We start from the raw sequence: 140,701 nt of genomic DNA on the forward strand, positions 1-140,701 counted from the left end.
ACAGAACGACTATTTTATCAGCCCTTTGGGTGACTGACTCAACACCACGTTTCATTCTGATGGTTCGAGTGTTTCCGTGCTTAGGTGCCAGCAGGGTGACGGGAGTTACTGAACCGTGCAGACTTTTGGGTTCCTTTCTGTGAGCTGTTTCCCCGCTGCCCACGCACCAGCTGGTGCACGGGGAAGTCAGGCGGGAGCTTTGTGGTGTGTGTTCCTGCAGGAAACCGGTGCCTTCGCCACAGCCACCACATTACTGAGGGTACGGGGGGGGAAGCGAGGCTGGTGAACAGGCTCCGCACAGGTTTTGCTTCTTTAATGTCTGTTTAGCTCCATGGAGTCACGCACACACAGGAGGGGCTCAGCTTTCACTTTATTTTGAAAGTTTCCCAGATGCCAAAATAAAAATACTAGTACCAAAGGCAAAAATAACTCAAAAGGCAATGAAAAACAGCTCAGCCTTTATCTTCAGGAAAGCCTTGGGGTTTTGCAGGCAGTGTGAGGGGGGTGGTGCGTCCGACTGTTTTACCCCAGTCAAGGCAGACAGGGAAAGATCCAGTAATACTACCAATTTCCTGGTTAAAACAACAGCAATATTAACAACTCATCCTTTCAACATATTTTGCTTCATCTACAGTTCAAGCACTGTGCAAAGGGATTCGCAGTCTGCTGTGGACACTGTGCCGCAACGCCACGCTTGCTCCTTCCCTGCAGAAAGTCCTTTCAGCTGTGGGGAGCTGTGGGCAGCAGGGACAGCTACACCTCCAAAGCCCGACTTCTGGGGGTGAGCTGCCACTGAGGGTGAGAGTCACCTTCTTCTCTTGGTGGCTTCTGTGGCACGGGTGTCATTTTAGATTCAGAAGCAGAAAAGAAAGGGCAGTGAGCGTGGTTGTCCAGAGCTGCCTTAAGGACACCACTGTAAAGCACAAAGCTGTGTTCAACCATCAGAACAAGTGATCTGCATCTCAGGCCACCAGAGCAAGTGAGGATGTCTTTGCTGATGCCTTGCATCAACAAAAATCACTCCCTGTTTAAAGCAGTGAGGTGGAGTTTTCTGCTCCAAGAGACCAGACTGCTCTGAGATAGCTTGTCCTGGCCTCAAGGACAGTTCATGGCCATGGCTGGCAGTGGCAGCATGACCTGACATTTGCCCAAAGGATCTGACAAGCTCATCCCACACCTTGACACATCACCAGGGACAAAATGCTTCCAAGTACTCACCCAGAACCTCCAGCTCTGTTGGTGGTCACTGCTTGCATCTTGGGCAAACTATTTGCTCTCCTGTTGTGTTGCTCCTTGTTCCAGCCCTCACCCGCTCTCCCAGCCTGGGGCCTGCTCTGGGCACTGGGACTTACCTGTTTGACCTTCAGCCTCATCACCTCTGAGCAGCCTTCTTCCAAGCTGCAGCCTTGCTCCCAAGCACACATTTCTCTCTTGTCTGGCTCTGGTATAACTTTGTCTTCTTGGTCCTCTACTCTTCCTTGATAGGGGTCCTCTACTCGTCCTGATAGGGGTGGATGGTTCCCCTCGTCACGTCGAGGATGCCCATCATTCCCTGGCCTGGCAGCTCACACCTCAAATTTCTCAGTAACCAAAGTGTTTGGCGTCTTTAAACAGTTTGGTTTATCTGGGACTGCCCTGTCTTCTAGCCAGCTCAAGGGAGAAGAGCAAACAGGCCCAGCACAGGCTCTGGCTACGTGGCAACGCAATGCCCAAGGCTGAACTAGCTCTTCTACGTGACAGCACACAGGAAACAACCCCTGTGAGGAGGGAGTGATGGCAAAGAAGATGAGCCGAGGCACATCGATCCAGACAAAGAGACAGAACTGAAAGGTCGGACTCGGTGTGGCTGGGGGAGGTCAGTGTGCTACCTCAGAGCTTGCTTGCTGCCGAGAGAAGGGCTGCCAGGGCTCAAAGAGATTTAACTAACTAGCACGAGCTGGAGGCAGAGGGCTAACCCAGCCCTGGAAACCACAAGGGTGTGAAATATTGTGACCAGCAGGAGCAGGGAGGTGACAGTCCCCCTGTGCTCTGCACTGGTGAGGCCACACCTGGAGCGTTGTGTCCAGGTTTGGGCACCTCAATCCGAGAGAGATCTCGAGGGGCTGGAGCAAGGGCAGAGGAGGGCAACGAGGCTGGGGAAGGGCTGGAGAATCAATCCTGTGAGGAGCCAGGGAAGGAGCTGGGAGTGTTCAGTGTGAGGAGGAGGAGGCTGAGGGGAGCCCTCATCCCTCTCTGCAGCTCCTGACAGGACATTGCAGAGAGGCTGGGGCTGGGCTCTGCTCCCAGGGGATCAGGGACAGGACAAGAGGGAACGGCTGGAAACTGCCACAGGGGAGGGTCAGGCTGGGCAGGAGGAGAAAATATTTCCCAGCAAGAGTGGTCTGAGAGTGGAACAGGCTGCCCAGGGAGGGGGGAGTCCCCATCCCTGGGGGGGTTTAAGGGCCGTTGGGATGAGCTGTGGGGGGATGTGGGGTAGGGGAGAACTTTGTAGAGTCGGGCTGAGGGTTGGACTCGATGATCCCGAGGGGCTTTTCCAACCTGAATGATTCTGGGATTCTGTGAACTACTGCAAGAGCCCCTGCTCAGTTAATTTGGACCAATTTTCCCGCTTGGCCCTACGTGGACAAGCCCCGAGCTGGAGCAGTGCAGCAGAAACCCAGGCAGCAAACCCGGTATCAGAGGGCTGCTTTCAGGCAGCGTCTCCTCTTTGGAACGGGGGTCATGGAGAGGGTCAGCAAGGGCTCAGTGCTCCTGGATGCAGCTGCCACAACTCTGTTTCCCCCAAAAGGTAGTCGCTATTGTGCTGCACGAGTTGGTGGCAGAGGGCTGACCCAGCCCCGGAAACCACAAGGGTTGAAGCTGTGACGATTTGGGGAAATACCTGCTGATCAGAACAACAAACATGCTGGGGACCTGCCCGGTGACGCCGGGAGGAGTTGGGCAGGGAGAGCCCGGCTGGGCAGCGCAGCGGAGGGTTTGAAGATGCCGGGGCCGGGGCTGGGCCCCTGGCAGAGGGTGATGGGGACAGATGCCACCACTGAGCCTGGCCAGGGCACAGCCTCACCCCACGGCCGAGCCTGGGGGGGCGACAACCTATGGGGCTGGGCTGTCTCCGGTACTGGATCCAGCCCATTCTTGCAGGGTTTAAGCCCCCTTGAACGCTCTGCCATGTTGTCCCCCCCGTTCCCAGTCTATGCTGGGCTCCTGCTATGGGCTGGGTGCGTTTGACCCGATTTCTAACTTGCACCCTGCCGGTACCGCCCTCGCTGGGTGCTCTCCAGGGCAGGGCAGAGGCAAGAAAACACCCGCTGTGCTGCGACACCCCCTCCTTCCAGCCAGGCCGGGGCTGCATTCCCAACACGAATCTTGCCAGCACTAAAACCGAAGACGAGATCCCCACCACACATAACCCTAAAATGCAGAGTGCCTGACGGGCCCAGTGCCCGGAGAGGTGGCAGGGACCCCCCCCGACCACGGCAGAGCCCCGGGAGCAGCTGTGCTGCAGCGGGGAGAGCCCAGCACCCCCCTGTCTGCCCAGGCGCTTCCCACGGCCGCTGGGGAAGGTGCCCAGATCCTACGGCTGGAAACCTTCACCACGGCCACGTGCAGGGGGGTCCGGAGCACCCCAGGCTGCACCACAGCGTGATTCGGGTGGGTGGGACCCGTGCCCAGAGCACAGGAACAGAGAGTGAGGGGACAGTGTCTGAAAACCTGTCTTGTCTTGTCTTGTCTTTTTTTAGTACAAGGTAAAACCTTTATTACAACTTTTCATTCATAGGTATACAACATCTGAAAGACAGATATGGGGAAAAAAAGTAATATTGTTATAAAATGTCACATTTATTGCTACATTACTGTTATATACAGGACAGTTCTCAAAATCTACTTTAAAAAAGTTAGGATTATTTAAAAATTCCAAATAATCCAGCCAGCTGTTTTGACACTTGTATAAAATTATTTAAAAAAATGAAAACAATTCATATCTTGAGGCACTCAGAAACACAATTTTATCCCCCAATTGTGATTCCTTTCAAAGAACAACGCATTTTCCCACCCCCAAATACTTTATTTTTTTTTTTTTTTGCTGGGTTAGGCATATATATATATATATTTACTATATATATAGTTCAAAACTATAATGTGTATCTGATTTAAGAACAAGGATTTCAGCCACTTAAGTACATCTGGATTTACAGGTAGGCAGCATAAACATCAAAAGCAAGGACCATTTTTTAAAGGCCAAAAAACCAAATCCAAAAACAACCCAAAAATTTCTACGGGGTTAAAAATAAACAACTTCTGCAGGCATCTCCCATCTGCTTTCCCACCCCTCCCCGTCCTACAAAAATATATAGAAAGAGCAACCCAGTAATGGTTCGTTTCCCCAACGAGCTGGAACCCTCCATAGAAAACGGGTCATTTCCTGCAGACCGTGAGGTCCAAGCGTGTGGTTGGGGTCACACCTGCTCCGCTTCACCAGGTGCCTCTTTCTCCTCTCCCCTCTCCTGGCAAATGAACCACTGCTGGCAGGGGGGTGCCCGGCTCCCTGCAGCTCCTTCCCTCCCCGAGAGGTCCCACGTTCCAAGGTTTGCTCCAAAGCTGGTGGGTTTCAAGTGATTTGGGAAGACATAGCACCAGGAAAGGGGGAACCGCCGTGTCCCCAGCTCGCTGCTGCGGGGAGCCCCACGGGCCCCCTGGGCACAGCCCAGGGACGCAGGGCACAGGGACGCTCTTCGGCAAAAGGCCTCGGTACCCGGGACACCCCTTTTTGAAGCACAAACCCCTTTGCTCTCCCGCACTGACACCCATATGCGCCGTGCCCAGATGTAACAGGGTGCGAGTTTTATTCCCTCTCCTTCTGCCGCGGTGGGTGCTCAGAATTGCAAGACCTGAGGAGGCAGAGGCGTACACAAGCAGAGGAACAGAAATACCAGCATGGAGACATGGCAGGGCTGCCTCTCGCCCCCGAGGGTGGGGTACAAGGTGGACACAGAAGGTTTGGCAGAAAGGACACGCAGCCTGCAGCACCCTCCGGAGCGGAGCCCACCTCCACACCCAGCTCCTGTGGGAGCCCCGTGGCAAAGGCACCGCAGCTGCCGGCTCTGCAGAATGGGGGAATTGCCCTGAAGATCAAACCTCTGCACACAGCAACTGAGCCCCTCCATGCCTGCCCCAGGGGCAGCGAGGGGCGGCCGTGCCACGGGACCTCCCGTCCTCCAACCTCCGCCCCAGCAGCTGGGCAGCCAGCGGCACGGTTCTGCCCCACTGCAAAGAAACCCACAGCGGCTGCGTGTGAGGGGAAACAGCTCAGAGGTGCTGGCTGGAGAGACTGGGGAGCGCAGGAGGAGGAAAACACACCTTCAGGCTTGCAGTGGTTGAAGGAAGAGCAGCCAAGCCAGGCCTGAGGCTTGGGCACTAAGAGCTGCCCTTGGAGCCGGGCAGCAGCGAGGTGGGACACAGCATCTCCGTTCAGGGGCGCTGGGGGAGGCGGCGCGAGATGAAGGATGCTCGCAGGGAGCTGCCAAGTATCGAGCAGAAGGCACAGGAGGGTGAAGGGTGCGTGGAAGAGCCCTAGGACCAGGCCTTGCCCCCTCCGATTCAGTGCTTGGCTCCTGCAGCATGAGTTGGAAGGGGTGTTCCTGTGGTCCCACCCCTCATCTACCCCCCAGCTCCAGGGCACAGGTCCTGCAATGCTGTTAGAGCTGCTAGAAATGAAGCTGGACCCTGAGAGCAGCAGGGAGCGGGAGCTCAGCAGTCATGGACAAGAGCAGGGAGAAGGGCTGGGCTGGGATCTGGAGAGCCCTGGGTGAGGGGAGAGGGGGTTGCATAGGATTTAACAGGGCAAAGACCTTGTGCAAGCTTGTGGTACAGAAAGCAGGTCTTGCTATTGCTGGTGTCGAGCAGGAACGGGGGAATCCAGTGGCCACAGCTTGCTCCAGGTTAGCCAGCACTGCACCTCGGGGGCTGGTGGCTTGTCCTGGCCCAACTCCAGTACTAGCTTTGCTTCACCTCCCCATCCTCTGCTCCTGTCTAAAACCCCAGGCCAGGGGCTTGCTGAAACTGGAGCTGGTCCAGAGTCACCAGCATGGCTCACGGCAGGGCCTGCGAGAGGACCAGGGGCTCCACTGGCACTGAAGCTGGCAGCCTCCCCCTGGGAGCAAAGCTCAGGGCTGCAGGAGGGGAGGGGGGGTTTCAAAAGCCTCCTTCAAGGCTCCGCTGCTGGCCCAGGGGGAGGAGGCGCTGACTTGCCCAGGGCCTGAAGGCTCTGCTGGCTTCAGCAGGTACACGCGTGAGACACAAAGGACCTTTGAGAGCGGCTTCTGCACTGAACCTGAAATTGCAGACTCCTGGGGAAATCCCAGCCTGATTCTGTCCTTCCCCTTCTCAATCGCTGCTGGACAGCGAGTGCAAAACCTCTAGGAAACCAGCTCGTCACCGAGACACGGGCAAGGGGCAAAAGCCGTGCACTGAAGTCACAGCTGGGGAGGTTTCACATCACACTTCTGCATTTCTCTGCTGGAGAGGGCACAAACCCCAACGGCAAAGCATCCAGAGCCCCGGCCCTGGCACAATGATGCACAGTGGGCAGCAAACTGACCCCCGCGCGCGGGGGCTGGCGTGGACCTGCCCCCGACAGCCAGACGTGGCATCTTGGGGTGCCCAGCTAACTCGACTGCCCCGACTCCTGCAAACCATCAGCCCCGGCCGTGCTGCGCCCCTGCCTGCGGGCTGGAGCTCAGGGCAGACAGGAGGGGCACACGCTGGGATCCAGATGTCCCAGGTCCCGTCCCTCCTGCCAACGCACCTCTGCAGGATACCAGCGCAAGCTGTAAAAGCAGGGGAGCAGAGAGCCCGAGGAGATGTTGGCAAAGAGCTGGAGCTGAACTCAAGCCAGGCAGTTGCTTGGCTGTGAGTGGGTCTGACTGGCGGGTCACAGGCAGGGGAGCGACTGCCAAACCAGGGGTTAGCTGGAATTTTGCTCCCCGGGGCGCGCTGGCTGCGGGGCTGTGAGCTGGAGCAGGCAGACTGCCACCACCTCCCGTCGATGCCGAGCGCCGTCCGTACGAGCCTATAAAGGTGCAGTCTCTGGGAGGCTGCAGCTGTTTTGCTCTGGGGCAAAAGCAGGTGAAGAGGGAGAAACAACAAAAAATCTGCAATTTTTACTGTTAATAAACTGGATTCCAGACACTCCCCAGCACCTGGCGGCATGCGCAGCTCTCAGGCAGGATGTGCAGGGAGGCAGGGGGCTGCCTGGGCGGGGGGAAAGAGGGGGTCCCTCGGGCCAGGGACCCCAGGACTGCAGCCCCACGGCTGGCCCTGCCACACAAGAGCTGTCCCACGGCAGCTGTGTGCCAGGGACCCCAGTTCTGCTGTTCGACCGTGACGCAGCTCAGCTGCTGCTGCCTGGGAAAAGAGAAACTAGAAAATGCACCCAGGGGAAAGCAGCCTCTCCCCTGATTCCCTGTGTGACTGAAGGAAGCTTTGTGGGGGCCCCGTGGCCCCCAGTGAGGGGCACGCAGCCCAGGAGAACACATGCATGCAAGGCTGAGAGAGGAAGCAGAAAACTGAAAGCCACCCTGCAGCATGTCACCCACCCGTGACACCTCTCTCTGCAGGACCACCGGCGCGAGGGACACGCAGACAGGCAGAGAAGCAAGTCTGGGGGAGAGAAGCGATCTGTGAGATCGCACAGTTGGATGCCAGCAGAGCGTGGGCTGGGGAGGGCGCTGACGCTGGCATTCTCTTACCGTGACACCTAAAGACCAGAGTTTCATTGCAAGAGGCTGGTATTTCAGGGCTGGCCTGGTGGTATTTTGGGGACAGCACCTGACAGTGCTCATTTTTAGAAAAGCCACTTTCCCTGGCAGGTTACAGGGACCATGTTCACACCAAGCCAAACACACTGGCAAGCCAAAGTAATTCTTCCCTGCTCCACTCCACAACTGCTCCCTGTGCAGCTGGAAAGCAGAGATGCCACCGAGGCCGCGCTGGGCTGGCACACACAGAGCACCCCACACCACGGGGGCAGCCCCCAGGCACTGCCAGCCCCCAACACTGCGCCTTCCTGCTGGAGGAACCAAGATCTCCAAAGCCCGGCACCGAGGCTTTACACTCATCCAAGCCTTGCCAAGGATGTTCAGCTGGTTTTGCTGTCAGGAAAACAGCATCTAAACCACCTCAACGCAGATGTGAAGCCCCATCTCTGTTGCAGTGCCTGGTGGCTTGGGGATGATGGGAAAGGCTCTGTCTCCTCAGGAGTCCCCCCTGGCCTGCAGAGTGTCAGCCAGGACTCAGAGGGGATGAATGAGTTCAGCAAAATTTTGAACAAATCATAAATCTCAAATTTCTAATTTTGATTTTTCTTGACTACAATCTCTTTTCTTTAAATCCAATTGTATGTGACTGCCACTGCAAATTCTTGTTGCAAAATCCAAGTGTTGGGGAAGCACTTTTTAGGTTTTTTTGTATGGTTCCAAGCTTGCCATTGCTGGGACATTGCTCCATCCCTCCTTGGTCCTGGGGCAGTGACACTGAGCCAGCTGAAAACCCTGAGCAGCAAGTGCCCTGCCAGCCCCAGCACAGTAGTGCCGGCGGGGCAGACACGCTCCTGGGATGAAGCAGCCTCTTACACGCTGCAGAAAGCAGCTGCCGAGTCCCCAGATTTCTACCCCAGAGCATGAGTCGGGGTTGTCTGAGCATCCTGACCCTGCTGACAGGCTATGGAGGGGCACTGCCCCCTCCCTGCGTGTTTTACCATCCCCAAACTGAACTCGCTCCAGCGTCTGAAGCACAACCCAGCCCAGCAGGAGGCTTTAGGAAGACGCGGCTTTTGCTGCGAGGGAGCTGCTCCGTGGGGGCACGGCTGTCACACACGGACGAAAACCTCATCTGTCTCCCTCTGCCCAGAGCTTAAACAGGCAGAAGAACCCAAGGGAGGGAAGAGTGTCATAACCTGACAAGCTAATTAGGCTGAAACATGTCTGTTGACAGAGGCGAGGAGAACGCGTGTTCCCGGGCTGCAGCGACCGCAGGCACTGACCTCTCCTGGCTTCCTGGGGACAGAGCTGGAGGCTGCTCGGGTCTCGCCACACAGAAGCGATAGCAGGAGCGCTGCGCTGTGGGCAGGAAAAACCAGCAGCACACAAAAGCCTCAGAGCTGTGGCTGGACCTTGCAGAGTGCCAGGTCAGTGCCGGCGCCAGGGGCAGCAGGGAGAGACGTCCCGTGCGGCTCCAGCACTTGTAAGCGGCTCCTCTCTGAGATGCTGCAGGGGCTGAGCCCACGGTGCCCGGGTGCAGGTGGCAGATGAGCAACATCCCGAGGATTTCCAGCAGGCTTTGGCGGAGCACAAAGCACAGCTACGAGCACAGAGGAGCACCACAAGGTGTGCCAAAGCCTGCGGCTGCTAGTTAGGCCACAGGACCTAATCCTGTTCGCCGGTCCTCCCCTTCCCCTGTGCCACAGCTTCCCCAGGAGCACAGGCCGGAGAAGCAGAGGGGAGAGACGGACCCTGATACTGGGGGTCCTACTGTACTCACTGTCCCCACGTGCCCCCCAGGCCAGCTCCCATTTATCTGACCTGACTGGGCTCTGCCAGGCAGATCTGGGCCGCAGCCGGCCCCAGACCGAGTGTTACAGGTGCTGCCGAGATGGGATTTAACATACTCCTGGGGGGCTGAACATATCTGCCTGCAGAGCTCGGAAGAATCAGGCACAAAACATTTCAGAAGGGGAAGGAGAGGGAAGAAACAAGAATAAATTCCCAGTGGATGCTTTTCCATTGCCAACTCCAGAACAGCCGCCGCAGCTCAGCACCACTGGGCACCTCTTTGTTTGCTCCTGCACCTCCAGGGCACCCCGGCACGTGGTGGGGCTTGGGGGGGTCTTCCTCCTGCTGAGCACACCAGAGCGCTCTGGAGTGACACTGGGAAGCCATTGGAGCGCCAGGGTCGCTGGCCCAGCTTGGCTGCTGGAGCACCTCACGCAGGATGGGTGCTCGCTGCCGCTGTCCTTCCCAGCATGGAGAGGAGCCCACACGCAGGGGACAGTGGCCACTCTGCACCCCCGTGGCGAGCCGGGCAGCGTGCCACGCCATGTGGAGTTGGCCCCTGAGGATGCTTCGGAGAGACGACAACGGGGGAAGGCGAGTGCGAAATCACGCCTCTCCCCAAACCTGCGGCGGTTTGCACCTGCAGCGGCGGTGGCTCCAGCGTGGGGAGACGCTGCGCAGAGACGGGGATCCTGCTGCCAGTCGTGGCTTCTGAGAGCTGGAGCGAGCGCGTGTGCCAGTAGCTGCTCCCCTTCCTGCCGCCTCGGGCTCCGCTGCCCACTGCCAGCGTCCGCGGGTCCATCTGCTGTAAGGTCGCCGGGCGCGTGTCCTGCTGCTGCCTCTGCTCCGTCTGCCTCCGCCTCCTCCCAGTCCTCCAGCTTTGCTCAGTTCACCTTTGTCCAGCGCCGCCCCTGGAAGTGCCTCTGACGGCGGGTCCTTGCTCAGACGCGTGGGCAAGAGGCGCTTTCCTCCACCCTGGGCTTTCCTCTTGCATCCGTGTTGCTTCTTTGCTTACCTTGAAAGCGCCCTAGTCCCTCGGTTCTCTTCCACCCCCCAAGGCCTGCTCTCTCCCGGCAGCTCATCCTCCCCATCACGACGCTCCGGGCCAGCCGTGGGGCACCGCGGCCTCTGGGATTCTCCAGGAGTAAAGCAAATCTTGCAGAGACCCTTGATGGACCTCGGACACCTCCCGGGAGCAGCGGGAGCACCGCTGAGGGACACTGCTGCAACTCGCTTTGCTGTTTAACTTCCTTTTCCCAAATCAGAAGTGGCCAAAGCAAAGAGATGGTGAATTCAGCACATGAGTTTGTTTGTTTTTTTATAATGGAAGGTACAAGCCAGGCAAGGAAGAACATCCCCTCGCTGTGGCTACATTCGCTTTTAGTGGCTTTCAGAGCCGAATCTGAGAATTCCTCTCTTTATATCCAGTCTCTCTTAATACAATTTTAATATTCTGGTTGATCCTAAAGATGCAACGTTAACTATAGAAACAGCAGCAGAAAAGCGTGGGGTACAAGACATTTTTTTTATACAAAAAAAAATTCTTTTCGTTGCTTACAAAACATATGCAAAAGAAGCTAAAAAAACCAAAAGGCATTGCTATTTGTTCTACATAAAAAATCTCATAACTAATGTTCTTTTTTTTTAAAAAAGAAATATCAAGCTTAGGCACAATTTTGCTGCTGGCTGCTTGTGAACAAGCCAAGAGAACACGCCACCCCCTCCTAACTGAGTGATATGTATTGACTGTTCTGCACTTTATACTTAAGGCAATTTTTTGTTTTCATTTTGCTTTTGACAAAGTGTTTTTTCCACCCCTTACGTCATGCCAGGATCCGTCCACGTGTGTCAGTATTAGCAGTACTAAAGTTTATGGTTCGAGAAGGTTGCAGGTCACACCGAGGGTTTTCTTCCTACAGATCTCTGTATCCAGAGGAACAAAAAGATCTACAAACAAAAAAAACCCAAAAGCCTGAAGTGAGAGAAACCCAAATGAGAATTAAACTCTGCTCCTCACATGGTGGGGGCCGCAAGGTCCCCCTACCACAGCCTCATCTCTGCAGGAGCAGTCTGCAGTGGAGCAGAGACGAGAGCTCACTATTCTGCCCAGACACTGCCTTTGCCTTTTTTTCTTTTTTTCCCCTCAGGGCAGCCCCAGGCACCCACCAGCCCAGTGGGGGATGTTGGGGGACCGCAGCCCCCCCACACCCTGGGGCATGTGGGTGCTGTGGGCTGAGGCACCGCAGCCCCACGCAGGGGGGAGCCTCTGGGCCACCACTCCCGGATCTGCTGGGTCCCCCAGCGACACCCCTGCCCCGCTCAGGCCAAACGGGCTCAGCCGCTCCTGGCCGAGCACGGGGTTCCCTTAAAAACGGGGACAGCCCAGCAGAGTCTGCGTCTGCCACGGTCTCGCTGGGGGAATTTCACCTTTCGTGTCTTCCTGGGCACTTCTGGGATCTGCCCATTCCCTCCTCCAGAGCCACCTGGCAAAGGAGTTGCTGGTTTCCAGTAGCTAACTGGGGCAGGGCTGGGAGGGGCAGAGCAGAGCAGAGCTGAGCTGGCTCAGACTGGTGAGAGCACCAAAACCCTCCGACCCGGCTACGGGGCTGCACCCCTGCTGTGGGCAGAGGCGCTGGGTGCCCACGGGCAAGCCAACACGCATGGGCAAGTCATTTACTGCAGGTTAATTAAGAAGGACGTCGGCTGGCGCCGAACGAGCGGGGCTGAGCAGCCAAAGCAGAGCAGTGAGCGTCGGCAACGGGTCGGACCCGCAGCGGGGTGCTGGGATCACGGGGCAGGGGGACGATACCTTTACATGTGTCCAACAGGGTTGTGACCATCTCCTAGACCAGGATGTGAAGCTGAAAGTGTCATCTGGGGATCTCCTACTACTCCGGACACTTTCTCCTCTTCCCGACGCTTCAAGCAGGCTGCTTTAGGGTTCAGATTGCGCTCTATGCCAAAAACAGCAAGGGAGGGAGGGAAGCAACCTCAGTTTGGGCAACAGCATCGTGCACAGCAGCAGCATCCAAAACAGAGAGCGAGGACAGAGTCCCAGGACAGACACACGGGACCATGCAAGGAAACAACCTCAATGCAAGCTGCTCCTTGCAGTGGCTGCAGTAACTTGGCGGAACCCCTGCGAGAGCAAAACCCCATGCCCGGCTGAAACACCACGCCAATTTAAACATGTGCTTGCTTTCAGAAAACCCCAAGTGCCTCAGCCAGCTCCGGGAGTTGAGGACTGAGTTTTCCAAAGCTGCTTAATGGGATCCAGGTGCCAAATTCCCATTAAGCATAAAGAGAGACGGACAGAGCGGCCTCGAATCCACCCCGGGCCAGGGCTTTGGAAAGCTCAGCCTGGCGAGAGGGTGCAGATGATGCAAACACACCACCTCGCCCCGAAAGCAGGAGTCACAACAGAGATGCACGCGCACGCAGAGATGTGGGGGGAGAGAAAGGCCCCGAAATGCACCTGCCAGCTGGTACCATACCTCGTACTTGCTGCTCCAGGCCCAGAATGACCTGCACCGCTTGCTGTAGGATGATCAGTTTGGTCTGTGCTTTGTCCGTTTTTAAGTGCATCTGACACATGCGTCCCAGTTCTTTAAAGGCCTCGTTAATGTCCCGCACACGCACCCTTTCCCTGGCGTTATTGGCCATTCTCCTCTCCCGGTCCCTCAGATCTTTGTCTTCCAGTGACAAGGCCTCGTCTGTACTGCTGGGTTCATAGCACCACAGGGATTAGTCAGGGGGGTGGTACCAAGGGTGGGGGGCTATACGTTGCCGTGCTGGTAGTGCTTCTGGTGTCCACTGGAAACGGCTCAAACAGCCTCACTTTGCAAAGCCAATTCGTCTCGGGCGCTCCCTGGTGCGACCCGGGCTACTGGGGCTGCGCCTCTGCGAGCCACGTGAAGGTGCTGCCAGCACGGGGCCGGGCTCCCGCGGGGCTGGAAAGTGCTGCTGGGGGTGAGGGTGGGCAGTGGATGCAGTATCGACACCGACACCTTCTCCCCTCTGCAAAATGTCGCCTTTCTGTTCATTTCTGGCTGAAAACTAAAAGGCTGGGGGTGGGGTGGGTGGTGTCTCAGTCAAAAACCACTGGGTTCATCCCCCAAGGAAAGACTTTCTGGCAGAAAGCAAATCCCTCTTTGTAAGGTTTCCTTCAACAACCCCATCTGCAGCAAAATCCTCCCAGTGAAGGCGTTTCAGGCAGCCTGGCCTGGCACCCTCTTAGGGGTGGGGGGCAGCAACGAGAGCAGGAGCCAAGTGCCCGCCTGCTGCTGAGGGTCAGCCTTGGATGCAGCCACTGAATCCAGGTCTTTCAACACAGCCAAAATCACTCCGGAAAAGGGTGATTTTTCTTTTCCAGGCACAGTCAGGAGCTTTGGGAGAGCATCCACCACTGGCAGCACCCCAGGCGTGCCCAAAACAGGCAGGGACCATGGGGGAAGGCAGAGTCGTGCTGGCAGCATCTTAAACCATGGCCTCGCCCGCAGCCCGTCCCCTCCAAACCCCCAATTTTCTGTACAGACGACCTTCTCCCCCAGAGCAAAAATTCTTGCAGGAAAGACACCTACGTGAGGAGGGTCCTCGGGTGAGACCTGGCACTGGGACAGACTGTGGCCTTCAGCTCCAGGGGAGCCATGTGGGGATAAGCCTTCACCGAAGAGGGGCCGCAGAGTCAGAGCCTTCCTGGGTGTGCCAGGGGGTCTGGAGAGCCTCCAGACACCGCCCAACCGTGGCGGGAGGAGCAAGGGCTCCCCCAGGCAAGTGCTTGCCCGTGTGGGACAGAGGGTTGCCCACTGTCCCTGCCTGCATCCTCTCCTCACTGCCTTGTCCCTGCCTGTGTCCCCTCCTCGCTGCCCCGTGCCCCAGCCGGCACTGCCCCCTTCTCTCCAGCACGCCCAGGGTGGTTGGGGGGCACCCGAGCCCACCCGTGGCAGGAACCCAGCTCGCTCCTCCGAACACACGCTGGCAGCCGCGGCTCCTGGCTGGCGCCTGCCCCAGCAGGGACTCAGCTCCAGCAGCACCTCGCAGACAGCAGCCGGGCAGGACGGAGCCATTTCCCTGCCACCGGTGAGCGCTGCTGGTGGGCTGCACACCCCGGGGGGGCCCTCCGGGTTACAGGGACATGCGGTGCCTTGGCTGCCTTGTGCCCTGCTCGGAGGGGCACTGACCTGCCTGCTCGGCCCCCCGCAAATCTTATCCTTTCCCTTCCTGCCCTGTCAGCTGCCGACAGCAGCGGGAGGGTCCTGGCAGCCCTGGCCAGGCAGGCAGGGACCCCACGGCCCCACTCCCACCACGAGGGGATGGGGGGGGTCAGCTTCTCTCCTGCAAAGCAGCCCGAAGGCCAGAGAAGGGACACCCTGACTGCCTGCGCTAACGCCTGCAGACAGCAGCACGCAGGGCTCGGCTTGCTTCCCTGGCTGCGTCCAAGAAGGTTTTAAAAAGGGACAAGCGTGGGAGACCAAAGTGAACACGGTGCCAACTCTGTCTACCCCCTGCCCCCCCACCGCCCCTCGGCTCCTGCCTTGATCCGCAAGCAGCAAGTACAAGGTAGAGAGTGGGACCACCGAGAGGTCACGGCTGGGGACTGTCTGTAGGAGATCGGAAAGAACAGAACCAAAAAATAAAAACTCGAAATAAAAAATAAAAAGGAAGGGGAAATTAAAAAAGAGACAGGAAAAAATATACATGTTATGAAAGGCAAAAAATTACAAACTGAAGAGAGGCACAAAGGACTCCAACATCAATGCAACAGCAGAGGCCAGCAGAGAGGAGCACAGCCAGGCACAAACCACCGATGCGTGTTACAACAGCCTCTGCAGAGAGAAAGGGGGTTAACCTGCCCCGGCGCCCTGCGCAGCGGGGCCGGGGAGCGGGAGCATGCACTGCAGGATGCGGGGGCAAAGCAGCCAAGTCCTCCGGAGCGGGAAGCCAAGCCTCCCGCTTCCCCTCCCGCCGGGACGCGGCACCCGGCACCAGCACGGGCGGCCGAGACGGGCACAGACACTCGCGGGAAGGGAGCGAGCGTGTCCCGGCGGGGCAGGGCGGGCACCTCCCGGCTCTGCTCTAGGGACGCGCAGTGCTCCCATCGGAGACGTGTGTCCAGGCAGCGAGGGCAGCTCAAGCCCGGGCTCAGCGCCGCCGTCCTGCCACCCCTCGCACGGCTCCGGCGATCCCGGGGGGGCAGGGGTGGGGACGGGAGCGCAGAGCCCCGCGCCGGGCGGGCAGGGAGGACGGGGCATCGCTCGCTGCGGCCGCGGGCAGAGACGGGCTCTGTGCTTGGAGCAGCCCTCGGAGGGCCCCCTCTGAGAGATTTGCTGGGCTTTTTGTCTGTTTTGTTTCGTTTTTTTTTCATTTTGCTGGCCAAGCAGCTGAGCAAAACACCTGGCTGTGGGAAAGCAAGGACAGCGCAGGTGCCCCCTCGGGGACCGGCATGCAGCACACGCAGCGGCAGTGGAGAACAAAGGAGAGAACAGCAGGGATGCAAAAAAGGGGAAGAAAAAAAAAAAGAATACAAAAAAAAAAAAAGGACATCCACAGCCTTGGGAACCCAAGGCCACAGGGGAGAGAGACAGTGCGAGGCACCATAGCACGTCACAGGAGACAGACAGACAGACAGCCCCGTGCCGATCAGATACGTAAAATATCACCACTCCGGGACCCTCACTGACCTCTAACTTGTTGCTCCAGGTTCAGTATGACTGATACGGCCTGGTGTAGGATTAGCAGTTTGGTCTGCGGTTTTTCGCTGTTTAGGTGGAGTTGGCACATGCGTCCGAGCTCTTTAAAGGCCTCGTTGATGTCACGGACCCGCAGGCGCTCACGGGCATTATTGGCGACCCTCCTTTCTCTCTCTCTCTCGGCTTTTTGCTCTGGGGGAAGAAGATCGTCCTCCTCATCCTCATCTTGACTAATGGTTTAAAATAAGAACGAGACAGGGACATTCCTCGCGTGCACTCTCAGCACTGGTCAACTCACAGAAAAGAAACACACGTCGAGGCACCGAGACGCCGAACCCCGTGCGTGGCCCTGCGAGCCGGGGCGCTGCGCCCTGCGTGTCCCTGCCGGGACGTGCCAGCCCAGTGTCCCACGCTCAGGCACAGGGACACGCAGTGACTTTGGAGAGAAGCAATTAAGGCTCTTCTGCCTCTTTTTTTTTTTTTTTTTGCTTGTTTTGTTTTTAAACAACAAAGAAAGAAACCACAACAATGCGATTAAGGCCTGAGCATGTTGCTGGGAGGATGCAGGGTGGCCTGGAGAAGGTCTTGGGGCCAGCACTGGTGTCCCAAACTCGTGTTTTGAGAAAATGCAGCCCTCTGCCGGCAGGGCAGGAGGTGGCTGCAGTCTGGCCGGACCGGGACTGGCGCTGCCCTGCCAGGCAACATCACCCTGATGAGGTCTCTGAGCTGATGGCGAGGTTGCAGACAAGCCAGCACACTGGAAGGACACTACCTGATCTGCTGCCACATATCTGGCTGGATGGGACACAGGACACAGGAGTCCGAAGCAGACAGTGGAGAGGACCCGAAGCAGGGAGGAGGACAAAACCTTCCCCGCTCCTGGCCGAGGGGAGCTGAGCGCTCGGTCCTTTTTGCGCAGTGCCCTGAGCCACCACGCAGGCGGGCGCAGCTCGTGTGGGTCGGGCGCGAGCCCTCTGCTTTACGAGCATGAGGAAGCCCTGTGGCCACGGGGACGGGAGCCAGCAGCAGAGGGTGGCAGGGACCCTTCCCCGGCACAGCCCGAAGCGGCCGGGTGCGGGGTGGCAGCGGGAGCCTGGGCTGTGCCGCCTCTGGGCCAGGGAGGACACGGGGGGCTCCCGGCGGGCAGGGGCTGGCGGGGCTGCGCCGCAGGACGACCACCGGCCTCACCGGGCTGAGCCCAGCCCCTGGGGCACCGTGGCTGTACCCCAGCCTGAATGCCCCCAGCCTGGTAACAAAGTGAAGGGAGAGACCTGTTCAAAGAGCACCTTGTTCTGTTCCGGGAGGGTTTCAGCTCCTTCTTCTCCTCTTCCGAGTTATCTGCCACTGACGTGTTCTCCTCGTCCTCCTTTTCTTCCCTCTTTATTTCGCTGGTCCCCGAGGAGACGCTGCTTCGCCCCAGCCCCCCTGACAAGCCTGCTGAGGAAGCAGAGCCACACATGGAGGTTGGAGGGGTCGGATCCACATGGAGGGCAGGGGGGATCCCCAGGCCCTGCTCCCGCTGTGCTGCACCCTGGACTCATTCTGCACTGCTGGTCCGCAGCAAGAGGAGCTGGAGCGGGGCTGGCTCTGCCCTGCCACTGCTCCCTGTTACTTTCCCCCCCACACCCCCCGAATCAGAGCCCAACTTGCTGCTTGCGGATCAAGCAGAGCAGGGCCCAGGAGTTCTGAGCACCCACAGCTGGCAGGAGGGACAGGAAGATGTAGGTCAAACCTCTGGAAAAAGGCTCAAGGTAGAAACTGCCCTGTGGGTGCTGCAAGGAAGCACCAGCCTTGCGAGAGCATCCACCTGCCCCCAGGCTGCTGATGCAGAGGGTTGGGCCTAACGGGTGACCCTGGTCTCCCCCACAGCAGGCGAGCCTCAAGCGTGCACGCGTGCAGAGCTGCCTTACCGCTGTACGTGTCCTGCTGCCTGCTGAGGTCAGGGAGTGAGCTGGGCTGTGACGGAAGTGTGACATGGTTGTGGAGCATGCTGGGGTTGCTGGACAACCCGTCTTCGGGGTGACCTCCTCCCACCTACAGCAGAACAAGCAGAGCAAGCCTTGAGGGGGGGGAAGTGTCATGGTCAGTGGGGATGGGCACCATCACCCCGGGCAGGGCTCCGCAGACCAGGCTGAGGCACAGCCACGCGCCCTCCTCGCACGCTCCCACCGCCCGGAGCGCCAACATGCAGGAGGGAAGAGCCAACCTGCTCCAGCATCAGCTCTCCTCTGGGGATCGTGGCGGGGGCACTGCAGAAAGCAGCTCCGTGCCCTGCACATCAGCTGGACCAAGCAGAAAGCCCCTGTCAGTGCTGTCCCCTCCCCGCCGTGGAAAAGCCTCTCTCAGCCTGGATGCAAGGACACCCTGCCTGGGCTGCGCGGGTCCTGTCTCCATCAAGCACCAAGGTTTGTGCCACCTCCCCAGTGCCACCAGAGCAAGGGACATCCCATCAGTGCGAGCTTTGCTCCCAAGGGCCTGGATGCGAAGGGTGAGGGTCAGGCAGCCTTTCTGAGCCTGCAGCCCCCTGAGGAGGCACCACACCAGCCAGGGACCAGCAGGACAGAGCCAGCCCTGCTGCAAACACTCTTGTTTCTGCAACTGGCAGCATTTTGCAACAGAGGACACAAATGATTCGTTGCCCAGTAGCAGAGTCTGTGGAGCTCGGAAGGGAAGTACATCTGGTTCTCTAGAGACTGGAGACACGTTACCCTTCGCGGCAGCAGGCAGCCAGCTCTGCCAAAAACATGCCCCTGTGGTCACCAGCCTCTGGACAAGGCAGGACCTTGGTGACCCAGCACGGGACCCCAGCACCCACGTGCTCAGGGCACCCGGGACCCATCGTGCTCCCTGGAGCCTGAAGGAGCCGTCACACATCAGCACCCCCACGCACACAGAAGGACGCGGCGCCTGCCCGAAGGCCCGGAGCAGTTCTGGTGATACCCAGCTCTCTATACCCATGGTTCTACCCTGCACTGGATCCCTCTCCACCTTCCTGCATGCCCTGCGGACGGCTTGAAGCTCTTTTGAGGGATTTCAAGCCACGGTGCATGGAAAGAAGAGCTGTGACCACCTCTGCCTGCCCCAAGGGACATGTGGGGCTCATGTCTGAGAGCCAGCACTGTGCCGAGCACGGATTCACCCCCCCTGCACAAACACAGCAAGCCACAGTGCAGCACCTCGTGCACATCACCTGCTCAAAGCTCTCAACAGCTGACCCAAGCTGGACCACATGGAGCCAATTCCCACCCTAAAGTCAGCGTCCTTCTGGGGACCCCGCGATGTGGGTCCCCCCACAAGCCCCTACCAGCTGCCACGATGCTTCCACACTTACCAGACTCGGGTGCCTGTTCCCCAGTGACATGACTGAGGGGGGGAAGGCCTGGCCCAGGCTGCCCACGGTGGCACTGTGGGCCGGCGCTGAGCCCAGGAGCCCGTGCATGTCGCCGTGGTTGCTGGGCATGGCAGCTGTCTGGCCCACAGCGTGATTCCTCAGCACGTGGATGGCTTCGTCCAACCTGTCTTCCATTTTGTTTTGCTTGAAGGACAGGACAGAGAAATGGGTCTGTGTTAACGCCTGTAAAGCCAGCAGCCCGCTGCAGCTCTCTCCGCTAAGGAATGGCAGCAGTCACGCACTCAGCTGCCACAGAGCAAACATGAGGAGAAATAATCCCCGACCCTGTCCACGATGTCCCGCAAAGGCACAAGGGGTCACACAAGTGGAACTGCGCAGGAGAGGGAGGCAGAAACCAGCCAGAAACCTGTTTGGTTTGGGCCAGACCCACAGGGATGTGCGTGGGCCATAAACAGGGGGAGGGCGCAAGGCTGCGGCTTTGTCAGCAAGGCTGGGCTCAGGGCAGTCCCAGCCCTGTCAGCTGCTTCCAACCAAACGCCCCGTGACCGGGCAACCAGCTTCCCTCAGGCACCGGGCATTTACGGGAGAGGACTTTACCCAGAAAATCCTTTACTGCCAAGCACAAAGCAGGGGGAGAGGAAAGGAGACACTTACTAAAGTGTGGAGGCTCCCTTCGTAGCTGGGAGATAAGGCACCCTGTCCACTCGCTCGCGACCACTGGGATGTGCCTGCGAACAAACAGGGAGAGCTTGGGACCGGGCATGGCTGCCACTAGATGGGGCTGGAAGCTGGGCCACCACGCTGCGCGCGGGCCACCATGGCACGCACAGCACTGCAGGGGCCACCACAGCACCGCGTGGCACTGCATGGGCCACCACAGCACCGCATGGCACCACACAGGTCACCAAGGCACTGCACGAGCCACCGCAGCACAACGTGACACTGCACGGGCCACCACAGCACTGCATGGGCCACCACAGAACTGCACAGCACCACATGGGCCACCACAGCACCGCATGGCACCATATGGGCCACCACAGCACCGCATGGCACCACATGGGCCACCATGGCACTGCATGACATGGCCTGGGCCACCATGGCACCACATGGCACCGCATGGGCCACCACAGCACTGCATGGGCCACCATGGCTCTGCATGGGCCACCACAGCAGCACATGGCGCTATGGGCTCGCCTCTGCTCTGCCTCAGCAGGAAACTGGGCTCAGGCCTTCAGACCTGGAGAGGTTTTAGGTTTCTCTGACGGCAGCGAGCGGGCAGCAGCACGCGGCTGTGCTGGGCTCACCCGGCCCCGGGGCAGCGCCAGGCCGGGGGGGTCCATTGCTCCGCACCCCGGGCACCAAGGAGCCTCAGCACCAGCTCTGCCGGGCAGAAACAAGCCCTCTCCCACCGGCCGGGAGCACAGACAAGCTCTCACCAGCACCAAAAATGTTTTTAAATTACTTGGCTGCTTCCCAGTTCCCACTGCACTCCTCCCACGGCGGAAAACCCAGGAAAAACTCTCTCAGCCTCTCCCTGACTGGGCACCCAGGGCCAGGGTCTGTCTGGAGGCGGCAGCAGGTCCCAGGGGTGGCAGAGATGCTTCCGCTCATGGACGTGCTGGTGCTACCGTGTGGGCCAGGCTCCTGCCACCCGCTAAAGCTCACAGAATCCCAGAATCATCTCGGTTGGAAAAGCCCTTGGAAGCTCCTCCAGCCCAACCATGACCCTCCCCCTGACCGTTCCCAACTCCCCCAGATCCCTCAGCGCTGGCTCAGCCCGACTCTTCAACCCCCCCAGGGATCCCGGGGACTCCCCCCTGCCCTGGGCAGCCCATTCCAATGCCCAACAGCCCCTTCTGCACAGAAATCCTTCCTCAGAGCCAGCCTGACCCTGCCCTGGGCAGCTTGAGGCCATTCCCTCGGGGCCTGGCGCTGGGGCCTTGGCTCCAGAGACTCATCCCCCCTCTCTGCCCCCTCCTGGCAGGGAGTTGCAGAGGGCCAGGAGGTCTCCCCTCAGCCTCCTCTTCTCCAGACTGAACAACCCCATGCAGGTTGTTTAACTAAACTCCTACACAGGGGCAAAGCCGGGTGCAGGCAGAGGGGTCTGCACCCGGGCACTGCTCAGCTCCAAACAGGGGAAAAGCTACAACTGATTAAAGCAGACAGATGTGCAACTTCACAAGAGGCATTTAAAAAGCATCTTCAAGTTTGCTTGGCCTTTCTCATCACTCTCCTGCTTTTAAAAATATTTAAAATATTTTTAAAATTTGGATTTGGTGATTGCCGTAAGTGTCTTTAACAAGGATTTGGGGCTGATCTGGGAAGTACCCTGCCTTGGACCTCCTGAAAGCAAACCTGACACCCCTCCTTACACAAAGAGTAACGTTTTTCACCTACCTGCAAGCCCCTGAGGGGAGCCGACTGGTGTAGAGGGGTTTGACGAGAAGTTATTGCTAGAGTGATCGGGGGAATAAATCTGGAGCGAGAGAAGCAGCACACAGTCAGCAGCGCCCACCCCTGCGATGGCTCTCCCACCCCAGCAGTGCCACCAAGCCCAGGTGCAGTGAGGACCCCCCCGTGGGACCACTCAACAGTACCTCCCAGCCCACACCCTACCCGTCCCCCCACAGCTCCCCACTGACACCCGGGTCTCTCTCTGTCCCCACTGCTGCCACCTCTGCAGCTACAGCCCCACCTCGGAGGGAAGAAATTATTGCAGGGTGCAGTGCTGGCACCCCCCTGCTACCACCTAGCAGCAAAGGTACCTGCACTGAATGGGAAAGAGGCAACCCCAAGCCCTGATAGCCCAGTGCAACCAGTGCCCTCCAGTCTGAACCAGCAAACGCAGGCCCAGGACTACTGGGACCTGCAAGTCCTGCTGCGAGGGCTGCGTAGGGTCGTCTTGCCAGAGCAGGACCAGGTTGGGTGGCCACTGAGCTGGCTCATGGGCACAGGTCTGCAGGGCCACCGTAACGTCCAGTGCCTCAGTTTCCCCATCTGCCAAAAGGTGCTTCTGCACAGCACTGGGACTTAGGATGGCACAGAGAGGGGGGAAAACCCTCCCCTCAGAGGCTGCGGTGTTTTTTGGGTGCGTTCACCCAAACTCTTCTGCGTGTCCATCTTCCCTGCTGCCTAGGGGGTCCCTGTTATAGAGGGAAGGTCCAACACTGCCACAGGATGGGGACCAGGCCAAGGATCTGCAGAAACTCTTACTGAAGCTAGTGCCTTCCCGAGCGCGTCTCCCGAGCTCCCAGCTGTGGTTCCTCTGTTACCTGCCGAGAGAGGACACAGAGGTCACTGCCACGGTGCCAGAAACCCAGCAGGACAAGGCACCTTCTCTGGGATCATCTGCTCCGAGACTGAAATTTCTTGTTCTTACTGCTTTGCTTGAAAATTAAACAGATGCCCAGCTCAGAGCAGCCCAGACGAGGGCACAAACACCCCAGCAGCTTTCACCGGGCTGCAGGAACACCTTTCTCAGAGGTTGGGTCGCAGTTGTCATGTCATCAACAGCGATGAACTGTCTCTGCTGCAGCACAGCCCATTTTCACAGGGCATCTTAAGCCCCTACAATCCTGAACTTGCTTCCCCTCCTCTAAATAAGGGTTTTTCTACAAATCAAGGTCAGGATCCCCAGTTCCTGGGGAACACGAGTTCACTTCAGTAACAGGTTTTGTAACAGGTTCAGCAGGGTACGAGATTAAAGCACTTTGGGGTTTAACATGGTATCCAAATGCAGCACAAACTTTCCTATTCCAGATTTAGATGAACAGCTTCACACATACCCCCGCCTTCCCGCAATGCAGGTGCAAATCCTTCCTGCAACTCATTTAAGCCACGGCACCTCCAAGAGATAATGTCACAGACTCTGGTCACCTCCCAGATCCACCAAGAGAGGTTGTAAACCCCCAAGCCAGCTCCCTGTCCCCTTTCCCGGGTACCCAGCAGCAATAACCTCGCCACGCTTCTTCCTCACGCAGTAACTCCATGCACAGGTGACACACAAGGGATAAAAAGCATCTGGGTGCCTCGGACAGAGGTATTACAGCCTCGGGCATCAGAGGTTTGCACAAGACTGATTTTCCAGTTAAGCAGTGGAGCGAGGGGGTGATGCTGGGGACCACCATGCACCCCGGGGCCACACGTACCCATCATGCTGTCCGTCCCGCTGATCGGGGGCGTGTGACTGGAGACCCCGTACGGCGTGGAGGCAGAGGAAAAGCCAGACACGGAGGGGAGTCCGCCGTTAACCTCTCCTGAATGAAGCTGGTAGTTCTGGCAGAGAGGGGAAGAGGGGTGAGAGGTGCCCTCGAAAGGCTGCTGGGCTTCGGCGTCTGGGCCAGGACCCAGGTCCTCCCCGTTGGCAGCCGCCCCAAGCCCACAGCTACGGGACGAGGTGACGTGGCACCAGCCAAGCAGAGCCCCCCAGCCCGCCCGCGGGGCAGCGTGGGGACGCGTTACCATGCGTTCGTGCTGATGTAAACTGTTGAAGCCGCTGGACTGTGGGAGCGGGGAGGAGGAGCTGCCCAGCATGGCACCGTAACTCGACTGGCTCATGGCACCCGGTGAACTCCACAGGTCTGGCGAGTTATGGAGCCCGTCTGGAAGGAAAACCAGAGCTGAGCAGGGCAGAGACAGCGGCACGTGTCCCACGGCCCACACAGGGGCAAGTCAGCCCAGGCTGGAGGCTGCATCTGTCCCCACTGTGTCCTGCCTATGCTGAACATCAACCACTGAGCAAATCAGAGCCACTTTGGGGCTGTTTTATGTCTCACATGCTCCTGCCCCGAGCTCCCTCCATCTCATGTGCTGTGCAATTCCTCCTGTCATCCACAAAGGGCCAGGCAGCCCCTGCTCTGGCTGGCCTGCAGGACGCTGGGGATGTTAATAACTCACCTGCCATATAAAAGGCTCCGGGATACACAGTGCTGGGAGGTTTTGAGGGAGTATATCCAGCTGGATCCCTGCTGTAGTCATCACCTGAGTTGGATGGATACACCTGTAGGGTAGGAAAGGGGTTGATGAGAAGTGCTCGGCCACTCTACGGCCCCAGATCCTCCCTATGGGTCACCCCACCCCAAGCAGCTTCGCTTTTATTCATTGCTGCAGATGACAGAGTCAGTCCCACGGTGAAACCGGGGAGGGAACCAAAGCAGCTCGGCAGAACTCGTGGCGGCGGTACCGAATGGTGTGGCCGTGCCCCGGAGCAGCACGGGGACCGTCGCCCAGACGTGTCCCCTCTGCCTTCCCGTAACCCGGCTCCCTGCAGCCCCCTCCTGCAGAAGACGCCGGCACTAGCAGAAGTTTCAACTCTCTGCTCTAGTTCCTTTTTCTGCGGTTATAACTTTTTATGGGTAACCACAAAAGCCATCATTTCTGAGTGTTAACCCCGCACCCAAGGGCGCGGGCTGGGCGGTGGCAACGGGGACCCGTGAGGCTTCGGGACCTGCTTGTCCCTGCGCTGGCCCTGCTGCTCCTGAGCGTGGCCTCGGCTCAAACCCTTCACGGGGATCAGCCCATCCCACTCAAGGGGAAACTGAGGCACGGGGGAAGCTGAGGGCTGAGCAGTGCCTCAAAAGGGATGTCACACGGGAGGGCACGGCTCTCGGACAGCTTTTGGCCAGATTTCTGCAGCACCATTTAGCTACGTTATTTAACAGCACGTTAAGCAAAAGAAAAAGCACTTTTTTTTGTTCCCTGCTAAAATTAACCAAACCCATCTTGGAAAGCCCTTACCGAAAATCATCTTGTGCCAGTGCACAAAGATTACTTTTAGAGTAGAAAAGTAACACGCAAAGAAACCGAAATGCCACTCAAAATTACGTGAGAACTTTTGTAACAGCTTATTTTCATCCCCATTGATTCATTCTGAAACTGCTAATAATTTCTTTTTTTTAAATACACACGAAAGCAGAGGCGGGGGCAGGGGCTGGCTGGGCATGCTCAGCCAGCTCTGTCTGGAAGACCCAGCTCTCTTTGGAAAGGAAACCTGCCCTGAGTTTCTCTTTCCCCACACCCAGCCAGCTCCCTCCGACCCCTTGTTCTCACCCAGCAAGAAGGGGAGAAATTGTTCTCTATTTCTGTAACTGCCCAGAACGCCAATAATTTATTCTTTTATTGTGGATTTTTTATTATAGATAAAAGGGGTCTTTTTGTTTAAAAAAAAAAAAAGTTTGAAAATCACCAGCGATTGCACTTACATATATTGCTTCATTTTCCCCTGGCAGCCCCAGTTCCTGCTTCTTGGAGCAGCATCCCTCAAAGCTTGGGGGGTTCAGAGTCCCGGGGGCAGCCCTGGCCCCCCACTGCAGATCAGCTCTTGGGCAGTGGGTGGCCAGACCCTGCGGGGCAACGGGGAGCTGAAAGCAACTTGTGGGCATCAGTGCTACAGACTGAGACTGGGGAACTTGTAAAACAAAATAAAAAAAGAAAAAAAATAAAATAGAGAGGGGGAAGGGAAAAACCTGACAGACGCTGGCAGCTGCCCTTCGTCCCTCGCTCAAAAAAGAAAATTCACGGCACTTCGGCTTTGTGCGGCGTCGCAGGGCAGCGCCGGGGTGAAGCGGGTGCCCGGAGCCGCGCGTGGGCAGCGCGTGCGGCCGGGGAGAGCGGGGGAATGGAGGAGGCTGCAAAGAACAAGAATCCAGTAAATTGACTTTTCCTATAATTTGATTAAATAGCGGGAGCTGGGACAGGGAATCGAATGAAGCACGTCTAATAGCCCCGCGCCATCTGCCAGGGGCTGGCACCTGGCCAGCACGCGAGGCAGCTGTGCGGCAGCGGAGCGGGCGCGGGGGGGCCGCGGCGAGCTGCAACAGCCATTTAATAAATCCAGAGTGAAAATAAGAAGAATAAAATAGCAGGGATGAACAGTTCAGGGTTGCAAAGCAGTGTGTGTGTGTGTGTGGGGGGGGGGGAGTGTTTCACCTTGCCGCGTATCCACACTGCTCTGCCTTCCCTAACCCCACCGTCTCCTGTTGGATCCTCGGGGGACCAGGTTTCACCGCTGGACTGGTCCTGGCCCCTCCAAATTTTTCCTTTCCATGCTCAGCACAGGGGAGGCTGTGAAAAGCCAACACCCCTCCTTCCCCACACGGGCCAAGCGAGGAGCATCGCAGCCCCACCGCGCACGGGGGAGCCGGCCGAGCTGCCGGCCGCCGGCCAAGCACCGCAGGAAACGGTAAATCAGCGCCAGGTCCCCGCTCCCCACCCCACGGCCCCAGCCCTCGCGCCGGCGGCGGCCTCGGGGACCTCCAGGTGAGGTCATTTCCTCCGGTTAAAATTGCCAGCGCGGCGAGAGAGCCGCTTGAAAAGCCCCAGCGCTGGGATTCGCAGGGCTTTGTGGTGTTGGGTTGGGGTTTTTTTCTTCCCCCCCCCCCCCCCTTCCCTGTTTTTCTTGCTTAAATGCTTGAACTGGGGTGGGACTTCAGGCAGACTAAAGCTAAACAGAGCGGTGACCAGACTGCGAATTCGCAGGCTGAAACAGCTCCCAGCCGCCACACTCGCTGCGGCAACAAAATCCTGCAGGAACCAACTTGCACAAAATCCTTCGCTGGCTTCCTCCGGCAAAGCCAGTCGACGTGCAGCAGGGGCTCGGGGGTCTCACCCAGCCCCGGGTCCCGTGCCCAGACAGGCCAGCCCAGGGGGGAGCACAGCCCCGAGCACTCACCCCGCTTCACACTCATGGCACAGGAGGCTCCAAGGGGCTCGTGCTCCACAGGCAGCCCCAGCCATGTGCCACTGCCCCAGCCCAGCACCTATTTCACAAGAACTAACCCCAACGGGCGGCGGGTCCCAAGCAAAGGCAACTCTGCACCCCCGAGCCGCTCAGTCCCTGCCCGGCAGCGCCCTTCCCATCCCTCCTTAACCACCTCGCACCGCTAGTGCCTCTTGGTGCCTCTGGCAGAACCACTTCCTTTTCAACCACCCTCAACTATTCCAGCCACTGACCTCTCCAGTTTTCAAAGCAGCTAGGGAATTACAGATTAAAGCACTTTATTTTAACACGATGCTGATTAACCTATTTATTTTGCACAGGGTCCAGCAACAACATAGGGTGGGCACAGGCAAGTCAGACAAGAAAGAGCCTTTGATCCGCTGCCTTTGGGGCCGGCGACTCCTTTTGCTCCACACTCCTCTCGCCGCCTCGGCGCAGATTTTTCTCCCCAGGTGTGGAAGTTCAAAAACAAACCAAGAAGCCAGAGGTCACAGCAAAGAGAGGACAGCGGAGAGAGGCAGCACTGGCCCGTGCACCAAAAACTGGAGCTTTGTGGTCAAGGGGCAGCCGAGGCGACAGCTGGTGTGTTCTGGGCTGGAAAAGCCGCTGTGCAGGTGTCGGCTCAGACACGGGGAAGGGGCCGAGTTCTGGCAAACGCCGAGCGGCTCTTCCTGTGGGAATCAGGGTCCTTTAGGGCACTGCCAGCAAGACGGGCAGCGAGCTCCATCACCTTTGAAATCTGAGGCCAATAAAGGGCCATTTGTCGGGAGAAATGTTTTCCCCACATGTTGGCTGGGGTTTAAAAGCTCCGAATTTCACACAGAAACTCGACGCAGTGATACAGATTCTGCTTCGAGCAGGTTTTTCCCCTGTTAAAACTGGAGCTGGTTTCTGCAAGATGTGGGTTCGCATGGACCCTCCAACACCCCCCGGGACCCTCTAACAGCCTCGGGTCTGTGAGCACAGTCCAGCAAGCCCTGGGTGTCTTCCTCCCCCTCCATCCTCCCCACATCAGCATCTGAGGGCCCATTTCCAGAGGCAGAGCTCACGGTGGAGGTTACAGCTCCAGCTCTGCGCTAGCGGCGAGGCGACGCCACAGCACGAGCTCTCCCCCACGAGTGGGACACACACGGGTGTTCCCTGGGAACGGGCGCTCGCTTCACATCACATCAGCATCAGCTCTGGCAGCGAGCGGCACGACACGCTCGGGCAAGGGCACGTCTCCAGCACAGCCCCAGCTCCAGCTCGCCAGCGCGGGGCCAGAGCCCGCCCGTCCCCCCGCAAGCACGCAAACGCTCCAGCGAGGAATGCAGCCTCGGCCACCGCGCAGCCAGACAGCTCCCCTGTTCCTGCAGGAACCCTCCAGCCCGCTCCAATTAGTTTTCTGGAGATCCCATTACTTCAAGCCACAAAGACATTGTTCAGTTTATTCCCCCGTAACAGCCGCAGGAGCATGGCTAACATATTCCTACAGGCTGCTTGGTTTTCTTATAAAACAGCCCAGGCAGCGCACACACCTGGAGCAGCCCCAGCTGCCTGCCCGCATTACAACTGGTTTGGTTTCCCTTCTGGAGTGAAATCCGATCACACCAAATATTACATTTCATTCGGGCACTCGCGACATAACGTCAAACAGACGAGAGCCAGCGAGGGCAGGAGGCGGTGGGTCCAGGCTCCGGCCAGGGAGGTGCTGCCGCCGGCTGCAACGCACAGGGAGCACTGCAGCTCCTCTCTCATTAGGTTCCACAGGCTCACAGTGCTTCCTCATTTCTCCTCCATCAGGAGATGGAGCTGGGAAGACCCTTCCCTGTCCTGCTAAAACCCAGCTCCCTCTGTATTTGGGGCGGCTGGACCCGTAGGGCTGGCAGGTCTCGCAGCAAAGGGAGCAGGGATGCCCAGGGGATGGAGGAACGGGGATGGGATACCTGCGGGGAAGGAGTGTTCTCCTGCCACTTACCGAGGAGGGGAGTCCAGGAGGCACCTTCCGAACCTTTTTGGGCTGTCCGTCTGGTTTAAAGAGAAGAGGAGAGGATCTAATTTTTGAAGGGGGTCAGTGGGAGAGAAAACAACAAGCTACAGCTAAAAGTCTCCAAGGATGGAAGACGAAGGTACAAACAAGGCTCAGATCCCAAACACCCCGTAGCCAAGGAAGCATCCACAGTGGAAGTGTCTGAGGATGAACCTCTCCTCCTTGTCTTGTCTGCACCCTCTGAGGGCGGGTTTCACCCATGAGCTGAGTGCACAGAGCAGTTGCCCAAAACACGATGATGGGTGCAGTTGCCCAAAACACTTGCTCTTTGGAAGAGACTGACCCCATAAATAAGCCCTCATTGGGGTTTTTTTGGAAACAATTTAACTCAAAGTGGGTTTGCAGAGAGAGGATGCAGAAAGAGAACAAACGTAGGGATGGGGTTGTATTTTCATTTGCTCCTTATACAGTAAAGCACTTGGGAAAGCTTCGCTGCTGCAGGGACGGTGCTTGCCCCAGGCTGGTCCCTCCCCAGCCCAACTCTCCAAGTCCAGCTCTGAGGGGGGAAGACAGTGTCCTGGGGGAAGGGAGACAATTCAGGGAGACACTGGGGGAAACATCCAGAGAAGTGGCTCAAGGGGAAGCACTGGTTAAAAATTTGAGGGTTTTTTTTTTTAGTTTCCTTTAATTAAGGAAAGCCCCAGCTGGGGGGGTGCAGGATGTTAAGACAGCAAGTCTGCCAAGCCAGGGACTCTGCCGGGTTGTAGCTCAGGAGGAGAAATTCATCACACAGAATGACCTGATGCAAAAGAATCATTTTCCAGGCTGACAACGTAAACCAGCACCATTCTAAAGTGGCAATATGAAAGTAGATGCCTTTTTCTGAAAAGCACTGGAAAAAAGCACATGTAACACTGGGTCGCTTCTGGTTTCGTTTGTTGGGGAAAGCCCAAAATAGCAGCAAGAAAGCAACTTTGGAGGGTGCAGGGGAACTATGACAAGAAACACAAGTTCTGGAGAACTGGGGCTTGTCTTCACTCGAAAGTTAAATTCAGACCCAAATTTAGCCTTTGTTAAAAGCCAAATGGCTTATTCCCAGGTAGATCCAGGCGTGGGCAACTCCTGCTCTGGAACATGGAAGCAGGCAGGTGGGCAGGGAGAGGTCCTGGAGCAAACAGTGCCTGTGTCCCAGGGCACAGCTCCCACGCCCCGGCAGGGCGCCCGAACCTCACGCTGCTTCTTAACACCTTGCTCCTGGCAGTCCCGTTTACTTGCAGCAGGACAGAGGCTCCAAGCAGGACCATCGGCCATAAAATCAGCCTCGAAGGTGGCCCAAGATTTTCCAGGAATGACTACTGATGTCTAGTGTGGCTGGAGGGATTTTTAGAAGAACCTCAAGCCATCTGGCTGCTTTCATCTAATCTGACATTTTCCAGAAAGAAGGAAATTCTACATGTCTCTGAGTCCAAATCCCCCTTTTTAAAAATTATGTGTGTATATATATATATTTATTTCCACCCTCCCGCTAAAAAAAGCAAATGCCCAATTCACACCTACGTGCACACACGGCAACACCAGCGCTCTCATTCCCGTCGGCAGATCCCAGCCCAGCCAACGGCCCCCGCGCTCGCCCGCCCGAGCTGCAGCACAAACCGGAGCAGCAGCACCCGAGGGTGACACGAAGCCACTTACCTATGTTGCTCTCAGCACCTCTCCTGCGAGGATTGCTGGGGTAAGAAAAATACTGAGACCCCCCTTTCACCCCGGTGGGGGAAAGCGTGCTTGGACTTGCGATTCCCATTTCACTGGGCAGGAAACCAGTCTGCAAACAAGGAGACAGAAAAGCCGTTCCATGTAATTACGGTGGAAAACCACTGCGCTCGCTGGGAGAGAACAGAGCTGCCTTGAGCCACCTTCACACAAATTCAGCCGAGGGGAAAAAAAAATAAAAAAATAGACAAGCCAAAGGGACAGAAGGAAAAACAAATATGTAAATACAGCAGCGGGGGAATACATGTGCAGTAAGAATAGGGTCTTTTGAGGTGTGTTTTCTCACTGGACACCAGCATGGAACCTCTCTACAAACCAAAGAAGCAAACTAGCAGGTGCCATTGCAGGGAACCTCACAGTCCCACATGGGCAGGATGAGACCCTGCCAACCATTTTATCGTCCCAACCTGCTGAAGGCAAAGGGGAGGCTACAGTCAGGCTGAGGGGCTTGTTGTGCAGCACTCCCCCCGCCCGCCTCACACTCGGGACAAAACTCTTCCCTCACCGCCTCTGAGGTTTTATAGCGAGGGATGACAGTTTGTGATGTGACTGGTGCTTCGGTGCCCGCGGGGACACCCCTGATGGGCACAACGTGGCCACCCAACCTCAGGGGGCAGATCTGACAGAACGGCCCCGCAGCGCTGTCGGGGAACCCGGCCAGGGCAGAGGCTCAGCGCTCGCCCCGCGGCAAACCCAGGACCTCGACCGTGCCTAAACCAACTGCAAGAGACAGGAGAGGTCAGACTGTGCCTCTCCCAGCACCTCTGGCCAAAAAAAACGAGCCCAGGGTTCTGGCACTGATGGTTTCTCTCCCACCCCCAGTGCCAAGCCGCTGGACCCATCGCGGACGATACAACAGAGCTGCAATGCCTCTGCGGGGGGTGGTTTTCTCTTGCGTTTTATCAGGGAAAAGTCAAATCTCTCTTTCTAAAAAGAGGAAACTCCTCCCTCTTGTTTATCCCGGCTGACCTTGGGCACTCTGGGAAGCAGCGCGGAGCCGGCGGGAGCTGGAGCCCAGGGTGCTCGCTGGCTCCCTGGATGGAGCAAGAGTGCCTTTGCTCCAGGAGCACTGCCCCTTTCACCTCAGGAGAAAGTGAAATGTATTTAAGTGGAATTTAAGAGGGCTGGCAAAGGGCCTTTAAGTAACAAAAGCTTAGCTTTGACCCATCTTCCGAGGGCAACACGTTGAAATAAAGGAGGATTTCAGGCTTTTGAGAAATTGGAAAGAAAAACCCACTGCTTTAAAACTCCGTCTCCTCCAGAAAGGGGTCGGGGAGGGAAAGAGGAGCTCGTGTATTCACAGCTGGTGAAATTCCTGCAATCTGTTCCACCGGTCATATTACCTTTGCATTGAAACTGCTACGCACCACGGAGCAGCACAGCCAAGAAAAGCAAGCAGCACAGCACCCTGGAGGAGGTCCTGGAGGGCTGGGTCGCTGCTGCCCAGCTCCTCCAGCAGGTACCTTGAGAGGCTCTGAGATTTTAAGGCAGTTTCCCAGAGAAAAGATTTTCTTCCCTATCCCTCTCCCTGGAGATGCTCCAGAGGTGGTTAAGGGTTAAAGGATGGGGGAGCCACAGCTCTGCCCCGGAGGAGGGTGCTCCCCATCCAGGGCATCTGCCACTGGACAGTTTTCCAGTGCTTTTCAAAAAGAAAAAAAAAATCCCCAACAGGTCAAACCCCCTCTGCCCCCCCCCCCAAACTGGAGCCAGAAGCAACAACTGTTCTGGGGGCCACAGCCAGCGTGCAGACAGCCCTGCTCCCTCCCGCCGCCCCGCACAAGAGGGGTTTTGTCTCCCCTCCACATCAAACGGGCTCCGTCTCCTGCTCTGCTACCCGATCCGGACCCGCGCGCCCGCGCCAGGGCCTCTCCCGGCCCACGGCACCATTTGCCCATCCCATTTCTGTTACCTTATATCTCCCCCTCCTCCACGAAACCCCAGCAAAACCATAACATTAAAAAAGCAAGGCTTGGCATCTGTCCCATTTTTATTTTAGCAGCTTCAGTGGTAAATTAAATCCACTCTGGCACAGACAGCCAGCACAGCTGTTTCAGCAAAGGAAACATCCTCAGTTCAGAGAAGAGGAAATTATGACAAATTTGTGTAAAATTAAAACATGTAATATGTGTGTGTGTACATGTATAAAATAAAAAGCTGTCCGGCCAAAAGCTGCTCCCTTGAATAAAATGGTGGGACTGTTTCCCTGAGGCCACGCTCAGGCACTGACGGGGCAGTTGCAGCAACACATCAAAGCAGAGGTGCTCGCTCCTTCCCGAAAAACTGCTTCTGGATGCTGGTGGCAGCAGGCTAGATTATCTCAGGGCTGGTCGACTGCGTTCCCGGGTGCTGATTTACGCCTGTGGTATTCCCCACGGGAAGCGAGTTTTTCCCCACGGCCCCTCCCGCTGGGGTTCACACGGGGTGACCCAACAGGGCAGGGTCGCTGCTGCACGAGGCGCCTCTCCCATGTCCTGTCCCTCCCTGACTGTGGCAACCAGCATCTGCTGCAGGTCCTGCATCCACAGAACCACCGTAAAACCAAACCACCACCTGATATCCACCGAAATGAATCACAGAATGATCTGGGTTGGAAAAGCCCTTGAAGCTCCTCCAGCCTAACCATGACCCTCCCCCTGACCGTTCCCAACTCCCCCAGATCCCTCAGCGCTGGCTCAGCCCGACTCTTCAACCCCCCCAGGGATCCCTGGGACTCCCCCCCTGCCCTGGGCAGCCCATTCCAACGCCCAACAGCCCCTTCTGCACAGAAATCCTTCCTCAGAGCCAGCCTGACCCTGCCCTGGGCAGCTTGAGGCCATTCCCTCGGGGCCTGGCGCTGGGGCCTTGGCTCAAGGGACTCATTTTCCCCTCTGAACGTCCTTTCAGGGAGTTGTAGAGGGTGATGCCGCTAGAACAGCACAGAAAGCATCTCATGGACTCTGCCTCCCCTTAACTGGCGAGTGGGGGACACGGGGATGCTGGCTGGGGTGCAGGCAGCACATGCAGCACCAAGGCCCGAGACAGGCAGAGGGAGGGAGAAGGTGCCTCCCGGAGCGCTCCTCTGCCCACAGCCACCCTGTCACAAGGAAAGGTGTTGCTTGGATCCAACTCACTGAAACTCCCTGCAAGGGCAGTGTGGCTAGGTCATATCTGATTAAATACAAATCAGCTAGAAACACAATTAACAATAACAAAATAAGTGAGCCTGACGAAGTTTTGAAAAGAACTGAGAAGCTGCTACAACCCCATTTTCTAAACTCTGATGACTCTTCTGAGTCAGCAACACATGCCCGTATAAACCACTGACACTCAACAGACATTTCTGAGCACAGCAGAGGCTTTCCAGGACCTCATGCAGAGAGGCGAGATGCAAACCACCAGGTTGCTTTTCATTCCCAGGCTCTCACTTCTAGCAACTTAACCAGTAAGTGAAGCAAAAAATCTCAATGCATTTTATCATTACCTGGTTTAGTCCTGGCATCCCTGTGTCTCTTCCGAATGTGGAGTACGAGGCTCTTTCACTGCTCTTCCCTACAGCAGAGAAAAGAAAAGGCAGGGTTTTGTGTAAGAGGAAAGAGGAGGTTTTGTGTGCACTCCCATGCCCCCACCCTCCCGGAGCGTCCTGCTGAGGTGCGAAGCTCACTCTCCCAAGGCAGCTTCCTCCACCCGTCTGCAGAGGAGACTGCCTCCCGTAATAGCTTGTTGCTAAAACAGGAGCTCTTTTAAGTTCATGGACAGCAGGGCTTGGCTGGTCCATAAACAGCAAAACCCCAAAACTGCAGCCGTGCAGGGAAGTGCTTGTGGCCATGGAAACTGGCAGTGTCAAACCAGGAGCAAAAAAAAAAAAAAAAAATATCTCTCCAGACATATTAAAAAAAGCCAGCTGAATTTGGCAGAGGCAGTGACAGAGCAAACCGAAAGCCAGGCATGAGTGACCAGACTCTGCGGGCACTTTCCATACAGCAGGAAATAGAATTTCAGCGCACGCTGAGCAGCGGCGCGTGGAACTGAGCTCCTGCTCCTTACGGCGCAGAGATCGCCTTCTTCCCCTTTCCTGGTGGAGATTCAACTTTCCAAAAAACCCATCCAGATCTAAAGAGCAGGCATTCAACTGCAGAGCGTTTCCTTCCTCTCCAAGCCCCCTCCGTTAGGTCCTCCCGGGCCACGGGGCTCCTCGCAGCCGGAGCCCCGCGCGAGCCGAGCCCACGTGCCCAGCGCTGCCGAGTGAACTCGAGCACCCAGCGACGGCTTTTATCAAACATGTTCAACCTCATCCTGCCCACACGCTGCTGAAAATAGTGTTTTCAAGGGGGGGGGGAAAAAAAAGAACCCAACACACATGGTGAAATGTTTCCATTCTGAAATGTCCCGGCAGTTTTTTCCCTCACGGTCACTGTCCCAGAACACACCACAGCCCCTAGTAAGCAGCACCCATGGGTGCCAGGGCAGCATCGCAGCGCTGGGAAAGGACCCCAGGCCAGGGAGAAAGGGTTCTACACTGTGCCCAGGGCAGGCAGAAGCACAAAGCTCTGCTTTGGGGCTTCCCCCCTACCCAAAGTGAAATTAGACACTTTTCTAGTGGGAAACAGGCGCTTTTTCATAACAAAAATAAAAAATAAAAATAAAGGACTGAAAATATATTAGGGATTTTTCCGTTCTGTTAATTACAACCTATTAACAGTGCCACCAGGGAAAAGGGGGAGGGAAGAGGGAAACAGGAGATGATGATCGAAAAGGCTTTCAACGCAGGGCAGGACGGCCCCGCTCCAGCAGCTGCCCCGCGCCGGTGCAGCCGGGGGCGTCGGGCTCTGCCAGCCCCCTCCGTCCCCGTCCCCATCCAGCCCTGCCACAGCAAAACCCCAAGAAGAGGTGATCACATCCTGCCTCCAGTCTGGCTTAGTAAGCAAAATTGGGAGGGGGAGGAATTTGCCAATCTGCTTAACCTAAAGCCATCACCGAAGCCGCTAAGATGCAGGTTAATGCACTGGGGAGACGTTTGGGCTGGCAGACAGCTCCGCACACGGTTAAGAGGTTTTGGGGAGCAGATGGGGGGGGGGGGGGGGGGGAACAAGTTTCCCCAAACCAGCTCCCCTGAAGCACAGGGTAGAAAGATAGGAGGAACGAGGAGGTTGCTTGGTTTTGCAACCTTAGCATGGGGGTCTTGAACTCAACCCAAAATTTCAGAGTGGGTTCCCCCACTACAACCCCCAAATCTGAGACACGTCCCCCCCCACTTCCTGATGGTGTTGGGGCCAGCAGCTTGCCAGCATCCTACTGCCCCTCGCCTCCAGCGACAGCTGGATGCATCGGCCATCACTGCCGTTTCGTTTCAGAGGCTTAAACGTTAAGTAAACAAAGGTCAAAATGTCAGAGGACGGATCTCCTAAATGACCTAATTTTTAAAAGAGCTTAGCAGCTCGGTTTGCACGGCACTGGCAACGGTACACAAATAACTCAACAGGTTGCGGCATCGGGTGGATCACGATTACTCCTGAACCAGAGGAAAACCAGGGTAATGCCACACTAGTTTACTCGGTCAGAAACAACCAGGGCTCTGTCTGGTAACACGCTGCTGCTTCCAGGCACGGCTGGAGGGGGAAAGGCTGGAGGGCAGATGCCTCTGCCCTCACCAGATAACCTCGGGGGCTGAACCACGGGGCTCCCGGCACGCGTGCAGGGAGATGGAGGACTGCAACGCAGTGCCAGCTCTGCGCCGTGTCGCTCCGAAACCCGCTGCCTTCCCCGGATGGTCCTTCACACCCCGCTCAGGTCACACGGGCCCGCCAGTGTGCCTGGTACCAGCAACGTGCTGCGGGATGGGGGAAACTGGGGGAGGGCAGCCCCCCAGCCAGCCCCAGCCCCAGCGCCCTCCTTCATCATAAAACGGTGACAAAGCAGCAAAAACCTCAGCAGTAGAGATTTTACATTTAATTGTCTAGGAAAAACAGCAAAAGTTTCTGGATAGGAATGTGTCTAGCCTATTGAAATAAAAAAAATCCACAAGTTGGGCAAGAAAAAGCTGAACTTGCCAGCAGAAGGTGCTGTTTCTGTTGCCAAGGAGGTGCCAGCCGGCACAGGCGGCAAACCCAGCTGCGCCAGGACTTGCCCCAGTTGCCCCTTTGCAGCCACAACCCAAGGGCACTGACCAGAAAAGGGGGCAGAACCCCAGCACCACAGCAAGGACCAGGATAGAGGCAGCTCTCGGCAGAAAACACCAAACATGTCCCCAAACACCGTCTCACTCCCAAATTACTGAAATCCTGCAGATGGGTGTTAAGGGATCTTGGGGGGGAGGAAATAACCTTAAAAAAGCCAGAGGACACTGAGGATAAATCCCTTGAATGGGAAAGGGGTTTCCCTTGGAAATCCTGTCGGATTTATCTCTGCAATTTTTAGCATGCAAAGGTGAAGCCTAGTGGAGGGCACCTTGAGGAAGGTGCATTCAGAAACTGGCTGGGAACATTTAGTATTTCCAGCTCCTTATGGTATTGCTTTGCTGCGAGTCCTGGCACCCCCCTCCTGCCTCTTCCACCCCCGCCAGCTCCTTTCCTTGCCCCTCACCTGCTCGCACTCCCTTCAACCCTGCCTAATAAGCGATTTCCCAATCTCTCTCCTCTCCCCAGCATGTTCTCTCTTGCAGGATCCGGCTGTGCCGGGCTCAGCCGAAGCCTCCCCCAGGCCTGCCTTCACCCAGGGCTTTTGCAGAGAAACCCCCGCGCAGTGTTTGTGCTCTCTCCTCCCAAAGGCAGATTTGCTGCCGGGCTTGCAGACGAAGCGGCAGAATAAAAACTCCTCTTTCCCGAGGTTGCCACCAGCTCCGGCTGCGGCAGGGTTTGGCCTCGGCACCCGAGACCACGGCACCATCTCACCCCCACCAGAGCAAACCACGCTTTTAAGTAAACTTGCGGTTTTGCCTTTTCTCTCCCCAAGACAAGCCCCACTCACAGATGTGTACAAATAAGCCAAGAAAAGGCGATTCAACGCTGCCCCCGGGTCTTGCCAGCGCCTGCCGGGAGGAAGGCAGGTGCTTTGCCCAGGCGCAGCGCCCCACACTCCTGCCAGCCCGCGGGGAGTTCACAGCAAGTGCCCCCGCATCACCCCGTCCCCACGCCCCGAAATGGAGCCCCGGTGCAGCCCCTGGCACCCACTGCCCCGGCAGCCACCCACCGTGCACCTCCCCCCAGCCCCACACTGGTAATTCCATTAGAGTTACGGCCTGGGGAAAAGGGGAGGAAAAACACGACTGGGGATTAGAAGGGGGGAGGAAAAAAAAAAAAAGTTAAAAAACCAGGAGCAGTGACAAACCCTGTCTGTGGGCAGATTAAAACCATTGTCCAGGAAGAACCAAATCCACAACAGCTCACAATACACACAAGATTAGAAACACTCCTCTGAAAAGAAGCTAATTACTAGAAATAATTACTAGAAAGAAATCTGTTATGGCTTATCAGTTTCCCCGCTGTTTAAGCAATCCCCCCCCGCCTGCCCCCGCTGAAGATGAATGGTAAAAGAGTGGCAGATTTGGAAGATTGGTGATTTAAAACAAACAGAAAAGCCCTCCTCACCCTCTGAGACGAGGCGGTTCGTCACTGCGCTGTGTCCTGGCACCACCCCGGGGAGCCAGGGATGGTCCCCGTCACCTCTCCCCACCGAGGCTGGGATGCTCAGACCTTGCCAGGACGTCACCCGCCCTCCGGGGAGCGGCACCAAGGGCTCAAAGGTTGAAAACTCGGAGGAGGGAGTGATGGAGCTCGCAGGCATTGCTACTGCACCCTGCTCGTCGGGTTCAGTGACCCCTGGCTGTCAGCCTGGGGTGATTTTTATTCAGAGCACCGACAGTATTTCCATACAGGTACTTACTTTCTGTTTTTTTAAATTTAGTTTATCCTGTCCGGTGCTACACAGGCCAGAGCTCCCTGCCCAGTTAGTCTTGCGGACAGCTCTGGTTTGCCCCCCCCATCATCTTGTGGAGCTGAAGCTGTGGCACAGAGGGAACCTGCACTTTGGAAAGTGTCCAACCGAAGACTGCCCTCGCAATGTTCCCTTCAAAAAGTGCAGGAGCAGCTCCCAGGGAGCCCTGAGGGCAGGGGAAGGCCAGTTCTGGGAGCAGCACCCGCAGGTCCTGCTGACAGTGCAGCCCCTCTCGCGCTCTGCGCTCAAGCTGCCTCCCAAAGCCAAGCTCCCATCTTGCCGGGTGCTGTACATTCATCTAAAGAACACCCATCAACCCCGGATACTGTATCTGTGTGTCCCACCTGAATAGAAATCAGTACTATCTGTTCCAAAGCCTGCTATGTGAATTCAAACCCAGTTTGGACGAGGTGTGCACCCCGCGAGATCATCATCCCCAGAGTGGGCTGGACTGGGGCTACCCGTGGGTGAGCAGACAGGCAACCACCCTTCCAGCTGCCTCCCGCTGCCAGGACTGCTGCCTGCTTGCAGGAAACGATAGGCACCGTGTCCTTCTGGGATGAAATCTGTCCAGCACTTTGCCCCAGAGCTTTGTGCTGCCCCAGCTCCTGCCACGGCGCTCGGGAAGGGACCCTGGGCTGGGGACAAGGGCACGGGCTGGGGTGGTGGCACACGGGACCTGCCTGGACCCGCAGGCAGGAACGAGAGGCAGGGACGCAGCCTCGTGGGGGTTTCGGGGCTGTGCTGGCAGCACCCTGCTTCCCCTGAACTCAGAGCCGCTTTCCTTCTCTCCTGGGCAAATCCCTCCCTTCCCGTGGAGTTTGCCACCCTGGCACTGCTCTTGATTTTCCACCCTCCCTAGCAAATACACCTGAAAGCAACACTCTGCTCCGATCACCGCTGCTCGAAAGCCAGACCCACCTGCAGCCTGAGCTCCCCTGGCCAGCCCTGCAAAGCCCAGCCCAGGGACACGGCGGGAAGAAATTTGGATGAACAACCTTGCACGTTCCACTGCTCCTTTATCCAAACGGCCACCACACCCCACAGTTCTCAGATCTCTCTCCTCACACCCCTGCTCATGTCAGATCAGTCTGTGAGTGGCGAAACGTCTCAGGCGGAAGGGGAGCACCCAGCTGCACCCCCACTCCTCCTCCTGCATGCCCCAGCCCCAAAACGCCCTCAGCCTTCAGGGGCTGGTGAAGTCTCCACCCTCAAAAGGATTCGACCATTGCTTCAAAGCTCAGGCTGGCAGGAGCTCCCCAGCCCCTCAAGGCTGGTGAGAATGGAGCTTCCCTTCCACTTGCTGGATGCATGTGGAAAACAGAGTCAAAAAAAGAAAAAAAAATCACAGTTTGGCTCCATTTCTCCAACAAGTGCTGCCCGGCCAGCAGTGTCCCTGTGCTGCGGGAAGGCTGCTCGTTGCCCTAACGCGCCCCGTTAGAGGACGGCTGGGTGCAGCCCGCTCTGGGACACTGCACTGAGTCAAGAAACACAGAAGCCGGAGGACACGGGTTCCCGGGGGAGGGCGGCACCCCCCCAACCGAGGCAGAGACCAGCACTCACAGCCTGCGCCAACGGGGGAAGCCAACACGCACGTTTTCTTTGTGGGGCCCTTCCAGCTCAGCCTTCCTCCCTAGCTGGCCAAGCCTGTAACTTCTAACACAGATCATGTTCATCCTGAAATGTTTCTCCCAGCAGTTTCCAATCCTCCTTGAAGAAATAGAGGTCAAGTGGGAAACAGATACAAATTCTGATTTTGGAGAAGGTCTTAGATGGAAGCCTCATTCACCTTCTGTCCACCCAGTACCACTGGACATGTCCAGCCTTATCTGCTCCGTCCATCTCCTCACATTTTAAAATTCCCCAGTTCCACTCAATTGCCTTATTAGCACGAGCTTGCCATCCTGCTGCCCGGGGAGGGGGGAGCTTGCTGGAAACCAGGGACTGGCAGCTGACACCTCAGAAACTCACCTTTCCCTCCCACTTTGCCACTGCTTTTACACTGTCACTTGCAAAAGCAGTATTATTTTTTTTCTGGTCTCCCTTCTCTCCCCTTCCACTTATCATTCTGCCACTTGAAAAGTTTTCAGAAGCAGCTTGGTAAAGAGGAAGAGAAATTCCCACCTGTAGTCTTTCTCTGGTCCATCCTTCTCCGCACACAAGCACAGTGGTAAAGCAAAACTTATTTACGTATTTTGGAACCTGCTCCGGGAATTGACTTTTTCTACTTCAACCACGTTCAGTTTTAGGAATAAAAGTGACTTTGAAATGTGAGGAGTCCCCTGCCCCCACCGGCTGCTCTCTCCCGGCCTCCCCAGCTCCTGTTTGGGTGGGGGAGCTCCTGGTGCCGCATCCGACTGCCCAGGCCAGCGGCTGAGACCTTGCGCCAGCACGGGGAGATCAGCCCGGGCAGGCACTGGAGCCTTGGGCACGGTGCGTGGCCACCGTCCTGCCAGCCACGAGGCCACAGCTTGCCCTGTGCTAGTGGAGACAGCCAGTGGAAATCACCCGCCGGGGCAGCAGAGGCTGCAGCTCCACGTGCTGGGGACCGGTTGGGCTCGCAGCCTTGCCGGGGAGTGCCACGGCGCTTGCCAAAGACTGGGAGCCCTGTCTTTGAGAGGAAGCCAAACACGTCTTCCCTGCACACATCAAAGGGGAAACCTCCGTGTTCCTCCCCAGGCAGCTCCTTCTCGGCTGGAAACTCTCAAGACTGCCTTGGCCCCAGGCGTGGGACGGGTTGGGATGGGTCCCCCCCACGCACACCCCCAAGAAACCCTGCTGAACTGCATCAAGGCTCCCCTGCCTTATTAAGAAACATCTCTTCTGCTTTGCTTACATCCTCCTGGGGCAGAAAGTGAGAAGAAATAACCGCCCTTACGGAGGGACAGGGGGGAGCTGCTCAGAAACGCTCTTCAATGTCTGTGTGGGACCCCCAAGGGGCAATTAAACATCATGTGTGTGTGTCCCCTGGCAGCGAGAGGAGCAGGAGGGAGCAGAGCGGAGAGCAAGCCCCTCGCCTCAGACTCGAGCCAGGAGGAGCAAACGCACGGCTGCTCGCTTCCCAGCATGACCCCGCTCCTTTCTTCCCCTTTCTGACCAGCTCCGCAGGAGGAACCTCCTATCGTGGTGGGGATTTTCTGTTTCAAACCCAATTCTCTCTTCCAACCTCACCCTCCAAACCACAAGCAAACGCCACTAGCAGCCACAACACTGCTCCTTCCACACTCGCTGGAGGGTTTTAACCACCACTGCGTGGGCAAAGGTGGGGAGGACTAACCCCAATTCCTGACCTAATGTCATTAGAGCTCTCTAAGCCCTTCAGGATGGATATTTTCTGCTCTTAATCTCTCCTCCCACCCCCAAGCTGAGAGAGGCAACTGGGTAAACTGTCGCACACATCCACTCATGCAGGATCACCGTCTCCGGCACAGCCGGTGGGGCCGGGGCCGCACAGCACTCGCTGGTCCCCACGAGCTCCACGTGCTGCCCCGTTGCAGCGGGGATGGAGGAGCCAGACGAGGCTGCCAGAGCCTTGGAGGACACAAGAAGAGGCCCCTCCAAACCCCACTGCAGCGAGGGGAGCGTCTCCGGCTCTCTGCAGAGGTTGCACCGCCCTGGGGCTGCCAGGCTGGAAAGCAAAGCAGCCACGAGCCTGTTGCAAAACCGTAACGATGAGCTGTGCCTCTTCTCCCCCTCTCTCCTGGTGCTTTTCCACCCTTGATTACCAGCTCCCAAGAGCAAACTCAGCTCATCCCGTGCCAGCAGGGCGGGCATCAATCTCCTCTATTGCCTCTGGGTGCTACTGTAAGGCAGGGAAAAATAATCACGCACATAAAATACGACGGCTGTCATGCACGTCAGCCACTGATGAGACCCTCTGGACAGCAGCTCCTTTAACCACAGCTTTGAGAACACCTTCTGGAGCGGGTCCAACGTGGGGAACAACAACACCAGCCAGTGCAAACGCTCCCATCACCACCTGCCATTCTGCGTTAGATCTCTCCTGCTTTGACCACGCACCCGCTAGGCAGCTGAAGGGCACTTACCCACTAGTCCAGCTCCCAGGAATGGTGATGAAGATATGCTGTTGTGAGACGGCAGGTCTCTGTGCTCGCCGTAGTGGGGGCCTTCGCCATAGCTCTGCTGAAGCAACACGGGAGAGTTACCGCCGGGTGTGTGGGGATGCCAAGCCAAATGCCAAAACACCAGGCTGCTGGAGCTCAGCCTCTCCCGTAGCAGGAAGGGTCAAAGTCAAAGAATCCTCGTAAAAAGGGCACAGAAATGATCTTAATCCTCGCAGCAAGGGAGAGCAGGGCAGTGCAGCCACGAGGCTGTGGTGTGGGGAGGGGATATGGCACCAAAGCAGGGGCATACGGGGGGTTTTCCCCCACGCTGGCAGCTCACAGGCAGTTTCTGCCTTTGCCCAGCAGCTCGGCACCTGCCAGGTGAGAGCCAGGCAGCCCTCTCCCCGAGCTGGGGGGAGAAGGGGCAAGGAGAAGGCCTATAAAAATGAGAAATGACACCACAGCGCCTGCTCTGCCACTGACCTGAGGGAAGGGAAAGGTGCCATTGCAAAAACGAATCACACAAACCCATTAAAACACGAGCATCTGTCAAAATCACACCAGTTCAATTAAGTTAATGTCTTTTCTCTCTTCCCCTCCTCAGGCCCCAGTTATGTGCTGTTGCAGCCTCGACTCCTTCCCTGTGAAACCCTTCCCCTGCTTTCCATCCCCGCCGAGGGTCCCCAAAGCAAACCCCCGGTGGCCCCTTGGGCTCCCAGAGCCGCGTGTGGTGGGCGCCCAGAAAGCGTTGCCGAGGGCACAGCCCTTCAGGTGAGACCCCTCAACCCGCTCAGCCATGACCCCATTCAGGGGCCTCTCCCACCCTGTGGCCAGGAGCCCCCCTCTCCCCAGGCCAAAGCCGAGCACGGGGAGGGGAGAGGCCCCAGCAGCCGTGGGGAGCCCACACAGGGTGTGGGTCTGGGGGAGGTTTTTGGAGGAGAAGCTTTCTCCAGGGGGACATCAAGGCAGCAAAGCCTGGGGTCTCTCTCTCCACTGTCACCCCTGCAGGGTTAACAGAACCAGTGTCCTAAATGGGGCAAGAAAAGCTGTTCCATGGTTAGAGCCAACCTGAGCAAAACACATGCACTGAGAAGCCAGGGTAATGCCCCCGTTTATTTTGGTTGGAGCTCGGTGTTTGTGCTTCGTCCTTACCCTTCCTTGGTCAAATGTGGAGCTGTTTTGATCTCCCGTTCCCCAGGAACCTGATCCTGGTCTTTCATCCAAACCTACCGAAAAACAGGAAGAACAAAGGTTACTCTTGCTTTATCAGCAAAGCCTCAAAGGTGTTCTCGCAAAATTAACTCTTCCTTCTACAAACAAAACAATATTTTCATTAATAAACCACTTCCACTTGGCGTGACCGATCTTCCCCTCTCCCTTCTCACCTTCCTACTCCAGCTGGGAGTTTATTCCACAAACTTCAAAGCAAATCCCACCACAGCCTGGAAATGCTTCAAAACACAGGACAGTGGGAAGAGGAGAAACAAGTATTTTAACTCGCTTTATTCCACAGAGCTCCCAAGAACCTCATCTCCCTGGAGACTGACGGTGAACAGGACTATGAACTGAAAACTCATCGCATTCATCCCGACGTTCCAGTGGGACCCGATTTTTGTCCACGGTGCTGCTGGGTCACAGTCCAAACTCCGTTCTTCAATGCACCCGAGCAGATTAAAAGACCCCCCAGAACTGAAAGAGTCTCAGATGGGAACTGCTGGGGTCCAACATTACCCGTGGCTTAGCCAGACCTGTTCAAGGACATTTGCTATTGAAGCCCTGTCCTGCTCCTGCAGAGGAAGGTGCTGCCAACACGGCTGATCAGAGCACGCTCCCGTCAGTCTCCGTTTTAACCATCCCAAGCGTATCCTTGGCAAAGGGGATCCAACCCAAAATGGCAAGGGACCAAACAGCAGGGTTTTGCAGTGTGCCTGCACACACACTGCGGTAGGAAACTGTCTCCTTTCATCATCTGCCAGGTCCACCCAGGCTGCGCTTCGTGGGCTACCAGCACATGAGGCACCCAGGGGAGATGGCGAACGTCCACCAGGACAACAAAACCCCAGGGAGTCACATCAGCAAAGCTCTTGTGGCTCAAGCTGTACCACGACTGCAGGAAAGAAACCTTTCCTGGAAGGTGAGCCCTGACTCGACCTGGCAGCAGGACTTCCAACTGTGCTGGCCCATCTCCTCTGCTCTGGTGGGTGACCAGGAGCCGGCGAGCGGTAGTCAGCATCTCCCAGGGGTTCGAGAGGGGGCCAGGCAGAGCAGGGGCACCCTTCTGCCCTGCGGCCGTGCTTTGGAGGTGCTACACAGACACTACGACCTCAGCCGGGGTGGGCAGGGAGAAATCCTGGATCTGCAGAAGGCTGAGCAGCGTGGATGGCACGGCCAGAGCCACCTCTCTGCCTCGTCCCACGGAAACCCAACCGCACTGCGGCCACGCTTGTCCCAGGGCGGCACAAGGAACCTCTTGCAGTGGCTCCCAGCATCTCCCTGTGCCACCCCAGCGCCAGGGCCCCAGGGGCTCTCTGGGCTCCCCCTCCACACCAGCTCTTCCAACAGCAGCGAAGCGCCAACAGCCGAGGTGCCAGCAGGGCCTTAGGGGAGATTTTCTTTAGGAGCAGAAACCCGCTCGCAGCAGTGGTGAGAGCAGAGGCGCAGGACAGTGGCAGGGACGGGGGCTGCGTGCGGGAGCAAGGACACGGAGGAGGGCAGGGTTGCAGGGCGCACTCCAATTTCATTTTAGCAAAGCTGATTATTATGGCAAACACGCTGTGTATTTGTCTCCTCCGCTCCCCTTACTGTTCATTTAACCAGAAACTTCTTTCAAATTACATCCTTCTATTTCTGTGCCTTTGTGTTAATCATTTCCCCAGAGAATTGGTGTTTAATTGCTGTCTAATTTGCATAATTATGCATATTAATCTCTACACCTAATGAATATTCATAATTCTCATTTAGATTTTGTTTTCTAATCAAAAATTTCCAATGTGATTACTGTGCAGAGCAGGGATAAGCCTCTAATAATACCTTGGATACTAGGGAGAATTACTGCCAATTCTCCCACCTCCTACTTCCTAGAATAAACTTTTGCTTTGCTAATGTGTTTTTCTAAAGCAATTCATCTGCATACCCTGCAAACACCAACGGAGATCAGGAGGCAGAAATGCTCCTTCTATTCATTTTGCTTTCATGAGTATTTTTAAAGCTCCCCAACGGTCAGGGCGAAGACATGAGCAGGAACCGCAGTCTCAGACATCCTTGGCAAACTCACCCCTTTGCGCTGGAAGGACGAGGACCGCAGCACCCACCAGGCTTTGGCTGCGCCCGGCGTCACCATGAGGCGCCTCGGGAGCCCCAAAACCAGAGGGGAAGCTGAGGCACGGGTGTCCCAATCCCCACACCCACCCCTGCACCACACAGGATGGGCATTTGTGGGTGCTGGATCACCCTGCCCTCCCGCAGAGCCACCCCCAGTCCCATCTCTAACCCACCCAAGGCCAGGATGCACTGGGAGAGGGTGCTCAGTGGGGCAGGCTGTGGGGGGGCTCTGGAGGGAGTCTGGGTGCCTGGAAGCCCAGAATGAATTTTTTGACAAAATTCCTGGGGAAAAAAAAAAAAAAAATCACTGCCAGGCCTCCCCAGTGCAGGAGGGAAGAGGAGACAGCAAGCGGTATGGGTGACAAAAGCTGAGGCCAAGAGGCTCAAGTGTGCCCTAGACATGGAGAAACCCTCTGCACAAGCTACTCGCACGCTGCGCGCCCCAAAGAGGGGTCAAAATCCCAGCGGGTGCACCAACAAGACGCACGAGCCACGGCAGGTTGTGGAGGACAAGCCACTCTCCCAGCGCCTGCGTGAGCCCCGCACACCCCCCTGCCCCCTCGCTGCTCTTGGGGGGATGCGGGGCTGGGGGCTGGAAACCCCGACCTCCTCCCATCAGCTCTGCAACCACAACGGGGCTGCAGGCGCAGCCGCGGCCAGATCCTGCGACAGCAAACCAACCCTTGGGGAAACCCAAAAGGCCTTTTTTTCCTCTCCCAAGCACTGATGTTCACATGGTCGTGTAGCTGCCAAGGTGAAGAGAGGTTATCGCTCTTCCACCTGAGCGGCAAAGCAAGCGGCCCACGGCTCTGGAAGCGGCCCCAAAGGCTCAGCCGCCTCCAAACGTGCCCGTGCCAGCTCCGCTGTCCAAAGCCTGCTGGAAAAAGAGGTCTCACGCCTTCCCCCGAGCTGCAGTCACCAGCGTGAAAGGTGCTGGCAAAAACCTCCCATTCTGAGCCTGCAGGTGTTTTAAGAATTCAGGGATTTCTGGGACAAAGCCAGAAAAAAACAGACTGTCCGCTTTCAACTTCTGGCATCTGTCCTACATTCAGTGCCAACCTGCTCTTCCCTCCCTTCGTATCCAAGTAAGGATCTAAAATTTGGCAGCAAATACCCTCTGACAATCCTGCAAAAACCCCAAAGTTTGGCCAAAGGCAGGTGCTCCTGGAAAAGGCCCCATCAGCAGGATTTTGCTCCGCTCGCACCATAAAGTCCCCGAGGACGGTGCCACCACCCAGCGCAGTCACGCTCTCCCCAGCCCGCGGTGCTCACCGGCGCTGCCCTCCAGCCCGGCCCTCCCCTGGGCATGGAGCAGCCAGGCTTGACCCAAATGGAGGAAGAGAAGGGGAATGAGCAGGAGATGGGGAAGCCTGGGGTGAGGAGGACACCGCTCAGGCAGCCCCGGGGCTCTCCCTGAGCGCTCGCCCAAGGGCGCTCAAACATCCCACCCAGACCCTTTGGTCCCAGCAGCTTGGGAGGCCAAGCCAGGAGCCCGGGGCACGGGCAGAAGCTCCCTGGGGCACCCAGCGATGTGTTTCCTGACTACGGGTGCTGCTCACGTGCTACCGGGCTCCCCAGGTGAGACAACACCCCGCAGGTATCTCCCTCACCCCCCAAAACTCTGCCTCACCCCTGCGCACTGATCTCCTGCGCTAAAGCACACACAGTCCCGGGCAAAAAAATCATAAATCCAAATCACCAACCGAGATCATGTCAAAACTCACGTGACACGGAGCTGAATGATGTTTGCACAAGCGAGCTTAATTCTGGCATATCCCAGCTTCTGAGTGCTTGGCTTTGCAACATTTACAAGGCTCTTCCAGCGCAGGGTGTGTGTGCAGTTTCAGAGACGCCCATGTGTGCATGCAGCTGTCGGGAGCCAACTTCATTTTAAAATAAACCCATTTTCCAACTAACCAAGTTAAGGCACACTTTCCAATTCAGAAAAGACCAAAATAGGAACTACCTCCTCCTTTCTCCATTAATACAGTTATTAAAAAGCGTACAGATTAATTGTGCATTTTAATAACCCTGATCATGAATATTCATAACACATTTCTTGCTCATGTTCTAATTAAAACATACTAATAGAATAAGATGTAGCTGTCAGACAGTAATTTTTTTTTTCCCCTTACAATTTTTGTGCTGCGGCTAAGAAGAGCTGATAGACAAGAACCGTCCTAAGCTCTCAGCATGGATAAAAATAATTTGTCCACATCTAGTCTCAGCAAAAAAGCTGTTCACCTGATAACAAGCCATAGTAAAAGGCTACGCACAAGTGACCAGCGACACAGGGCACCGGGAGCTGATCCCTCCCCCAGGAGGAATGAAACTGCTTTCAACGCAAAACTCTTATTAAACAAGAGAAGACATTAAGGACCGTGTAGTGTTTTCTGTCCCATCCCCACATCCCAGCAGCCACTTACGGTCCCTCTTGCTCAGTTCCCGGGGCTGTGGCTTCCTGCCCTCACCCACAGGGTCCACAGAGCTGAAAATGCTGCACCAAGAGATGCTGCTCTGGTTTCAATAGCCCCCCGAAAGCTACCTGGGCACACGTGCTGGCCCACAGGCCAGACAGGAGCCCCGAGGTGTTTTGCAGCTCTGAAACCCCCAATCCAAGCACAGCACCGGGATGCGGCTTGGGAGAGAGCGTGGCTTCAGTGCCAGCCCCTGCTCTGCCCACCCAGACACAGCCAAGGCCAACGCACGGCCTCTGCATTCAAGCCAAGGTCTTTCAAAACAAGCTCAATCCCTACTGACTCCTCTGTGAGCAAAGAAAAAATGTTTCCCAGCAAGAGTGGTCGGAGAGTGGAACAGGCCGCCCAGGGAGGGGGCAGTCCCCATCCCTGGGGGGGTTTAAGGGCCGTTGGGATGAGCTGTGGGGGGATGTGGGGTAGGGGAGAACTTTGTAGAGTCGGGCTGAGGGTTGGACTCGATGATCCCGAGGGGCTTTTCCAACCTGAATGATTCTGTGAAAGCTCCAGGGGTGGGCAGCCATCCCTCTGGACCCAGAGGACAAGCTGGGATGAAGAGCTGAACATTTGGCTCCTGAGACCTCTCTGACACCGTTTGTGCAGTAAGATTCAGTTAAACCCTGCACCAAGGGATACCTGGAGGAGAACACGCACTGCTGCAAAGCTGCGGTCCAGCAGGCTCAAATGGCTCAAAGGCGCCTGGTTTTCAGTGTCAGGAGGAGGATGCAGCAAGGGGACTGTCACGGCAGCCCCACGGGTGCCAGCGGGGGACACGGCCGGGGATGCTGCGCTGCTCAAGCTGCAGCTGAGCCAGGCTCAGCACTTCCCTCCCCCAGGCCGCCCCTGCCTCCCGCAATCTGCCAGCATCAAAGCACCCTCCCTAATCTGATTCCCATCAAAATGACTAAGCTAGACTTTTTTTTTTTTTTTTTTAAAGTCTATTAAAAATATTTAGGCCAAGCCCCTCGTGTGGCTGGACAAGGTTTGGGAGCTGCTGCAGCTGCCATGAAGATGGCACCTTCCATCTTCCAAGAGTCTGGTGGCCACAGGGTGCCCGGCAGCGAGGAAGCTGGGTGGCAAATTCAGCTCCACAGCTGCAGCAGTGCCCACAGGCCAGAGCAGGACAGGGACACGGTGGCAGCTGGGAATAAAAACTCCACAGCCAACAACCCACCATGCTTATGTTACAAATACACTGAAGCTCTGCTAGCCCCCAAACCACCCGGGAGAAGCATGGGGGACCCCACTCCCCGCCTGCCCCCATCGGAGGTGGGACAGCACGAGCCACCACGGATAGAGACACCGGTGCCACCGTAATTTGATTTGAAACAGAGGTGACAGAAGGCTGCTTGATAAACACTTCCAAATTAAGCGGCTTTGTGTCCTAATCGCTCTGGCGATCAGCCTCACAGCAAAATCTCTGCTAAAAGGGATTTGAAATCAATAAAATTAGTCGACTAGTAATTAGCTTTAGTCCCAGTCAAACTAGCAAAGTTGTTTTTTTCTGGTGAGAGTTGGCTCCCCGGACACACACACCACCATCTCGGCACCCAGGCATCCCTGGGAAAGGCCCCTGGGTGCAGGCAGAGCCCCTGTGCTCTGGAAAAGTGGGTGCTGGGAGCGGCTGCCAGCTCTGCCTGTTTATTTACCAGCCCCATCCACCCCCGAATAGGAAAAAACAGCTGTGAATGGAAGGCAGCCGGTAGATGTTTACAGGACGTCGATTGTGGATGGGACTATACAATTTGTTCACTTCCTTTTCCCGGCGCACGACAAAACAATTTAAAAAAAAAAAAAAAAAAGGCAAAACAAAATCCCCCAAAAGCAAGCGGTGCCAAACACCTGGAGGGCAACACGGGGTCCCCCCACAATGCCACCCTTGACGCCCCTGCTCATGAGGCAGGTTGGGAGTCCTCGCCCCAGGTAAGGGAGCTCTGTTTCATCCCTTGAAATCTGAGGTTGGACCAAAGCTGAGACAGCAAGGCTCAGCTTTTCTACTGCCTGGGGAGAAAGAATTTCGGTGGGTCTCGCTTGAGAGCGGGCGGTTTTGTGCCTGGACCGACAGCCCCTGCTGCGCTGGTGGCAGCCGCAGCCCGGCCGGCCCTGGGAGAGGGACGCAGGATGGGATGGCTCAAATGTGCTCCCCCAAGCCCACAGTTTGAGGGGTGTGGGGGTGATCCCTGAGGATGAGCACCACAGTGTAACTGCCCCCAGACAAGCCCTGACCAGAGGGACCCAAAGCCACCATGTCCAGCCCCAGGAAGGCGAGGGGGCCACGCTGCCCCAGAAGCTCAGGGCTCCCCAGGACTCAGCTCCGTCCTCCCCCCTGCTTCTCCGTGCTGCAACTTCCCAACCCATCCAGGAGGAGCAAGCGGTCCAGGTGGCACAAGCAGATGCTCTGGACCATGACAGCCTGGTGAAGCAGAGGGCAGCAACACCTTCCTCCAGACCAGGCACCCGAAGCGGGGACACATGCAACTGCACCAACACATTAAACAAACAGGTCATCCCAGAGCCCGCTAACACAGTTCCCTACAAGATTTATGGGGCAGACTCTGCCCATTTATCTTTATGATGATGAATGTACTGAGAATTCAAAGCCAAGACATGCACATCCACCCTGCACAGGCCCCGTCCCCAGGGAAGCGCCCGCTGTTCCCTCCCCGCTCCCCAAACGCGCGCTCATGGACAATTTTTGACTTAAAAAAAGCTGATGCCACCACTTCAGTGATCATTAATTCCTCCACTTAGCATCTGCTCTGGCATCTCCTGCGCTGTATTCTGGTTCAGCAGTTTCTGCACAGTTCACATCAGAGCTGGGTTTTAGGAAATGTTTGGCGCTGGGGAAAGATGGAAACAGCAGCAGGCAGAAAGTGGGTCCAAGCCCCATTGGCTTTGGGAGAGGGATGAGTATGGAGAGAATTTAAATCTACATCCAACACACAAAAATAAAAGCCAGAAAGAGGGGAAGGTGGTCTGGGAGATGATGCATGTGGTGTTTCAAAACGAAGCTGCATTCACAGCTTCTGCTGTGGGTCAGGACACTGAATTCGCTCGAATGTCACAGTCCATGGGCAGCTGCTCTCAAGGGACAGGACAGGCTCCAAGGCAGCCCCTGGGCTGGTTTTGGGGGTGCTCGGGTGACATCCCATAAATGCCCCAAAAGAGAAAAATAAGTGTACAAAATAGTTCCCAGCACAGGGGTGAGGAAGGTTTGGAAAAAAAAAAAGAAAACCCAACAAGCAAATTCAGCCACCTTTTGTTTGTAGTTGTTTGCAGACCCTATAGGAAGGTCCCCATGGCATTTTGGGGGGTGGCTTCTTGGTAATCAAAATGAGAGCTTGCCTGCTTAAAGTCATAATTAAGGAAATTAATCACGTGGACCAGCCCATACCTCATAAAAGCCTTACAAAACAACTGCACACAGTGCCAGCAGCGGGACAACGCTGCACCACCACGGCCACCGCCGCCAGGGTCTGCAGCGTGGCCAAGGACCAGACCCCTCTGGGGGTTCACACCAGCGGCAAACTGCTGGGGCTACCCTCTTCCTGCAGGACAGGCCAAATGACAGGATTTATTAAGGTAACAAAAAGCCAGTGAGACCAAGCGAAGGCAGCGAGCCCATTGGGCATCCCGAACGCTCCCTCCAGCGGAAAGGCACGGCGAGCAGGGACGGTCCTACCTCCCAGCCCCTAAGAAAGCCAGCAAGATGCCATAGGGAGAAAGAAAACAAACCTGTGACGACAACCAGAGGGAAGAAAATAAACTTTAAAGCTCAAAACACTTCCCCCAGCTGTAAAAACAAAGGCACAGCAATGACCAAACAAGAGCACAAAGGAGCAGCATAAAAAGGGGACGGAGGATAACACAGGGCTTGACCAGTCGGTGCTTTCAAAAGGTCAGCAGCCTGCGGGACGAACCCACCGTGTCCCTTGTCCCCAGCCTCTCTGGGACTAACCTACTCATGTCCCTCGTCCCCAGCCTCCATCCAAGCCCAACAGCCCATCCACACTCTGCCAGAAGCAGGATGTCAAGGAGGGTCTAAGGGACAAAAGTGCAGGGAAACAAACCAAGAATAACATTGGTTTGAGTCAGAAGGATAACAGGTGTCACAATTTGCTTTTTTCTTTGCTAGCACCTCGAATCAACGCATGTTTTGGAGGAGCAGCTCCACTACCCTCCTTGTAGATGGAAACAGAGACCCAGCGTGAGGTGACAGCAGGAACCCCATGGCCACTGGCTGGGCAGCCCTGTGGTCCCATTGCACCATGACAGGGCAAAGCAGGGCTGCAGGGACCAGCGAGGATGGGACAAGCACGACAGGCTGCCCCAAACCCTGGGGACGAGCCCGTGCCTGGACATGAGCCATCCACAGCTGCCGGTAGCACCTATGCTAAAACCAACCCTGCAGAAGAGCAAGGAGGTGGCTCAGATCGGACCCTTCAGGACCCCGCTTTCCAGGAGGGTGCCATGAAGCACCTCAGCTCTCCCCAGACTTTTCAACAGGAGGCTGGGGAACACACCGAAACGGGCTCTAACTCAGGGCTACTAAATCCCAGTGCAGAGAAACACAGTGCTGGACACCAGCAGTGCTGCCCCATCACCTCTCCAGCAGCCCTTCAAGTCAATTTTCCTGGACACTGCCAACACACCGCTCCTCACAATGATTAATTCTATTAACTAAATAATAAAACCAGTGGAGCTATGGGGAGCTGGACTCATGGCACTCAAGAGCTCCCAGCTTGAAGCCATACGTGTGTCTATAAGAGCCCTCTGAGGGCTCCTGGGAACTGCAATCCTGCAAGCAAACTGAAACGCAAAGACTGCCCTGCAGAGAGCTTCTACTCATGTTCTGCATCCCATGCATTCAACAATATCAACACGTTTGCTACCGCAAAACAATTTAGACCCAGTAGATACAGGCTTACTCACAAAGCAAGGGGTTATATTCCATTAAACAGAAAGCTTTGGGGAGAAGAGCAAGAGTAAATCCACATCCTGTTTTTTCCAGCTCATTTATTTTACCACAAAGTTGCACACTCATGAAAGATGCAGACACTCGACACTAACGCACGTATTGTTGTCCAAAGAAAGAATTCATTTTGCTGAGCGCGCACAGCAGCCCGATGCCAGCGAGGAATGAAATACAGCGGCTGCAGGTCCCCTGAGACGCTACGTATTGACCTTTCGTATTTCGCAGGCAATTGTGTATTTTGCACATACACACAGATGCACGGAATAGGCACATACACCCCCACCACTATACTTAGAAGCATATACCTCTATTTCCGCTCTAATTTGCATCTTTCCAAGTATTGTTTAATTTGCAATGTAAAATAAAATTACAGTATTGGAGATGCAACCAGAATACTGTCCTTTTGCTGGGGAATAGAAATCTTTTCCCACTGGGTTTCCATTACTCACCAAGCAAAAAAATAGGGGACAAAAGCCTGTTTACTTATACCTGACCAAAAAAAAAACCCTCAAAAGTTTGCAGGAGAGACATTTCAGATCAAACAAAAAGGTTTTCCTTGGCGGCTTCCCCAGGCTGTGTCCAGCCCTGCGTACGTGAGCCCTCCCAGCCCACCACCGCTGCCACGCTCCGAAGGCAGCAGGTAGGGAGGCCAGAGGCAGTTAAAAATTAGACAAATTAAAGACCGTTTCCAAATAGTGTGGAAATTACGTGGGGAAATGGCCAACCACACACACACACAGAGTCACAGCGGCCTTGGCAGTTTATCTGTAAGTCTTCTCGTAGTGGGGAGAGGGATGGTGGTTAATGACTTGTATGCTCTATTGCTAACGAGCCAGCACTTTGCCTCAAAACTTCCTCGGAGCAAGAGGAAAAAACAAATCCCAAAGGGGAGAGGAAGACTGAAGCAAACACACATCCAGGAGTGTTTATTCCAACCCAAAATGCAGGGGCTGCAATCCTGCTGCGTCCTGGGCAGCCCAGAGCCCTCCGGGTCTACCAGCAGCGCAGGATGCCCTGGACCACACAGGATGCGGCCACGGGGCTGGCAAGGATAACTAACGTGTTCACCCAGACGATGATTCAGCTCACAGGAAGGATCATCTAAGAAGAATTGTTCGACACAATGAGAAAAACTTTCCCAAACAAAGTGTTCTCAACACCACCTGCCTGCCTGCCTCCCTCAGCGGGGCTGGGGCAAGCCCTCAGCTCCAGCTTTTGTTTGCAAATAACTTCAAGACTATGGTCACCACAACAAAGGTTCATCTTTTCTCCTTTCCTGAGACGATCACTAGTGGGCTGTCGCCTGCCATCCTGTGCTCCAGAGCAAGCCGGAGGGCAACACAGAAGCCACCACCAACCGCCTGAGGTTGAAACCCCCAGCCAGGCCCAGTCACAGGGCTGCAAACTTCAGTAGCTGAATACGGCCCAAATATACAAGCCAGGCTTACTAAGGCATCCCCAAAGCAAAAGCAAATGCCAGCAGTATACAAGGTGCAGAGTTCTGGTGATAACTGGGTACAGCCAAGTTTACCCTCCCAGGCACCAGTTCTTACAGAATTTGGTCAACATGACACAGCATGATGAGATATTTACCGTAAGAACAGTTTAAGGACAGATGTGACCTATTTAGAGCTCTGCCAAATATTTCTGTAATTGAATATACCATCGATTATTTAAATTGTATTAAAAAGGGCTGTATTCGATCTACTTGCTACTAAGCAGCACATTTCCATGAACCACAACTCTTTTTTTTTTCCTCCTTAAATATAAACACTTCAAGATGTTAACTTGTCCCTTCCCCAGCGAAGAATCCACATCTTTGCATAACCATACTCCATGCCCCAAATTCCCCTTGTACCCCTAAAACCAAAAGGCCAAGTCACAGAAAGACTGAAAAAAGATATAAAATCATCAGCTTTGTTTTAAGGACTACAAAGGCTTATAGCGTAGATGGCGTGGAGCCCATCAGGCAAGGTCTGAACCAGCCTCTTGACCTCAGCAGAAATCAATGATGCATTGCACCATCGGTTTAGGCTGTCAGTCAGCCTCTGAGACCCTGTTTGTATTCAGATGTTGGCCAGGGGACACCAAAAAGTTGCTCCAGCTCCTTGTTCCCTGGTTCCCTTTGTCCATAAAACCAGATCACAACACCCATCTCCAAGCGGCGCTTGGCAAACAGATTAAGGGACCAAGCTGGTTGGGGTGGGGTGGTTGTTTAAAAAACCTGCGTCTGTCACCTGGTCTGGTTCAGTACGTAGACAAGTATGTGGGGCCAGCTCAGGGGAGGGGATGGAAATGGAGGGGACAGGAACAGAAGGGACAGGAATGGCTTCTGCCAACAGCAGCGTGGATGCATCCCACATTAAATCAGTCGTATGAAGCATCCAGCTCAGGCTGGGAAGTGTCACCCTCAGCAGACACCAACTTCTAATCTCCTCGTGCACTGGGTGGGACTACAACTTGCTTGGACAATGAGGACGTTGCTGAACAAGCAGAGGGAAAGCCCATCTTCACCATCCCTTTGCCAACAGGCTGGGCACACCGAGCACAGCTGGGCACTCCCTCCGTAAGCCCTGCGGCGGGTCCTGTGCTGACCTTCACAACAGCTTTCCCTCTCCCCAGGCAAACATGTCAATACCATGGATGAGGTGCCAGTAGATGGCACTCAACGTGTAGCACCACTCCTCTGTTTTCTAGGACTAACCAACGCTTTTTTCCTGTGTTCACATTTCAAACCATTTCCTGGGTGCAACTTTAGCATCACTGAACAACAGCCAGCAGAAGTTGGTGCTCCCTGGTCTGGTCTCATGCTGAACAACAAAAAAAGCTCTGAGAAAAGCCACCGTGCAGTTCCTAGGAAGCCCCACAAAGATCTCAGGCAAGCATTCTTCTGACTATTACAACACTAAGGAGCAACACTTTGGCTAATTTACATCTTTCACATTACCCTGGGCACGCATGGACCCATCATTCAGGTTGTGGACGGGTGATGTAGTGCTGCCAGGAAGGGGAGGAAAGAGTTTTCTCCCCCTGCTCTGCAGCCAGGGTGGCAAACCCATGGAAGCATCCAGCCTGGCTTCATGCACCATGTCCAAGCCCTTTAAATGCTCTTCACATCAGTGCTGTGTGCTATTCAGAGGAACAAGTTGGAGACAAAAAGAGACCTATTAGATTATCTTGTCTGTCTCCTCTACATGATGTTTCCTTTTCTAGTGCTTTTGTCTAGACAAGCAGTAACACTTCTTATCAAGAATACCAATATAGCTGTCTAGTAAAATTGACCATTAAGAAGTTTCTCTGATATTTTTCTTAAAGCTTGCTTTCTCTTAACTACAAGAAACTCAAAAGGATTTTTTTCCTCCACGAACAAAACCAGCTGCACCAGTGCCCAACCCGCAAGCGCAGACACTCCGGTTGTCTGAAGGGGGTTAAAAACCCGGAGCTCCACAGTTTGTTGTGATGGTGAGAGTGGAGCCATGTGGCTCCCGGTGGCCCGGGTGAAACACTGTGTGTGCTCAGGATGAGAAGCTGCTGCCCCCCAGAAAAACGGCTGCATTTTCAAATTCAATTTTGGAAACAATATATATATGTATAAAAATGAGGAGGGGGAAAAAAAACCACCCAAACAACAAAACAAGCCACGTCTAGCCCCAGTGCTACAAGGAGCATGTGAAGGACCAAAGTCATCCCTGAATGACCAGAGCATCTCCAGCACGTGAGCTCTGCTGGCAGCTCCCACCTCTGCCCTGGGCAGACCCTGGGCCACCCCGGCCGCAGCCCAAGCTCCCCCCCCAGCTCCTCACGGCGCCAGGTTCATGAGGTGCTGCTCTGGAAGGAAAGGGCCCTTCTCACCCCATATTTATCTTGAGCAAGTTCTGGGACTCACTGAACTTTCCAGGGGCTGCTGAATGTGTAAGACAGCAGGAAACCCAACGAAAATCAGTTCCCCATTTGGAGCACAACGTGGCCCAGAAGCCCCCAAAATGGGGCAGGCCAGGCCGGATGGGAAGAGGAAGACCTCAGCCGGCAGCAAGCGACTGTCAGTTCAGCTGTTTGCAAAACCACAGCTCCGCACCTCTCGCCTTTCAGGCGATGCAAGAGCCCCGTTTGCTTCTGCCACCGTGGCAGAGGGAACCGGCCAGAGGCTGGAGGGGACAACCACCTCGTGCAAACTGCCTCAGCTGCGTCGCTGCACCCCCTCAGCCCCAGACAGAATTGAGGGGAAAACAAGCCAGTTCTAAACCTCTCTGGTGCCCAGGATCCACCACACTCAAGGGTTTGGCTGTCCAGCTCCTGCCCACGCTGATCTGATCAGGACAAGGAGCACACATCTACCTCTGGTGACCTCGGGCATGGAAGTTTAACTCTTTCATGGGAAGCTAATTCTGGGCTTGAATGTTTTTTTCCATCCTGCACATTCCTCCTTATCTTAGCAGCATCCCAATGCCTCAGTTTATCCCTGGCATCCCAGGTGGAGCCCTGCCCAGTACAAAGCACACAGCATACTACCTCACTTAAACACAAGCCCACATTTATTTAAAACTAAGGGGTGCAGGTTTTCCAACCAGAGGAGAGCCCCTGCAGCCCACCTCATTTCAGAGCAGACACCATTTGTAGTGATTCAGACAAACCAGTTTTTCTCAAGTTAAATACACACGAGCCACTCAAATTCAAGCAAGACCATCCGCAGTGAGCTGGGCATCGGTTTGATTCATTTCTAAAACCAGTTGGAATGAAAACCATCCCACAAGCCCCTTGTAGGGCAAGGAAACCCCGCATCCAAGTCATGCTATCCCACCTGGCTACAGCAGTTAACCGTGCCAGCCACCGGCTCGTAGCACAGGGACCACGAGTCACCATCTCACTCAAGAAACCATCAGCTAGCAGTGAACTTCAGGCTGGAGCCAGCCTCTGGCTATGCACCCTTCTCCTCTTCTTGCCACGCCACTTGCCGCAGCTTCCTTTCATAGGTTTTAAGGGACTTACATATATGTTATGGGGGAAGCAGCAGAAAAAGATGAGCTATTCTTGCAGAGCCACCCATCTTGCTCCCAAAACAGGATCATGTGTCCTCAAGCAGCATTAACGCTCTCTGCTCCTGCCCAGAAGCAGAACGGTACCAAAAGGCAGGTACTCAGAGCAAAGGGGAGGAGGAAAGACGGATCCTTGAAGGCCTCCAGCCTGACACTCCAGCCCACCTGCCTGCAAATCGCTCGAGAGCAGAATTCCCAACTGATCTGCTAAAAATCATTCCTTCGCACTCCATCCTCCCACCCTCTGCCAAAGAATCCCAGCACCGCCAGATGTCTGGCAGGAGGACCTACCCCAAAACGGCTTCTTCTGGGATGCCATGTCCATGGAGTAGCCGGCAGGCGAGGAGCCCAGCGCCCCTGTGCCGAGCGATCCCAGCCCCAGCACACTCCTCCCACCCGGCCGGCAGCACCGGGGAGGAGCGCAGCGCCCGGTTCCTCCGTCCCTGCCCACTCCGGCCTGCCTTTGTCTGGGGCATTATAAAGGAGTTCACTCGAAGGACAGGCAAAGGCAGTTAAAAGAAAGTTAACGAGGTTTATGGAGTGGATTAAGTTTACCAGAGGATTTTATGATGCACTGCCTGGAAAGCAGAGAGCACCTCAGCAACATCTCTTCCACACCAGAGCCCTGGGACAGCCTGAGAGAACCCAGGGCAATGCGAAGTGCAGGGAAAAAGTCACCTAAGTGCCTTAGTCATGCTCTTATCCACAGATGTTATCTCCTTAACACAAGCCCTTTTAAAGACCAGGGTCGGGACTTAGCACCCTCCTGCTAGCAGGGCTCCCAACTGAGTCTGCAGCAGCAGCTTCTGGAGCAGTTGCTTGCCCTCTAACAAAAGCCATCTCCACCCAATCCTGCGTGGCTCTGTTGTGGTGATACAGGGTATTTCTTTGGCACAGCCCTGGTCGCTGTTTATTGTCTTGCTTTCCTTTATCTGCACATCTCAAAGCATTTTATAAATGTTAAACCTCAAAGCCTCTCCAGGGAACAAAACTGTTTCTAGCTATTGTACATATGGAGAGACTTGCCCCAGAAATTAGGGCAGAGCTGGAAATGTAACAGCAGAGGCCAGAGCTGAAACAGCCTCTCTTGGCACGATATAAAGCAACACAGATTATCCCTTAAATACCTGCGTGGACAGACACATCTCCAGCTATTAACCCACGTGTTGTCGAGCCACCTCTTGAACGAGCCCTCGCGCTCTCCAGGTCTGAAAGCCTTGCACACTGGAGCGCACAACAATCTCTACAACGGGCAAATCCAAACCACAACGTCTCACTAATCTTTCAGTTTTCTTCTTTGGGTAAAAAAGCACCAGTCCTACAGTTTCAGCTTTTTAGAAAATTATTTAAAGAAAACAGAACAAAAAACCACAATGCTTTTAAAAATACAAAGCAGGCTGGGGGAGAAGTGCTGTTCTCTATTTTTGAGCTGACCCAGAAGGGCTGGAAGAGGCAGCGTGCTGTAGGAGATGCTCATGCCTGGCTCTCCTTGCCATGTGGCACATGTCCTGCTGCCAGAAGTCCTAAGCTGCAGTGGTTTCACAGTGGGGAGCGTAAGTCACAGCTCCCCATCTTTTCACTCAGCTTTATTCTCCAACCTGAGTTGAGAGGAACCCGAGGAGCAGCAGGAAGCGGCAATTTGGTGCCACCCAGGCTTGGCTTTACACACTGCTCCAGTGGTGAGCTGGATGGTACGCGAATCCTACCAGATCACCGCCTGTAGACTCCAGCTAGGGGAGAAAATCAAAATAATCCCCCATCTGAGATGGGGAGGAGCCAACACAAGGGAAACAGCCTCTTGAAAACCTTGTAGGAATGAGAGCAAGCAGCAGTGGGAGGCAGCCCAGCAGCCGGCACAAGCATCCGCTTGGATGCACAAGCTCCTGTGTGACCTGAAATCGCTCTACTTGGGCTGTAAAAGTTTTGAGACCAGCTCTTACACGAAGTGAGTTAAACACCTGGCCCAAAGGACCTCCGATTTTGACTGCAACAAGCAATATAGAGAGGACTGCAGAAGTTTGCTGTGAGCCCATGGCTCCAGGCCTCAGTTCCCTGAGATGCCTCAATTCCCAGGCTCTTCTTGGAGCATCACCTCTCCCCCGAGCCCAGGATCTCACATGACATTGCTCCTATTTCTGACCCATACCTAGTGCTCTAACACCACAAGAAACCTAGAAAAGCAAAACTGGCTACAAGAAATATGTAAAAACCCCACAGGACAGAATTAATGACTCGTTTTCCATTCCGAACTGCTCACATCCAAGTGGCATTTCCAGCACGGCAGAGCTCCATTTGGATCAGCTTCATGCTCCCCTGTGGAGCTGGGCAATTCCTGGAAAGTTAGCGCAGGGGGAGCAACACCTCTGTGCCACTAGACCTGAAAAGGGAGAGGACTGGAGACAGGCCGGGCAATCACCAGCCCCTTCCACTGCTTCCCTGCAGCCCCTCTCAGGGAGGGTCTGGAGCCAGAGGGGATACGGGGCAGTTTTTACCAATGGGGAGAGGATAAGCAAGGGCGTGCAGGCACCTCGGCTAGAAACAGCAGCTTAAAAATAAACAAGCACCAAGTTTTGACTTCTGAACTAATAGAAACCGAGAGGACTTCTGCAGGATCTCTGCTGACCACAAGGCAGCAAAGACTTCTTCCTCTTCAGCTGTTTTGCCCCTGGGTCGCTTTTGCAGGTCGTGGCTGCAGTGGCTCTAACCTCAGAGGCTGCTCGTTACATCACAGCCGAGAAGCAGCTAACGAAGGAAACGCAGCTGGGATGGGCACCACCAGCGCTCCAGAGCATCCCAATTGGCCACAAGGAGAATTCCACTAAACCAAACCCAAAGTGGAAGTCTTATGCCCCAATTTCAAGCAAGAAGATCCAAAGCAGACCTGGGCTGTTGGGGCATGGAGGAGCTGCGGACAGCAGCCCTCAGGGTTCCCTAAGGAAGCTCAACCTGCAGGTCCCTCCCAAAGGTTCAGCTCAGCTGAGTTCACCAAACCACCCACCCTGCCCCTTCTCTCCATTTTGCACACCTCTACTACCCACTGATGGGCTTAATTAAAACCGTGGTGACTGCTGGGTCTTGCAATATCAACAGTGAATTAACTGCAGGCAGATGGAAAAGAGGAGGAGGACAAGAACCAGGAGAGCTCCAGGATTTATGGCAAACATTGTCCCAATGGGACCACAGCCACCGGGACACGGGGCCACATGCACAAGGACAGGAGCTCAGCACCCACTTCTTCCGTGCCCACCACTGCCACATCCCCGGGGCTGGACGCGCCGCTTCTGTCAGCAGGGAAACAGCTTTCGCCCCGCGCAGCCCTGGGCTCTGGTGAGACTTTTGCACTGCCCCAGTTAACACCTTCAGAGGGGCAGCAACAAAAAGGCTGAAGCGGAGCTCAAAGCTGCAGGTCTGTGCTGTGGCCTGGACCACACCAAGCTTGCACCCAGGTTTCACAGCACCCCGAGGCGCCCAAGGTAAATCCTGCAAGTGCAGAGGCGCTCGCCGCCCGCCCCCGTTATCGGCGCTGCCAGAGCCTCCTGCCTTGGTCCTCAGCACCTGCAGGGCGACTCCAGGCCCGGGGAGGGCTGCTCGTGCCATTCGAAGGTGGCCCAGCCCTCCCGGGGCACAGACTCCAGCTTTTCCTGGGAGAGTTTTTAGAGTTAAAGCAACACCGGTAGTGGGATTGTCAGCAGCACAAACGCACAATCAGGAGGGGAAGATGTGGGGGGAAAGCATCCAACTGGTGAATATAATACTTGGAAGGAAAAGCAGATTTTAAAAAAAATAAAAAATGAGGGGGTGGTAAAAAAAAAAATCTCAGGAAGTCATCTAGTCATTCCTGCTCTTTGCTCAAACAATAGACTCGGGATGCTGGCTAAGTTATAAATAATCCTGCTGGCTACACAACACAAATACAAGACAGGAGCAGGGTAACTATCGGCTCGATGGAAAGTGAGTCACTACCTTCTTACAGCATGCCCAAAAAGGGCAAACGCCGCGGCCCCGCTCCCGCTCGGCGGGGCTGGGCCGGTGCAGGGGCTCCGCCGGCCGGTACCTCTGTCCCGGGAGGGGAGGAGCAGCTCGGGGCTCCAGGAAGCCACAGCCTGTGCGGCTGCGAGACGCAGACTCCCCGCGCCACGGTGTGCTGCTGCAGCAGCGAGGCTGCCTCCAAACCAGAGCCAACTGCACAGCCTGACACGGGGGGACCGATGGCAAGAGAGCGCTCAAATTGGGGAAAATAATGGGAAGCCACTAACTCCGCAACATCCTTCTCCTTTTAGAAGGGAAGCTGCCATCGCAAGACGATTTGGCTGAGCTGTTTTCCAGATTGCTCCTCCGAAATCTGAGAGTGAGCAGAGAGATGAGCAAAGCCAACACACCTGGAGATGCTGGTGAAACTGCCCCAGGGAAGGGCATGCCTGCGAGGGTCTCTGCCCTGAACGCGGCACCGGGTCACATACACAGTCCCTGTGGCCTGGCAGCTCTCGTGGGGAAGAGAAGACCCATCTTTTTGGCCCCCAGGACAACCTCGTGGCTGCTCCGGGTCCGTGGCTGACCACTGCACGGAGCACGATGTGCAGCAGCCCTTACACCAGGAGCAGGATGCCGCACACATGGCCACAGTAGCGAGGAGCCCTTGTGCCAAGAGTAACTGAGAAAGGGAAAGATCTTCCCAACTGGACACTTGGATAATTTGGAAGTGACATAAATTCTGCTTTTCTTAAAAAAAAAAAAAAAAAAAAGAGCTTCCTGACTTGTTATTCCATTACCCAGATCTGGAAATGTAATCATATTAGTTCAGCTGCATTAACACAACAAAAAACCCCAACAAAAACTGTCTTAAAGATTGAACTGATCTCCAAGGGGCCAAGAGAAAGGAGAACAAAAGTCAGAAGCCTGTGGCAACCAGCTCCCCCTGCAAGCACCATGGCCAGCCAGCACCCAAGTGATCCTCCAAAGACAGGCTCACAGAGGCAGAGGATGTGAAATAATCAGGATATGAAGTGATTTTTAAGGGGTTTTTTTGCCAGGTAGGTGAGGTAAAAGGTCACTAAGAGCTGTGCGAGCATACCCAGCTCAGCAACATAATGCTGAGCTCGTTACAGAGCTTAACTCAGTTTAAACGTACCCAGACGAGGAGAAAAATCCAGCCTCCAGCCAAGTGGAAAGTTCAGGCAGCTCTAAGAGACCGTGAGGATGCGCTGCCACAGACCTAGCCACCGTACGGCTCCTAAAACAGCTCCTCTTCCAGCAGCCCAAGCAGCAGCGAGATGCCACCACAGTGGCTGGGGAGCACTGCCCCACGCTGCTAGAGAAAGCGACGGCCACAGGAGACCCATGGCCCCGTCTGGGAAGGGGCTTGGAGCTGCCACCATTCCAACAAACTAAAAATAAAAAACCCAAAAGCTTCAGCCCCCAGCTAGGAAGCAAAGCCCTGCATGCCAGTGGACAAGCCGAGGCACAAGTGCCCCAGCCCCATCCACGGCAGGCTGAGAAAATCATCCTCACCACGCTCCGGCCACGCAGGCAAAGGTGACTCGGAGCCTGCACGGCCAAGGCGCTGACTCGTCTTTTGAAAGAAAAGGCGCCGGTCGATACCAAAGTGCTTTTTAAGTCAGCGAAGGAGATTACAAACCTACAAGGACGAAGCAGCCATGGCTGGAATCCAAACGCAGGGAGGCTCAGCAGCAGGCTCACCTCCTCGGCCACAAGTGGAGCTGCCACTGAAAACATGTTGCTCAAGAGTAAATATAACCCACAGAATCATCTAGGTTGGAAAGAACCTAGAAGATCATCCAGTCCAACCACTGACCTAACACTGACCGTTCCCAACTCCCCCAGATCCCTCAGCGCTGGCTCAGCCCGACTCTTCAACCCCTCCAGGAATCCTGGGGACTCCCCCCTGCCCTGGGCAGCCCATTCCAACGCCCAACAGCCCCTTCTGCACAGAAATCCTTCCAGACATCTAGTCTAACCCCTCTCCCTCGAGGGGGCTGAAGCCTCTGTGCTTCAGAGGACACAGGAATGACCACCCAGCCAGACAAGTTCACTTCAGGTTTTAGAGGAAAGGTGCAAACAGTTTGAACCACGGTACAAGAAATAGAGGAACCTTGCTTTAAATTTTTTTCTTTAAATAGAAAAAAAAACCAAACTAAAACCAAACCAACCACATGCAATAGGGAGGCACATCCACCTTCCCACAGCCTCTCGGGCCATTCATCATTTGGATAAAATCCAGTTTCACATTGAAATTCAGCTGGACTTTCAAATGCAAATACGAGGAGAAGAGCAACATATGGTAGAGGTTAGTACGTATTTTTCCTAATTAAATGGCATACTGCTGTTTTGTATAACAATGTTAACGGGGCATTAAGAAGCCTTTGGAAGAGAGACCACCTCACTTTAAAAAAGAAAAAAAAAACCGTCCCAGAAAGCAGAAGGGGCCCAGGACCTCCCCACTCTCCAAGGAGTGGTCACACACTCGCCAACCACAAGGATGGGTTTTGTCCCTTGTCACAGCTAAGCCACCCATCCCCCCGGGGTTGCACAGGACGAGGCAGAAAGGTGGGAGAGGTGACGGGCAACACCAGTGTCCTCCAAGACTTGTCCTGAGGGAGTCTGGCTGGGTCTTCTCCCGGGCCAGGGTCACCATGGGTTGTCCCCAGGGTCACCCCCGGATGCCACCATGTCTGTGATCAAACTGCACGGCGACAGAGACCTGGGAGGGCTTTTGGAGGGGGAAAAACCTCGCTGATTCCTCATCCCCAGGGATGAAGGATGGGCAGAAGATGCTTCAAAACTCTTTTGAGAAGGAGAAGAACAGCTCTGCCTTGCATGGTGGCCAGTGTGCTCCTGGCAGCTGCCACCAAAGCTGCTGCCCGCCAGTTCCTACGAGAGGCAAGTGCTGCTGCCGAAGGAGACCCCACGGCTCGCAGCACCCTGCAGACAGGTGACCAGCACCCACTTTCCTGGAAGGATCTTTCTGTTTAGGACAGGCCAAGGTTTTGTAGCTGACTGTCCTTTATCCCGCTTGGTATGAAAAAAGCCACCTCCACATGCATGCTGGGGTGTTGGAGGCTGCCCTTCCTACCAGCCTCATCCCCACATGCTCTGAAATGAGGCCTGTTTATTTATTTTCAGTCCCTGTCTAACCATGAAGACTCCCCTGCTAGAAAAAGCTTATGCCACATTAACTTCACCTCCCTCTTGCTCCTGACGCAATCTCCAGCTAAATTTAGATGAAGACATTGCCTTAGGTCACTTTGGAGGTGGGGATGTGCTTCTCAGGGTTAACAGGCAGATGGACAGTATTTTTTTTTATTTTTCTCCCTGCTGGCTTTGGAGCTGGGCTACTTGGAGAGTTAATTGAAAAATTCAAGATTTAAAAAGAGGGGGCAGATGTCCTGGACTGCCTCTTTCCCTCCTTTATGGGGGAGCAAGATGCTGTGAAAACATCCTCCCTCTAGAAACATTAATCACGGCAGCGAGAAGAGCATCAAAACAGCAGCTACAAAAAAATTCTCAAAAGCTGAATCAAGAAATCTTCACTCACAGTCCAGCTTTTTCCTCTTTTGGTGTTTCTTCGTATGTTCGTTCACCCTGTGAGGCCACTCGGGACAGATAAACCCAGAGTCTCTATGGCAGATGGCAAAGCTCCCATCCTACATCCTACCCCAAAGCCAGGTCGAATCGGTTTTAAGATGACAAAGACTCAAAGGCCACCGTGGCTGCTCCTGCCGTGTCCTGGGGAGGACAGACCCCGGGGAGCCACAGGCTCGAGCCTTGTCCAGCTGCCTGAACCCTGCCCAGGGGTTGGATCCTCTGGCAAAAAAACCCAACAGTGATAACCCCCTGGGCATGACAGTGCCTTCAGACGCCGCTTCCACTCTGGGTGGGGAGGCTGGCCTGGTCCTAACTCCCCCGGGGAGCGCTGCTGGGGTACGTGTCCCCCCATGTCAGCTCGCTGCCGCTGCCACCAGATACACACGTTTCGGTGCCACAAGAGCCCTGTGCCCCAGCTTGCCTCAGGTGATCTCCTACCCTCAGCACTCGCTGTGCTCCCAGTCCCCCGTATAATTACGCATTCGGCACCACAATATATTTCACACTGTATTTCATGCCTCATTTGGCAACAAAATTAATTAAACTTTAAGTCAACACTGAAGGAGTGCTGTACCTTTCTTCCCTCCGTGGCATATATAACTCAATTTGTTTAAGCTAATGTGCTAATCAAGACTTGCAAAGTATTTGGGAACCTTTTGGCAGAAGGGCCTCCGAAGTGTGCACCGAGATGCTCTCCGTGCCGGCTGGTCTCTGCTCGGAAGTCTGGCAGGGGCACAGCAATCAAGTGACTGACGACAGGCTGTCTGCAACCACCCTCTGGAAAAACCCCGCTTTCTGAAAATGCAATCCCTCCCCCAACAGCGCCGCGGACCAACAGGTGCCTGCATTCAGGCCAGCACATCATCAGAGGGGTTTTTGCAGCCCCCGAGCTGCCCAGCACAACGCCAGGCAGGTCACTGCCCATCCTCGCCTGCCAAGTTCATCAGGTTCAGGCAATTGCAGGGACTCAGCCGGGCTGGTGGTCTGGGAATGTGCCAGGGAAACCCCAGCACCCTGTCCCGATGCTGCCCAGGTCCCTCGTCCTTGCTACACTGGGAGAGGCAGGCGGGCCAGTGCTCCTCCTGGAGCCTGTGTGCTGCCACCCCCTTGCCATGCTCCTGGGATTTCTCAGCTATTTGGAGGCGCTGAGAGAGAGGGCAGGATAATCCCAACCCACGCGGCTGGGAATCCAAGAGGCAGATGTGGGCAAACTTTTTGGCATAACTGAGACAGCTGCACCGGCCGCACGTCCACCCCTGGCCCAGCACTCGGCAGCCCTCCACGCGATGGAGAGGGCGTGGGGCAGCCACCAGCACGTGGGTGGGCAAACCACGAACCCCTCTGCTCCTGCGCCCAGAGCAGGTAAAACAGGCTGAGCAGAAGCAGCAAGGAGCCTCGCTGGGGAGCGAGTGCCAAGAACCAAAAAAAAAAAAAAAAAGAAACAACAGCCAGCAATCAGCGACCTGGCATTTACCTGCACCACGACCCCTGCGCCACGGGGGAGAGGCACCAAACCCGCTCCCAGGAGCACGGTGTGTTTTTCAGGCACTGTCTCGCTCCTACTGCTGCCGGGGCAGGTTTCCAGCTGATGCAGCCGGATCACCTCCGCTCCCGCAGCTGGTTTACAGTGCCACGCTGCTGCCAACGGGCAGATCAGCCCGGCTCAGATGATCACCTCGCAGCAGCCTCAGCTATGAGGGGATGCGGCATTTCCCCAAGAGGGCTTCACCTGCCTGTCGAGTTTAGTCCGTGGTGTATTCTTGTGCTCCCAGGTCTGTGGCTCAAAGCGCTCAGGACCCTGAGACGCTCATGACTTCACTGCGATGACCACGGGGAGGCTTGTGTCAGCATTTCCTTCTTCCAGCTAGATTGGTAGATTACCATCACCTTCCTACTTGTGAAAATGTCACTTGTGAATAATATCATGATTCAGTTGGTTTCAGAGTCTGCTCTTCTGTTAGAAGAGCATTGAAAATATCACCTTTAGCAGTGATTTTGGGTGCTACTGAGCAGAGAAGATGCATTTATAGCATCCTTCAGCCATGTAAACACTGGAGAATGTAGTGCCAGGTTAGAGATTAAATCCATCCCCTCAAGACACCCATTTGCTGTCTCAAATTTAAAATAAATTAAAAAAAAAAATCCAATTTGAATTTCAGCGTATATAAACATTAACAATGGAGATGCAATAGGCAGAGTAACTGGTCACACGCGGGACACGTGCTGGAGTAGGGCACCCTACAGAGCATGCAGAATTTGAAATTAGCAGCAGCGAGGTCCAGCAGAAACGCTTGCCAGACCTGCTGGGCTCCTTCCAAAGCCATCTCTCCCCTTTGGAAAGGGCACAACAAGCGTGCGAGGCCTCGAGCTGGGATGCTGAGCCAAAGGCTCAGCCCCGTACCAACACGTGCCGCTCGGGCAGTCCTGTGTGAGCGGGGTCTGAGGTGGGCTGAGGCAGAGCTGCTGCAACCCAGCACCAACCCCCCAGCGTGCTGCCCTCCCCAAGATCCTCTGTAATGAGACTCTGGCCCTGGCGACTGAGAAGACAGCAGTACGAACAAGGCAATGACATTAGGCATGCAATTAATACACAACCAGCTCCTCTTATTAAAAGAGAAGCAGGTGCTTGAGCTTGTACACGTTCTTTTGAAACACAGAAGGTTCACTCCGAGCCCAGCTTCATGTCAGCCTTAATCCAGCAAGGCATGTGATTTTTACATAAGATACACTCATCTCATCATAACCCCTCGAACAGGCACAGTTACACCAGTACTGAATTGCCTCATCTAGGGAAGGAAAAAGCTCTGCCGGCAGGAGATAGCTGTACTGCTTCAGCTCTTCTGGCAAAGTTAAAACTGTGTGCTTAAACAAGGTCTGTGTCAGATTTGCAGTTTCTAAACAAAAGCTGTCACTTATCTCAGTACAGCTTCAGCTCTCTGGCACCCCCGACATTCTCTGTGCTCTTTCCTAGTTCAGAATCTCAAATTCAGCCAGAACTCTTCCCCAGGGTGGGAGACAAACAAAAAAACCCACCCAAAAAAAACCTCCCCTGAAAATGTGCACCCTTTCACCCCCTGGAATTAAACACACACCAAGACAGGGACTGGGTTGTATCTGCCTCTCCCCAGCTGCTGGAGAAGCAGTGAGCTGCTGTCAGAGCATCCCCACTGCCCCAACAGCACAGTCACCTTCTTCCTGTTCTTCCCAGGCTCACTCATGTGTCCGTTAGAAACTGTCTGTGCCTCTGTCAGGACACCATTGCTCTCAGCCTTGCCCAAAAATTCGAGGGGAAAAAAAAAAAAAAAATTTGAAGAGAGGTGAGAGAGAGAGAGGACAGCCTTCATGTTTCAACTTCACTGCAAAGGCGCAGGAGAAACAGCTGCTCAGGTGGGGAAGCCCTGGGAGCAGCAACATGCACCCCAGGACACGAGGATCAGAGATGCAACTGGGGTGTGACGCTGGATTAAGGGAGACAGGCGTGAAGATTTTCCCCTGCCATTTGTTCCCCCATGCTTGCTATTTCCTGCCAACCCGCGCTCCCTGCCCCCAGCTTTTGGGCCCTCCAAGTCTTTTCTTCCAAACCCAGTTTTCTTTATCCTGGTTAACGGGACCCACCCCACAGGAAAAACAGGGAGCAGAAAGCGGAGAGGAAGGGGAACGGGAGCTTCCCAAAAGCAGAGACAAAACCAAAGCAGAAAGCCGTTTAACGCACCTGACTAGCACGTGGGAGATGAACTTCACTCAAAGTCCTCCAGGCTTTGTTACTGGAAAGGCTGGGACTGCAGCACCCTGGGTGTTTCCCTGCAACACCCTCAGCACGCTGGCAGCATCCTCCTACACCCCAGGAGCAGGCTCTGCTGGCGGCAGGAATGAAACGCTCCAGGGCTGCGGAGAACAGCGGAGGGCTGCAGGGATTGTCTCCTTCCAGGCTAAGACGACCTCACAGCTCTGCAAGCTTGACTTGTCCATGGCCCGGCTTTTTTTTTTTTTTTTCTTTGATAATGGTTAAAAAGTAACATCTACTTTGAAAGAAACGGTCACACCAATAGGCAGGCAAGTAAATTTTTCTGCTTTGACTTTTTTGTTGTGGTGGCTTTGTGTTTAGTGACAGTTTTGCAAGCCTGCTGTATGGGCACGCATGCAACCGCAACATAAACAAGCAGCCTGAAGTATGTACTTTAATGGAAAGTGCCAGTTTTAAATATCAAGTCACATATTGCGCACCTCATGTCTGCCTTTCATCATCTATCAAAATAGCAAGTAAAGCCCATCACTCCCACTTCAGCATAAGCAAAACATGTGGGAACTAGAGGCAGTTAGTAGGAAAACGTGATACATCCTTACTAATAAAAGCTCCTGCTTTCCTCACTATGGTAAATGGTTGCAAATGCGTTTCTGCAGCCTGAAATCCAATTGCTGACAGCACGGCAACAGAAACGCTGCGCTTAGCTCTTCTCAACTCTCTCTCAACTTAAATGCTTTTACTTCACCCTGCCGAGCCGGCCGCCCCGCGAGCAGAGCCCAGCGCCGCCGGGGCAGGCACCGCGCTCCCAGCCGCTGCCCCAGACCCTCCCCTCCCCACCTTGGAGCTTCCTAATACCGGGCTGTGTGCACACACAAAATAATTAAATCTTCAAACAGCTCACCCATAGCACCAATTAAAGAGACAACTTCATCTTTCATAGAATTTATTACTTTCAGTGCTGTTGCCACAGGTATCTAAGTTTGAAGGTTGTTTAAAGCAGGCTTTCAAAGGGGATACAGACTCACCTACCTCCAGGGAGAATGCGTTTACTTTGTTCAGTAGACTATAACTTAGAATTTGTTACATGCACCAGCTTGTAACTCTTTGAAAAACTCCCCGGTTAGCCAGCTTCAAATGTATTCTATGAACTTGCCCCGATCAAAGCAATTCCCTCAACAATGAGCCTCATCTCACCATCTAACCAGCAAAAAAAGCACCGAACAAATTTTGGAGGTGGAAATCACAGCAGAGATGAGGAGGGGACTCTCCCTTCCAAACCCACCTAAGAGATCCCAAGCAAAGGAGCCCAAAGCACGAAGGAAAAGACATTTAATGGTGAGTTCACTTACTCAAAAGGAAAAAAAAAACAACCTGTTTTTTTAACAGAGCTTTTATTTGTTGTGAGCAGAATCATCTGTCAGCAGGAGAGCGCCTGGGCTCCCGTTTCAAGAGGACACAAACCTGGCATCGCGCACTGTTTCCGACAAGGAGGGGAGATGGCTGCACGCTTTCCCTACCAACCACGGATGCAAAGCGCTGCTCCGGAGCTGCTCTGGGAGATGCGTTACCTCACACAACCATTTGCCTCGGTTTTATTTCCTTGCTCCGCGGAGCCCCAGCTCATTTGCTGAAGCAAAGGCGCAGCTGGCACGCACCGACCCTGCCGAAAACTCAGCAGCCACGAGGTGACAGCCCCGGCATGGCCCAGGCTGGGAAGAGACAATGAAACTTCTTTGCCTCCTGCCACTCCTGCCTTAATGTCAATTTAAAATAGTTATTTCCATGTGAAATTTAGCACGAGCGGTTTCCTGCTAGAGGCACAGTTTAATTAAGCGCGCTGGGAGGGAGCTCATTTCTGATCAGATTAGTCATTTACGAACTATGACATGGAGGGGGGGACAGAGGACATGGTTTTAAATGTTTTGCTACTGCAAAGAATAACAAACAGTTTGGCAAGGGGACGATGAAACCACAGCCTTCTAGGACCAGGACAATAGACATACACGGAGTGTCCTGGCTAAAATAAAATGCCAGCAGCAAATGACATGGCTTACGCTGGAAAACACTAGTTGCAGCTCAAAGCCCCAGGAAGACCAACTTCCCTGCGGTGACCTATATGTGCTATAAATGCTGCAGACACAGTCTGCATGACGTAAGCTCCATCCTAGTGGCAATTGTTGGGTTTCGCCTTGCCAAGAAAATGCAAAGCGGAGGTGCTGAATTGTCCATGCGGCGGGGTAGCTAAACCAGTTCCTCCCTGGTGCATTTAAGGACAGAAATGAGGGAAACAGTGGCACAGCTTAAAATAAAACCAGGAGACAAATATAAAAGCAAAGGGATCTCAAAGCTGGAGGGCTTGCATTAACACTTTGAATTTTCCTGGCCTGAGAGAGAAAAATGGGTTCCCTTTAGCAAGGGGGGCCCCCACATGAGCATCAGCAGCTTGGCCAGGGCAATTATTAATTGGGACTTGAAAAAGATTTGAATTTGGGTCAGTTTTCTCACTCTGATTTTTTGGTAGCACCGTTTCAAATGACCACGCTGCCTTATTGACCATCTGGACTTCGGAAGCAAGAACCTCATCTTGGCAAGTGGGGCATTTTGGCAGGGAGTCATCAGAGTCCCTGCCTTGCTCCCTTCACTCCTAACATCCCCTGGGAAGGAACGGGCCACGAGTTAACAGCTCCTCCAGAAGGGAAAAAAATAAAAGCTACGTACTGCCCCAGGATTTCCCCAGGAGGAGAGACGAAAAATGGGAAGCCAATGAATTCACATGTCCGAGGGTGGGAAAAAGCATGAAACACCAATTTTTGTGACCCATAAGACAACATCAGTTTATTATCTTGGGGTTACTACAATAACCCCAAATAATGAGACACTGGCACTATGGCACAGATTACTAAGAGCTAAGACTTAAGCGAATCTGTGTTTGCTTCTCCTTTCCAGGTACAGGGACAGGAGCGGAGGGAAAATCCTGCACCACCTTTATCAGGGGTACAGGACACCGACTGAACAGGGGTGTTTGAAAAATATAAGGCACATTAAAGATGGAGCCTAGGCCATCCTGCAAGCCAAGAAGATTTAGGGAGCTAATCTCCAGGTCCAGATTACAGCGTGGCTTGCAAGGCACTCTGCTCCCTCAGCAAGTCCAGGTCCCCAAATCCAAGGACCATCTGCCTTCTGACCACATCAGCGTTGGTGACGATTCGACTTCAGATCAAATTCTGAGCCGGATGCCTGGCTATGCCTTTGGGGATGATTGTACCTTGCTGTCAATTACTGAATTAAGCTAAACCAACAAACTATGAAAACAATCACTCGCCACTATCTAGGACCTAGTTTAGACACCCTGAATTCCTCTAACAGAGGCAGTGCACGCCTGCGCATGGCACATCTCGTTAACGTCTTACTGCAGTTATTCACCCCACCAGCAAAAATCAACTGTCAAACATTCAGGACCAGAGACAAGTCATAAAGCCGACACGCAAACGAAACATGCTCCCCGCTCTCCAAAGGTGAGGCCAAGGATGACTGGCCAAGGGACAACTCCACTGCTGGAGCAAAAGGTTTCCCCTAAACCAAGCCCCGAGTACATTTCAAACCCAGGATGCCCACGGCAGGACAAAAGAGCTGCTGCAGAGCCCCGAGACCAGGACAGCAGCAATTGTGCAACTGCCTTCAGTGCAGTTGTATAACATCAGTCCTGTTTTTATGAACTGCTCACAGCCAGACTCACAAAGCAGCAGCCCAGAGGAAGGGTGGTGTCAACATTACCTTTCACTCACCCGAAAGAAAAGAAGAGGGGGGGAGAATAAAAGATTTTGTGTCGTTTCGGCTGCCGCACAGCCAAGCAGAGGGGGGTCCGGTCACTGCGCCGGTCGTACCGCAGAGCCCTGCTCGCAGCCTCTGCTCGCTGGCCAGCTCTATAAACCCGGCAGCCAAGCCAGCCCCTGAGCAGGAAACGAATTAATGCAAGCTGCTCCATTACTATTCTCTCACTAGCGTGTAGCATGTCTTTTGTGGATTATTTTAACAGCAGAAGTCACACACAGGAACACTCGCTGGAGAGATCAGCTTCCATCTGGGTTAACCTGAGAGTTTTCTCCCCTCAAATTTCCTCCAGCACCCACTCAACAGCTTCCCTCCCTGTAAAAATGTTTGCTCAAAGCCATTGTGACACGCAGCTACACAGCCTGATCCGAAACCATCAAATTTCCTCGGCCAAAAAGTGCAGGAGCAGGGCAGGGCACAACACACCCCTCCCGCCCCACTTCTGCAGGTTTCCCCATGGCACACGCTGTGGCATTGAAGCTGCTATCCAGAAATCTCACCCTGGTCTCTGGGATGCCTCCCGGTATCGGGGCACAGCCATTCCATGTGGCCAGGAGTTCCCCTGGACAGCTTGAGTCGGCCCAGGGTAGAGAAGGTCAAGTTTTAACCATCCACAAAGCATCAGCATGTTTCAGCAAGAAGGGCAAATTAACTGAACTTCCTGCATGCCAGGGACCGCAGCGAGCCCTGCACAGAGCGGCTTCCCTGGGCATCAAAAGCCTGGCACGACACTGCACCGTCTGCCCAGCTGGGGAATTCTCCTCTTCAGCCTCAAATTAAACAGTGCTGCATTTCCCCATCAGACATCTAAAGCTACGCGCCCTTCAGAGAGTCTCCTATCGCAGACGGATCGCCAGCCCGCTCCTCCCAGCAGACGCCCTTCTCCCAAAGCCCTTTGATGTTGGCACCCCCGGCCCTTCCTCGGCATCCTGGCCGGCAGAGATGCGGCCACTCAGCGCTCCTGGGGAGCAGGGCCAGCTGCTGGCTTCAAGGGCACTGCGGCAAGGCAGGACAGGTGAGGCTCTGCTCAACAGCACCCCAAAACTGCAGTGGGGTCCTGCTCGGAAGCTGGTGAACAGCTCCAGCCACCCTCACTGCCTGCTTCTCTGCAGCAGCCGTGCTGCCTGGAGGCATCTGGCCAGGAGGGCTTTGCAAAAAAAATTCATTCCCATCAGGGAATGCTGAGATCCCACCCAACAGCAGGGAGCTGCTGGAGGGGCTGAATGGAGCAGGCAGTCAAACTGCACCAGAATCTCCCTTTGGGCAGCTGAAGCCCTGGAATTCACCACCACCACCACATCTTCTCGGTGATGAACAGCAAAAGTCTTCCAGGGCGTACGTCTGCAGACACGCGGTCACCTAAGCAGCTTAAGAGAACAGCATTGACTGTCTGCTGCTCTCAGGCTGCTTCAATCAGAGCGGCGAGACAACAACCTTCAGCTCAGGTAGTGACTTCTTAATTGGAGACAGATCAGCAAGAGCAGCTTGTCTACCAAGAGACATGTAGAGCAACAAGAAAAACACCCAGAGAAATAGTAGCAAACCACCACCAGAAAAATGTGCAACACAAAACTACAGAAACGCCTCCTTTTGGGTCTCTGGAAGCAAAAGCAAATTTATTGCAAGAAACATTACAGTGTTAAGGAAAAAAAAAAAAATGAAGATGACAGTACCTGATCCTCCAAACTGAGTGCTCGCTAGGGTCGTGGGTCTGTTTTTTCCATTAGCCACTGGCAGGGGGAACATCTAGAAAAACAAGAAGATGAGAGAGAAGGGAAGAGAAAAGCAATTTCAGTATGTTAGTTTTACAGTGCTGCTGCAAAGGGGGTCAGATTGGGCAGGCGAGGGGGGGGGGGGGGAAGGGGGAAGAGAAGCACTTTATTGATGCAAAAAACTTTCCTCTCCTTGTGTCCCTGCTACATAGATCAGCTGCAAGGAGGGACAGCAGAGCAGTGCAGCTGTGCGCTAATATACACACACATTCCTACGTGCATAAACTTCTTCTGTGTACACAACGTGTCTGGTTCCTTAGGTGCAACTGAAAACCATCCAAGAAGCATCACTGCTGTGGTCAAAACCAACAGTTTCTTCCCTTCCCTCACTTATTCACCAAGGCCCAGACTAGAGGGTGCTCATGGGGCCATGGCAAAAGGCCGACTCCATTCATAAAAAACTAGCAGGAAAATGGCAGCACCCTCCAAAACTTCTTTTATCCCTCAACACCCCAGCACCCGCAGCGCTCCAGGTCTCATCCCGCGTCTCTCAGGCTCCCATGCCCATCTCTAGTGCCAGGGGAGGACACGGGCTGCCCAGGGGTTCCCGCTGGCACGGGCAGAGGGGACCGAGCCACCCGCCCCGGCGACGCTCGGCCTCGGCGCAGGAAGCCTCACGCCAGCCCTGGGAGGGAAGAACCCTCCAGCCTTGTGGAGCAGCTCCCACCCCCGGTGCTTTGGGGGCTCTGGCAGTGCCGTGGCCTATCACAGCCCTGGGGTCTGGTGGGAGAAACTGCGCCAAGGGCAAAGGTATTTAACTTACGATTAGAAAGATTAACATATTTCACAGTATCGGGCATTCTGGCTGCTTGTTTGTTATACTGCTGCAGCTTCAGTATCACAACTAATCTTCTCCTGCCAGGGAGCTTCCTCAAAAATACTGCATACCCCGTCAGTTAACCTGTATAAATATTTTTAATATAAGTTGGGAGGGTTTCAGAAGCTGTTATTTAAAAATTTATATGCACCTGCGTGCAGCAGAAAAGAAAACTAATTCTTCTCCACACAAATGGAGCTCCAGCCAATAAAACAACTGGTGGGAAAATGCTTAGTGAATTAACATTTTAATATCCTTTTACTACTCAAGATACTTTCACCACCAAGTCATTTGAATTTTTATTATTTTTAGCTTTGCAATGTCTGAGTAACTCAAAAGTTTAATGCTTTGAAGATTAAACAATGTAATGGCACAAGAGCCTACAGAAATGCAGCATTTCATGCCCTGACATAGCTGATGTCTGGTTGTGGTCAGAAACATTCCTTTATACAAAACCGCCTGCCCAGCTTTGTTTTCACAAATGCTGGAGAGAAAAAAAAAAAAAAAAAAAACCAAACAAAAAACAGTTAAATGTGGTAGAGATGCAAAGAGAGCAGTTAAGAAACCAACTGCCATTCAAAAAAAGAACACAAGTTTGGGATCATATATATGTATGCACACACGCACATCATGTATACCTTAGATATATGTATTTAAATAAAAGTGTAAACAGTGTTTAAGCATGCAGCCTGCGTGTGGACAACCACTCCTGCCAGCCGCCAGCCTGCAGACACCTGCCTTCCTACGGCTTCGCCCCCGGCCGTAACCCCGCTCTCCCCACACCCTCCTACACGCAGCCTGACAGTCTGGACATGCACAGCTTGGGGGGCTCCTGCTGCAGCCCCCCAGGAGGCTGCTGCCCACCCCGGGTGGGCTCCAGAGTCACTTGGGGTGGGCCGGCAGCCCCGCCATCGAATAGGCCTTGTTTCCTCGGGAAGTCAGGCTAGAAAACAAAAACAACCCTGATGACACCAAGGACTTGCAGCCTACCTTTCTCTGCAACGCTACAGGTTTTTCCCACACTCTCCCCTCACAGGCCAGCGTTGTTTTCTGCAAAGATGCCCAAAATTACTAAAAACTGAATTTACACGGCGGATCCCACCCGGCCTGTGCTCGCTCCCTCCTATAAGAAGATGAAGCGAAGTGGTTAGAAACCCCCTTTCCAAGTGGCATGAGGCAGTTCTGCATGTGTGAGCAGGGGGGGGTTGGGATGGGTGAACATAATGGTACAGAAAAAAAAAATAAAAGCAATAACAACCAAAAAAAAAAAGCACCGCTGGCTCTTTTGCATGAGCATTTCTGCTTAATACTTGCTGATGCTGAAAAACCCAAGGTTTAAGCAGCAAACCCAAGTGGAGAAAATGAACAGCCTTGTTCCATTGTGCAACGAGCACTTTCTACTTCTGCAAGGGGTGGTGTGTCCCCCCCGCCACGCTCGGCAATCCCCAGCACACCCCCGCACCCGGCCCCGCCGGGGGATGCCCTCCCCACCTCTCCCCTTCACCCGCCTCCGCCTGCTTCGAGAGATATTTCAAGACTGATGCAACACCTTCCCGCTCTCCCTGCCCAAGGGATTAAGGAGGCACGGACCCCCTTCCACGCCAGGTGAAGCAGGGATGCTAAAGCAGGGTGATGCCGGAAAGGGGGGAACCCCGGGTTACCCTGCGCCTCAATACAGGCTCCAAACGCACTTATCGCTTGCCACCTCCAGGAAGTGTTTTGGGTTTTGTGTGTTTTTGTTTTTTTTTTTTTCTTGCTGCCAGTTTGTTTTTCCACTGTGGTGTGGGCTGAAGCCGAGCGGGTACGCTGCCTCGAGGAGCCCGGCGCAAGTCATACGTGAAGTGCGGGCTGCCTGCGCTGCCGTATGTCACTCACAGGCAAAGTTCACCCACCCACTGCGAATTTCCTTTCTGCTTTTCAATGCTGCTTTAAAAATAAACGGGGGGAAGGGAGAAGACGAACCGGAGCTGGCACATACCAGAGGGACCCAGGCATTGAGGAGGGACCCAGCCATGAGCGTCTGAGGAACTGCAATTGGGTTATTACTTGGCCTTTGTTGGATTTGAATAATGTAGATTTAAACGGTTATGTAAAATTCCCCATCTTAAGTTGCTGTATTTGGTTTCTCAAGTCCTATCTCCAGCTTCCCTCACAGCTGACGACAACTTCTTTGTATCCTTGTAGCTCAATTTCCACCCTTCCAACAGAATTTCTTCTCCCTCCATTTCTCCCAGGTTAAAAGACGCAAATCCAGCACATGGGAAGATCCAAACGCCCGCACCCGCCACCAGAGAGGTTACAGCTAAGAAACCCCACACTTCCACCGGCGAACTCAGAAGCAAGAAAGGCAATTTGTCAGACACAAGTAACAACACCAAGCAGCATTTCATTTATTGTGCACTTCTACCAGTACATCAGTGTTTACAAATTAAATAGCTGTTTTCACTTCCTCCGCTCTTCCACCTTATGAACCCCAGGCTGAACCAACCTCAGGCCTGAACTCAAAACCTGAAATCTGTTTTGTAGCATGGAAAGTATCCAGCTGTTAATTCAGGGATAAGAGGGAATTTGACTCAATAAACACTGCCAGCAGGGTATTTCATACGTTCATTTAAGACAGACCTTCCTAACTACAGCCTCAAACATCCATTGTGGCATAAAGTCAAAATTTACAACTGCTTCACTCTAACCAAAAGTGAGAGTTTTATCACTGAAACACAGGCGCTGCGCCTTGGCCGGAGCAGGGTGCAGGGCATGGCTTCAGCATCCTCCAGCACGTCAGAAGCAGCAGTGAGGGCAGACGGAGCTCACTCGAGACCCGCTTGCTGGTAACAGTTTGGCTTTCACCTCCAGTTCGATGGCTGGAGCCACGAGGGCTGGCATGCAATGAGAGCGGTGAAATCAGACGGCAGGTCCTACGTGACTGCTCAAGCCCCTGCCCACCCTGCAACGTCTCATCGAGCTAGAAACCCACCCTGACAACTAGCATCCCCGCAACATATGGTTAATACTCTGCTAATAATCATGGCTGTTAACAGCATTTCACTTCTGCCAGAGACCTAGGCTGGCACGCAGCCGCCTGCCTCTATCTAGCTTGGCAGGCGCGCTCTGCGGCACGGACAGGCCCCCAACCCCGTCCGCGTGCCCGCGGGGCCGCTCCATCCCGGCTCTCCCCTGCCGTGGGTGCCCCTGTGCTCCAGGCGCCCCAGCCCAGCCGGGATACCTGCCCGCATCTTCCCCCAGCGCACCCACGCCAGCTGCGTGGCACAGCCGAGATGTCACCCCACGGCTCAGCATCTCCTGCCCTGCGCAGACTCTGCCCCGCCAGGCCGAGCGGCAAAGCCTGGCCACCGGCGGGCCAAAGGAGAACCCACCCAAACCCAAGCCGAATAAATAGGTTAAGCTGGCAACTCGGATCTATAGGCAGGATGCTTTCTCGAAAGCTCTCCTCCAGATTTGCAAGCCCGTCCTGGACTAGTGCCAGGGAGCGGTGGTGAAAGAAAGCTTACAAATTACCTGTACTTTGGGGCAATTATAAAAGGCAATTTGTTCAGAGGTAGAAGCAAGCACGCTGCCGTGCACACCCCAAAGCAGCGATCAGACTACAGAGCTGGGTGTTTGGCTCCGGCTCACTTAGATGCACGTTGCAGATTCCTTTGATTTTCACCCTTATTGGCAAATTACATTGGCACAAAGCTTTGGGCGAGCACTCTGCAGCTCAATAACTACCCAATTTATTAAAGAAGACACTGTAAGCTCCATTTACAGCATCTCACTGCCACTTACTGACCCCACAAACTCACATCTGACTATGCAACCCCATTAAAGCCAGACCTTAAAATTCACTCACTGCCCACTAACACAGCACAGAGCTGGACCACAGACTACTGGGGTTGAACATATTTTCCTTAGAAAAAAAAGGAACTGAAATACTGATCTGAAGCAAATGCTTCCAGCTGCTCTGAATCTCTCTCTAGTACTCCCTCCCATCTACTCTCCTGGAAAGGATTAATGGACCAATGCTCCCCACTCCTGCTTATTCAAAAAAAAATATAAATATACTTGAAAGAGAGCACTTTGTGGTCAAAAAGCCTGTATCCCAACAACACAGGGAGAGCAACCCATGGAGCAGCCTCTTCCACTGACCCACGCTGTGCACAACAAGCTTCCAACACCAGGGTGAAGACTGTCTACTAGGGAGGAAGCTTTCCATTTTAGCTACTCATCCTTCAGGAGAGATGTTAATATTCCCTTTATGCAAACTCAGGGGAAGGGCATGCGTGTGCGGAGATGAGGGTTTGTGAAACAGATCTGGCTCAAATCCAGACTGCGTCGGAGCCCATCGGCCAACTTATCCTGGAGGGAATGTCCTCGAATCATTTGCTGGCAAATGACATTTGCAGGCCCTGATCCTGCAAGCGGCCGCCCCCGGTGCCACTGCTGAACCCATGAGCCTTAGACAAAACACAGAGCAAGTTCTGGTCACTCCCAGGTTTACACCAGCATAAGAGTGTTGGAATTGAACCCAAATTCAACTGTTAGGTGTACATTAATCTCCAAGGACAGAAGAAACATTTGTGTACAGAGGGAACAGGTCAGGTCCCCTCCAGAGAATACAGCTCTGAGCATGCAAATGAGGATGGTTCGTTAAATTTGAAAATAAGGTCTTGGGTTGTTTTTTTTTTTTTTAAAGCTCTGAACGGTGAGCGGGATTTGATATTTTTCTAAGGGGGAAAAAAAACAAAGCAGGAGCCACTGCAGCCCCAACCAGGGAGCAGATGATGAGTTACTGACCCAAAGTGCGGGTCAAAACCTGTCACTCTCCAGCAAAGGAGATTCAAAGCTCCAGGGCTCCTGCCAGCCCGCAGGACCTCCGAGATGAGAGGGGGACAAATAACCACACACCATTCCCCAGCGAGCCCTGAACATATTCCAGGTTTTACATGCACCGTGTACCCTACCAACTGTAAAACATGCTACTGTAAAAATACCTCACCGGTAATTTAACAGAACCAGCCTCCCAACACAAGCATGGAACTGGGAGAACTGGGCCTCTCTTCCTGCAGGAGAATTACTCTTTGGGGGACAGAGAGACCCCACCAGTAACCGCCCCACAAGCACAGAGCCCTGCCGGGACTGGGACAAGCCCCAGCTGTATAAAAAGGTTGATTTCCCATTGCGAAACCTCAGCGCTCAGGAACAGCAAAGTGGCTGAGCCTCAGCACTTCCCACAGGCATAACAGGTACCAGGACAGTGGGTGCCCCTAGTTATGCCACCACTTTTCCCCCCTTTACTCCCTTCCTCTTCAAGAAATAAGAAAATCCGCCCAGCAGGGCCGTGGGCTGGGTGACCCAGGACAGCCCAGAGCCGCAACGGCAACAGTCAGGGTTATTCCTCTCGTGGAGCTGTTTTTTCTATCTTCACAGCACGTTTGCTTATCTAAAAAGCAATATGCGCACTCCAAGCGCCATGAGGGTGCAGCACACAACAGAAGAACCCAACAGAAAGTTATTTTCTTTTGAACACAAGCTCACCCTTCCACAAGTCACCTGCCAACAACAGCCAGCACCGGTGCAGCCAGCGCACAGCGAACACTCTGTGGCACGTCGCCGACCCCAGACGGCAGCACAGACGGACGTGCCGGGGACTAACCCTTGCTCTGCTAAGACTAGAAGGGACTTCTCCTCCCTCCGAGCTGTGCACACCCTTCTCAGGGAACTCTTGGGTCCTGTTTCTTTGAAAATAAACAGCTCCTAAACGCAGCTAAAGTTTTCCAGGATACAGAAGAGCAGAGCGTGGGGAACACAAGTGTCCAACTCCTGCAAAAATAACGCGCTGGAGAGCTTGGACACATTTCAAACTGTGACAAAATAACCTGTGGGAGCAAAAGTTTAATAGTCTGGATCTGGGGAGAGGAAAAAAGCCTGATTAATCAGCTACTGAAGTTACGTCTTTGCATGGCTTAGGAAACAGTCAAGCTGCCCGTTTTGCAGTGAGCATTTAATCAGAGAACACACAACTCCGTTACATTTCCCCAGAATTTCCCATCCACAAAAAACCCCAACCCACCTCTCTGTGCTCCCTACAAGGAAACAATATACGTTTGGGGGGAAGAGGGGGGGGGGAGAGGAGGGGAAGAGGCTTTGCTTTAACTTGAAAATAAACAAGTTGCAGCACATGTGCACGCACACAAACACAGCACATCTGAAACCCATCATGTCCAATTTACAGGCTCACATTTCCTCCCTTCTGCAGCTCCAAAACACTGCACACAGGCAAAGCCCCGGGGCCTTTAAAGCCCCCCGGCCGTGCTCGCTTACCATACTGAAGTCCAGCAGGTCACTGAGCTCTTTGTCTGTCCCAACTGCAGCCATTCTCTGCTGCTGCTGATTCATACTCCCACAGACTCAACAGTGGCAGTCCTAGAGAAAGCGAGGGGGAGGGGAAAGAGATATTTTAATGACTAGAGCAAACTACCCACCCCATTGATGAATATTTTAAAAAGACAGAGCGAGAAAGAAAGGGGCGAGAAAAGAAAAATCCTTTGCACGTCTCCAGCATCCAACTCCTCCGCTGAGCACAGTCGGAGTCCTCACATAGCACCCAGAGGCAGGAACAAGCACTCTATTGACCAGACACACTTGTATGTTAGTTTTTTGCTGCCAATTCCACTAGTTCGGGCCAATTCTGTTCCTGGCGTGTGGCGAATGAAGGGGGGGGGGGGGGAAGAAAAAAAAGAGAAAAAAAAGAGTCAACTCATTTATCAAAGGGTTCAGGCAAGTTATCACTCAGGCGCTTGTCTGGCTCGGTTCGCCCCCTCTCCTTCCCCCACACTCACTCCCCGCAGGAGGCTCTCTTGTCCTTGCCTAGTTTTGTTTAAAAAAAGAAAAGGAAAAAAAAAAAAATCTGATCTTACGCCTCTTTCCTTTGGGTTGCCGAGCACCTGCAGCTGCTTTTTCAGGGTCTGAATTTGGGGATGCCCAGCCAGACCATACCCGGTGAGAACTGAACCTCTCCACTCCCAAAAGGGACTGGAAAAAAAAATTTTGTTTTTGGAGGGTTTTGCAAAAATAAAGCCCTCCAGGCAACCTTGCAAGATAGGTAAATATTATTCTTCCTAATTTTACAGATTATTTTTTTAAAGGGAGACTGATCTTTTTGGCTAGCTCACTATGATAGAAAAATATTTCTTTGGGAGGGAGGAAGAGAGGCCTGGGATGAGATAAAAGATTCCTTTTTTTTGGCCTATTTTTTTTTTTTAGGAACTCATTCATGGTTACAAAGGGCAGCTGGCCAATGAATTTAACTCATTAATCATAAGGTTAAAAAAAAAAAAAGAAAACTCCATGCAATCCAAAGCGTTTGTAGGCTGTGCCGGCTCAGCCACCACATTTCAATGAAGTTTTAAAAAAAACACTGAAATCAGCCCAGCATGTAAAAACCCTTTGCCACTATAAAAAAAAACAGCCAGGGGATTTTTTTTTTCTTTTTCTCTTCTTTAAAAAGCCTTTTCTTTAAGTGTCATCAATGCATCTGGTCAGTATTTTTAAAGCAACTTTACCAACCGACTGCCCCGCTGCCTCGACCGCCCCGGCGGGGTCGGGGGGAGACGAGCTCGTCCCCGTTAGACCCCGGAGAAACCCCCGCGCCCCCGCTTGCTGATAGGGAAGGGGGGGGGTAGATGCATCACTTCAGCAGCCCCCCCAAAACCCCGCATCCCCCGAGGCCACCGGCAGCCCTCGCCAAAGATCGTGGACAACTTGAACAATACGCGCTCACACCTCCCCCCCCCTCCCCAATTCAGTCCGGGCTTTTATTTTTATTCCCCCCCTTCCCCCTCCTATTTTTAACTCCACGCAGCCCCCGCCAAGCCAGCGCCCTGCCCTGGCCCGGGAAGGGCTTCACCCGCCCCGGCAGCACAAAGGCCGAGCAAAACTTGACCCGGGAGGAACAAGGGGCGGCCGGGGGCCCCGCCGAGGCCGGGCTAACGCGCAGCAGATGTCTGCCGCTCCCCCCGTCCCGCTCGGGTTTCCTCGGCGCGGCCCGGCGGCACCTTCTCGCCTCGGACAAAGGCTCGGGCGCCCCGACCTGCTCCGGCTCCCTCAACTCCAGGCGCGGCCTGTGCAGCCCGGCTGCTCCGGGACAGGCGCGGGCCCAGCCAGGCCGGACCGGGCCCAGCTAGGCCGGACCAGGCCGAAGCGGGCCCGGCCGGGCCGGACCGAGCCTCGCCCGCCCCTTGCCAGGCCTGGGGTCCCGCCGGGAGGGGGCAAGCGGGCTGCCCCCCAACACACACACTGCGGGGAGGGCGGCGAAGTGGGTCAGAGCCCCCCCTCCGTGTCCCCTCGCCGTGGGGGGGGGGGGGGGGGTGTGTCACAGTGGGCTGCCCCCCCCCACACCCCCCCCGAGTGGCGGGAGGAGGCCGAAGCGGCGCCCTACACACCCCACCCCCCCCGCCACGGGTGGAAGCGGGCTGTCCCCCACGCCACGGGGGGGGTGGGAGCAGCCCCCCCCGTCCGGTCCCCCAACTTCTGCAACGCCCCAAGCCGCAGCCGTGCGCCCCGAGCCGAGAAGGGGCACAGGGAGCCCCCGGGTGGGGAAGGACGGGGGCGCCCGGCTGAAGTTCGCAGCAAGACCGGGGACCGGCCCCCCCCCCCCCCCGCGGTGGGGAAGGGGGAACCCTCACACCCCCCCTCAACACACCCCGCACGCCTCGGGACCCCCCAGCACGCCCCGTCCGCCGCCCGCCCCCCCCTCCCCGGCCCCGGCAAACTTTGCCGAGAGCCGGCGGCGCCGGGGACAATAGAGCCGAGCCCCGTCCCGTCCCGGCGCAGCCCCGCGCGGAGGGAGGGGGGCCGGCGCCCGAAGTCCCGCAGCGGCTCCTGCAGCCCCGGGGGAAGCGCGTCCGTATTTTATTATTTTATTTGTTTTATTATAATTTTTTTATTTTTATTTTTTTTTTACCTGTTCCGGGGCAGGCGCGCACCCCCCGTGCGTGCGCGGGGGAGGGGAAGCGCATGAAGGTCCCGCGGGCCGGCGGGCTGGGGGCGGCGGGCGGGCGGGCGGGCGGCGGCCGCGGCGCCCAGGGCCGGCGGGCGGCGGCGGCGGCGCCTATTGTTCTCGCGCCGCCGGCGGATACAATGTAGCGAAGCGGCGCGATCGCCCCGCACCGGGCGGCGCGTGCGCCCCGGCCCGCCCCGCGCCCCCGCCTCCCCCCACCCCCCCCCAAACACCACCACGCACCCACCCACCCCCCGCCCCGGGTCCTAACGCTGCTGCTGCCGCCGCCGCCGCTCCGCCTCCCGCCGCCGCCGCTGCTGCTGCTGCTGCGCCCGCCGGCCCCGCTGCCTCCGCATGGTCCCCCCGCGGCGGCGGCGGCGGCGGCGCGAGACGCGGCGGCCGCCCCCTCGCCCCCCCCCCCTCCCGCCTCGCACACACCTCCCGCCCTCACGCCCCGCCCCTGCGCGGCGGGGCGCCTCCCCCTCCCGCCGTATCCCTCCGCCCCCCGCACAGCCGGTAGGGGATTGGGGGGCACTCGGTCCCCACGCACCCCGCGCTGCCGGGGAGGGGAAGCGGGGCCGCGCCGGTTGCGGCGGAACCGGGTCCCGACGGCAGCGGGAACGGGGGGCGGGGAGGCACCACCCCGACTGGGGAACTATGTTTCCCGGCGGAGGGGGACGCGAAGACGCAGCACCGAGGGGCGGGGCGGAAGGGCCGTGACGACACGGGAGCTCCGGGAGATGGACTGATAAGGCCGCGGGGCGCCGTCCAACGGGAGGGCCCCGCCGTTCCGAGTGGCAAACGGCGCGGCCAACCAGAGCGCTATCAGCTCCTGGACCCCGCCCACTGAGCGCGGGGGGGCGGGGCGCGGCGGCCGGGGGCGGACGCTGTTTCACGTCGCCGCCCGTAGTTTCCCCACGCTTCGCCGACGGGGCCCCCGGCGGGCTCGGGCGGGCAGAGCAGCGGGCCCACCGCGAGGCGGGGGTCTCGCCGCGGGGCCGGCGGCGCTTCGGGAGCCCCCGCAGCCGCCTCCCAGCTGGCCGTCCCCTCGGTGCCCCTCCTTGGGGTGGCTTCACCCGGGGCAGCCCCACACGTGGGGCTGGAGGGCCTTGGTGGGTCCCACCCTGGCGCTGCACGGGGGCCGCGGCCTGACCCCACCGTCCCCTCGGGGTGCCCAGGGCACCCCCAGCGGTGCTGGGGACGTCGGGTCCCCCGCCACGGGGCATCCCAACACCCCGGACCGGGGGCACCAGGGCAGCGCTGACGTTCCTGCCCGCCCGCAGCCTCGGCCAGTCCCCGGCGCCGCAGCGGGTGTTGTGATGTAAAGTCCATATTTGATATCCAGATCTTTACATCTTTCCGCCGTTTACCCACCCAGTTTAACTTTGCAGCCGGGTGCCAGCGCTTGGAAGCCACTTGGCGGGCGCTTTGTATCAAAGGTGCCGACCCACGAGCCCCGGCACCTTGTGTAACGCGCGGCCGCCCAGTTCAGCGGGAGCGCCGGAGGCTGCTGCTCCGCTCGGTGGGATCTTACACAGAATCCCAGAATCATCTCGGTCGGAAAAGCCCTTGAAGCTCCTCCAGCCCAACCATGACCCTCACCCTGACCGTTCCCAACTGCCCCAGATCCCTCAGCGCTGGCTCAGCCCGACTCTTCAACCCCCCCAGGGATCCCGGGGACTCCCCCCTGCCCTGGGCAGCCCATTCCAACGCCCAACAGCCCCTTCTGCACAGAAATCCTTCCTCAGAGCCAGCCTGACCCTGCCCTGGGCAGCTTGAGGCAGTTCCTTCTTGTCCTGGTGCCCAGGGAGCTGCTCGCCCCGCAAGGGCCGCTTGCTTGTGTGGTGGCTTTTTAAAACGCCCCCTGGGGAGAGGGGAGCTGGGTTTGGGGGAGCGGGTGCTCTCCTCAGCCCAATATCGCTCCCCTGCTCCAGGTCACGCAGCGGTGGGAACCAGCACTTTTCCCCCAGTTCAGTTGATTGAGGCAGAGGCAGAAGCACGGGGCTGCTGGGCGAGCGGGCGGGGGGTTACCTCGCCGTGTCAAGTCCACATCGGCATCGATGAAAGGATTGTCCGACGGTGGGATCGAGGAGGAGCTGGGCTGCTCCCCACCCTGGTGTGGGCGCTCTCCCTGGCAAAGACCTGCTGCTCCTGCCCTTCAAAGCTGTTGGGCAGCAAGGCTGGTTTCATTGTCACTTTGTCCGACCCCCTTCTTCAGTCAGAGTTCTGAGCCCACTGTCACCTGGACCTTTGGGTGATTTGGCTTTTTTTTTTTTTAAGTGGAAAGGATTAGCCTGCATTTAAATGGGGTTGGTGACCAAAGTCATCTCCTGTCATCGGGGATGGATCTTCCCAAGGGTGAGAATGGCCCCTGCCCCAGTTGGCAAGGATGGGGCTGTATCCGGGCTGGCAGCGAGGTGCTGGTTGTGGTGGCAGTCTGAGGCGTGCAAAGGGGGAGCCGCCAGCCGCCACGCTCGCACGCAGCCATCTGCCCCGCTCTGAGAGGAGCGTCCTCCCCTGGGAGGTGGGGTTCAGCCGCCCCGGGCACATCCCACACCGATCCACGATGAGCAGAGCATCACCCTTGGCCCTGGCACTTCCCCACAGGCAGCCAGCCCTGGGCAAAGTGCCCGGCTCAGGGAATCACTGCCTGGGCTCGGGGTGGAAAGGCATGCGGGGCACAGATGGGGCTGGCCATGGCGTGCAACTGCTTTAGGGAATCAGCATGGGGCTGAGTCCCAGGCCAAAGGGATGGCAGAGACACCCCCCCCCACCCATGCTATGTGCTTCCCCTGCTCCCAAAGGAAGGGGAGCGCTGCTTCATGGGCTGCTGCTCTATAAAAGGAGGCCATTCCCCTTTTTCTCCTGCATTTTCTCGGTGCCTGATGGCCCTTTGGGCTGCTGTTGCCCTGCAGCACCCTGAGCCTGGCTGCTCTCCCCCTGCCTGCACCTCCTGCCAGCATCACCCCTCTTTCTTCGCTCCCCCTCTGCCTTCCTCTCTTGGGGATGACAAGGAGAAGATGAAACGTTTCCCTAACACAATTATATTCTAATTTTGCGTGTGTGGCCATAATTTCCCTGTCAACAATTGTAATTAAACCTCAGAGCCTAGCTATCCTGCCGCTGGTGCCTGTGCAAAGCCACGTGATGGAGAGCTGTGGCAGGCAGGAGTCAGCATGAGCCTCGCCAGCTTTCCCTGGGCATCAGTGGCTGGGACATTGTGGGGTGAAAGCAATGGGGAGATTTTCCTGCTCTGAACTGTTTTGGAAACTGTGCATCTTTGTGTATGTTGAAAATAGAATTTGTCTTTGAAGGCTCCTACTTCCTGATGGCAGCACTGTGGCAAGAAGTGTCCCCCCAGGTCTGCCTGTGGGGAACTGGGGAGGCTTAAAACTCCTCCAGTATCATGTCTTTTTATTGAAGCTGAGAAGTTCCCACCTCCAGTTCATGGTGCGGCCCCCTCAGTTTCCTATTTTGGGTTATTTTGGTGTAGGGCAAGAGGAAGCAGAAGGGATGGGGGGGATACGCAGAGGGGTACCACGGGGATGCCACACAGACACTTATATCCAGGACACTGGAGGGGCTCCGGTGACATTCCCTGCCTGGAGATGCACTGGAGCATGCAGGCTCAGGGGCAGCCTCAACATCCCCAGAGCACCTCGTGATGTGAGACACAAGCCAATCCAAGCCCCTTGCCCATGTGTAACAGCATAAAACACAGCAGCACTGCATGGACAACATCTAAAGTTCCCCTTGTTTCCACACCCTGAACCTTTGGGATGGGGATAGCAGATCTCATCATCTTCACACCTATTAGTGCTGATAACATACAGCTAATAAACAAGTAAATGGAGCTGAGGTTGTATAGTAGTCCTGTGACACCAAGAGCGGTGGCTTAAATAAAGCACGGTTTCACAATGACTCTTGCAATACTCAAAGTTGGTGATGCCAGAGGCAAAAAACAGTGTATGGAGGAGGCTCCAGGGCAGGCACCGGCTGAAGGAGAACACAGAGACCTTCCCCCATGGGCAGGTTATCCCCTGGGCTCAGCTCCTGGCCAAGCCTTGCTGGAAGGGGAAGACCCCATCCGTGCAATGCTCCGTTTTTGGAGGAGCAGAAGCCTTTGTGGCAAAGGCATTTGCTACCTTTGAGAAGGGCTTTGCAGCCCTGGAAGCTGGTGGTGAACCCGGCAGTGCTGGGGGGGGCTGGAGCAGCCCAGCCGGTCTCCAGGCATCCAGTGCAGACCCCAGCAAAGAGCCTCCAGCTCTGCTCACACTCGGTTTGACATCGTCCCAACAAGGGTGCAGAGAGCGGGGATGAGTCTCTGGAGCCAAGGAGCCAGCGCCAGGCCCCGAGGGAATGGCCTCAAGCTGCCCAGGGCAGGGTCAGGCTGGCTCTGAGGAAGGATTTCTGTGCAGAAGGGGCTGTTGGGCGTTGGAATGGGCTGCCCAGGGCAGGGGGGGAGTCCCCGGGATCCCTGGGGGGGTTGAAGAGTCGGGCTGAGCCAGCGCTGAGGGATCTGGGGGAGTTGGGAACGGTCAGGGGGAGGGTCATGGTTGGGCTGGAGGAGCTTCAAGGGCTTTTCCAACCTCGAGGATTCTGTGATCTGTGAAATGAGTCCCTTGGTTGCTGCAGCCAGTGTCCCTCAGCTTGGCTTCCAGGGCTTCTCACTGTCCCCTTCCCAGGGTCCCTTTCCGTCCCCTGGGCCTGAGCTCCAGTAGCTCCAGCCCTGGGTCCCTGCTCGGTCCGCGCTGGCTGTAACACAGGGCAGGGCACCGGCAGCCCTGGAAAGTGCAGGGGAGTTAATAATTCTGCAGGAATCAAACAAATCCCGCTGGAGCCCAACTGGGGTCCACCAATTGCCTCCCCACAACACAACGCTGTGTTTGCTGCCGCACAGCGAGAGAAACAAAAAGCAATAAAATATCAATAAGCAACAGTGCTGCTGGTAGCCGGGGGGGGGTGGCGGAGTGGTGGTGCCCTCGCCAGCCTGCACAGTGCCGGCGTTTCTGCTTCCCACTCCGGGGATTTCCCTGTGTTACAAGTTTTGCAGAGAAACAACATCCCTTTATAGCCCTTGACTGAGGTCCAGGGGCTCCGGCCAGCTCCGAGTTCCAGCCGTGATGAACTCCCTGCCCTGGGTCTTGCTCCCCACATGCAAAGCAGAGCTGTTGCAGCAGCCGGCCGTGAGTGTGCAGCTCCTGGCGCGGCTGCCTCCTCCTTGCTGCTGAGGCCTGGCGTGGTTGTTACATGCAATAAGGCAGAAGTTAACAGAGAGAGGCCACGAGCTCCGACAGCCGGCAGAGCCGCACACCATCTCCACAGGAAGACAAGTGGTTACTCTGGTTGGGTCTGTTTATCTGTGGCCCCGGTCTCTGTGCCTCAGTGTCCCCTCTGTGTGATGATGGAAGGGCCAAACTACCCACGTGAAACCCTCGGAGACCTTCGTAGGTGCGGTTGGGGAGATGGCAGTGGTGCATCAGCCCACAGCAGCATCCCCATTTGTTTGGAGGTTGGAAACCTTGAGCCAGAAACCTGCCTGAGCTGGAGGGGCTGCCCTGTGTCCCAACCTCCTTCCCAGAGCCAAAAACCAGCCGAGCCGTTTAATCTCTCACCGAGGAGGTGCAGGACCTGTTGCTGTCTGCAGGGAAAGGGCTGCTGGCGCAGAAGAAAAGGCTGAAACCTGAAGCGGGCTGGATGGACACTTGCTCAAAGGCAGCTTTGGGGCAGGTTGTTCTGCCTCTGAGCCCCCACCCTGGCCTGTCACTGTCCCCATGTCGCCTCCCAGTGCTTTGGGAGGGTCTGGGAAAGGCTCGCTGCTGCGGTCCTTGGCCGGGAGAGCTTGGGAGTGCTGGGCTGGTCCAGCCTAAGTATTGCGGCAATGCCTGGGGGAGGCTCCAGGCCCAGCGGGGGCTGCGGGCCACGGGCCACTGCTGCTTCCCTCAGAGCCTCCCACCCCCCTCTTACAAAACTGAAAATGAATGAAAGTTCAGATCTGTGCTGGGCAACAAAACAGGCTTAAAAAAAAGGATATTGGCGCAAAATCCCCATTTCCCTGGAATTCACTTCGAGCGGGGCTGTTTTCCAGGGCGTGATGTGATTCCCTGGGTACGGTGCTGCTTGCTGGGACCTGCCCCCCTGTTTGGGACCCAGACTCTTGCCCTATTAATGACCAGGGACACCGTGTGACGGCCACCTGCACTGCGAGGGACTTGACGTCCGGCATGGAGGAGATGGATAGGCCAGGACCACCCAGCGAGGCTGGTGGCTTGCAGAGTCCCTGTGCAAAGCCCCCCTGCCCTAAAAATCAGGGCAGCCCAAGAAGGTCCCCTCAGCAAGGGGGACAGCGAGGGGCAGGACCGGGCGAGCATCTCCCACCCAGAGCCGAGGTCTGGGGGTGCTGTCTTGCCCCCGGGTTCACCCTTCGTTTCAGGGAGGTAAAACAAACCGAGAGGTACGGAGCATCGCTGGTCCCTGCCACCGGGGAGGATGCTCCCGCAGACGCCCGTCCCTGAAGGCACTGAGACATGGGCCAGCATGCGGCTGTGCTCAGGCCACCTTGTTGGGAGTCCCAGGGCGAGGGGGCCAGTGGGAGCTCGAGGCTTCGCGCCTGGATCCCGACGACTTTAAGGAGCAAGTTTGAGTTCATATTTGCATTTAGTCACAGTGTGAGTCAGACATTCCAGCCCCGGCTGCCGAAATGCCTCAGCTCTGACTTCTGATTTCCCACTGTAACCTCGGAGGGTTTTATTCTTTTTTTTTTTTTTTTTCCCCTTCTCTTTCCCTTTCTCCTCTTTTTCTTCCCTTTCTTGCCTGTCCTTTCTGGACAGCCCTGTTTCGAAGGCAGTTTGGGCTCCACGGGAGCAAAGTCTGTGCTGGGCATGGGACAGCCATGATGCTGGGGGGGGAACGGAGCAGAGGGACAGTCACGGGCATCCCAGAGAGTTTATTTTTGCCTGTAGCAGTAGGGAACTGAGGGCAGATTAAACCATGCCAGACAGTCCAGCCATGGAGGGGGTTGAGCCAGGGAGTCCCCCACATCCCTCCAGCAACAGTGTGGGGGATGTGGGGGTGGCAGGAGCCCTGCTGAAGCCACCAGCAGCTTTTGGCAACCCTGGTCATCGCAGCGAGGCCCCAGGGCAGGGAAAAACTGGGAGGGGGAAAGGGGGAGGAAATGGGGGAACCTCCCAGAAAAAGCTCACCGACCCTCTGCTCCACTGCAGGGTCCGTGCCAGACTTGCACAGGTTTATTTGTCCTCAGCAAAGTGCCAGTTCTTGATTTTTAATATTTTTAATTAAAAAAGACCTGGAGCTCAGCCAGCATGGACCAAGGAGCTGCCTCCCCCCTGTGCCCCCGCCGCCTAGCTGCCCCTTTCTGTCCTCCTGCAGCTACCGGGCACCCAGAGCTGGGTCCTGCAGGAGTATCGGAGATGCCCAGCCCAGACCTGGGGGCTGCTGAACCCCTGAGCCGGGGGCTGGGGAAAGAAGATATGTCGAGTATTTGGACAGAAAGGCAATTTTGTTTTTGGTTTCTTGAATGATGCATTCCACATGGCGTTGCATCACGCACAGCTGTTACATCACTTTAGCCAGGAAATTTAAAACAAGTGGTCTCGGCTGGAAATGGTGGTTTAATTATTATTTATGGACAACAACAACAACAGGGACAGAGAAAAAGGGCCTCAAAACTCTTTTTTTCCTTTTTTAAAACCCGCCCATCTCTCATGTTACAGTGACTTTGTCCCAGCACCCTCCCAGCCTACGTGAGGGTGCAGCAGCTGGGCTGCCACAAGGACGGGCTCTCGGTGAGGGCTTGGCCGGCCATTATGGACCCTTTGGCCACACTGTCCCCCTCTTCTCTGGGGGTTCCCCTTGTTCCTGGCTGCCCCTGCAGCACCCACAGCAGAGCGGGGTACCCTCCAGCCCCCAGCCACCACAGGGGTGCTGCTCATCCCTGTACACAGATGATTCCTCCACCAAAGGTCGAGCACAAGCTGCCAGCAGCTCCCTGAAAGCGTCATTAACTTCGCTCACTATCCTCCCTTCAGGTGCCATTTGTGAGTAGCGACAGCCCCCAGCAGCACCCACAACATGGCACCACTGTTATAACGCTACTGGCTGAGTTACAATAGTCCGTATTTCCTGCAGGAAAGTCTGGAGTCACACAGTAGATCCAAGTTCACAGAGTCACAGAATCATCTCTGTTGGAAAAGCCCTTGCAGCTCCTCCAGCCCCACCATGACCCTCCCCCTGACCATTCCCAACTCCCCCAGACCCCTCAGCGCTGGCTCAGCCCGACTCTTCAACCCCCCCAGAGATCCCGGGGACTCCCCCCTGCCCTGGGCAGCCCATTCCAACGCCCAACAGCCCCTTCTGCACAGAAATCCTTCCTCAGAGCCAGCCTGACCCTGCCCTGGGCAGCTTGAGGCCATTCCCTCGGGGCCTGGCGCTGGGGCCTTGGCTCCAGAGACTCATCCCCCCTCTCTGCCCCCTCCTGGCAGGGAGTTGCAGAGGGCCAGGAGGTCTCCCCTCAGCCTCCTCTGCTCCAGACTGAACCCCCCCTGTTCCCCCAGCCGCTCCCCAGCAGACCTGTGCTCCAGACCCTGCCCCAGCTCCGTTGCCCTTCTCTGGCCACGCTCGAGTCATTCAATGGCCTTTTTGGGGTGAGGGGCCCAAAACTGAACCCACTCATCGAGGGGCGGCCTCCCCAGTGCCGAGCCCAGGGCTCAGATCCCTTCCCTGTCCCTGCTGGCCACGCCAGTGCTGATACAAGCCAGGATGCCACTGGCCTTCATCCCTGCTTGCTGGGGCTGCCTAGCATGGCTTTCCCACCTGCCCCATGGCAACTGGCCTTTGGCACAACCATGTGGACACAGGTGGCAGTGATGGGTCCCCTCCTCTGACCTATTTTTCTCCTTTTCTTCCAGCTGTGGGGACCAAAGTGTTGCCAAGAAGGTGATCATCCCCCCTGTCTTCACGTGGGGGCATCAAGGACCCTCTTCTTCCTTTCTTCCTTCATGCTTTCTTTTGGGCACAGCACGGAGCAGGGACATCAGTGACCCTGACCCCTGCTGCCAGCACCCCAGGGGTCTGCAGTGCCAGTGCTGTGGGGAGAACAGCCCCTCCTTCAGGCTCAGCTCCTGGCTGGGTGTGAGTGGCAGGAGCCTACACCAGGGCCACGTGTGTGCCCATGGACCTGCGGGTGGGCAGAGGGGCAGCCCTGGTGGGAACTGCCTGGCTGCTCCTCCAGACCCCGTGCGGGGGTTTCACACAGCCCCCAGCCCCATTTGCAAGTGGGGAAACTGAGGCAAAGGAAAGGGCAGCGGCTTTTCTGCCCCTCAACAGCATGGGGTGACCATCACCGTCTCTGCAGGCACCTGCTGGGCAGGGCCACGTTCTCGCTGGAGCAGTGTCGGGGTGGAGGGGGGCAGCGATCCTGGGGGGAGGCACTAGGGGGAATGGGGCACGGCCCAGCCCTCGCTCGGGACCCGCTGGAGAGCCGGGCGCTGGCGGGGCCGGTAGGATCCAACCCTGCAGATGAGCACAACCGCAGCACCTGCCTCCGCTCGCCTCCCAGCCTGGGTAGAGCTGGGATGGAAACTTCTCAACCGCACGCTGAAAGGCTTCAGGGCAGCTCATTGGAAAATTCAGCGGGGAATTCTGTGTGCAAAACCCCTCACTTTGTGCAAATATTGAAAAATGCAAAAATGCATCATGAAAACGCTGTCCCAGTGCATCAGCGATGACAAATGCTCCGGCCACCTCACCCCACCATCGTGTTGCTTTTCTCCCTAATTACACCCAGAATAACGTTCCCCAGCCCATCATCCGCTGACTACTGGGTGCTGATGGGAGCCCTGGGCAACACGAGGTCATGCCACAATGCATCACGCCCCAGCCCCCCCGGCTCTCCCAGGGCTCAAGGGAAAGTGGTCCCCAAATTGTAATGTTTAGAGGACTTGGTTGGAAGAAATCCCACCCTGGGTGCCCCAGGTCCAGGGCGCTCTTTGTCGTCCTGGCAGCGGGATACAGTGCCCATGGCACAGCAGAGCCTGGGATGCTCCTGTCTGCCGGGGGTGGGATGCGATCCTGCCTGGGGGGCTTGGAAAAGCTGCCTTAAAATCAACCAAGAAAGAACCAGGGTCATGAGAGAGCCTGCGGCACGGTGTGCTGGAGGAGGCAACGCGGTGTCCCCGGCCCCAGGTGGAGTGTCGTCGTCGTCGTCGTCCCCCCCCCCGCCTCACCGCTGCAGCCCGCGGCCCAGGATAGCATCCGCCTACGAACAGGAAACCCTCTGTGTGTGTTTGCCAAGGCGGGGGGGGCCCCGGGGAATCTCCTTTGAATGGAAAGAAAAGGCACCCCCACACCCAGAGACCATCTTAGTGCCTCCTTCAAGGCAGCGGGGGGGGATCTCCGGGGGTGCCCTTGCTGGGGTGCTCTGTGGGTGGGGACTGTCTTTCCCTGCCAGGATGCTGGGGTGGAGGTTGCTGCTGGCTGAGACAGCTCGTAGGTGGGAGAAGGTTTATGTGGGGAGGATGGATCCTGCTGAGAAAAGGCTGAAGGGAGCCTGGTCCCTGCCTGTGCAGGCAGCCCCGGCATGGGCAGAGGCACAGGCAGGAGGCTCCGGGGAAGGTGGATGGGGACAGGGGGAGGGAGAGGAGGGAAGGAGCGAAGCAGAAAGGAAGAGAGAGATGGAGGAAAGGAAATAGCTGTCATGGGAGCTGGGTGTGGAGCAGGGGCAGGGATGGGAGTCGTGCCCATAGGTGCTCTCCAGGATGCCAAACAGGCTGCCCAGCACAAGTGAAAACAGCAGGATCCAGGGCAGTTATCAAACCTGAGGTTAAATATTCCCCATGACAAGGAAGGTGGCAGCACCCCTCTAAAGGACTGCCAATATACAGCTGGAAAAGTCCCCTCCACCCACCCCAACAGTCCCAGTGAGGAAGGGACAAGAAGAGATGGCAGGTTTTCACCTGGCTGAGCTGGGGGTATGAATGCCACCGGGATGTAAATGTGTTGTTAACGGGGCACCCTTCCAGCTTCTTCAAGACAAACCACTAAATAAATATGTCCTCGCAGCAGGTGAGGCTCAGAAAGATTCAATTTGCAAACGTGCCCCGAAGGGGAGCGGCTGCCAGCACTGGGACACTGGGGACTGTAGTGGCCTCTGTGCCTCCGCTGCAGGGGAAGGAGAGGACACAAGTGGTGCCTCTTTGGGACCGGCTGGGGGATTTCCCTTCCCTACTCAGATTTCTTCACTTAGTGGGTTTGATGATATAATGTCAAGTTTCAGCATCATTTGAGGAGTAATAGAAACCACCCCGGTGAGGTGAGTCCCTGCTCCAGGCTCCTTCCCCCGCCGCGGGGCCATGGGGGGAAAGGCCAGATCCTGGTGACAGCTCTCGCCACAGCAGGAGCAGGCTCGAGCCTCCCCTCCAGTAAAGTGGGTCTCGGCCCCGTTTTCCATCCTCTCTCCTCGCAGTCTCAGCCTCGGGGGTGGTTTGGGCACTGCCTGCTCCCCATCAGCCTCCCCACTGCCCGAGCCAGCCCCCCTGGCATGGGGAAGATCCATCCAGTTTGGCTCCATCCTCTCCTGTGCTGCTCCAGTCCTTGACCTCTGTGTCTGCACCGTGACCTCATCCCACCACGTGGCTCCGGCATGAGTGGGAGATGCTGAAAACTCCACCAAGACTTGGGCTTGGACACAGGAGCAAAGAACAGCATCCTGGCTTGTATTAGAAGTAGTGTGACCAGCAGGAGCAGGGAGGTGACAGTCCCCCTGTGCTCTGCACTGGTGAGGCCACACCTGGAGGGTTGTGTCCAGGTTTGGGCTCCTCAATACAAGAGACATCTCAAGGTGCTGGAGTGAGTGCAGAGGAGGGCAACGAGGCTGGGGAAGGGCTGGAGAATCAATCCTGTGAGGAGCCAGGGAAGGAGCTGGGAGTGTTCAGTGTGAGGAGGAGGAGGCTGAGGGGAGCCCTCATCCCTCTCTGCAGCTCCTGACAGGACATTGCAGAGAGGCTGGGGCTGGGCTCTGCTCCCAGGGGATCAGGGACAGGACAAGAGGGAACGGCTGGAAACTGCCACAGGGGAGGGTCAGGCTGGGCAGGAGGAGAAAATGTTTCCCAGCAAGAGTGGTCAGAGAGTGGAACAGGCTGCCCAGGGAGGGGGCAGTCCCCATCCCTGGGGGGGTTTCAGGGCCGTTGGGATGAGCTGTGGGGGGATGTGGGGTAGGGGAGAACTTTGTAGAGTCGGGCTGAGGGTTGGACTCGATGATCCCGAGGGGCTTTTCCAACCTGAACGATCCTGGGATTCTGTGACTGTGAGCAGGCACCTAAAACCAACGCAGTGCTCTGGAGAAACCAGCCCTGAGTGACCTAAGTTTATAGATCGGTTCCCCAGAAAGGGGCTGAATTCTGGATGTGCTTCTTCTCCTGGGAGGACACATGAGCCCAGATCGCCTTGTCCCAGGGGGTGCCGGGGGCTGGGCACGGGGGTGCTGTAGCTCTGCCAGCTCTTGCCCATCCTTTGCGGCGGGTGCAGGTGCATTCCCGCCGTGTCCCCCCACCCGGCCTGGCCTGTGGTACCGCTTCTCTTTCGCTTCCCCGGGGCCGACACAGCGTGTGGGTGGGGGATCCAACCGCACCAGCACGGTGATATAATTAGATGTCGGCAACCCCGGGAGCTCACGTCACTTCGGTGAAGAGGAAGGAGAAGCAGAAACTCCTGGGAGAACTGAACCGCTGGTGGGGGGGTCTGGGGGGCACAGTCAGTGGCCTGGGGATGCAGCAAAGGGCAGTGAGGGGAGCAGAGCATCCTTCCCCACACTGTGCCCTGTCCCCAGCTGTATGGCAGGGGCAGAGGCTGCTGCTGGCAGGGGGGGGTGTGTGTGTGTGTCACCGAGTGATGTTCCCATGTGAGGAGCTGGCAAAAATCGCAGCCTGTCCGTGGGTGCCTGTTCTGCAGCTGAAGCTGGTGGGTCCCTCCCCAGCATTTTGCAGGGTGCTCCCCCTCCCCGACATCTGCAGCTTTGCAGGGTCTCTGGGAAACAGGAGGGTGCGGAGGGGAGGTGGGGTGATATCCAAAGGCAGGTTAGAGGAGATCAGAGGAGGAGGAGGCTGAAGAGATGCTCGCTCAGCCCTGAGCATGTGAAAGGACACAGCAGCAAAACCCATCTCCCCCCAGCCGTGGCCAGCAGGCTGCAGGGGGGTTTGCCCATGGGTGGAAGATGAGAGGGGATGTGGGCAGCCTGGGGCTGGGTTTCGGGCTGTGCCTGAGTGTCAGGGGACATTTAGGATGGAGCAGGGTGCTGTGACTCTGGCTGTGGGCTGGTGGGTTCCACAGTCAAAGTCTGGGGACACCTGATGACCCCCATTGCGCCCTGGCCCCCACCCTGTGTCCCCCGCAGGGCCCTGCCACCCCCCACCCCAGCAGTGGAGAGCTCAGGCGCAGCCCTGAGCTGCGGGGAGGGGGACAGGCAGGGGGGAGGGTTCAGGAAGCCAGATTAACGGCAACCAGTCGTGAAATCTAGGGCAGACCCATCTGTCAGGCGTCTCCCGTTTGAATCCGGCTGCCATGCCTCCCCCCGCATTGCCCCCACCTCCTGCATCCCCTCCCCACCCCGCTCCCTGCATACCAGCATCCGGGGGGCTGCAGGGAGCATCCTGGGGGGGGGGGGGGGGGGGGGGGAGAGGAGGCCTTGGGGTGGAAATGGGGCTTTTTACCCATATTAAACCCTGGATGTACCTTTTGTTCCCACAGGCAGCCCCTGGCCACGCTCCCGGATCTCCTCCAACCCAGTTTTTGAACACCTGGGGGCTTTCTCCTCTTCTGAGATCTATGGAAAGCTCCAGATCAGGGAGTCAGGGGGTTTCGTGGTAGTTTTGTTTAAAATCAGAGCCTTAAGGGAGAAAAAAAAGCAGCACATTTGGAGAGGGGAGAGGAAAGGGCAGAAAGGTGACTCCAGCTGTGCCAAATGCTCTGAACCGGCCCCGCGTGCGGCCGAGCCCCGGCTCTGCGGTTCCTGGACAGTCCGGCTTTTGAAGATGCTTTCAGAGCTTTTGGTGATTGACGGTGTAGGAACCTCCCGGGAGCTGCTGGGGAGGGGGTGCAGGGTGTCAGCTCTGCCAGCCCCAGGAGGTACCGGGGTGCTGCCGGCAGGACCATGGGGCTGGAGCACGGAGGAATCGGGGCAGCAAGAGGAGGCTGAGAGTTGGCAGGATCACACCCTGGCAGCTGAGCCCCACATCAGCCCCACGTTCACATGGGGAGGGGAAGTTCCTGACACCTTGCTCGAGCTGTGAAATAAAAAAAACCTGGCTGCCCAAGAAGCTGCCCATCTCCCACAGAGCATCTTGCTCAGATTTTGAGCCAAACTAATCAAAAAGTGGCTTGGAAACCCCCGGCCCTGCCATCCGTCCTGCTCGATACTTGGTGCTGTGGGAGAAGGCATTTTTCTATCAAACTGGGCAGGAGAGCCTGGTGGAAGGACACAAATCTGCCTGCAATGAAAATATACATCTGGATGTGTGTGTATGTAACCCGGGGCTGTGGGGGCACGTTCACCCGCCTGGGTTTGCAGTGACCTCAGTTTAACTTGGCAGCCATCAGACGCCCTTATCTTATCTCTGCATCGAGCTGTGCTCACAGCTAAACAAGTGCCAAGCGCCTTGGCTTCCCCTGCTCCTGCCTGCTGGGGCACCCGCATCATGCAGACACAGCCCCCCTGTGCACATCATCGCGGGGGGGGGACCAGCTGCGTGCTCGGAGCTGGTACTACGGCGTTCCCCTGGCTTAATTCAGGGGAACAGTGAGTGTGCCCAGCCCTGCATCCCTCCTCCATCCCCCAGCATCCCACAAAGGGCAGGCGGGGAGGCAGGTATCACCCTTGTCTCCATTTTTGTGAGGGTTGAAGCTAAACCTGGCTGCGCTCTAGGTCCGGAGGTGCCCAGGGCACGCGGGTGCCGTGGTGTGGGCAGTCAGGATGCTCCGGGTTGGGCGATGTGCTGTGTGGCAGAGCCCAGTGTTTATCTCTAATCCTGCCTCCGCACACGTGCTCCCAAAATAAGACATCAGTGCAAAAGGCTTCGCGTGCTCCAACCTGCTCCTCGGCAGGCAGGACATCACCCTGATTTATCACTTGCTGTTTTCCTTTCCTGATATCTTATAAATCCAAATATTGGCAGTTTTTTCCCCAGAATAGGGGAAGGAGACAGAGATGGGGGGCTTGGGAAAGGAACCTGTGAGCTCTTTGCCCCACAGTGTGTTCCCCACAAGCTGTGCAAGGAGGACGGGGGGGTCATTGGACTTGACTCATCTTTGGTGTAGATAGTTGCCATTTTTTGGGTGCAACCGGAGCTGGACAAGGGGATGTGCCCCCCCAGCCCTGCCTCTGCTGCCTCTGCGGTTTCCCTACCTGCTCCAGGGGCCCCCCGGGCTGGGGTGACAGCGAGACGCAGAAAGCAGGATGTCACCTCAAACCTCAAGAGGAGCTGCTGCCGAGGGGGAGGGTGGCCGGGATGCCGAGGTGCCAGTGGTGGGGGGATTTGCAAGTCACTGTATGTAAACACGGGTGCTCCTCTGCCAACCGTCCTCTTCCGCAGCCTTCCAGCCTTGCCGGGGTGTGCGGCTCTTGTGTCCTCCCGGACACAGGGAATGGCCCCGGAGCACTCTGAGCTCCCGGGGGAGTGGGGACAGGACCCTTTGCCGCGGTCATATTGGGACCCTGCTGTGACGATGACTGAAGAAAATGCCGTGATGGGCAGAGGTTCTTCTGGGGGTGGTGGCACAAGGGTGTCCCCTTGTCTCAGGGTCAGCATAGCACCCCAACCCCTTGAGCCCTGACGTGAGCCGTGAGATGGATTTACAGGGTCACAGAATCACAGAATTCTGTGATTCTGCAAATCGAGAATCAGAGAATCACAGAATTATCTGGGTTGGAAAAGCCCTTGAAGCTCCTCCAGCCCAACCACGAACCCCACCCTGACCGTTCCCAACTCCCCCAGATCCCTCAGCGCTGGCTCAGCCCGACTCTTCAACCCCCCCAGGGATCCCGGGGACTCCCCCCTGCCCTGGGCAGCCCATTCCAACGCCCAACAGCCCCTTCTGCACAGAAATCCTTCCTCAGAGCCAGCCTGACCCTGCCCTGGGCAGCTTGAGGCCATTCCCTCGGGGCCTGGCGCTGGGGCCTTGGCTCCAGAGACTCATCCCCCCTCTCTGCCCCCTCCTGGCAGGGAGTTGCAGAGGGCCAGGAGGTCTCCCCTCAGCCTCCTCTTCTCCAGACTGAACCCCCCCAGTTCCCTCAGCCGCTCCCCAGCAGACCTGTGCTCCAGGATTTGGTAGCTGTGGGGCAATGGCTGAGGACCCCATGACCCCCTGAGCAAACTGGGGGGTGTGGTGTGCTGTCCTCAGGGCTAGTGGGAGTAAATCTGGGACTCTGCCCTCAGCCCGCTCCATTTCTGGGCTCCTCAAGAGCCGGTTTGATTTCAGTTTGGTGGCCACCACCACTGCAAACCGCTTTTGCTCATCCATGTAACCCTCCGAACCGCACCGCAGTCTGCCTGGGGCATAAGCCCCCTGAAAGCTGGGAAACCCCCAACCCCATCGGGCTCTGTGACCCTGGACGTGGGGCTGGGACACAGCAGGGAGGGGCCATGTGCCGTTCCTAAAGCACTCTGCGCTCCCCACTGGCTCAGGAGGGTGTCAGGGAGGGGGACACCTGGGTATGACAGAGCCTACTGCAGCTCCACAGCTCCAACGCTCCACTTGGTGGAGATGTCACACGGGGAGAGCACCCCAAAAAGCACCCACAAAGCACCCACTTGTGCAGGCACCCATGAAGTGCCCCACCTCCCCAGGGATGGGGCACTGGGGCTATGAGCCTCCCCTGGGACAAGGCAGCGATTTCCCCGCTGCTCGATGGTGAGAGGGTGAGCACAGGGAGGGGGAAATGGAGGCAGCCCTCCCCCTGCGCCCCCTCCCCAGCCCCCCCGTGCCCCAGCTCTGGGCTCCACCGGGGAGATGAAGGTTTCCGGCCTCGCAGGTGTGCAGTGGGGCTGAGCGCGGTGGCGGGGGGGCCAGGGGACCGCGGCGGGTGGGGGCCGTGGGGGACTGCTGGCTTGTGTTTGCCGGCTGCGAGGCACCCGTGTGCCACCCTGGGCCTGGGCAGGGGCACCCCCGGCCCTTGGCAGCTCTGAGGATGAGGATGGTCCCGTTGGGGATGGCAGGTCCCTTTCCAGCTGTCCTATGTCCCTTGCCAGCCCCAAACCCCATGGTGCCCTGGGCAGGGAGGACCTGCAAGGCAAAGGGATGCCCTGGGTGGAGACAAGCTCAGCTCCAGCTCCCCGGGGCCTTGGATGGCAAGTGCAGCTTCTGGCCACCAGCCGTCTGGCCACCCTCGCCACTGCAGTGTGGGGCAGGAAGGGCTGTGGGAGGGGGCTCCTGAGCTTGTGAGCAACAACTTTTGTGGCTTTGAAAGAAAGAAAAAACCCCCTGCATCTTCGAGGAGCAGCTGCTCCTGTTTGCCCATCTCCTTTCCTGCCCTTTTTTTTTTTCTTTTTTTTAAAAAAAACCTTCTCTCGCCTCGACCACAGAGACGCTAAGATGGAGCCGGTTCCCTCCCATCTAACCCATAACCGGCTCCCTCCGCCTCCCCAACCTACCACCTCCACCTCAAGGATGACAATGACAGCTGCAGGGGTTGCGGGCGTCCCTTCCCCCTCTTCCGCACCCCTTCCTGTCCCCCTCTTTGTCCCCAGCCCCCCCCGCCCCAGCAGCGAGCCCCCCGAGCCGGGCTGCCTGGCGGCCCTGCAGCCTTTCGCCTTGACATTTGAAAAATGCCAGGCTGAGCCGGGAGACGGCAGCTGCAGGGTGGCACCCAGCCAACTATTTCTTTTTGGGTGGGTTTCGGTTTGTTTTCCGTGGCGGATGCCGCTGGCGGGAATGAAAGAGGAAGGCTGCGCCCCCAGCTCTCGCCCTCCGGGTTTGGGGGCTGCGGCGGGGACTGACGGGGGGACGTGGCACCCACGGGCACCTCGGTCATGAGGCTTGACCCGGCTGATGGGGATTGACCCAGCACTGGTGGCCCTTTGGCTGGTGCATTGCTTGCACAACTCAGCAGTCCGGCTGTCCCCACCACTCCAAACCCTGGGGGTACCCATGTGCCATCCCCCCAGTTTGGGGTCACCACCATCCTGGTGTCCGAGGGTCCCTGCGCACCCCCAGTGCCAGCCTTGGCCAGGTCCTGGCCCCCAGCGCACTCACGGGGTGGGAAGAGACAGAAGGACAAAGTGTTATTCAACATCCAGCTCTCCTGGGAGATTGTCCGGGAGCGGGACAGGGGGATCCTCAGGGGGTTCAGCCTCGGGGTCCCCGTGAAACCACGGCCCTGGCCAGGCACGGGACTGCGTGGGGAAGAGTCACCCCTTGGCACAGGTGTCCCCAGTCCCTCTTTGGCCCCTGGGGACACAGAGAGCCAGCATGGCCCTGGCACAGGTCTCAGTGCCAGCGGGCACCGCAGGGGACGGCACTGACGTGCTGCCGGTGGGCTGGGGGGTTGCCGGGGGCCGTGGCGCAGAGCCAGGGGGAAGGGAGAGGCTATTTCTCCCGCCCCTTACAGGTACCCAAGTCCCCCGGCTGCCACCTTGCCTTGGGACGGGGACGCTGGGCCCTGTGCCCTCCTCCGTCCGGGGCAGGGGACTGCAGCAGGCAGCAAGGGCAATGCTTTGATACTCATATTTTATATTCATGTAAGCAACATAAATCCGCCTGGCTGCTCTTTCCCTGACAATAGAATTCATTATGATGGAAATATCCTCCGGAGGACTGCAGCTTAATTACCTCCTGATTTGCATTTTTGCATATTAATGACTGCAGAGCTGCTAATTTTGCTGCATTATTTTAAAGGCAAAGCAACCCCGCTCCTCTGTTGTCTCGCCTGCCATTTTCTTTTTCCCCTCACTTTCTCCCTGTTAGGGCCGGAGGAGGCCCAGTGAGTGCCTCGCTGGTCGTGACCCCAGTGCGACGGCCCAGTGCCACCCCCAGACCTCCCTCACGAGCACCCGTGCCCTCATCAGCTGCTGAGGCCACCCAGCGCCACGGGACGCCCCAGGCCAGGTGCCCCTGTGGGGTGTCCTGGGGATGTGCCCGGCTCCTTGGTGAGCACCAGGGGCAGCGTGGCCGCCTGCGTCCTCCCTGCTCCCGGCTGTTGTTCTGGTGGTGACTTTTTGGATAGCGGTGTCACCGCTTGTTACTTCCACTCTGTGACTCCAACTGCAATGGGCTGGGGAGGAGGAGGGGGCTTTGCCTGCCCCCACTCCCCTCCGGCCTCAGTTACTCGCCAGCCCTGAGCATCCCTGTGCCCGCTGGCACCCCGGGACACAGGGCAGGGCACCTGGCTGGGCATGGAGGTGCCACCTCCCAAAAATAACGGATGGGAAGAGGAAGGATCCAGGTGATGGGGGGGATGGCTGAGCCCTCTCTTGTCTCTCTGCAGGCCCCGTGGGCAGCGGGGTACAGCGCAGCCCTGGGGTAACGGGCAGGGCTGGGCGCTGCCCGACTCCTGCCCAGGTTGGAGGTGCTTTGCCCCTGGTCCAGCTCCCCTGGAGGCAGTGACACCCCTCGCCCCCTGTGTGTCACTGTCCTGGGGTGGTGTTTAGGGCTCCCCATCCTGTTTGCCAGGATCCAGCTGAACCCCGAGAAGGAACCACTGCCTGGTCCCCAAACGTGCCCTGACACCAGCCCCCGAGGCCAGAGTTGGGCTCCGCTCCCTTCCCACGTCTCACCCTGCGCCAGAGGGGCAGAAACAGAACCAAGGGTTTGCTGTCCCCGGCCAAAGCGCTGGCGGGTGACAGCAGGCTGGCCCAGGTGCCACCAACCTGGGGCTGCCCAGAGTGACTCAGCCGAGGGCTGGGTGCAGAGAGAGCCTGGGGGTGTCACGCACCTACGGGATGCTGAGCATCAGGCCAGAAATAGGCAGTGGGGTGGGCAGGGCAGGCAGAGCAGGGGGACAGGGTTGGAGATGGGGACAGGGACATGGCTGGGGACAGGACTGGGGACAAAGATGGGGCTAGGGACGGGGTCAGGCTGGGGACAGGGATGGAGATGGGGACAGGGACAGGGCTGGGGACAGGGGTCAGGCTGGGGACAGGGACAGGGACAGGGCTGGGTATGGGGTCAGGCTGAGGACAGGGCTGGGGACTCAGATGCTGCCGGGAACAGGGACAGGGATGGGGACAGGGTCAGGGCTGGGGCTGGGGTCAGGGCTGGGGCTGGGGACAGGGTTGGGGCTGGGGAGGGGGCTGGGACTGAGGACGGGGATAGGGCTGGGGACCTATCTGGCACCCCCTGGCACCCCCTCCCCCCCTCCCCTTGGAAGGGACCTGCCCCTTGGGGACAGGGACACAACTGGGACTGGGGACAAGACCGGGGCTGGGGCTGGGGACAGGGACAGTGTTGGGGCGGGGACTGGGGTCCGGCTGGGGATGGGGCCAGGCCCAGGCCCCGGGTCCCGGCCGGGCCCGCGGCGGCTGCAGCCGCGTGGCGCCACCTGGCGGCCGAGGGGCGCGCAGCGGGGGCGGGGCGGGGCGGGGGGGCCGCGGGGGGCGGGGAGGGGACGGGGGGGGACACGGGGGGGGCAGAGGGAACCTGGCGGTGTCCCGTAGGTGCGTGGGGCGGGACCCCAGTGGGTGCCCCCGCGCCCCCTGGCACGGCCCCAGCCGCAGCGAGGCCGCCCGGGGGCTCCCCCCGAAGGCGCGTTGGGTGGTTGTAACCCCAGCGCCCCCCCCCGCAGTTCCCGCCGCCCGCCCCGTCCCCTTCACCCCGGGGACGTGTCCCCGACGTGTCCCCCGGCAGGTGACAGCGGCCCCACGCGGGACCCCGCTGTGCTGGGGCCGCCCCGCTGGGTGCCGGGATGCTGGGGCCAAGCCCCCCCCCCCGCTCCGCCCCACGGTGGCTGCGCCACGACACGCGGGACCCCGTGTCCCGCCACCAGCCCACGCGTGTCCCCCGGCCTGCGCCTCCCCCCGGCAGACGGAGCGGGGCCGGCAGCCGGGACCCGCCGGCGGCGGCAGCGGGACGGGGCGCGGGGGCAGCGCGGAGCCCCCGGCGGGGCCGGGACCGGGAGCGGACCGGGGCCGGGGCTGGGGCCGGGGCTGGGGCCGGGGCTGCCCGCTAGGGGGCAGCGGGAGCCCAGGAATTGGGGTCCCCGGGCGGGACCCGCATCCGGCCCTGCCCTGCCCTGCACCCCCCTCCTGCCCTGCACCCCCCCTCCATCCAGCACCCCCCACCCCACACCTCCCCACCTCCACCCTACACCTTTTCCCTCTTGCCCTTGCCCCCACCCCCGTCTCCCCACATCTCTCCTGTCCCTCTTCCCGCTCCCGCCGGCTTCATCCAGGGCCAGCGCTCCTGGCTCCAGCTGTGCCACCTGAGCATCCCTCCGCGCCTCAGTTTCCCCAGGGAACACACCACACCAACCTCAGCAGTGATTTCTGGCACCCCCTGGAACCCCTCCCCTTGGAAGGGACCTGCCCCTTGGGGTGCCACCCAGGCCGGGAATTTAACCCTCACCCTCCCCAAGCCAGTAGCATCCCACTAACACACCAGCCTTGACATGCTGACCTGCCCCAGCACCCCCTTGCATCCCAGAGCCCCCCATCCATCCCTAGGGACCGCTGGTGTCACCGTGGTAACCAGTGATGGTCAGCAGCCGGTGACCTGGGTGCCCTGGAGGGAGCCCTGGCCCTGGCCGGGGTCACCGGGGTCAATCAATCTCATTGCTATGCATAGAGCCCTTCCTTACCACCAGCACCAGCAACGAGTGCCAGGGCTGGCAAAGCACGGGAAAAGGAGAGGAAAAGGGACAAAACTGGGGAAAAAATATATATGAGTGACTCAAAGAATTTTGTTTCGAAAGCCTGTCCCAGTTTCCCCCCAGTCCCCTCCCAACCCTTGGCCCGTCAGGGGACGCCCAAGATGGGTCCCTCCAGAGCTCTGCAGGGGCCTCGGGGCAGAGGGGCTGGGGGGTCTTGGGGCTGGGCAGGGACATGACGTGCCTGGGTGGGGGTCCCCGGGCAGGGTGGGGGTCTGGGTGCCCCCAGGTCTGGGCGGGGAGGCCGTGCTGCCCCGTACACAGGCGTGTGGGGGCTGCTGCTTCCCGACCCCCCCCTTCCCATGGGGGTGAGCCCACTCCCACCGGCGTTACCGCGTCCTGCCGGAGAGCGTCAGCAGGCGGCTGCAGGAAGGGGCAGGGGAGAGGGGGAGCTCTGCTGAACCCCACCAGCCTCCTCCCACCCCCTCCCGGAGGGGGAGCAGAGGCAGGTGGCCATGTGCCCCCCAGCAAATGGAAAACCACCCTGGGGAGCGCTCAGGGCTCCCTGCTTGATGAACAGGAAAGCTGATGGCAGCCTTCCTCCACCCCTCACTGCTCCGAGCCTTCCTCACCCTCCTGCCATCCCCACCCAGCCCTGGGCTGGGAGCCACGGCTGTGGGGCCTCCTGACCTGGCTGAGGCCCAGCAGACTCATCTCCCCAGTGGGATCCCTGCCCACACCTCCCGCCTGCCCTGCCCAGGCACTCGGCTGCGTTCGATCAGTCCGGTCCCAGCTCCAGGCTGTGCTGGGATGAGTCTGGGCAGCGAAGCCCCCTCCCAGGCAGGGGGATGGGATGGGGCACCGAAATCTTCCCCAAAACGGGGTCCTGCTCCTTGGGAGCCCCCCCAGCCTGGCAGGGCAGACGGGGGCATCGCTGGAGGCTGTCTGGGAGGCCAGTTGGGTGGGAACCCCGACTTGTACCACCTCCCACCTCGAGATGCTCCGTGGCACAGGGGTGCAGCCGCCCCCGGGGTGCAGCCGTCCCCAGGACGAGGACTCAGCCAAAAACGCTACCAGGTCCCGTCAGAGGCTGCTCAGGGCAGCCAGGCCCTGCATTGCCACCTCCTGACCCCCAAACCGAACCCCCAAGGGACAGCCCAGAGTTTGGGGAGGGGTGATGGCTTTGGGGAGGGGGCAGCGGCCATCCCCGGAGCTCTGCCACCGCACCCTGTGCCCCCAGCGGCCCCCCTCCTCCGGTCTGGGGCTGGAGCCTGCGGAGGACAGACACGGCGTCTCCAGCACACAACCACACTCACCTCGGAGAGGGGGGCTGCTGGGAAAAGGCTCCCCCCTCCCCGCCTCTGCCGGTCGCCCACAGGCAGGGGCATTGCCAGGATTTACCGGTACTGGGTCAACAACAGCATCTCAGGGCCTTCCCAGTTCCTCCCAGGCCTCCCCAGGGAGGCAGCGGGTCCGAGCCCCTTGGGGGCCCCCTGTCCCAGCTGCGGTGACATCTCATTGCTCCTGGGGACCGCCCCCCCATCCCTCTGCTGACACACGAGGGAGAAGTACGGTGGGAGCTGGGTGCCAGCGGTTGCTTTTCACCCCCTCTTGACATTACCCCAAGTTCCCAGTTTGACTCCAGCCCTAACGGGGACCCTGGGGACCCCCCCTGGGACCAGCAGTGCTGGGATGCTCCTGCGCCGGCTCCCCCCCACCCCCAACATCCCGCCGGAGCCGCACGTGAACAGCAATGAAGGCAGATTGTAGCTGACGGCTGGAAGATGGATTTATTGCAATGATGCAAAAATTAGTTTACAGAATATATATAAATAAAGATTTCCTTCCTTGATGGGCGAACTCAGCACAGCAGCAGCTCTTCTGGCAGGATTTATTAATCACCCCGATGCGCTGCTTGTGCAGTGGTGACCATTTCCCTGGGCAAATAAGGCCAACGGTGCTCTAAGACAGGGCAAAAAAATCCTCAATTTTAGCTCTCTCCTCCGCCCAGTACCACTTACTGCTGCTGTGAACAAGCCTGGCCACCAGCCACGGCAGCCTAGCAGAGCAGGGCCTCCCCTCACCCCGAAACTGGCTGGAAGGGAGGTACCCTGCTAGCTAAACAGGGGAAACTGAGGCACGGATGCAGCGTGGCTCCTCAGAAGATGAAGAGAACCAAAGGGAGGATACAGGAGCCTGTGCTGGCTGGGGTGCAAAATATGTAAAATATGCTTTCTCTCAGATTTGGGAGGAGCGGGCAGCTGTCCCTGCCAGACCCCCTGTACCTGCCCTAGGTGCAATGCTGCCTCCCACTCCCCTGCTTTGTTGGAAAACGAGGACCCCCCTCCCCGGGACGGTTGCACCCCATCACCACCCAGCTCCCAAGCACCGTCTCCCCATCCCGCGGGGGAGCGGGGCACGGAGGGGCCGCGGCGGGGGTGGCAGCGGGGGCCCGCGGGGCGCCGGGCGCAGGCGGGGTGCAGGCTGCTGCTCTCTGTGTCTCCTTGTTGTGCGGTCGATCCCCAGACAGACTCCTCGCCTTGCTGCGTGTGCTCTTTCGAGCCCATTGATTTCCCTGAGTAAGTGAGTTTGTATGGATCATGCAGCATGCAGCCCGGGCTGCCCAGCGGTGCAGCAGCCGGCGGGGGGGAGGGCGTGCGAGGGAGGGGGAGCCGAGGAGAGAGCAGAGCCGATCAATATGGACAGTGTGAAGTGAATTAATGGAAGACGTAGAGGCTGGCTGACAGCACTGCCGAGGCCGGGCTGCCCTTCGGGGGCTGCTTGAAGGCAGCTGGCGATGCCGCGAGGGGTCCCCGGGGACCCTGGCTCCGACCCTGCCCGGGGGCCGGGGGACGCCGGTGGGGCAGGGGACGGCCGCAGGGACCTTGTGGCTTTAGAGCTTCTCCCCAGCAAGAGATTTGGGATCCTCTGGTTCCTGAGACAGCGCCGTGTGCCCGAGCCCAGGCTCTGCCAGCAGCTGCCGGGGCAGCACCGTGCCCGGGGGCACTGTAGGGTGCCCAGCTCTGCAAAAGCATCTGTAGCCACTTTCCCCACAGCCAGGCATCTTGGGTTTAAAAAATTATATTTTCCCGTGGCAAACAAAAAAGCTCTCAGGCAGGCTGCTTGGTCAGGATTTTCATGAAAACATCTAGCGTGAAAAAGGAAAAAAAAATCCCCAGTTTCTGATTAAAATCTGTTTTCTCTTTCAAGAGGGGTCCCCATACCCGCAGACGCCAGCTGTAACCAGGAACCTGCCTACAACCAGCTTGGAACAAGCGTCAAGGTTTCCGATGTCTCGTTTACCTTTGCAGGGCGTTTGGCAGCGAGCTCCAAAGAAAGCAAAACCTCAAAAATCCTCCCCCCAAGCACTTCCTGCAGCGTCAGGGGGCCGGGAGCCGTGTGGGGCAGCCACTAACAACAGAATTGCTCTTTCATGGGTCGTGGTTCTAGGTTGCCGTGCCCTGGGTGCTGCTGGACGATTCCCAGTCCTGGTAATGCAAGTTAAACAGAACCACCTGCTGAGCACACGCTCAGTGTAGAAATCTCCCTAACTCTACCCAAGATGAGAAAATTTGCAGCCCATGTCACTCGCTGAGACTCATTAGGGTCTTAGGACATAATTACTCTTCCTCTTTCTGGCATGTCTTTGCTGGGATTGAGATATAGAGGAGGCAACCTTGTCTGGCATCATTAGGTTTCAGTGTTAACACACTTAGGGAATGGAAGAGTTCCCACCAGTACAGACTCAGGTAGGGTTGTCTGGCTCATTTTGCTCAGGCTGCGCAGCGAGGGGTTATAGGGGAAGCCCTGCAGCCACCTGAAAAAACATCTCCAGGTCCTTCCACTTCTTTCATAATGGGAGCAAACCGGGTTGAGTGGGGCTCGGGGGAGCATCAGCAGGGCCCATCTGTAAAGCTGCTCCAGCCGGGACCACGGGGTGCTGGAGGGAGAGGATGGTGCCTCAAGGGCACGGTGCTGGGCTTGGTAATTAGGGATGCAGGGTGGGATTTGTTACGGCGATGCCCGTGTGCGCAGTTCTGTGCCAGGCTGGATTAAAGCCAGCGAGGGCCATGGGGAGACAATTGCCAGTTCTGGGGCTTTTAGAGTTTTTTCTCCCTTGCTCTTGAGGCAGGAGAAAAAAAAACCTGTTGCTAGTGATGCTTTGGGAACCCTGGGGCTTTCTGTGGCACCTGGGGGTCCTGGGTGCTTTGGCACAGGAGGGGCAGCCCCCCGGGGGTTTGCCTCAGGGCAGGGACTGGCAGGGCACGGATGTCCCCCCCCCCCCCGTGATACGTGTCTGTCCCAAGGCCATGGTGATGAGTGCAGGGAGACACTGGGCAGGAGCTGGGGTGACTTCAGGTGCTGCCTGACCCTGCACCCCCGGGAACTGGAGCGATGGATGATGCTGTTGAGCAGGTGGGTTGGCGGGAGCATGATCTGCTTTTTACACGCTTCGCCCAGGACTAGTGCGTGCGGGGAGCCTGCCCTCGGGGATGCTGTGGTCGTGTTGAGGAGGGGCAAGAAGTGTCAACGGTGGAGCTGCAGAGCAGGGAAGACGCTGCTGAGCAGCGAAGGCAGAGCTGTGCCCTGGAGATGGGCACCCACGTGTCCGTCACGAGCTACACAACAGGGACGTGGCGCAAAGGGGATGCGATGGGTGGAGGAGGGTGTCACCACCAGCCTGGTGTCGTGTCCTGCCTGGACACACAAGGCCTGAGGGCAAGCGGTTCCTCTGGGCCCAGCGCTGGGGAACACGAGGCAGATGGAACTGGGGAGGGGGAGGAAGAGGTGTGCTGGCCCTTTAAGAGAATAATTTCGGAGCTGGCCTACTGAGTTATTGATTGGCGCTATGGTAACGTATATTAGATTATGTATGGCTGGAAATGTGTTGTGGACTGGGAGGCTTGTTTGGGAAGCCAGCACTCTTCTTCTTGTAAACCAGCTCCCCGCAGAGGGTTTGGGTTGTGAAGGGTCTACAGGGCGTCAGCTCAACCGGCGCTGAGGACGGGCAGCACTCGATGCACGTGTGAGATGTTGGAGTCTGGTGCTCTGGGCCATGGCTGGGGGCATCTTTGGGTCAAAGGGATGGACGCTGAAGCATTTGTGTTCAAAAGGGGGTTATCAGATGGATGGGAATATCTGTGGAATTGTCAAATTGGGAAAACCCCGTGGTCACTGGTGGCTCCCACCTCCCGTCTTCATTGGAAAAAATGAAACACTGGGAAGGACCCAGCCCCGCTGAAACAGCCCAGGTGAAACTTCTGGGTTCAGCCCAGCCCATCTGCCAGAACTTTGGCTTTGGTTTATTGGTGTGAGCAGGAAAACACATTTTTTTTCCCGTTGCTATGGCACAGAGGAGGCAGGTGGGCTTCGAGGGAGGCGAGTTTGCCAAAAAATCTCCTTTGCCAGCCAGCTGCCGCTCGCAATTGGGTCGCTCAGCAGGTCCGAGCCCTGCAGCTCCGCGTCTCGGATGCCCTCCTGGATTGCTTCTTCCAGGCCCCCCCCAGGAGTTTTACACCGACCCAGGGGAACAAGATGAGGGGCAGTGGGTCAACCCGTGCCCCTCCCCTGGGAATGCTGAGAGGGAGCAGCTCCTGCTCGGGCGGATAAAGCTCCCAAATCCCAGCAAAAACCCTCCATGCCCATTCCCTTGCTGGCAAGTCGGACAGGACACGGCTCATCCTGCTCCTCCTGGGTGATGCTCTCCAGAAGGAGAGCCCGGAGGTGTGCGGACCCCGATGCACAGCTGGACCGGGGGATGAAGGTGCCGTATTGATCCTGGCCTCTCGCCGTCACCTTTCGGCGCTGACCGCGGGGCAGCTTGGGGAGGCAACGGACCGTGCCGCTGTGCTTAGAGCGCGGTCGGGGGTATTGTGCCGGAGTAATTGGGCTTAGAAAATGAGAGGCTTTGCAATCGTTTAAAACCGGGGAGGGAGGGGAAGGCGATGGGGAGAGGCAGCTGCCGGAGGAGCTGAGGGAAGGAGGGGTCAGCCCAAGGGAGGGTCACAGAGCTGCTGGGGAGTGCGATGTACTTGGGGGTGCCTCCACAACAGCCTTAGTGCTTGGGTGCAAACTGTGCCTGCCCCCCTCTTTTTCCACTCCCAGCTACCCTGAAGACACCCCTTTGCCCTGGGGCCACCCCAGCTCCCCAGGGGAGCGGCTGCCCCACAAGAGGCCCCACCAGTTGGGGGTCCCCAACCATCCCCACCGCGGTTTGGCAACCGTGTCCTGGGTCAGGCCAGCAAACCCAGTCAGGGACAGGGACGCACTGGGGACAGCGGGCAAAGGACCCTCGGGGCAGGAGGTGGTGTCTGTGTGTGGTGCTGGGACTGTGGGAGACTGGTGGGAGATGGGACAAGGGGATTTAAGGGGGAAAACAAAGCTATTTCTAGCATCTTGCAGAGCTCCCTTTTGCATTGGGCACCAGTGCTCACAGCTGGCGATTTGGCTGCGAGACAAGGATCTCTGGGTCCAGTAGCCACCAGGTACTGAGACATTTCACTCCAGGCAGCTATCAGCAACTGCTCCAGTGCTAAACACACCATCTTCTCCTCCCTTGCCTTCCTTTTTTGCTTTTTTTTTTTCTCCTTCTTCCTCCCAATGTAACATCAAAACCTATCGATCACTCAGCCGGGTGCTCCGAGCATGCACGCAGTGGGAGAGGGATCCAGTCACTGGGGTTGCCCGAAATGCCAGCAGCAGAAGCTCCTGGGTCTCCTCCATCCCGGATGCCCGACAGCATCTCCCGGCTCTCTGCGGCACAGGTGGGGATGGGACTGCCAACTGGGGCTGCAGCCAGACCCATCGAGCCCAGAGTGTTGGCCCTGCAACCGCGGGGCTGGCCCAGGAGCCACCATCCTCGGTCCGCGGGCTGGAGCTCCAGGTTGGCGCCGAGGTCGTGAGGAGCCCTGAGCTGCCTGGGAGCTGAAGTCGCTTGGAAGGCGATTGCCTGTGGCCAGGCTGGGGGTTGGTTTTTAAACCCTCAGGTTCTGAATTTCAGGAGGTTTTTAACTGCATTTCTAGCTTTCCATGCACAAGGAATTGCCCAAGTTGTTGCTTGAAGGGCTGGAAACCCCGGGCAAGCCCCTCCACAGAGAGCTGACGGGGGTTCTGGGTACCACAGCCACGCCAGTGCAGGGGGTGTGAAACCCCCAGTTCCCAGCTCCTCCTCCTCACCAGGCTGGTGGCTCCAGAGCCTCTGGGTGGGTCTCTGAACTCCAAACAGTTGTGCGAAGTCCCAATCCCTGCTTGTCCTCTTCTTTCCTTTCCTTTCCTTTCCTTTCCTTTCCTTTCCTTTCCTTTCCTTTCCTTTCCTTTCCTTTCCTTTCCTTTCCTTTCCTTTCCTTTCCTTTCCTTTCCTTTCCTTTCCTTTCCTTTCCTTTCCTTTCCTTTCCTTTCCTTTCCTTTCCTTTCCTTTCCTTTCCTTTCCTTTCCTTTCCTTTCCTTTCCATGTTAATTCTCATTCCTGCATCCTGACTGGCACTGAGAGCTGAAAGAGAATTAAAATAAAATAAAGCAAAACACAATGAGAAAAAAAAAAAATCCCTGTTCCCCTTGGATAAGCCTATGTGAACATCTGTGGGTGCACATGGATGCTCTGCCCCAAATCTTCGTGAGTCCTGGGAAATGATGTGTGGTTTGTGTTGGGGTTTTTTGGGTTTTGTTGGGTGGTTTTTCCTTCCAGCTGGCTTGAGCTGTCGCAGGAAGAGTGTGTGGTTCCAGAACCAGGGGTGGGCCTGGCAATGCCAGATCCCTCTGCGGGCAGCAGGTATTGCTTGGGCTGGGGGAGAGGAGAGGGAGAGGAGAGGAGAGGAGAGGAGAGGAGAGGAGAGGAGAGGAGAGGAGAGGAGAGGAGAGGAGAGGAGAGGAGAGGAGAGGAGAGGAGAGGAGAGGAGAGGAGAGGAGAGGAGAGGACCGTGCTGGGGTGATGGATGGAGGAAGGCAATAGCGCTTGGCTCCCCAGCACATCTCCGATATGCAGCTTGGAGCACTTGCCAATCAATTAAGTCAACGCGCCCGGACTCCTTCAGATCTATTTAAAGAGTCTGGCTGCCCGGCCCTGAAAGGGAGAAGCTGCTAATAACAACCCTCCCCTCCTCTCCCTCACTCCCTCTCTCCTGGGACGTACCAGCCAAGCAGGAGGAGAAGGATCCCCTCAGGGCCGTCTTCCCTTCCCTCTGCCGCGGGGACGTGCCAGCCTTTCCCTGATGTCCCCGGGGGTGCAGCCCTGCTCTGTCCCTCCTGGGCCAGTGACAACTGCCACGTTGGCCTTTAGCTCCAGTCCCCGCACCGGCGCAGGAGAGTGTCCCTGCCTGGGTGTCCTGTGGGTGTGGAGGAGCTGCTGAGGGTGGGTCCAGCTCGGATGCCACGTGCTTGTCGTGGTCACAGCTCTGGGAGTGGGGAGGATCTGCCCAGGCCAATGGGACCCACTGGCGGGGACAGGAGAGGGTCCTTCTAGTGACCCTCTCTGTGGGAGAGGTGGCCAAGACCTGGGAGCAACTGGGCTTAATCCTGCCTGAGGGCCTTCTGGAAGGGAGAAGAGCCTGGGGGCAGCCAGCTCCGACTGCTGGGGACACGGAGACCCAGCCCCAACTGGCCACTGGTGCAATGAATGCGGCAGTCTCAGGGATGGCGTGGGGGAGCTCTGCATCTGGTCCCGGCTGGGCAGTGGGTGCAGGAAGATGAAGAGGCTCTGAAACCACCCAGCTTCAGGGATTTCCAGAGAAGCTATCTTTTCCACACCCCACACACCGCCCTTTTTTTTTTTTTTTTTTTTCCTTGTTGAGAGGAGCTGCCAGCTCCAGACCCAGCGGGGCATTAAGGAAAACAAATGGGCCCGAGTGAGGAGGGAGAAGCCCTTTTCAGGCTGCGTTTGTCAAGATCCATACTGGCACATGGCCCATCCCTCGGCAGCCCATGAGACCTGGAAATAGAAGCAGGTGGATGTCAGTGGGGAGAAGAGGGGGCGAGGAAGAGGAGGGAGGAAGGAGAGGTAAAGGGTGCTTGGGGACATCCCCTGTGACATCAGGGCTGAGCTTCCCGCAGGGAGGGCAGGATCTATCCCCTGTAGAGGGGGTTGCAAGGACGCCCCTTGCTCACCAAACACCAGAGCAGCCTCTGTCCATCCCGCATCTCAAAGGACCACTGAGACACGAGGACCAACACGGGCCCTGGCCGGGGACCCTTTGGGCTGATGATGTTTGAAGAGAGACCATTCCTGCAGTGATGATGAACACGATGTGGGAGGGCAGCACTCCCCTGCGCCCCAGCACCCAGAGCTGGTGGCGCTGGTGCTGGGGGTGCTGATGCCAAGAGGCAACTGGGGAGCCCACAGTGAGTGCCAGCTGGGCTGAGCTCCCAGTGCCGGGACAGGAGGGAGGTGATGGTCCCCCCCACTCCTTGCGGCAGCACATGAGGTGGTACCAGGTCTGCCATCGAGCTGACATTAGTGGCATAAATGCAAAGGGAGAGGGAGGAGGAAGGTGAAGCGAGGGGTGCAGGGGTGCCCCGTTAGTGTTTGTGTGGATTTTCAGCCTAGGAGCAGTTGGTGGAAGGCTGGGAGAGGAGGCAGGGTGATGTCTACCGATTGTGCTGAGCACCCGACCTTCCCCGAGAGCGGGTGCTCTGTCCTGGGGCTCCTTTCTCACTTGTCCACCCTGGGGAGAGGGGTACAAACCTTCACCTCCCAGGGGAGAAAGGCCAGTGGGGCCATTTTCCCACTGCTCTGTGGTTTGGGGACAAACACAGTCAGGGGGGACGAGCAAAAGCGGGGTGTTAAGTCCTTCTTTGTCTTTAAATGCTTCATTTTGACTGTGGGGCAGAGGCATCCTGGGGGGGTCACCCATGGCCGTATGGGCTCGATGTCCCCAGGGTGGGCAGAGGCCTGCACCCACCAACCTTCGGGGAGCCCCGTCATCCTGCCACGCTCTTCGGCACCACGCTCCAGCTCTCCTCTCCTGATCCCCTCATTAGCTGCAACATGGAAAGTGTTTTGAAACCTTTGCAGAGGGGTCTCTCCCCACCCCCCCCATACCCCCCTGGCCTTGGCCACTTTTCCCGTCACGCTCATTAGAGCCCTGAGTATCAATCAGGCGGAGATGAAAGCCAGCTGGGGATACATTACAACACCTTGGAAAGGGATGAAAGGGCCTCTTTAGTCCTAACAAACCTCTCGAAGCCGAAATGCATATGGATGTGAGCCTCGCGCACGCTGCCTTTCATCTCAATTTTCACCTTTTGGGCTGTTTGGCTTTTGCTCCCGCAGCAGCCGGGCACAGCCATCCCAGTGACACCGCGTGTGTGACGGGCACGGTGGCCTTGTGTCCCCAGGGATGGGTGGCACAGGGTGCTGGACATGCTGGAAGGATATTAGGAAGTCTTATGAGTTCTGCTTTGCCCATCTGTCCCCTCTGGTAGCTGAGGACCAAAAGGATGATGCAAAATGTCACCAGCCAGAAGGAGCCTCCACGGGCACCTCTGGGTGCAGCGTCAGTCTCGTCCTGGCTCCAGGGGTGGCTCCCACTGAGGGAGGGTGACAGGATCAGGTCCTCGCTGTGCAATGGATTTTAAATTTAGAAATTGTTCAGATTTGTACTTTGAAAAAAATCCATGGGGCATTAAATATTTACAGAAAATCAGCAGCTGTGTAAATAATAGAAAAATCCAATATTCTGCGAGTGGACCGGTTTTCAATAAATTTGAAAATTTTATGATATTGTTATTATTATTTATTGCCTATTTTATTTGTCAGTGTCTCTTTTCACAGGCCGCATGGATCTGGCTGTTTGACCACCTCGTGCCAACCCTGCATCCAAACTTCCTCTGCCGAGAACCACCAGCTCTGCCCAGCGGCGCCGCTGCCTGCTGAGACCCGGCCTGCTCGCTGCACTGATGGGCCAGGCCCAGGAGCAGGTGTCAGGGCAAGGTTTCCTCTGCCACGCTTTGCCCCGCCAGCGCTGCCCGTCCTGGCACGGCCCTGCAGCAGCAGGACATGGTGGCACAGGGGGTCCCGGTGGAGCCGAGGGCGCAGCGGGAGCCCCGCGGGGGTGGAGGGCTGCAGAGGGTGATGGCGACGTAGCACCTACTCTAATGGGATCCTCTCCACAAGTAATTAAGCCTCGGCTAATGCTAACCGTAATGTGATGTATGTATGCCTTTAACTAATCATTTATTAGCCTCGTTGATGGTTTGTCAATATTAATTCATTTATTTAAACAACTCCGAGCTGTAATGAAGATGTTTGCTTTAAGGGGGGAAAAAAGAGATGGAGCTGCCAGGAGATTTTTTTGTTGACTCGATGGATGTCGCCCTGCCCTGGGTGATGGGGCTGCGGTGGGCTGAGGAGCTGCTGCCACCGCTCAGCCCTGGGCCAGTGGCCTCTCCCGCAGCCCCGGGGTGTGTGGGGAGCTGCCATGGTGAATGTGGATGTAACTGGGGACTGCGGGTACCAGAAGGAGCTGGGGGCTTCCCGCACCACCCAGAGGAGCAGGATCAGGCTCTGCTCCCTGCCCCCAAGGCGATGGGAGCTCCCCAGGGGGACGCGGGGCTCCGGCACAGCCCCCTGTGCCAGCTCACACTGGAGCAGTTCCAGCACCAAGCAGCTCCAGCTCTGTCACCAGAGCAACTTTGTTTGGAAAAATTTTCTTTAGTTTGACCTTAAAATGTTCGAGCTGTGCCTTAAAGCCTGAAATCAAACCCAAACATGCTGCCTGACCCAGAACAATTGGTTTTTGCTTGACTTTCAATTTCCTAATGATTTCGAACCGGTTTTCATTTCAAATCAAATTACTTCTATTTAATTTTTTTGAGGCAGGGAACGGGAAGTTGCCAATAAACAAAAAAAAAAAAAAAGTATTTCTGGTCCTGTTTGATAAATCCAGGTTGGATCAGATTTGGTCCTTCTTCTGTACCCTTTGGGCGTTAAAGCAGGTGGGGTGCACGAGAGGGGAATGGCCTCTCCCAGGGAGCACCCCTGGGGCAGCCAGGTCCTGCCCGAGGGCTGTGCTGAGCAGATCCTGGAACGGGGCCTCTGGCCAGACAGCAGATCAGCTGCTTCCAGCTCTCCTCAGCAGATTCTTAATATCAACTAGATCACAGTATTAAAGTTAACTTTCTCTTAAACAGGGTTAATTAGCGTCCTTCAGACAAACATAAATTAATCTTGGGTTGCTCTGGAGGATGCGGAGTTTCCCCTTGATCGATTGGCAGCTCTGGCTCCAGATAAACTCCTCGGAAAGTCAAATCTCATTTTTGGTCATCTGTAATGTTGCACCCGGGAGCTGGTGAGCTGACAGCATCCTCGTGTTCTTGGTGGTGGGACCTGCTCCAGGCCGTGAGCACCGAGATGTGGCTCTGGATGTCACCACAGCCATGTACGACCACGCACGAGCGCTCACCACCACCCATGACCACACATAACCACACGTGGCCATGTACAACCATGTACTACCACGCACAACTGTGGGTGACCATGCCTGACTGTATACGACCACATACAACCATGCAGGGCTGTGAAATGACCACACATGACCCCTCACCACCACCACACACGCAGCCACCCTGCCCCAGCTGCCCTTGGCCCCCAGCCGCAGGGATGCTCTTGCTGGGTGGGTGCCTTGCCCGTGCACCATTGTGGATCTCCCACCAAAGTGCTTCTTGGCCCTGACCTCCTTTGCAGTGCCTACAGCACCTTGCCACTGCAGGGTGACATAGCAGTGGAGAAGGACCTTCTCCTGCACGGTTTGATCCTGCGACCTGCTCTTTTTCCTTTGATGCCCTTCATTCTATATGAGAAGGGACAGAAGGCAGTCTTTCCCTTGTCTCCTTCTCCAGGGGAAAACAGGGAAAAAAAAAAAAGATGAAGATTTGCTGGGAGGTCAGAGGAACCTGGGGATGAAAATTATTGTCTTTTGGGAGGCTGCTGAAAGGCTTCCAGTGCAGCAGGAAAACGCATGGATCCCCCAAGGAACAAGGATGGAAGAAACCAGCTTGAATCGGTGGTGACATTTGCCTGTTTTGATAAAAGCAACACCCAGAACTGCTTGAGCCTTAGTTTTCAGTTGCCTTCAGTGTGGAAACCTGCAGGAAAAAGAGGGGGGAAGATGCTGACTTTTCAGTCAGGGAAACTGAGGCACAGAGGATTTGATGGCCTTTTTGGGGTGCGAGATATCCATCCCAGCCCCAACGTCCTTGAGCAAGAGGATGAGAGCCTTGAACACCACCCAAACCGGAGCAGGAATTCCCTTTGGGATTCACCCAGTGCGCAGGGCAGCTCTGAGGCCATATCCCTCTCAGCATCACCCAGCGAAGCAGCAGGGGGGAGGTAATGGGGGGATAGAGGGCCCATGACCATGGGCAGACACCGTGCTCGGGTTCCCTTAGGGTGTCAGGCAGGCAGGGAGCGAGGGATCCCATCCCAGCTGCAGACGGAGGGATGAACCAGCGAGCAGGCAGGAGGAAGCGCAGGGCGGCCAGAGGCGGGGGGGCTGCCCAGCCTGACACCGGGTCACGGAGCCGGGAGCGTTGCGAGGTGCCGAAGGGATCAATAGCAATTCTAATATCATACGAGTCAATTTTGACCTGTCATGGACAGCTCGGCAGGCTGACTCCAGAGCTGCAGGACCTGATAAATGGGCTCTCAAAACCATATTTATAGCAAGAAAAAGCTCATAAAATTGAAACAAGGGCAGAGCGCAGCGAGGAGGCTGCAGCCTGGCCGCAGCCCGGCCGTTACGCTGACCGCGGGAAGGGGAAAGGCAGGATGCAGAGTGCCAAGGGGGGTGGGAAGCTGCCCATCCTGGAGGGGCTGTTCAAGCGTTGAGATTTGGTGCTGGAGGGGTTGCAGGGTGGAGACCCAGCTCATGGGGCAGAAAGGCACGAAATGGTGTCCCAGGTGGGGGCTAGAGGTGAGCATGGGGGGGACATGGCTGGGGGTGGGCGGGGGATTTGGTGCTAATGCCAGTAAACTTCTGCCCCCCAACAATCTGCAAGCCCCCATCGGCCACGTGCACCCCAGAGACACGGCTGCTGCGGGGGACAGAGAGCTCTGGGTCCAGCCCAAGACCTGGAATGGGTTCCTGATGTATTTCTGGGGAAAACACATGGGGAAGGCACATTTCCCCCATTATTGCCCCCCCAGGGCAAGTGGGACCTGCAGCCGTTTGTCCTTGCTCCCTCTTGGGGCAGGTGCCAGGAAGGAATCTCCCCATCCCGTCCATCCTGCCTCCCCGTCCCCCAAGAGCAAACCTTGCCCAGCATTTCCAGGAGCTGCAGTTTTCCTCCAGGCCTTGATGTGGAAGGACAACAGCTGGGGAAAAAAAAAGAAGAGGAGGGAGATGGGCTTGTGCAGGGGCGAGGAGAGGAGGAAATCCCTGCACTGTCCACCAGTGCCCGGCTGGCCAAAGTGACACTGGCTCCTCTGTGCCCCAAAAACATGAGTGTCCCCTTCTCTGTCCCGGGCAGGAGGACACCCCAGGTGGCGTCTCTTGAGGGGATGTGGCCAGGAGAGGCATGAAGGGCCACGGTACCCATGTGGTCCCACTGCACTGATTTACTTCTTCATCCCTCTCCCCTTTTCCCCACCCTCCTTCCCCCCATTTCAAGCCCCACATTGTGCTGGGCCATGTTTCCCTTCTCCACCTCTTTTTGCACTTTCCCTGCTGTAAATCCTCTCCCAGATATCGCTCCCTCTTAGCCAGGGAGAGTTATCACTCCCAAATAGCCTTCCCAGGAGGGCTAAGCCCCGCTCAGCACCCCCGGCGGTGGGCAGGGTGGAGTAGGGGGAGGCGAGCACCCCTCCATCCTCCCCGTGGCTCCCTGACCCCCCCCCCCCCCCCCATGCCCACGGCTCAAGGAAAAACAAACAGCTCCAGACACGGAGCATCCCGGTGGTTTATTCCTGCCACTCGTGCGGCATTAACTGGGCTGTTGTCTGAGCACGGTGGCTTCACTGGTTCTGGAGCCCACCGTGCCCATGTGTTACAGCTGTGACGAGTTGGCTGGTCTCAGCTTGAGTCCTCTGGAGGGGGCAGTCTGGGGTGAGGGTTTGAGAGGAGGAGAACAAGGTGCTGAGGGAGGGTGTGAACATGAACAGGGCTTGAATTTGGGGCTCTAGGTCCTTCCGTATCTGGAACTGATGCCTCTCAGCTGTTCTCTTTGCACCAGGTCCTCCATGTGCCTTGTGGTTGGCATTTTTGGGATGCTCCAGGATGACACTGGGGTGGGTCTTCTGGGAAGGGGCTGGGTCTGGTTTTTTGCATCCCTCTAGAGCAATAGAAGGGACCAGAAAACACCCCCCTCCAGATTTCCCCCTCTTCTTGTTATTTTCCTCTCCCTCACAGCTTTTCTTCCCCTCTCCTGAGCAGCAAATACAATGTCCCAATAACAGCAGGGATCGATGCAACCTGAGTCAATCGCCCCGAGGGGGACACTGGTGGAAACCCATGCCCTGTCCCCGCTGCTCATCCCTCCTCTCCCTCAACTGTTTGATCAGGTTTTGCTTCAGGTTTTCTTCCAAAATGGGAAATTTTCTGCTTCAAACGGGAGAGGAGAAAGGAAAGATCACTGTGTTGGAACAGACGATTGCAGTCCTCTCTTCCTCCCTCCCTTCCTAGCAAATCCACTGGTTTCTTTAAGAATTAGGCTCCCAAAGACCTTTGTGCATCTGGGTTTTTTTAAGTTAAAAAATTGTAACATCCCTCCTCCAAAGTTTTGTATATGGATTTCTTTTTTTAAAAAATAATTTTCTATGGAAAAAAATGACTTAGACACCTCATTTCTTACCATGTGAGACTGTTTACGAAGCAGGTCAGCTGGCAGGGATCTCAGATGGGGTCTTTTCTCTGTGCTGGTGCTGCCCAGGAGATGTGTGTGAGTCCGAGCACAGCCCAAGACTGCACAAACGCATTTCTGTCTGCAAGCTCTGCACCAGGGAGGAGCTCACTCCACCACCCACCTCCCTTGGAGAGGAACGGGTGACAGAGAACTTTGGAGGTGCCTTGGATGTTGCTCTGACTGGCCAGGGGAGGCTACAAAGAAGAAACAAGGCAAGAAGAGGTGCTTTGCCCAAGCTCACTGCTCATAACTGCCAGGGAAAGGGGATATCAAAAAGCAAATGTGAACTGGGCAGCCTTTTGGGATGAAGCAATGTGTGGAGCAGGTTGTAGAACTAGATGGGAGCATTTGGTCTTGTGCAGGGTGTTTGTGGCATTGCAAAAGCCTTTTTCAGTCCTGGCTGGGTGAAATCTGGATACGCAAGTGAAAATACACCATGGTGCTCAAATGCCAGAATCCTTTTTGCAGAGGGAGCCCTGAAGCTCTGGTTTTCCCTGTGGTGAGGATTCAGGAAGGCATCGGAGCAAAGGCTGGGCCGTCAGAACCTGTTTTCCTCCTGCCCTCCTCTTGGTGGGTCCCCATAGGACCTGAGAGAGGTTGCCGGGCTGGGTGGGATGTGTAGGATGGCCACCCCTCTGCCATTGGGCATCAAGAGCCTCACACAGAAAACTGAGTCCCCCAAGAGTTGCCAACACGCAGATGCCAGCACCCTGCCTTGTCCTGCTGTCCTCCTCTCCATATTGTTACTGCAGACACAACACAAAGCTTCTCAACAACCCCATCCCCAGTCCCATCTCCATCAAGCCCCATGTGTTTTTCTGGTGTAAGCAAGTGAGGTTATTTCTAGATAGGACAGAAAGGCAGGACATCCCAGTTTGGAGCTGGTATCTGGAGAGCCACCACTATGGTGGGAGATGAGCCCTTGAGCAGCATCTCCTGGTTCTGAACAGACCAGAACAGCTTCTGAGTGTCCTTTACTGCTGTGCTCATGGGGACTTTTGGGCATTTGCATGACGGTGGTGGGCAGGTCCCTGTCACTGGTGGCACTGTGCCCACCACCATCTGCACCACCTCTTGCTTAAAGGGTCTTCACCAGCATGAGCCTGGTACCAGCACCCCAAGCACTCAGCACCACAGCAGCAGCTCCTGTTCCCAAGGATGGACATGAAAAGCCCAAGGCAGACAAAGGACAGGAAGAAACAGTTTTCTGCAGTGGTGAGAAGCTGAGTCCAAGCTCCTGAGATGTGGTGCTCCCACCACTAGGCCATGGCACATTCCCTTGCCGATGGAGACAGACATGTTCCAGAGGTTCTGCTCCATTCCTTCTGCTCCTCGGCCACGTGGGAGAGCATCTCCTTCTGTACAGACAAGCGCTCAAGCCTGGTCTGTTGGAGACAACCCAACCACTGACATTCCGGGCCTACATTCTCCATGTAGACCTACTCTCCAGGTCTCCATTGCCTCCATTGTTTGTTATCCTTGGGACCCACTACACCAATGTACCTCTGGAGAAATGGGGATGGTTGTGTGGAGAACCCATGCGTGGCAAAAAACGATGAGCACTGGGAGAGGACATGTCTGCATCTAGCTGCTCTGCCAGCCCTTATCTGGGGACGGCGCATCCGGAGGAAACAAGGAAGAGCTAAAGGGGACATCTGGCTGCTCGAACCCTTGGCCCCCATCTCCACGTACCAGGTGAAGATCCTGGCGTCCTCTTGACTGAAGCTAGGCAGAACGGCTGCATCTCCGGCCTTCCTATCTCCTTGCAAAGCGTGGCAGTTCCTGAATTGCCCGGCCGCGGCGGGCCCTAATGGCCCAGAGCTGATGTTTTATTGTCGGGTTTAAAAGTGTAATTAGTTCAAGTGTAAACAAAAAAACCTTGCTTAATTAAGAATTTTTAAACAGGGCAGAGAGAGATTCCGGAAACATTAATGAACCCCAGGCAAGCACCATAAAATTGATCGAGGGAAGAGAGACAGCGGGGGACGGGGGAGGGCTGGGATGGGGATGCGTGATGAGAGGGTATTACCGCAGAAATCGCCTTCAGTTTACTTTGGTCGCTTAATGCCGGAGTGCATTTGGAAGCCTGTGTTTATGGTGATGGGTCTCCATAGAAATACCTAATGATTTTTTATGCATTAATGGGAACGATGGACAGCGGTAATATATTGTTTAAGGAGATGGAGAGGATCCTTTTAAGGCTGACATGTTATAGATCAAGAGTGACGGGACAGGCCCTGGGTTGAGGTTCCCCGTGCCATGGCCTGTTGGGCCCCATGCCTTAACAAGGATCAAATGCCAGCCTCTATCTTTAAGAGTCCATAAAAAGAACAAATAAAATCAAAGTGCTGTTTTCCCACCACCCCATCCCTCCCTTCAATGCACTTTTTGGCTGGTACCAAGAGAAGCTAAATATATCTGCCTTTCCCGTCTGTGGGCAGTCGGCTGTGTGGATGGGAAGAGGGTCTGAGTGTTTCCCATCCAGTCACCTCCCAGAACCAAGTGGCAGATGTGTGTCTCCAGGATGGTATGTCCTCTGTAGATTGAACCCTCTGGAGGAGGGCAGGGTGCCTGGAAGAACCTTCTTCTTCCCATTGCCTGGGAAGTAGCCAAAGGCTCCACTGGGCTCTGCTCAAGGCCAGCTGGCCTCAACCTTGGCTGGTTGGGTTGTTCAGTGTGAGGTGCTGGTGAAGGTCAGCAGGAGGAAGAGCCTTGAAGACTTTCTCTGCGTGGGTGTCCTCTTGGAGGAGATGGGTCAGAGAGGTGGAAGGGTCCAGAATAAAATGAAAGAGAAAGAAAAGTCAACTTCTCACCTGATAAAGGTTCTTCCTTTTAATTCTACAAACAAGGGCGAAGACCTCTGCTCAGGAAAGGAGTCCTGCTGTTTCTCTCTCTCAGGCCAAGAGCCCAGCTTGTCTCAGAGTGAAGAGCAGCCCATGCTGTTGGGAGCTGAAGGACTTTGAAGATCAAGGCATGTTTTGGCTTTTCCTTTCCTGGCACAACAAAAGGCCCCAGGCATGTCTTTCCCAGTTCTCTGGAGCAGACAAGTCCTGAAGAAGTTCAGCAATTTCTGTTGTTCTAGTCAAAGTTCCCTTTGCCAGACATCCATAGCACAGGTAGTGTCTTGGTGTTCTGCATGAATATCCATCTTGTTCTCCCCCAGACCTCTGTAACAATCCTGTCTGGTGCCACTACTGGCCACTGAAATCCTCAGAGAGAAATTGTCTCCTGCCTGGGAGCCCACCTTCATCCTTGCGTGGTTTCTCCTGTCCTCCCCTTAACAGAGATGGTGAAGAAACCAGACAGGATCCTGTCCTACTAGGCTTGCTGCTGATTTCTTCTCCCTTCTGGAGTACATGAACTCACTGCCTTCTACTCTTCCTCAAAGGCCACGTCTTCCAAACATCTTATTCTTGTTCCTTCCCTCCATGGCTCTCCAGGTTGCCTACATTTGCCTTGTAAATCTTGTCCCTAGCCCAGGTGAGATGCTCCAGCAGGGATCTCACTGAAGACCAGTGAATCAAGAGGATGAGTCTGGCACCTTGCCTGGCACCTGTGCACTCCCCAACCAGCTCAGGGTTTTTCCCCAAAAAGCAGGGCACTGTGATCTCCCTTGAGCACCTCCTCTCCAGGTACAATGACCAGGGCTACCAGGTGACACAGCGGTCCTTAGTGAGACCCCTCTCTGTGAGCTGTCAGCTCCACGACAGGGCTTCGCTGGACAGAGAGAGGACCCGGATGACTGAAATGAGAAAAAACAAGTCCCCATTAGATAAGCCTCACTCAAACGTACCCATTCTCCAAACAGCTCTGGGAGGCATTATTTAGAGGTAGGAAAACTCCCCAAAGGGAGTTTAGACCATATCTGCTGCTCAGGTGGTACCCAGCTGTGTGGGACAGGCTGTGCTGCTGAGGGAGGGATGGCTCCAGCCAGCAGAAGGAGGTGGAGTTACACCATGAGGTGGTGGGAGAGAAGGTGTGAGGTCAGCATCTTATTTCCTGCATGCTGTTTGGGTCTTGTTGGGGTATTTTTGACAGCAGAGCAATGTTCAGTACTTTTCACACTCCTGGCCTCAGTGGACAAGGAAGGACGATTTAGCAGTGCTGGTCCAGGGCATTTAGCTGTTGCTGTGATGCCGAGGGTGCACGCACACCTGCAGCAGTGACAGAGCCCAGCCCTTGCATTCGAAAGAGGATTTAGATATTCGCGTAGGCGCCAGGAGGTCCCTGCCACGCTGTTGCCTCTCCGGTCCCGTCAGACCTTGCGGCACGCAAGGCGTCCAGGGCCACGTGCCAGCACAGCACCCACCCGCAGAGCTCCCACAGGGCAAGCTGGGCTCCATGGGGCTTTGTCCTCCCACCTCCTCTTCCGTCCCCTCCTCTCTGCCTCTTCCTTCATTATTTCTCCGCTCCTCCCACCCTCTCCCTGCCTCTCCTCCCTTCCCCTGGCTTTTGTTCCTTCTCTCCTCTTCCCCTCCCTCCTCCCAGAAGCCTTCCCCCATCTCCAATCCCTGCTCTGGCTGCCCAGCCTGTGTCAATTAAGTATCGATCCCCTGTTCTCTATCAGTGGTCAGCTGAGCTAACCAGTCCTGCTAGGTGCTTTTCACAGTGATGAATAATAACAATAATAATAAAGGGGTAGGGGGGGAGGCAGCTGCACTTCGTGCCTACAGCCCTTCACCTCTCCCTACCCCGCGCACACCCGCCCTCACCCCCTCCACAGCTACAGGCAAAATCGATAGCGTGCGGAGTCAGGAATGGAATATTTTTATCCTCTAATTGGGAAATGTGCTTTGACAAAGCCCAAGGAGCAGGGAGGGGGCCGGGAGATACTGTACTGAGAGCCAGGGAAGGCGGCGGAGCCCGGCCAAAGTGGGGACACCGGGGATTTTCTGCTGCAGCTGGCGACAGCTGGGAGGAGGTAACGGCAGTGGGGACTTTGTCTGGGTCCAGGGCACGGCTCTGGAGGACTGGGGCACTGTAGGACCCGTGGAGGACCCAGTCTTTACCCAGGGGATGTCAGTGCAAGGATAAAAAGAGGACAAAAAAAGCCCATTCTCCACCTCAACTCCCTACCACTGCTTTGCTATTGTGGCTGCGAGGAAGAAGGTGTGTGCGCTGCTCCCTGATGGCACCCGTGGGCTCCACATCCCGTGGCATGATGTGCCACATGTGCTTGCCCAGGCCGGGTTATGCTGAGCAACATGGGACAGCTGTGCATGAGACACCACAGCGAGGTGTCCCAGGAAGCCCCCAGCCCTCCCTGGTTATCTGTGGGGAGATCCTACAACACCCAAGGCAGCTGGTATCGATGTGCCTGCAAAGATGGAGGTTGGACATGGTGATCTTAAAGGTCTTTTCCAACCTAAACGATTCAGTGATTTGAAATGATTCTATGCCCTCATGGGTGCCCATCCTGCAATGAGCCTCTTGCTCATCATGGTTAGAAACCTCTTCCTGTCTCCAGCTGTGTGGGCCAGGTGAGTTGCACTGTCCTTGAAATATCCCCTTCCTCTGGTCAAACCCGCTACCGGTGGGTTCTCAGGCACCACTGGGTCTCCAGGCACCACGAGCCGCATCCTGGTCCAAGACACAAGGGTGCAGCTCGGCGAGGTCAGCACAGGGGTGGCAGGGGAGGGCTACAGCCCCAGACGGAGGAGGGCAGCCAGGGGCACGGCTGAGCCCTGGGGAGGTGGCTGGAGACCCTGAGGAGCCCCAGCACGCTCAAGGAGACCAGACGAGACCATGGAGGGACACCAGGACACAACTTCCAATCCCAGCTCAGCCTCCCCCTATTCCCACCAATCCCGCTCTGCTGCTTTCTCCAGCCCAATCCTGGTCTTGCTTCTGGCCCGCGAGGCGCCGTCCCCACCAATCCTGGCCCACCACCCGCCTCAGCTCCAACCAATCCAGGCCCACCTTGGTGGCTATATGAGGTCGTCACTGCATCACCCCTGGTTCTAGGGATGCTGTTGCTCCGCAGGGAGAAGGAGAATGAACATTTTCAGGGCTCTTCTGGGCCTGTTTTGGGGCAAGTAAAAGACAATTTTTCCCTAGGAGCTGTGAAGCACCAGTGTCTCTTTAGGGCCATAAAAAAGATTCTCTTTCTAGTGTTTCTTCTTCCTTCTGAGACTCCTGTAGCCTGCCCCAGCCAGCCCAAGAGGTCTGCAGCCATCAGTGCTACAGGGGACCAGCAAAACCCAGTGCAATGCAGAGCCCTCAGAATCACCTTCCTCCAAGAGCCCTTGCTCCTGAAGCTGCTGCCAGCCTGGATACTGGGGCTGCACTGGGTAAATTCTGGAGATCAAGGAGATTTGAGTCCTGGCTCTGCAATACAGCCCCACTCCATCCCTCAGGCTGCAGAGTTTGGGGTGAATTAGTCTGTTGCCCCTGAATTAGTCTCCAGTTCTCAAACTGGGAACATGTGGTGTTCTGCTTGGCTCTTAATTAGAGCCTCAGTGCTTAGGCAATATCAGGGCCCAGGGTGATGCGCTGGGGAGAATTCCAGCTGGAGAAGTGTGCCAGACACTCAGGACCTTGTGCTTTAAATAGCCAGTGAGGCAGGAGCCTGACTGCTTGGCTTGGGGAAAGCTGATGTGAAAATCAAAGAAAAGATGAGCAGAAATGGCTCAGGAACGTGTGTGGCAATGACTCCTTCATCAGACAAAAGGAACGGTGTTTACTTCAGCTGAATGAAGTGTACAAGGAAAAGCTCCGGAAGGAAATGCCATTTAAAAGCTGAAATTAAATACTTTGATCTGCCAACTCAGGATGTTTCAAACGATACTTAATTTCCCTGTTTAAGATGCCTGTAATGTTTCTGAGGAAGTTCCTATATTTTAGTCTAAATGTATCTTTCCCAGTTTTATTTCATATGAGATGTTGACAAGTTGCAGTTTAGGGAAAAAAATCTAAAGGCTGAAGATTATATTTCTCATTATTCTAGAGGCCAGACTTGTGGAGGTTCACTGCTCCACTCAGCCCTGCTGTGCTGGGCTGGTGAGCCTGGTTCTCTGCAGAAGGGTTGAACCTGGCCTGTCTGCTTCAAAGGATCCTAAAGGAAGCAGAGTGTGGCCCAAAGGCCTCTCTGCAGACCTTGGGATGGATGTTGAAACCTATTGCCGTTTCTTCAGCCATAAATGGCAGGTTGAAAAAAGCCAACAGAGTCCTCAAGTGCAGGTTCTGCTTTGCACAGGGGCTTTTCAGATGATCCCAGAAGGAAAGACCTTGGGTAAAAGTCAAAGATGAACCTAGCAAGGCACCCACAGCATGAAACCTACAAATAAGACCAAAAAAAAAAAAAAGATCTCCTTATCCAGTTTTGGGAAGGATCTTCTGAGTGAGGTCTGGTGTCCCCCAGGGTCTGAAGGAGATGAGGCTGGGCTGGCTGAGCACCCAAAGGGGTGATGACTGCCTGTGTGCCAGGCAGGGTGGCTGGGCACACCAAACCTCACCCATCCCCTTTATTCTCAACTAACAATCTCCTTGAGGAGTCTGAAGTGATCTGGAGAAGTCTAGGATGTTTTTACACCATGCAGTGGCTGTCTTTTTGATTTGGTTTCAGGCTTGCTTTCAAACCTCTTAAACATCTCATCTGCTTGCATCCAGCCCATGCCTCTGCTATAAAAGCACTCTTTGTCTGCCTTTGTCTGGTTTATATTTAGGTACCTCTGTCTTGTTGTGATCGTGCACACAAAGCCTTTGCACGGATGGAGGGGGAAACCCAGCACTGAAACCACAACTCTGCTCCTTTCCACCCCACTCCAAAATCTTGTAATGCCTGGGTTTTACTTGCTTTTGTCTGCCAGTGGTGCCCAGGGCTCGCTGTGCTGCCTCTGGGTGAGGTGCCATTCTGCCCACCCAAGGAGAGACTGGCTCGGTGCATGCCATGGGCTGGGGCTGAGCCAATCTTCTCGGAAATAAAGACAAATCATCAGCTCTGCCTCCCACAGCAGGGCAGGGAGTGATTACAGTTGTCATAGCAGTGGGCACAGTACTCTCCCTCCAGCCTTCCCTGGCAGCCTGGTTTATTTTTGGCTATTATTTTCCAAGATGTTTTGAATGAAACCAAGAATGAGTTGGAGGGAGAAATAAAGCAAAGCTGGGTTCCTCTGCTCCTCCCCATGTCGAAGGGCACATAGGGAGGAGTATGGCAAAGGTTACTGGGCAAATTGGTATGGTTGTGGGGCTGCTGCATCCTTCAGGACATGGCATGGCTGAAAGCCAAGGTGAGGTGGTGCAGAGTCTCCGTGACCTGGTCAGAAGTGGAGATGAAATGGGACACCTTCACTCATGGGATGGGGTGGGGGGGTACAGATCCCAGTCCTTTCTCTTTATATAGACCCTGTGAGACCAATCAGATCCCCCACTGGGGAAAAGATGCCTGCATTAGGAAGGTATTTGCCTTCACCTGTAAAGCACAGGCTGACTGTCAGCCTGGCTGCTCCATCCTGCTGTTACAAACCTCTCGTAGCAAGGAAAGGACAAAGATTTGGGCCAGAGAAGATAGGGTGGGTCACGGGTGCTGAATCCTCTGCCCCTGTCTCTGAGCATCTTTGCTGGGGTTGGTGCCCTGTGCTGTTCCCCAGCTGACCCCGTCCCAGGGATCTGGGTTGCATTGCCTCCACATGCTCCTGGAGATCACCAGGGTCAAGGGCCCTGCAGACATCCCGGGAGAAAATCCTGTTCTGCAGGTGCCCAGGCCAGAATTACTCACACGGGATCCCAGCCCAGGGGATGGATGAACCAGACAGACAGACCTCAGGATGGACATGCCCATGTGGGGCAGCAGCAAGGGCTTGAAGGCAGTGGTCAGAAGCCTTGTGATTGAGTGAAGGACCTTCCTGAACATTTCTGATTATCTTATGGGATCTCTGGACGCTGTTCACTTTCATGTTCTCTGAAATCAGCCCACTTCTTATGAGTGTCCTGGGCCTGAATAGGTTTCTTCTGGAGAACCTGGGACCAGGAACGTGAGCAGGGGGTGCCTGGGTATCATTCCTTCAGCCTGAGACTAACCCTCATGCAGAACTTCCATGTGGGTTCACAGGGATCAGTGCTGAGACCCACTCTGGTCCACGGAGTCTTCAATAATATGGGAAAAAAAGCAGAAAATCCAGTGATGGAGGGGAAGGTGGTGGTGAGGAGGCAGAAATTTTCAGGGTAGTTGACGCAAAGAGAAGTTTGCAGAAGAATCTAAGGACATGAGGGGAATGGGTAATAAAAGGGTAGATAAAATACAATGTTGATAAATGCAAAGTCATGCACATGAGGAAAACAACCTTAACTACCTATATACCACGATGGGCTCCAAATTAGCTATTACTGCTCAGGGAAGAGCTCTTGGAGTTAATGTGGGTAGTTCTCTGGAAATGTCAGCTCAATGTTCGGCTGCAGTCAAAAAGGCAAATCGGATGTTAGCAATGATTAAGAGAGGAACAGAGGAGAAATCAGAACACATCATTATAGTCCTGTGTCAATCCATATTCGATACTCCCATCCCCTCCTGCTCTGGAAGCTGAGCAGGGAGGGGCATAAGGGTGGGATTGGCTGGTACCCGCATGCAGGGACATTAAGGGGTGTATGAGAAGCCCTAAAGATTGTGCATAGCCTGGAAAAGAAGGAAAATGTATTTTCTTGTTTTCCTAAGAGAATAATGAGGCAAACCCCCAAATCTCTCCTATAAGCAGTCTCAGAGCAAGCCAAAGGGAATCCTCTTCCCTCTGTGTTTCCTTGTGTTTAGGAACTCCCCGTCTCTGGGAGCATAAGTTTGGAGGGGCTGGAATAACCCCTTGAGGGTGGTTACATGGAATGGCCAGTGCTGCCTCAGCTAAATAAGTCCTTAAGCTGAAGAGAAGGAGCAGTGGTTCAGCACGAAAGTGTCACCTTATTTCTTACCAGCTTTCCCCTAGTATCTGTCCCTGGGGACAGGGATGCCCTGAGGGCCCCAAAGGTCTCCTGGAGTTCAGGGTAGGGAAGAGCCACTCTGTGGGCCAGGAGAAGGGTGGCAGAAGGAAAAAACCTCTCCCCATGAGACAGACTTGTGGAAGCCCATCGCTGCTCCAGGCTGATCTCAGTGCTAGGCTGGGAGTGAGGGCTGGGTTTAATCTGTGCTGCACCAAGCGAACTCCGAACCCAGGAGATCTGGTTCTCCATTCCCCAGTGTAGTTGCCCTCTTCCTGATGTTGAGCAGACACTGAGCTTGAAAACTAGGAAACCAGCTGTGAAAATCCCACATTTCTCTCCCATGTCTCCCTCCTCACCATGCAGGAGCAACAAGGTCCCCCTTGCAACCAAAACTGGAAAGCTTTAATGCACAAGGAAAATCTTAGCAGGGGCCTGAGGGGCATCCCTCCTTTCCCAGTAATTTGGAGCATCATTTAGCTTCTCTCCTCACTTTGGTTTAACCATTTGCATGGCAAGGAAGACCACAGGATGCGGGGTAAAATCCAGAGGAGAGACACTGCAGGCTCCTCAGGAGAAGTGGGCTTTGGGGAGGGGGTGTTTGCACTACTGCTCCTGGTGTTAGCACTTCGGTTAATGCCTCCACACTACCTTGTCTTTCAGTGACAAACAATAAAGCTCAAGGTGAGCATCACCTCTGCCCTATCTCTTAGATTCGCCTCTCTCCTGTCCATCCATCACACGCTTGCTCTCCTGCAGCCGATTGCAGCCGACCTGCATCAGCTATTGATTTATTGACAAAGGCCGGGTCTGGAAGATTCAGGGAAGCAGCTCCCCACAGAAATGCTTTTCAGAAGTAGAGATTTGATTTTTTATTTATTCTTCTCTTCAATGTATGGATTTAACAAGCTCTAGCAACAAAGAACTTACTCCTCCAGCACGCAGGCTCTCACACTCCCTCCATCTCCTCCCTTTCTCCGGCAGTAAGGTCATCTTTAAGGGATTACTCTTTAAGGGTAAAATGCAGCCCTGTGGATGGAGGCTGCCCACGGCATCCCCAGGGCTTGGATGCTGCGTAACCTCTGTGCTGACCTCTTTCAAAGGGGTAAACGTTTCCCTTGGTCTCCATGTTTGTTATGTGTATGTGGTGGTGTCAGCGTGAAACCAAAATTCTTTTTTTTTCCCTGTATCGCAGTGATGAACTTCCCGCCCAAACAGGCATTATGGGGCCACCTGCAAGGCTCAGCATAGCTGGAAACGTCTGCATCTTCCCCTTTCCTGTGACTGGGAAGGGCTTTTCTGCTTGGTTTGTTTTTTCTTTCCCCCCCTCTTTCCCAGAAGCTCTCTTTCCAGGAGTTTGGAGAGACCAAAACCAGGAGAAAAGGCCCATTTGCCCTCTGTGCTTGCTTCTCCCAACTCCAAAATGCCAGCCTGTCACCCAGGTTTCAAGCCCAAGTGATTCTGCTGCTGCACCAGCCAGGATGCTGCTATGGGCTTTGCTTCTCCCGGGACATCCCCAGTGCATCCCCAGCCCCGCGTGTCCCTTCCTCCACCTGAGTCCACGGGTGCAGTGGGGCGAACCCTGGAGCTCCGGGGTGAGGTGATGGGTGGGCAGGGTGTAGTGGTGAGGAGGAAGTGGTGCTGCCTCACCAGTGCAGTACTTATGGGCAGCCCTGTGGTAAGTGGGGTGGCCACATTTACGGTACCCGTGAGATGCTGCTTTAGCAAACCCCGAAAGGCAATTTCCCAGGGACCCAGCAAGCCCAGACTCCTGTTGCAGGGTCTGGGACCTGGCCTCACTGACCCCTCATCCTTCCCAAACCAATATTTTTTTCACTGGTATCTCTGGTTTTGCTCCAAATACACCAGCTGAGCTTTGGTTCATCAAAGCCATCTCGCTCCATGTGCCTTTCAGGTTGGTGAAAACCACATGCTCAGAGCACAGCTCTTGGTGGTCCCAGGTGGTCCCAGTCCCACCATCCTCATCCTCAGCTCATGGCCCTAAAGAGGTGACTCCATCCTCTCTCTGGTTCCCCCTACCCTCACTCCAGGGGGGATTTATTGGTCCAATCTGTTACAGACCTCTTGGTCTGAATAGTTAATGATGGGTGATTTCATTTGCGGCTGCATTAACCATCTGATTACTCTCCTGTGGAAGACTAATTTGCAGACGATGGAGACAGATGCTTCCCAAACTATCAGCCAAAAGGCCTAATTCCTGCACAGCCAACTTTTTAAATTTAGTTCCTTGATGATTAAAAAAAAAAGTGTTTTAAGCCATAGCTGGGGCCAAGCTGGTGCTAAAACAAACCCTGCCAGAGACACTTTGAAGCCAGCTCTGCCCGCAAGCTGCCAGCACCTGGGGAGCTGCTTTGGTGGCTCCAAGGGTGGGATTTGCCCTCATGGATGACAACTGCCCAACTTCAGGGATGGGTAGATGTTGCTCAGGAGCTCAAAGCTCTCATCCAGTTGTGAACCTGTGTGCTTCCAGCCTGCCCCTCTTCAAACCAGCTCCTCCCTCTCCTCTTCCCACCGCCCTGTGCCTCTTACTTGCTGCAGGAGGGACGTGACTGCTTCAAGCACGGGTTGGCCACGGTTGCCACCACGAGTCCTTTGACTCCTCGTGAGGAAACCTGTCTTGCAGCAATCGCCCATCCCTAAATTCAGAGGAGGTCCGGAGCCAGCCACGTGGTTCTGCCTCGCCAAGGTCAGCCGCTTTCTGCAAGGACATTTGCAGCAGTATCTCACTCGCTGTCTCCCCCAGCTCCACACAAGCTGCATTGCTTGTAAGGGCTTAATGATTACCCTTAGTTAACTTTATTGGCTGAGAAGTATTGGCTGGCTTTGCTGCAAAGACAGCCTCCTGCCTCTCTGCGCAGCCAGCCACAGGTGAAGCCCAGCGTGATCCCCAGGAGCCCATGGCCTGGGCAAGCCCCAAAGGGGTGGTTTGGGGGGCTTTGGTAGGATGTATGGCCCAGGGTGTCTTTCCTTGCATGGAAACAGAGCAGGGGATGTCCCTTCTTGGCCAGACTACCTCTGGCTCCATTGTTTCTGATCACTTTTCTCAAGTGCTTTTCATTTCCAGAGCACTTTAAAGACATGGTCTAATTAATTCCTCTGAGCCCCCAGGGAAGGAGGCAGGTAGGGAGGTGGAGCTGGGGATCCTGCACGGGTGCGTGGGCTGTTGGGAGCCGTGACTTCAGCTGTGGCCTCTTGGAAGGAGGAAAAACAGGATAAGGATTTTCTCTGCTGCTGTCCGTACAGTGGTGACACCCCACGTCACATCATGTGAGGGGCCTCATCCAGCCTGCAGGCAGAGCTGACCGGGAGGGGTCTGATCCTCATTGCTGTGGCTGTGAAGGCACTGGACCCCCATCACCATTCAGTGGAGAGCCTGGCGGGACGGCTGCCTTGCCTTGGGGTGCTGAGTGTGGTCCCCAGCATCACTGCGGAGGACAGGGTGGTGGGAGAGCAGCCCATCACCATGGAAACGGTACATCCTGTGGTGATGCGCATCCTGGCAGGGGTTTTTTTTATTTTTTTCCCCTCCCTTCCTCTCCTTCTGCGAGACCTCGGCATTGATCCGGGAACGTGCTCTTCGCATGTATGATCCATGCAAACACCGTGTTCCTATTGATCAGGCTCCTTTGCTGCTTGGGGTCCGCGCTGGCAGCAGAAACAAAGGCCGGAGGAAGGAGGGGAGAAAATTACCCAGCACCGCACCGAGCAAATAGTATTGGCAGCATCTACGGGGTCTCTCCGGAGCCGCCTCCTCATCCCTTCCCATTCCTGCCAGCTGCCCTCGGTTTTCCCCTCATTTGTCCCTTCTCCATCTTCCCTTCCGCCATCCCTCCCTCGTTCCTGCTGACTGGAAATGGCCAGAATCTCCCCCCTTTCCTCTGATAGTGACTTCTTGGGGCCTATTCCAAGAACCAAGGAGCTAACACGGCCCTGCGCAGCAGTGGAACCGGTGTCACCGCCATCCCCTTCCCAACCCTGTCCCGCATGGAGGGGACACATTGTTTGGGGGGGTCCCAAACCCACCTCCTTTACCAGCCGAGCTCTGTGTGAGCCTTAATAATTACAGTGACGAGTCAATAACAATTAGGCCTAACAGCCACTCAGCAGAATTGACGCAAATTATTTTAATTTTATGTTTCTATCGATGAACTTTTCCAGGTTGGCACCTCTCCCCCATTCCCGCGCCTCCTGCTCCCCACTCTCTGAGGACACCCTGCTGCCTGTATCCCGGCTCAAGCAATCGCTGCTGGGGGACAAGGTGCGGTTCTGCCAGCATCTTCTCGCATCCTTGCTCAAAAAATCTGTACCCAAAGCTAGAGATGCCTGCAGGAGAGGGTGTTTGTGCATGGGCAGGTTTCTCCACTCGGGAGGAAAAACCTCTGCTTTTCCTGAGAAGGTGGTTCCCTGGAGAAGTTGCTCGTCAGGCACAGCCGGAGGGAAGAGGCTGGTTTCAGGCTTGATTTGCTGAACGGGTACCAGGCTTTGTTTCACAGAGCTGAGTGCAACCTCCTACGACATGACTTCTGTGATGTTTTATAGGCATATCTTCTCATTCGTGATGGGGTACATTGCGTCAGGTTTTGCTGGCATTGAGTTGCATTTATTTTTCTCATTATTCTATACCATTGACCCACTTAGTATGTTTATATTACATAGAAATTATAATTAATCTAATCAAAACAATGCCTCAAAAGATCATTTTCATGATCCCACATCTAAAGCTGTCTTCAATGGCCTCGTACTGGAAATACAGCCATGCTCCTTCTACCCAGAGGTTACAGCTCATCCCACAGGTTCAGGTTCTGTGTCCGGGGGTTTGCCCTTCCAGCCCTTCCAGTAGCCTAAGAAATCCCCCAGCATGGGATGTATACCCCCACAGCAACCATTTATCGAAAGCAGAAAAAAAAGCTGCTTTTTTTTTTTTTTTTTTTTTTTTTTATGCTGGCTGATGATCAGTGAATGATTCCTCAGATTTTTTTCTTTCCTGTTTACGAGACTGAGCAGCTAATGGCATGATCTGCTCCACATCCCCTGGGATGCTGGGAGCTGCAGAGTTCCACGGACCAAGGGGTGATCCTCAAGCTGTGGTCATCGACTCTCTCACCCATCCCATGAGGGACCCCAGGGGAGACTTCTTGTGGCTCCTTTTATCCTTCTGCCTCTTCAGATGCTTTTTTCTGCCCTTCCTGGAGCTGGGAGCTGGCACTGCAAAGCTGTAAATTGCCAGCATCCCCATCACTGCTGACCTGCATCTTTTCTCCACTCCTGTCATTAGGGCGATGCAGCCCATTCAGTGGGTGACAGGTGCTCAATTGCTCTTAAGTGGCTCCCAGATAATTGGGGAGGTCTTTAGCTACTTGTAACTTCCAATAATAAACAATAGAGAGGGGGGAAAAATATCCACACAGAGCACTTAACCGATGGCCTCCTTGTCAAAACTGCATTAGGGCTCTTCTCCTTCCTGAGGGCCAGACCCAGGCCATCTCTTGTATGACACTGTGCCACCTTGACAGGCTAAAGCCACCTCCTTGCTGTCACTTTGAGGTGGTGGATGATGAAGGGTGAGACCCTCAGATTCAGCCCCACTGCTGCTGGGTGTCGGAAGCCAGGGGGGCTGCACAGGAGCTTGGAGGATGGGGGTTTGTGAAGCCCTTCTGAATTTTTGGGGTGGAGGGAATGCAGGTCCAAATTGTAGATCCAAAAGCCAAGCTTCACATCTCAGGAAATGTTGCTGAAGGAAAAGCTGATCTGAAATCCCCTGTCTTTAGTGCAGTCTGCAGGTGGCTGAGTCCACTTTGAGATCTTTCCTTTAAATCTAAAACCTTTCCTTAAAATCTAAAACCAGGCTGTTGCTTCTGCTGGCTCTGAGTCATCCACAGTCGATCGCGTTGCGAGGTGCCTCTGCTCCAAGCAAGGTTCTTCTCATCACAAAAGGCTCTGCAAGGAGACCTGTCCGTGAAGTTTTCACCCAGCTGCTCTGATGTTAACCCAGAGAGCTGCTGGTGAAGCCTCATCTTGACAGGGGGAAAAGCAGAAAGGAAGGATGAATCCCTTCCGAAATTGCTCATCTCAGTGGGCAGCTGTGTTAAAAACGCAACTGCCTCCAGAAGAATCTCTCAGGAACACGTCTCCAGCTCATCAGCTTGTATAAATTGGCCCTAGGAGTCAATGGAGGGTTGCTGATTTCCACTTAGCCAGGTTTTGGCCTCTGTGCTTACACAGGCCAGGCAAAGGGCAGGTGCGTACCCACATGATGTGAACCACCTGGCAAAACCTTCCCCTGCCCTTCAGAAAAACCCTTCCAATATCAGCAGAAAAACTCTTCCAAGATCAGCAAGCTCACAGAGCTGCAGGGTTGGAACTTATGAGACACAGCAGATGCCAGAGGTGGAAAATACACTGCTCCCCCCCGCCTCCCCTGCCCCCTTAGTGAGCTGAGATTGTGTCTGTGTTTATGCCACGGCTTCATTTTCCATTTAAGAACTGATTCTTGGGAATCATACAGAGAAGTAGCTTCGTTCACTCTGGCTTGGGCTGGCAAGGGAAGGTCCCATCACCTTGTCTCCTCCTCCAGCAATCTGGGGGTAGTCTGGAGCTGGGGATGTCAGGATGGGATAGGATGGATGGGGTGGGCTGGGATGCAGGGACCATCACAGCATTGAATACCTGCATGGAGGCAGGAGTGAGGTTTCCCCTTGCCTCCCTCCAGGCTGAAGGAAGCACAAGGTGAGACCTTGCAGCCGGTGGCAGAGATGGGAAGAGGGTCCAGGTCTTCTCCTAGGAGTTTCCTTGGACTCCTGCTCAGTGGTACCCTGAAGCACAGGAGTAGCTGCACCATGTACGGAGCTTTCCCGGCAGAACCTCTCTGCTTTAAATTCCTTTAGAAGAGCTTTCTCACAAAATTAAGCCCCTGCTTCAGGGTGGCAACCCCAACTTCCTAAATAAGCCAATGAGGATGTGAAGACACATTTCAGATAATGTTGGGCTCTGCCAGGTGACCTCTGAGCACACATGTCTGTGAATATCCCCATGAGTGGGGTGCTCCCTGGCCTGTTCTGGTGTTGCTGGGGGCGTCTGAAGTCATCCCTCCCACTGTGGACCATCCTCCCCTTCTGCTTCTGTGCCACCCCCAGGCAAGGTCAGGCTTGACTTTGGCCAACGACAAGTGAAATCCTTGCAGCTGTGCCTGGGGCGAGGATCTTTGTGCCCTGAGGCCCAGGGAGAGGGTTGTGAATACCCCAGTTTTTGCAAATGCTGCTGTTCACACAGCGAACGGTCCCCCAATAACAGGGACCCTCTACCATAAATCGCCATTGATTCACCAGGAGAAGAAAAGGGCAACAAATATTATTCCCGATGAATAATTCAAGTAGCTCTAAGCCATGCGTTGCACGTTCATTACCCTCCACGAGGACCTGGGGGATACAGCTTGAAAGGCCCTATAAAAGGAAACAGGGGAAGATTTATTTTTAAGGTTGGGCAAATCCCGATAACCTACGGCGGGAGGGGTCGTGCCTTGTGCCGGTGCGGGGTTTGCTCGGAGGCCATCACGC

The 140,701-nt window shown here is 56.0% G+C and overlaps 1 protein-coding gene across 12 annotated transcripts; it reads right to left on the reverse strand.

Moving 5' to 3' along the window:
- Positions 1–3,819: 3,819 nt before the first annotated feature.
- Positions 3,820–85,679, reverse strand: TCF3 (transcription factor 3). Of its 12 annotated transcripts, none has more exons than XM_074928175.1 (20): positions 85,550–85,679; positions 82,909–83,010; positions 75,672–75,744; positions 44,170–44,243; positions 43,000–43,093; positions 34,506–34,573; positions 30,968–31,097; positions 29,264–29,313; positions 24,486–24,588; positions 24,051–24,190; positions 23,738–23,864; positions 22,803–22,861; positions 21,987–22,065; positions 20,244–20,317; positions 19,569–19,772; positions 18,148–18,271; positions 17,509–17,674; positions 16,229–16,467; positions 12,358–12,502; positions 3,820–11,495 (listed from the first exon to the last, which is right to left on the reverse strand). In XM_074928175.1, the coding sequence occupies exons 2-19, from the start codon at positions 82,981–82,983 to the stop codon at positions 12,360–12,362; spliced, it is 2,022 nt and encodes a 673-aa protein (XP_074784276.1). In that variant the 5' UTR covers positions 82,984–83,010; positions 85,550–85,679; the 3' UTR covers positions 3,820–11,495; positions 12,358–12,359. The 12 variants fall into 12 exon arrangements, with proteins under 12 accessions (XP_074784276.1, XP_074784283.1, XP_074784281.1 ...); XM_074928182.1 differs by lacking the exon at positions 16,229–16,467 and adding an exon at positions 13,043–13,266 and having other exon boundaries at positions 17,524–17,671; positions 43,000–43,096; XM_074928180.1 differs by lacking the exon at positions 16,229–16,467 and adding an exon at positions 13,043–13,269 and having other exon boundaries at positions 17,524–17,671; positions 43,000–43,096.
- Between the last annotated feature and the right edge of the window lie 55,022 nt (positions 85,680–140,701).

This window comes from Athene noctua, chromosome 27, assembly GCF_965140245.1.
Source record: "Athene noctua chromosome 27, bAthNoc1.hap1.1, whole genome shotgun sequence".
Classification (NCBI taxonomy): domain Eukaryota; kingdom Metazoa; phylum Chordata; class Aves; order Strigiformes; family Strigidae; genus Athene; species Athene noctua.

Excerpts from the sequence above, each read along its gene's own strand:
- TCF3 (XM_074928173.1), bottom strand. The coding sequence starts at position 82,983 with ATGAATCAGCAGCAGCAGAGAATGGCTGCAGTTGGGACAGACAAAGAG. Across the intron at positions 29,314-30,967 it reads AGGTGCTGAGAGCAACATAG|ACGGACAGCCCAAAAAGGTT; the intron begins GTAAGTGGCTTC and ends TCTTTAAACCAG. Across the intron at positions 19,773-20,243 it reads AAGGGAGCCTCCACACTTTA|CAAAACAAAATGGAAGACAG; the intron begins GTAAGTGTCTCC and ends CTGTCCTTCAAG.